At 42.4% G+C, this 144,179-nt stretch overlaps 1 long non-coding RNA gene across 1 annotated transcript; it reads right to left on the reverse strand.

Annotated features, from left to right (window-relative positions):
• Positions 1 to 27,245: 27,245 nt before the first annotated feature.
• Positions 27,246 to 80,461, reverse strand: LOC122489655. The gene is made up of 4 exons (XR_006298966.1): positions 79,319 to 80,461; positions 45,358 to 45,442; positions 28,546 to 28,654; positions 27,246 to 27,760 (listed from the first exon to the last, which is right to left on the reverse strand). It is a non-coding gene; the product is annotated as an uncharacterized LOC122489655 (long non-coding RNA).
• Between the last annotated feature and the right edge of the window lie 63,718 nt (positions 80,462 to 144,179).

The following is a 144,179-nucleotide window of genomic DNA, read 5'->3' on the forward strand; positions in this document are numbered from 1 at the left end:
GGGGTCCCTTTGGAGCAAAAGCAATCGCAAGCCAGCTGATAGGCCTTATTCTCCTTCCTCCCCTGGCCCTACAGGCTAATATAAAACGGCAGAGAGGATCTAAGAGATGCATTCACTTCAAGGAACGTTCACTGGGGGCCCAGTATGTCCCAGGCACTGGAACACACAGATCAGGTTAGTTGAAACACAGATTTGGTTACTATTAAGCCATTTGGAACATTTTAAATCGCTTGACTAATTGATCACACTCAAGAAAAATAACCTTAATAAACTAAAAACGAGAATACTTCAAAAATTCATTTAATACTGTTCTAAAAATAAAATGAAAATATAAACTCTATTGAAACATGAGGCAAATATTTATAGAAAAATGGAGATGATACAGTCAGCTGTTTATGAATTTATGAATTTTGTAACAGCTTTTCCAACTGCAAATTGTATAAAATAATCTGAATTTAGAAACACTGTTTTTCCTTACTCATCTCTCATGAAATAATTTTGCTCAAACTTTATGTATTCACTCTTGACATCACTGACTTTGTCATTCAAGCCAATCCTGATGATCTTATACAGCTTCTGGAAAATATCATGTTCAACTCTGTCCAAATTGAGACAAACGTGTAATGCTGACACAGGAAATTCTATCCCATGCCACAGGTACTGATTGCTGTACCCCTTTGTTCTGGGGGTCTATCTACAACTTACTCTTTCACTTTTTAAAGTGATTTATAAAATAATATTATTTTTAGTCACCTACAGTACTCACCCGTGAAGTCACATACCCTGAATGATGACTAAAACTTCTTAAAATTTCTTCACTTCTCTCTCATAGATCTTATCATATGACCTTTAAAACTATCTCCAAACAAACACACACTGAATTTGTTTTAGGCTACATATCTTACGCCAATAGTATTTAGTTGTGTGAAAGTTTTACAGGGGATTCTCAAATATGAGGCCAGTCCCTAAGTCCTGGGGAATAATTATAGGGAAAAATGCTTTTTAATGTCCAGGTTCCTACAGTATAGAACTTAAGATTCTATTTGGCATGAAGGATATGTAAATTTTCTTTTAAAATTTTTTAAAACATTTATTCATTTTTGAGAGAGAGACAGAGTGCAAGCAGGGTAGGGACACACACACACACACACACACACACACACACACACACAGAATCTGAAGCAGGCTCCAGGCTCTGAGCTGTCAGTACAGAGCCCGATGCTGGGCTCGAACCTACAGTGAGATCATGACCTGAGCCAAAGTTGGTTGCTTAACCAACTGAGCCACACAGACACCCTTATTTGTACTGTTCTTGAAACTAAAACACCATCTTCACAGAACATATGTAGTAGATTGTATGTTCCAGAGATGGCTGCCCCAGTATATCCCATTCCGCTTACTCTGATAATAGAATATTGACAACCTTCTATAGAGAAGTGGGAAATTCATGTTCCCTCGAATCCAGGTGGGTCTGGGAAGGGAGGAAGTGACACTACAGGATCTCTCAGGCTAAGTCATAGGGCAATAGAACTTCCACCTGGACCCCATGAGGACCTTTGCCCTGAACACCCAGCCATCCTGCTGTGAGAAACCCAGGCAAAGGGCACAGACATGACGATATTCTGGATGACAGACCCACCTGGAGTCCCAGCAGCAGACAGCATCAACACTAGTTTAGGTGACCCCATCAAGCCCTGACCAAACCTCAGATTCAGATTTACATACAAAATAAATGATGTCATTGCTGTAAGCCTCCAAGTTTTAAGGTGGTCTGTTATGCAGCAAAAGATTATCAGAACGACGCAAGTTTTTCACAGCCAGTAATACACAAAAAATATTTTTATGAACTTAAAGACCTTTTATGTATTTCTGTGAATGCTCATGCTATTTAGAGTGAAAACCATTGAGATTTTTGTGAATTTTAATTGTTATCCAATTAATGTATTACGTCTCTCAGTTCATGTTTTCTGTTGATGTTACACATCTGAGACCATGTTGGCAGAAGTACAAATTGGGACACATTTCCTGGAAGAAAATTCCTATCTTCCCCCTCCCCCACCAAAAAAGGGAGGTCAGTCTTTTCAACGTTTATTTATTTTTGGGACAGAGAGAGACAGAGCATGAACGGGGGAGGGGCCGAGAGAGAGGGAGACACAGAATCGGAAACAGGCTCCAGGCTCTGAGCCATCAGCCCAGAGCCTGACGCGGGGCTCAAACTCACGGACCGGGAGATCGTGACCTGGCTGAAGTCGGACGCTCAACCAACTGCGCCACCCAGGCGCCCCAAAGTCTTTTAAAATGTACATTTCTTTGTCCCAGAAATTCCACTTCAGGAATTTATCATGAGGAAATGATAATGGATATATACTAAGAATAGATGCAAAGATGTGTATAATGTTTATTAAAATATTGAACACAATCTAAATAACAACATAGCCTTGGGTAGTAAGTTCTGGAATATTATTTGGCTATAGAAGATGTAGAGGATGGAGATTTAGACATGGAAACAGGTTGAAAATACGTCAGCATCTGAAAAAATCAAACTGTTTATAAAAGCATGTAATCCCATTTTCACTATACTAAATATATATGTGCATAAACGCTCACAGATCTGGAAGGATATATACCGAGGTTGTAACAGGGATTAACTAAAACTGGTAGGATTATGGATTTCGTTCCTTACTTCCCTCCCTTCTCTTTCCCTCCCCTCCTTTCCCTGCTCTTCTTTTCAGCTTATCTGAATTTTTCACTTAAAGTTCCATTGATTTTATAATAAAAAGAACTTGAAAATAACTTGAAAAAAATTTGTTACAACTATGTATTAAGGTTCTCCAGAGAACAGAACCAACACAATGAACCAATAGGATGTGTGTGGGGGGGTGAAGACATTTATTTTAAAGAATTGGCTCATGGATTATGGAAGCTGACCAGCCACAAGGTCTGCAGGGTGAGTGGTTAAGCTAGCGACCCAGGAGACAAGGGGTGTAGTTACAGTCCCAGTCTGAAGATCTGAGAGCCAGAAGGACCAAGGGTGTAGTTTCCATCCAAAGGCTGGTTTGCTTGAGACTTAAGAAAAGTAGTTGTTTCAGTTTGAGTCAGAAAGCAGAAAAAATCTGAGGTCCCCAATTGGGACATTGGATGTCCCAAGACATGTCCTAACTAGGCAGGAGAAATTCTCCCTTGCTTAGAAGGCAGCCTTTTTGTTCTATTCAGGCCTTCAAATGATTGGATGTGGCCCACTCATGTTAAGGAGGACAATCAGTTTAACTCCATCTACAGAGTCAAATGTTAAGCTCATCCAGAGACACTCTCACAGACACACCCAGAATAACGTTTCACCAAAGATCCCAGCACCCCCATGGCCCAGTCGACAAGTAACGTTAGCCTTAACAGGAAAAAATAATTCCATGTAAACCCCAGTTGAGAAAAAGGAGAAATCAAGAGAGATTCAGAATTTAGTCTTTTCCGAGCCTCTTGAATTATTTGTCAAAAAGTTGCCCCTTGAGGTACTTGGGTAGCTCAGTCAGTTGAGCGTCCAACTTCAGCTCAGGTCATGATCTTACAGTTTGTAAGTTCGAGCCCCACGTCAGGCTCTGTGCTGACAGCTCAGAGCCTGGAGCCTGCTTCAGATTCTGTGTCTCCCTCTCTGACCCTCCCCTGCTCATTCTGTCTCTCTCTCTAAATAAATAAATAAATAAATAAATAAATAAATAAATAAATAAATAAATAAAGTTGTCCCTTGTTTTAGAACATTGTTTTACTTGATGGGCATTAATGCCCTTAAGTGTTGGGGATGACTATAAGCATGTGAGGTCTGTTTGCCCCCCATTTTTTTTTACTGTATTTGTAATTCACAGCTTGGGGATGGTATTCTTGTGCCTGACCAGCCTGCACTGTTAGGCGAGGACTCCTTCCTTTCTGTGTACTCCTGAATCCCCAGGTGCTGACTTCTGTCATAGGACTTCACCTTATTGTACTGATTCGTGTGTTTGGGTCCTTCACTTGAGGTAGGCAACCCTAGCCAGAGCACAGCACTAAGCCCCAGAGTTGTGCACGCTGCACTGAATGGGAATAAAACCCGTTTTATCCAAGCCACCGATGGAAATGTTCAACCAAGCAGGGCTGAGTATTGAGCCTTGCCTTTCATTGCAAAACATTTGTCTCCATTTCTGACCATTCCTTCTAAGGAGCTACCTTTGAGCAAGATTTTCCAGTTAGATAATATACCTTACTTCAAAGTTTTAAAATATAGAATTGCACACTGTCACTCCCGTCAAGCTACTGACTTGTATCCCTATCCAGACCACCATTTTTCCAATTGTAGGGTTACAACTGATAACACGTTGTGAAATCAACTGGGTGGATTGTTAGTCCTTAAAAGCTGGACAGAAATGATCAGAGGGCCTCTCCTATTAATTTTAAGTATTTCTGCAGAAAACGTCTGTCTCAGGAACATAGAGATATGTGTGTAATCTGAGTCATGATGTCATACGTCCTTCTTTTTACATTTGGAATCAAAAGCATTTTGGTGCCATTGATCTAGGCCTTATTTTTCCACAGTCCACGGATGTCTTGCTAAAATTAAGATACAGCCAGGATCAACTTGTTGGGTGTGAGACCCATTTAGAAGGCGATCGTTTTGTTGTGCTAGGGCACTAAACTTTGTCAGTCTGTTATTACACAACAAAAGCATATGCAGGGACACGGAAATAAAGAACATTAGGGAGTTCTTAGAATTCTTAAAGGAGTTTAGAATCTCCAGCTTTGGAAAGTGCTTACAATATTGCAAATTAAATACCCACAGGCTTATCAACACAAGTTAATGGAAATATCATAGCATTGAATAAACACTCCCCCCACGCTATTTTCATATGAAGCTTGAGACGAACTGATTAATGACAAAACCATTTTTTTAATTCAAATTTTACTGTAACTGAATACATGGCAATATTATGCATAAACATGTTTTGATTTATATGCAGATCACCAAGTCACTTGTAGCATCTTGTACAACCTCTACAGGTTTACAAGAATTGTCAGAGGAAACATTAAAAGGCCACTGTATAAATTTACACATAAAATTAAATTCAGACCGACTCAAAACGGTTTTTTTTGTGAAAAATTAAATCCTTTTAGAAAAATTGTTCCACAGGAATCAGTTCTAGATGTGCTACAAACTTCTATTTTGATATCAGAAATTTATCCTAACATTGTCATGGTGTATAAAATACTCCTAACCAGACTAACAGCTATTTCAGATTTTCCTCACAATTAAAAATTACAAGAAATACTTTCAAAAAAAAATTTTTTTTAATGTTTGTTTATTTTTGAGAGTAAGAGAGACAGAGCATGAGCAGAGGAGGGCAAAGAGGGGAGACACAGAATCGGAAGCAGGCTCTGAACTGTCAGCACAGAGCCCGACGTGGGGCTCGAACTCACAGACCACAAGATCATGACCTGAGCTGAAGTCGGAAGCTTAACCGACTGAGCCACCCAGGTGCCCCAGCACAGTAAAAATTACAAGAAATATTTTCAATCCTAAGTTTATGAATGACTGATGTCTCTGCACTATTGGCTCCATGGGTTATGCCTCCAAATTCGGCTCAGGTCATGATCTCACAGTTCGTGGGTTCGAGCCCCACATTGGTTCTCTGCTGTCAGTGCAGAGCCTGCTTGGGATCCTCTGTCCCCCTCTCTCTCTGCACCTGCCCCTCTTGTACTCTCTCTCTCCAAAGTAAACATTTTTCAAAAAATGACCTCACTTTCAATATTGCTTAAAATATTTCAATATTGCTCAAAGTGTGTTTAATGATCTAATAAATGAATTTAGAGAAATGAGGCAATAAATAATTTGTGATGAAGATCACATTTGTTGTATTTATTGTATAAAATGACAGCATCAGAAATATTTTTTTCATAATTTGTAAGTTTGTGTTGTTACTCCAATATTATCCACATTGTGTTTTATAATAACTTCTTAAATCTTTTATTTTTGTAGGTTTAATGGCACCTTTAAGTTATTTATTTAAGTAATCTCTACACCCAACATGGGGTTTGAAATCACAGCCCTGAGAGCAAGAGTCGCACACTCTTCCAACTGAACCAGTCAGGCATCCCAGCAGTTTCTCTTTTTTGAAAACAGACCCTGCATTTTCATTTTGCACAAAGCCCTTCATGATATATACATCATACATGTATGATACATATACATATACATGATATATCATACAACATTACATTCAGGTCAAAAAATTGAGTTGGTGATTACATGAACCGATAAAAGGAGTGATCAAGACAAAAAATGAAATACACGTCTTCAAGGAACTTATAGTCTAGGATTGTGAGTCCAATAATGTTAATCTAGGGCGAAATACGTCATATAAAGAACAACAAAAATATTATCAGAGTATAGTGGGAGATTGAATTAATCCTTTTCCGGATGACCTCCTAGGATTGCCAAGTAGCTTTAGGGGACATCTTCGATGTTTACAACCTAACTTGATTTCTATCTTCTTCAGGAGGCTTAGGCCTGGGTCTCCAGTGTCACTTTACCATTGATCCCCCCTACAAGTCGCAAGTGTATGGGGATTCTGTGAGACGGAGAAATGCGGTCCTTACCCTCCATTAACAGCAGCACTGTTATGAACTGCGGGATGAGTCGGTAGCCAGTCTACTCCGCGCTACAATATTTAAATGTACGGTATACTGACACCCTCCCATTCAAACTCAGGCTTCTAACTGAGGCACAGTCCCAGATCTGTCCACTTATGTCGATTTGGCTTTTAGAGGATCAACACCTGTGCTGAGGCAACCAGGTCCCTGCTGCCTCGGCCACAACCACTGACTCAAGGGTGTGCTGACTAGGTGGCTGCTGACTCTGACCCCCAGACCACTCACAGGCACAACCCAAGGGCACCTTACTACAGCCTACGCCACAGCCCTCCGACCTCACGTCCCAGGATTTTCTGCTGCTGCTGAGACGTGAGACATCCCAGGACCCACTTGGCACCCGCGTACGGACAACCCAAAAGTACAGGGGAGGGAGTTACCATCCCTTGGGATGAATTTCTCTTGTCATCTGTGGAATGCACTGTCAAGAGGTACAGTAGCTTTGTGTGGCTTCTCTGTAGACAACCCCTGAGACCACAGCATAGCTGTCCTGGAAACCATGAGCGGCATCCCCTTCCACGTGCTTTTCCTTTGTCCTGACTTCCTCACTTTTCCCCCCACTGCTGCCGCCTTAGGATTACTTCTAAACGAAGTGTTACTACACATGTAAGTTTTTGACTCAGGCCTCATTTTTTAGGTGACGTGGGGTGCGATATTAATGTGCTGTAGGCGTATTTCAGACACGAGCACGGAAGAAGCGCTGTGAACAGACTCAAGCCAGATGCCCCAGTTTGAATCCCAGCTCCTGCATTTAACACCTGTGTGACACTGGGCAAATCCCTCAGTCTCTGTGTTTTTATTGCCATCTGTAAAACTGGATAATAATAGTAGCTGCTTTGTAAGTTTTTTGAGATGTTAATTTATAACCCTTACCATGTGCTTAATAGATAAGTGTTAAGTAATTGAAGGATGAAAGAGACACAGACTATCTTTGAATCGCTTTGCTAAAGAAACTGCCTAGTCAATAGACAGAACCCATTGTCAGACTTCATCTTGCGACCAAATTGAATTCGAGAAACCAAAGACAGAGGTGCCTTCGGAGGTAAAAGTTGGACTGAGGGAAAAATGAAGCTGAGTGCCCCCTACTATTTACAGTTGTGTGCTGGAGACCTGATTGTTAAATATTCAGGAATTTGTGAGCCAGCTGTTAAAATGTTATTAGCTTGAAATTGGCCACAGTAGGAGTATTTATACCATGGAAATTGGCAAATGCTGCAAATTAGGACTTTACATTTTTTTCCAATTCTCACAAATGCTGTGAAGAGTAAGTAGAAATATTTGTTAAGCCATAAAATACTACAAAAATTAGTATTAACATTTGCCTCTCCCACTACTTGATAATGCCTTTGATCTCTAAACTGTTGGCTCCACCTGAATAGTGAGCCCTTGATGCTTCTGGCCACCACTCATTTCTTCTCCAAGTGCTCAAGGAAAACAAATTGGTGCTCCCTTTGGGATAACACGGGCTAAGAAGTGACGGTCTCAGTTTCAATCCCCTTGCATAACACATATTATAAATTTCGTCATTTTGTGCCCAAGTTTTAAAAAGAAAAACATTTGATGGGGCCCTGGGTGGCTATCGGTTGAGCCAACTTTGGCTCAGGTCACGGTCTCGTGGTTCATGGGTTCGAGCCCCGCATCGGGTTCTGTGCTGACAGCTCGGAGCCTGGAGCCTGTTTCCGATTCTTTGTCTCTTCTCTCTCTGCCCCTCCCTCGCTCGCACTGTGTCTCAAAAATAAACATTAAAAAAAAAAAACTAAAAAAAAAATTTGAAATATAAATTTTATCCCACATTTAAAAATTAGGGGCACCTGACTGGCTCAGTAGGTAGAACATGTGACTCCATCTCTGGGTTGTCAGTTCAAGCCCCACGTTGGGTGTAGGTTACTTAAAAAAAAGAAAAAAGAAATAGTAAAAAAAAAAAAAAAGAATTACACAGATAATTTTGAGAGACTTGAACTGCTTTCAGTTCCTTGTTCTCTATGCCCATCCTCATACCTGTTCACTAACTTTGCGCACGACTCTTCTATTTGGAACGCTCTTTCCTCCAGCATGCTGGCTCCCTCCCTACTAGCCCAGCCTCCACCCAATCCAGCATGTTTTACTCCACAGATTTCTGTCCATGCAAGTTGGGAACTCATTCCTAATATCCAGGGTCAGGGGGGAAGTGCCTTTCTGCATGTCCCCGCCGTAGCCTCCTCTCCCTCCCTCCTATTTCTTATTTCTGTATTACAAATGCCAGCACATGACCACTGAAATGAGTTGACTTCTGAGTATTCTCGCATAAAGATGTTCAAGATCTATTAAGTGAAAATAATACAAAAAAGAAATAGTTTGCCTTCAGTAACATTTATACAAAGAGATATGTTGGGAAATATAAAGAAGAAATTCCAGAAAACAATGGCCAACAGTCATCTCTGAGGAGGGGGTTTTAGTGTTCATTGCATGCTATACTTTACTGTCACTTTTTTATTTTATTTTATTTTTTTTTTAATTTTTTTTTCAACGTTTATTTATTTTTGGGACAGAGAGAGACAGAGCATGAACGGGGGGAGGGGCAGAGAGAGAGGGAGACACAGAATCGGAAGCAGGCTCCAGGCTCTGAGCCATCAGCCCAGAGCCTGACGCGGGGCTCGAACTCACGGACCGCAAGATTGTGACCTGGCTGAAGTGGGACGCTCAACCGACTGCGCCACCCAGGCACCCCTGTCACTTTTTTTTTTAAAAGAGGGCGAGAAAGAAGCCTTTCTGGTCTCTCTTATTAGGCTATGCATTTCTGGTTTATTATTGTATCCCCAACACTTAGTGCAATGCTCATAGTAGGTGCTCATTAAAAACCAATTACTTTATATAGATTTTTTTTCCCCATAATGCCTACATGTATACATTTTCACAGAAGACCAGTTTTTCTATAGAGGAGCTTACTGGTGTGAGTAGAAAATTAGCAAATGAATCATGAATAGTTCAGAAATTTACAAACTAATGTCTAACAGATGACACAGATATGTACACACAAGCTCACTAAGAGAATTTACCCACTCAGGATTCTTAAACTACAAAATATTTATTTCCTAATAAATAATGGAAGGGAAAGAAGGCTGATAGCAAAGGGACCATTTCTGAAGTCTCTGATCACATCCAAGCACAGATGGATCTTCAGAGTTCACCATTAATGCTGGATTTAGTCCATGGCAGGGCTGCTCATTATTATCACTTAGGTCCTCTGGTCCTCTGTTTCATATTTCAAGGAATATTTTATTTAAAATGTTTCCAGCATCGATGAGTTGGCTATACATACTAGAAATGTAATTCAAGCAGACCAAATTTTCATATAGTCTATGGCTTTGAACCAAGGAGTATGTCACCAATGGACACTACACTCAAAAAGCTACCTTTAGATTTGAAACTGTATTTATGTATTTGAAAATATTATTACGATATTATATACATTTATATAAGAAAATTATATACATATTTGTATATAAATTTTACATATAATCTATATAAAGATTCTATTATATAGAGTATATTACATAATTTTATAAATATATATTCATAAATTTTACATAAAATAAGAAATTTATATATTTTTTTATATATATTAAGAAAATCTCAGCTTCTTACTAAGTCTATAAGGGTCTACATAGACTCCCAAGGTCTGACTCCTGCCCATCTCTCTGGCTTATTTCCTTCCATTCACTCCCTCTCCCTAGACTTCCAGTCATATGGCCTTTGCTGTTTCTTAAATACATCAAGCTTATTCTTGCTTCAGAGTCTTCGCACTTATGGGACCTCTGAATGGAAAGATCTTCCCGGCAGACTCCTTTTTATTTGTATCTCAGTACAGATAAATTTTCTTTACCAGTGAGGTCATCCATGGCACCAGATTGAAATAGTGCCCACCTCTGTCCCTACCCCTAGACGCCCTATCACAACATCTTACTTTTTAAAAAATACCATTTATCATTATCTGATCTCATCTAGTACTTTATTATCTCTTTGTCCCTTGGTTTCCATAGATGGAAGCCATGGATGGATAAGATCCGTGGATAAGAGCAGGAACTTTGTCTTTCTTATTCACATTCCGCTGACCCAAGAAAGCACATAGTAGGAGCATAAGAAATACAAATAAATGACTCAATCAAGACACAGAGATATTTCTAGCCACATTATCCCCTCTCCTTTCTGAGATAAAGAAGCAAATGATGTAGCTTCAGGAGACCACAGACTGGCTTGAGCAAAAGGCACACCCAACACTTGGAATGGAGCTACTGTGCCACAGAACGCTCCCAATGGCCTTAGGGTTTAGAATCTGGAGAGCTGAACAGATTAGAGGCTTCAAGGCACAGAAAACTCCCCTCAATCTATTGGGAAGGGCCTTTGCTTTGGCTTGGGGAACTATTCTTGTAAATTTTATTTGAGGGCAAGATTCAGAACGTCCACCAATTCCCTTCCATAAATATCCTCTATTCTTTGATGTACCTGAGGATGACTAAGGAGAAACAATACCACTGGCAAAAAGTAGTTATGCAGGTTTTCTGGGAGACAAGATAAAATAAAGAATCAGAGGAAAGTGACATTTTTGACATCTACAACATCTTTCTCACATGACTTCACAGATTCTGTCCCATAGGCATCATTAGCACAAATTTGAGAAGACTGTCAAGAAAGGCCGCACAGAACTGGATTAAACTCCCAGTTCGTCACTTAGGACAGTCTTCCGTGCTCTGAAGCCCTCTCTTCTGCCTCATCAAGTTTCTCATGAGGTCCTTGAATCACAGCAATACAATTCAAGAGGGACACAGACAATTATACTACCAATCTCTTAGTTCTTGAATCAGCCTAATATACGCTATACAGATAATGGCTACGTCACCATTTTATTTAATAGGTTTTTGGCCCAAACTTGTCACCTCAATGGTTTGAATGGTCTATGAGGACAGCTTCACTGTTCCCAACAGCATGTTCTCCATTATAAAAATCCTGGATTTGGCCTGTTTTCACGTATATTATGACTAGCTTTTATTTTTATGATATGTTACTATATGACTCTATTCATTTTTTATATAAGCCACCTCAAAGTCATTGTGAAATTAAGCTAAGTATAAATAATAAATTATACAGCATATACTTATTGTGGTAGATAACAAAAAAGCCCATAAATTTTCATGCCTCCTTTTATCATGGCCTTTGCCAAATGCCTTCTTAACTCCTCCCAGGAGGCAGTAGAATCTATTTTCCCATCCCTTAAATGTGGGCTCGTTTTGGGACTTGCTTTAGCCAAGAGAATATAGCAGCAATGAGAGTATGCCAGTTCTGAACTCAAGCCTTGAGGCCTTAAATGCTTTTTTTTTTCTCTTGGATCCTTGAGACAGCCACATGAATAAGCCCAGTCTGCCTCTCTGGAGGATGAGATACATAAAGACCACTGGTTCCATTGTCCCAATCAATAGCCAGCCACAACCCAGAAACAAACACCTAGATGATCTGTCACTCACAGCAGCTTCGTAAGGGTGCCCAGCTAAAACCAGAAGAACTATCCAGCTGAGCCCAGCCTAACTAAGCTAAATAAATGGTTGTTTTCTTAACTAAAGAAGCCATACTACCTGTTAAACCTATACTCATAATACCCATTAGCACATATGTGCTAACACTGCAATAAGTAATTTGCTTACATATTCCCAGGTGTCTTGACTTTTACAGAAGTTTAGTGAGTCACCTTTCTTCTCCTAGAGTAAAATAGATTGACTTATTGAATTACAACTACAGGAAATGCTAATTCAAGCTCCTTAGCCACAAGCTTTAGATTTTCTACTATTTCACTTATGTACTTTCCCATTTGACCTCCAATTAAGCAGACCAAAAATAAATATATATATATGAAGCTTCAAAAACTTGTATAAATCTTTCTTGTTTTTGCTTCAAAGGTAACCTTAGAACATTGAAAGGAAAAAAACAAAGTCAAGTTACACAGAAGGGCTGACTTATCAGGGGAGGTTTTGCCCATCTCCTGACATACTTTGATTAAGTACACTGGAAGCCATGTGCCCTCTCAAGAATGCAGCCTGTTCTTGGTTGCCTGAACATCCCTGAAGGGTACTCTGTAGATCACTCCTTAGAGGGCCTTGGAGAATACAAATTACTCACTTGGAAATTTATGGGATGATACGTCTTGAGAATGTCTTTGAAGGTACCCAAATGAACATTCTGTTTTCCTGACTACAAAACTCAGTACCAAGTCACAGGCCAAATTCTGTTTATTCTCCTTGTCTTTGTCCACCAAGCATCCCCTCCCCAATGAACAGACATAAATCAGCCTTCCAGTGCCAGAGTCTAACAACTTCATGAGGGATTGAAAAAAAAAAAAAAAAACCAGTGTCCTTTCATGTTGGCTCTGCAATGTATAACCTGTAAGACTCAAGATCTCCTCCAGCAAAAGAGACAGGTTAGGCATTCCAGTGGCTGGCTGAAGGTTATGTTATGTAAGGATGAAATAAGCTGAGAGAGAACAGAATGTTGCTCAGTAATCACATCCGTACTCAGAAGGGCAAGTACAAATTCATCAACTAAAATCAGCAATAATTAAATATTTCTACTCGATACCCAAAGGAAAAAAGATGTATTCCATTTTTTTCTCACATTCATTCTGCCTCTGGTTTTCACTTTGCTTCCTGTTATTGTTTCTGAGTATTTTATCTACTCTATCAATCCCTTCCTTCTTCCAAGGACTCCGTGTGTGTGCGTGTATGTGTGTGGGTGGGTGCGCATGCGTGCGCATCTGGGTATACACACATGGAGCAATGGGCTTTAGGGACAAGGGAGGCAGGAATGGATGGACCCAGAGAATGAGGGGGAAGAACTCGCGTAAGTCTAAGAACAGTAAAAGCCATATGATATAACAATATACCCAACTGAATAACAAATTCAATTTATGAAACTTAGGAAGGACTCAGTTATAATGGGCCACGTTAAATTTGATTGTCACAAATTTTCAAAAGAACCGTCCTTAGATCTCACTTCCTACTATGACAGTTCTAAGTCAATTAATTAACTAAGAGCTCTCTAGGATTGGCCCTCTGCCAGCTAATCCACCATACCATCTCTATTTTTTCAGTATTGAATATAAATTTATATTCTTCACCTATTGTGCCATATCAGACTAACCTTCTGGCATTTCACTAACACTCATTAAGGTAAGAGTGTGTCAGCCTCCTACGATAACTGAGTGCTTCAACTGAGGGTTCCACTGTGGTGCTTGTGACAAATAGGGAAAGGGCAAGTGACCCTGGAAATTCAGAGGAGAGATGGTACTGGAATGTGGAGAAAGGCAAATACCAGAAATTAGCCTCCTGCTTTTATATCTTGTTAACTTGTTGTATGGTGTCTTGCTAAAGGAAAAAACTGTCACAATTGTTAGTGGTAACAAATATTTTATTATTTTATTTAATTATAAAAAGTATATATTTAATTATAATATGTTTATATATTGTTTTAATACTATCCTAAAATCCAAAGAAATGCATTATTGAATTTTATTTTTACAAAATTGAATTTATACATTTTTTATAATTTAATGAAATGGAAGATTTTGGTTTTGCTGAAACTAAATCATCCATGTTGGATCTATTAATACAAGGATGCAAGTGCATGCTTAAACTCATTTTTTTTACTTGAATCTTTTACTTTTTAAGTCTTCATTTAAATTCTGGTTAGTTAACATATAGTGTGATATTGGTTTCAGGAGGAGAATTCAGTGATTCATTACTTACATGTAACACCCAATGATCATTCTAACAAGTGCCCTCCTTAATGCCCTGCACCCCTTTAGCCCATCCCCCACCCACATCCCTCCATCAACCCTCAGTTTGTTCTCTATAATTAATCTCTTAGGGTTTTCCTCTTTTTTTTCCCTTCCCTTATGTTCATCCATTTTGTTTCCTAAATTTCACATGGGTGAAATAATATGGTATTTGTCTTTCTCTGACTTATTTCACTTAGCCTAATATACTCTAGCTCCTTCCGTGTCAGTACAAATGGCAACATTTCCTTCTTTTTGATGGGTAATATAGTAATATTCCAGTGTGTGTGTGTGTGTGTGTGTGTGTGTGTGTGTGTGTACATATATACACACACACACCACATCTTCTTTATCCATTTATCAATGGACATTTGGGCTCTTTCCATAATTTGGCTATTGTTTATAATGTTGCTATCAACATCAGGGGGTTTGTATCTCTTCAAACGAGTGTTTTTGCAACCCTTCAGGTAAATACCTAGTAGTGCAATTGCTGAGTTGTAAAATAGCTCTATGTTTAACTTTTTGGGGGAACCACCATATTGTTCTCCAGAGCGACTGCACCATTTTGCATTCCCACCAACAGTGTAAGAGGGCTCCCCTTTCTCCGCATCCACGCCAACATTTGTTGCTTCCTGCATTAATTTTAGCCCTTCTGACAGGTGTGAGGTGGTAACTGATTGTGGTTTTGATTTGCATTTCCCTGATGAGAAGTGATGTTGAGCATCTTTTCATCTGTTAGCCATCTGGATGTCTTCTTTGGAGAAATGTCTGTTCATGTCTTCTACTGATTTCTTCACTGGATGATTTGTGTTTTGGGTGTTGAGTTTGATATATTCTTTATAGATTCTGGACACTAACCCTTGATCTGACATGTCATTGGCAAATATCTTCTCCCATTCTGCCAGTTGCCTTTTAGTTTTGTTGATTGTTTCCTTTGCTGTGCAGAAGCTTTTTGTCTTGATGAGGTCCCAATAGTTCAATTTTGCTTTTGTTTCCCTTGCCTCTGGAGACATGCCGAGTAAGAAGTTCCTGTGGCCAAGGTCAAAAAGTTTGCTTCCTATGTTCTCCTATATGACTGTTATAGAAAAGCTCTCAGTTTTTCCCATTGGATGATATTAACTATGGGTTTTTTTTAATGTTTATTTTTTATTTTTGAGAGAGAGAGAGACAGAGTGCGAGCAGGGGAAGGGCAGAGAGAGAGGGAAACACAGAATCCGAAGCAGGCTCCAGGCTCGGAGCTGTCAACCCAGAGCCTGAAGCGGGGCTCAAACCCACGAACTGTGAGATCACAACCTGAGCCAAAGTCAGACGTTTAACTGTCTGAGCCACCCAGTTGCCCCTTAACTGTGAGTATTTCATACATGCCCTTTATGGTGTTGAGGTATGCACTGTCTATCCCTGCTTTGTTGAGGTTTTTATCAAGAATGGATGCTGTATGTGGACAAAGGCTGTTTCTGCATGTATTGAGAGGGTCATACAGTTATTATTCTTTATGAATGTGGTTTATCACATTGATTGATTTATGAATATTGAACCACCCTTGCAGTTAAGGAATAAATCTCACTTGATCGTGGTGAATAATTCTTTTAATGTGCGGTTGTTGTATTCATTCTGCTAGTATCTTAAGAATTTTTGCATCCATGTTCATCAGGGATATTCTCCAGAATAGATCACATACTGGGTCACAAATAAGGCCTCACCAGGTACAAAAAGACTGAGATCATACCACACATATTTTCAGACCACAATGCTATGAAACTTGAAGTCAACCACAAGAAAAAAATTTAGAAAGACCATGAATACATAGATGTTAAAGAGCATCCTACTGAAGAATGAATGAAAGAGCCAGGAAATTAAAGAATAAAAAAAATACATAGAAGTGAAAATGCAACAGCTTAAAACTTTTGTGATGCAGCAAAAGCTGTCATAATAGGGAAGTTCAGAGAAATACAGGTCTACCTCAAGAAGCAAGAAAAGTCTTGAACACAAGTGAACCTTACCCCTAAAGGAGCTAGAAAATGAACAGCAAATAAAGACTAAAGCCAGCAGAAGAAGAGAATAATAAATATTAGAGCAGAAATAAATGATACAGAAACAACAACAAAAAATAGTAGAAAAGAGCAATGAAACTAGGAGCTGGTTCTTTGGAAGAATAAAATTAACAAACCCCTAGCCAGACTTATCAAAAATAAAAGAGAAAGGAACCAAATAAAATCACAAATGAAAGAAGAGAGATCGTAATCAACATTGCAGACATACAAGTAATTATAAGAGAATATTATGAAAATTATATGCTGATAAATTGGGCAACCTAGAAAGAAGATGGATAGATTCCTATAAACATGTAAATTACCAAAACTGAAACAGGAACAAACAGAAAATCTGAACAGACTCATAGCCAGTAATGAAATTGAATCAGTGGAGTGCCTGGGTAGCTCAGTTGGTTAAGCGTCCAACTTCAGCTTAGGTCATGATCTTGCAGTTCATGGGATTGAACCCCACGTAGGGCTCTGTGCTGACAGCTTAGAGCCTGGAGCCCACTTCTGATTCTGTCTCTCTCTCTCTCTCTCTCTCTCTCTGCCCCTTCCGCACTCACACTCTTTTTGTCTCTTTTTCAAAAATAAATAAACATTAATAAAAAAAAGAAAGAAATTGAATCAGTCACCAAAAATCTCCCAAAAAATTCAAGTTCAGGGCCAGATGAATTTCCATGGGGGAATTCTACCATTTAAAGAGTTAATACCTATTATTCTCAAACTGTTCCAAAAAATAGAAATGGAAAGAAAACTTCTAAAGTCATTCAACAAGGCCAGCATTACTTTGATTCCAAAACCAGACAAAAACCCCACTAAAAGAGAGAATTACAGGCAATATCTCTGACTTAAATCTTTCACTTTCAAAAGCTATCAAGTCGTTATTTTTATTTTTGTTAAACAATTTAACAAATGTTTATTTATTGGAAGAGAGAGAGAGAGAGAAAACACATGAGTAGGGGAGGGGCAGAGAGAGGGAGAGAGAGAGAATCCCAAGCAGGCTCTGCGCTCAGCATGGAACCCAAAGCAGGGCTTGATCTCATGAAGCATGAGATCATGCCCTGAGCCCAAATCAAGAGGCAGATGCTTAACAAACTGAGCCACACAGGAGCCGCCCAAACTTTAATTTTTAGTCATCAATTTATTAGGTCGATGAGCCATTTAAAACTGTGTACCCAAAACCAATACTGGGGAGAAATATTAAATTTCTTTTTTCTTTTTCTTTTTAGAGAGAGAACGCATAAGCAGGGGAGAGGGGCAGAGGAAGAGAGAATCTTAAGCAGGCTCCATGCTCAGTACAGAGCCTGATGTGTGGCTCGATCCCACCACCCCGGGATCATGACCTAAGCTGAACTTAAGAGTCAGACACAATGGAATGGGCCAGCCTGATACCCCTAAATTTCATTTAATTAAAAAGATTTGCATGCATTTTTATAACTCCCCATTCTGCCTATGAACTGCTCCATGGGCATGAATACAAAGATGGGCACCCACTGCCAGGCTTGTTAGCAGAATAATCATGGTGTGGACCGCTGTGACTCAGGCCTTCTTGACCTAGGCTTGTCTTGGCTGCCATTTGCTCAGAGTATTCAATTTTGGCAAACACAAATGCAACTTCAGACATGGAAACTGACTAGCAGCACTCAATTACAAAGTAATTGTTCAACATCCAGAATTGTTTACAGTAACGTGGGTGAACACACAGAGCAACAATTTTCATAGAAATCCTATAGCTCAGAGAACACATCCATGTTTGCAAAACAACTTCCTAGTTTATTGTTTTGCCTGGGACTACCTGGCCTTGCTAAAAATCTGCTGTTTAAACACTGGTAATAAGTTTTTGAAATTTAGAAATGTAATACAGAGAACTCACTCATCCAGTGTGACTGAGGAAGGAGGAGTTATATAAAGGCAGCTGCTAACTGGAGTTAAAAAGATTTTCTTGTTCAAAAGGGCTCCTGATTTCGATTTACTTTTCTGCCTTAGATAACACAAAACTAAAAAGTTCAAAATGTAGCTACTGTAAGAAACAATAATTCAAATGGTTTGTATCTGCGAACCAACATCCAAAGACTATTTTCAAGTTCATTTATCTCTGATCAAGACAAAGCCTGCTCCCTCGTGGAATTTTAGCATCTCTTGAGGGGAAAGATCCTTTGTTTCATAGAGAAATAAGACAATCACAAAACTAAGCAAAAATATTTTATGTCCCCTCTAAAAAGTTAACTTAAAAATCCAAAAGACTAGTTTCAGTCCTGTTAGATGGAAATTGTCATGGGATGGGTGTTTGCCCACCAGGGCAATAAAAAATTCTGTATTAAGCACCTTATTTCACCTGGTGCTCCATTTATTCTCCCACAAATGTCTAGCCTATACAAGTACCCCATAAACATACACACCGTCCCCCCATCTTGCTGTAGCTTAAGTGTCATCGTCTCCCCCAGTATTCTACTTCTCTGTAACAAAATATGTAGACGTGATAGCCATGGGGTATTGTTTCCTGGCACTAAGTTGAAATAATTCTGGCAACCGTGACCCCAGAGAGATTTCAGAGATTTCACCATCTGAGTGGCTGGCCGAGTTGCCTAAGAGCACAGACCAACACAATAGCTCAGAGGATTACAGCAATATTGGGGAAAACATTCCAGAACAAGTCACCGGTATTTACAGTAATAGCTTAAAAATGTTTCCAATATGTAACTGTGTCTACTTGACTTAAAGAAGAACTCTATTATGGAAGTATTGACCTATATAACTTGGTGTGTTTGTATATGTATCAGGATAGGTAAGGACGTGCACTCCAAGAACAAATCATTTGGTTTACTTTGTAGAAACACGCATTTTTCTTTTTACCAAAATCTGTTTTGAGAAGAGATTCTTGTGGCAGGGGCTGCTAGTTGCTCTCTACTCTGTGTTCTCACCTTCTTTTTGAGCAATGCGATTTTTAACAGGCACATGGCTGCCCTTATAGATGCCCTGTTACCCAGCCTCCCTTGCAGCTGAGCATGGTCCTGTGAGGAAGGTCTGGTCAGTGAGAAGTAAACAAAAATGCCAGAGAGCAGCTCGTGGAACCTTGCGAGACGGTCGGCTCACACATGCCCTTTGCCTTTTTTTCTCATCCCTTCACCCCTCCTGCTGCCTGGGAACAGATGCCACCTTGGAGCATGAACACGAGGTTACGCTGCACAGGAAACAGCCCGGTGAGCTGTTTTCTAAGGATTTCCTGGAGCAGAGCCACCCTACCAGCCCCACACTATTTTATTCTACCCTTTTCCATGAGAGAAATTCATGCAGGTCTCTTGAACTCTTTTGAGTTTCTGTAACTTGGGCAAGCAACTTTTCTGTTGCTCGTACACACACCTAAAGTTATAGGATGTGACTTGGTATGAAGCAGACTGCTAAGTTCCCATCTGACAGACCAGAAAGATATAGAAAAATACACAAGGAGGCACTAAATCTACTAGGAACAATAAATAATTTTGAACAGGTGCCTGTTAAGGCAAGGGTGACCATTTAGATGGAAAATAGAGAGAGGATCTGCCTCAAGTCCACACAGGATAGGACGAGGGTGGATCAAATGTCCAGAGCTGTTTGAAAAGCCTGGTGGGCTAAAAGGAGGTAATCCAGGCCCACCCATGGCCTTGTGGTAATAAGCTCAGAGGCTGGAAGGGAAGCCTGGCTGGAAGGGACTTTGAGAAGGTATGTGGGCCAGGCTTACACCAGCCCAGCTCCCGTTCCTTGAAGCTGGCGCTGCTTGCTCTAACCTTTGACCCCCTGCACAGCCCCACATGGAGGAAAGGACTGGGCAACTGCACTCTTGTTCCTCTAATGCCCCCACTGCAAAAATAACCCCCAGCTGCTCCAGTAGTGCTGGAGGGCATGGGGACCAGCCCAACTTTACACTTCACACTGGAGTGCTGAGAGCAAAGGGCAACCCACTCAAGCGAGCATCGGATGCCTGAAGCTTCCCCTTCCTTCTCCGAGTGTGGCAGCTGCAGCCAGAAGGAGACCCAGATCACGCTTGCAGTCCCAAATACTTGGTAAGCACACAGGAATTGCAGCAGAGGAGGTAGCCATTCCTGGGTGCCCAGGCTCCCCTCGAGAGGGAATGCAAAGTCAGGGACAGAGAGCTGCTAAAAAAAAAAAAAAAAAAAAAAAGTCCACGGAAAGCCCCCACCTATGGGGAAGTCAGAGGGAAACTGAACAGGCTTCTGTCTGCCCCAGCGTCAACCCCAGGAAGGGACAGCTGCTGTGACCTGGACATGATAACAAGGAAACAAGCCAGAACAAAAGTTGCAGGAACTGGAGCCCAGCAATGTCCAATGGATGTGAAAGGCACGGGGTCCCTTTTTAAGAATGGGGCGGGGGCAGGAAAGACGAGGGAATTGCCCAGATAAGCCAGGAAAGATGCTGTTGTTTTTCAGTTTACTTATTTATTTTGAGAGAGAGCATGAGTAGGGCAGGGGGAGGGATGGAAGGAGCGGGGAGGAGTGGGAGAGAATGAGACAGAAGGAGAGAGAGAATCCCAAGCAGGCTGTGCACCGTCACCACAGAGCCCAACGCAGGGCTTGATCCTACAAACTGAGAGATCATGACCTGAGCAGAAACCAAGAGTCAGACGCTTAACCAACTGACTGAGCTGCCCAGGTGCCCCAAGATGCAGGTTTTTAAGTTCCACACTATTTCAAGGTAAAGGAGTTTATTTTTAACAGTTGGTTCAAGACGCTGCTTCATCACTTTCTTAATAGAGCTCATACATATTCCTCTCTGAAGGGAAGACACACTTCTGTGCTCCAGGGCCTCCTTTGAATATGGAGACCTCCCCTCTTGTAGCTTTCTAGACACTCAGGCTAAGAAGGTAAATACCTCCTACAGAGACAGCCCTTTCCATTTCTCAACCTGACGGTCTCCCATTAATTTGTACGTCGCTTCTGTGAAAGTGACCAGCGTCTCCCTCTGCCTGGTAGGCAGAATAGTAACTAGAACAAGCAGACGGAAGTGCAAGGGCACCCAGCAAAGTATTGGCAAAGTGCCCGACTCAGGATGCCTGTGTCAGCTTGATAAGTCCTCCAAAGCACCATACTATCGTTGCAGAGTGAGAACTGCAGGGTGGGGAGAGAGGTAGGGACGATGCTGATGATGCAAAATGCTGGTAACCTTGACTCACCCAGTTTTTAGATTCATCAGTTTGAGTATCAAGAGACTTGCTTTTCTTCTGTCTCTCTCCCCCTCTTTCCCTTTGGTCAGCTTTTGGAGCTTTTAAGCACCACACCACCTGAAAGCATGCTCTTAGATTCTCTCCAACCCACAGACTGACAAGATCCTGGAGTATTAGATCATTTCCTACTGAAATAATATCTGCTCACTCTCCACCCCAAACGGCACACTCTCAAATTTTCTGAAATGAAATCAGCAAATATTTATTGAGTACCTCTCCTCGGTATCCTGAGTGTAATCATGAGATCAGGAAGATACAATGGCTGTCTTCGAGGAGCTCATGTTCTATCTGGGGAGGACACACACACGCGCGCGCACACACACACACAAAGTAACTGTTCAAAGACAACAAATGAGAAGACACCATCAAGGTTTCATTTGTTATTTTTCCAAAAGCATGGACAAAAACTGTTGTATTATTTAGATGAAGGAGGGACCTTCAGCCCAAGTTGCAAAGAAGGCTAAAGACTTCAGGAACCAAATAGGACTGTGATAGCATATGGCGTAGGTTAAATTGTGTCCCCCTCCCAAAATTCCTGTGTTGAAATCCTAACCTGAGGCCCTCAGAATGTGCCCTTATTTGGAGACCAGGTCTTTAAAGAGGTAATTAAGTTAAGATGAGGTCATGAGTATGGGCCTGAATTTATCAGTAGGATTTGTATTCTTAAAAGAAAGGGAAATTTGTAGACAGAAGCTCAGAGAGAAAAGACAATATGAAGAGACACAAGATGCCCATCTGCAAGCCACAGAGAGTGCCCTCAAACAGACATGTCCCTCACAGCCTTCAGAAGGAAGCAACACTGCTCCCACCTCGATTTTGGACTTCTAGCCTCCGGAGATGTGAGTTGCTAGATTGCTTTTTAAGCCACCCGGGCTGTAGAACTCTCTTAGGGAAGTCTTTTCAAGTGAAAAGAATACCACTTGACACACGGGTCAGTTCTGAGTAAGCACAGGAGGACGAGGAAAGCCTTACATGTGAGTGAAACAGCAAAAACGAAGTAAGCCAATCAGAACGCTAGGCATAGTCTGAGACAAGCAATTTACCTAAAGCAAAATGTTCACATAGGAGAGTGGCAGAACACAGCTGGTCAGGTTAAGGAGTCTTCAGGTCTCTGTTCCACACTAAGGAATTTGGAATTTATTCTAAAGGCAGAGGAGACGTTTGGTGGCATTTCATCGGGGGTCATGTCCTAATAGCAATGGTGTGTTAGCAGGTCGGAGAGCAAGAACGATTAGAAAAAGAAGCCTAGAAGAGGGTTGCTCAGTTCTAAGAGTGGTTCCTAAGCTTGACTGAAAATTAGAATCACCTGGTGCAATTGCCCGACTGATGGACCCACCCCCGGATACCCATGGCATCACTCTGGGAACTTGTCATGTACCTCGTGTGGCACAAAAGACTTTGCTGACTTACTTGAGGATCTTGACCTGGGGAGATTATCCCAACTTGTCTGGAGTGTAGCGTCGGGGGCTCAATGTGATCACCAGTATCCCTGCGGGAGAAACGTGACATGCAACCTAGAACAAGAAGCAGGCGATGTGACGTCTGAAGCAGGGGGAGAAAAGGCCACATGATGGGACCACTTATGAAGCAACCAAACAGCTTCTAGAAGATGGAAAAGCCAAGGAAACAAATTATCCCCTAGTGCTTCCAGAGGGAGAGACAGTTTTAAGTTTGGCCCAGTGAGACTCATTTTAGATTTCTGGCATCCAGAACTATAGGAAAATAAACTTGTGTTCTTTTAAGCCACTAAGTTGGCGGTAAGCTTGTTACAGCAGTCATAGAAAACGAATATACCTGGGGAAAATTTATGCAAGTTTGATATCTGGGCCTTTTTCCAGAGCCACTGAACCTGAGGGTGGTCCAGGCATTGCTAGCATCTCCCTGGTGGGCTGCTAAGTTGAGAGCCTCTGAGGCAATAGGAGGCAGTATCCAAGACCTGGAGCAGGAACCATGCTGGAACAAGGAAGAAAGAAATACTCAAGATATCGTGAAGAACAAAACAGTTTTTCCGAGGCTGCGGAAGAAGGGCAGGTATGCTATGACCGGGGTGGGCTTGTGCTCAAGTACTCATACAAATGTGCAGTGAGAACTGAGGAGAATGCAGGGCTGGAGACAGGATTTGGGAATGATCAGCAGAGGTGGAAGTTGAAGGTTCAACAGCGACATATCCAAGGGAGTTTTGAATAGAAGAAAAAAAATGGGAGTGAGGAAGAACAGAACCATGCCTCTCCCATACAATCGTCAAGAGTGGGAAGAGTGAGTAGACAGAAGTGTATTCATCAGGTTCTCCCGACCAGTAGAACTAATAGGATATATACACACACAGAAATATTTATTAGAAAGCATTGGCTTACACAGTTATGGAGGCTGAGAAGTCCCCTGACCGGCTGTCTGCAAGCTGGAGGCCCCAAAAAGCGGGTGGTGTGCCTCCAGTCCAAACCCAAAGGCCCGAGCACCAGAGGAGCCCATGTCCAAGAGCAGAAGACGATGGAGATCCTGGCCCAAGCAGAGAGCAAATTTACCCCTCCTCTTTCATTTTTGTTCCACTCAGGCCCCCCAACAGATTGGATGATGCCCGCCTGCATCAGTGACGGCTACCTTCTTTACTCAGTTTTTGGATTCAAACGCTCCCCTCTTCCAGAAATATCCTCCCAGGCACACCTCGAAATAATGGTTTACCGGGTATCTAGGCATCTCTTAGTCAAGTTGACACAAAATTAGCCATCACTAGAAGGTAAAGTCAGAGCAGTCGAAGGAGCTTCCGGATTATAACATAAAAGCATGGTGGTGGGGAAGCGTGAGGGTAGAGGAAGCAAAGCATGCGTGGAAGGTGGAGAACACATCATCATCACGTGGTGCACAGACGGCAAAGAGAAGGAAGACTAAGAAATGATGGCTGGTTAAAGGTTATCTATCAGTGACCTTTGAGAAAGCAGTTTCAATGGTACAGAAGAGGTGGGAGCAGCAGTCAGATTCCTGGGCTACAGGAAGGAGTGGGTGAGAGGGTGTGCAAGCAGCAGTAGAGGCTGGCTTTGGGGGCTCTAGCAATGACAGCAAGCCCAAAAATGGAGTTACAGCCTAGCAAAGCAGATGGAGGTGACTTTGCATAATGGACTCTGGGGTCACACAGACCTGGCGACCCCCACCCCAGCTCCTCCACTGCCTAAAACCTGCATTAAGCAAATTGTTTACTTCTGTGTAGACTCAGTTACCTCATTTAAAAATAGCCACAAGGGGCACCTGGGTGGCTCAGTCTGATGAGCGGCGGACTTCAGCTCAGGTCGCGACCTCGAAGTTCATGGATTCAAGCCCTGCTTTGGGCTCCGTGCTGTCCGCGCAGAGCCTGCTTCAGATCCTCTGTCTGCTGCTCCCACTCTCTCTCTCAAAAATACACAAACACATAGGAGCGCCTGAGTGGCTCAGTCGGTCAAGCGTCCAACTTTGGCTCAGGCCATGATCTCACAGTTCATGGGTTCAAGCCCCGTGTCCAGGCTCTGTGCTGACGGCTCAGAGCCTGGAGCCTGCTTCGGATTCTGTGTCGCCCTCTCTGTCCCTCCCCCATTTGCACGGTCTCAATCTCTCTCTCTCTCTCTCTAATAAACATTAAAAAATAAATAAACATATAAATAGACACCACAATTACATCTACACCAAAGAGTTGCAACAATCAAATGAAAGAGAGTAGGTAACTCGCATATTTTAACCGTCTGGCACATTGGAAGTGCCAAACATTGGAATTACAGAAGAGGTCTGGAACCCCACTTTCTCATCAACAGGTTTGCCAGGTAAGATACAAGACTCACAGCTAAATTTTAATTTCAAAAAAAACCCCACTTTTAAATATAAGCATGTCTTAAATATTGCAAGGCCATACTTACACTAACAACCTACCTATTGTTGGCATCAATCTTCTGCTGCTGTAGCAAATCACCACAGTGAGTGGATTAGAACAACACAAATTTATTATCTTACAGTTACAAAGGTCAGCAGTCTGACATGGTTCTCGCTGGGCTAAAATCTCTATCAGCAAGGCTACATTCCTGCCGCAGGCTCTAGGGAACAATCCATTTTCTTACCTTTTCCAGCAACTGAGGCCCACCCACATTCCTTGGCAAGCTGCCTTCTTCCTCCATCTTGAAAGGCAGCAACTTTGCAGGCCCAGCCTCCCTTAGTCATAGCTCGCTCTGATTACAGCTGGCAGTCTCTCCACTTTTAAAGATTCTGAATAATTGGGCCCAGCTGCAGGATGGAGAAGACTCCTCTTTCCAGGCTCCTAAGCTTAATCACAGCTGAGAGTCTTTCTGCCATGTAATACACTCACAGGTTCCAAGGATTAGGAGATGTACCTTTTTGGGGGTAGACTTTGCTCCGCCTACCACATCGTTGATCTGAAATTCTAATTTAACTAGGTGTCCTGTTGTTCGCTAAATCTGGTGACCGTGACCCTACCTATAAAACTTCCTTTCATTGATTGGGGAAAGAATGGCTTAGTTCCTCCAGCCCTAGAATCCCAACTACACCTTGCATTCTTGCCATTTTGCAATCTTCCTTAGGCATCTCCCTCCACGCTGTGTTATGTAAGTGGGTTTGTGTTCAAAATTTTATGAAAGAAGTCTGTAGCTATTCGGGGAAAAATTGAAAAAAAATTATGTAAAGAGAAATTCTACTTTATTTCAACTTTCATTACAAAATGAGGTTCTGATTTACATAATAGGATTTAGTAAAGAAAAATAGAAGCTGTTCTAGGTATTTCAAGCGGGAGGAAAAATGTAATACAAGGAATTGGATGCATACAAAATTCCTGGGAGGGCTGGAAGAGGCAAGGGTGGGGAAAGCCACAAGCTTTCAAATATGTGGCTAGCTTCAAGAGACAGGAAGTTTCAGGGACTAAAGGAAACTGCTGCTGGTGATGTCATCTGCTTCCAGCTCTGAGGAGGATGATTCACAGGAGAATGGGATTCTATACAAACTCTGATATCTCCTGACACCCACACACCTGCCCGCTCCTGACCGAAGAGTAATAACGTGGCTTCTGCCTTTCTTCTCCCTTCAAAATCTCCTGCCAATACTTCTGGTCATCAGCATAGGGCTTGAAAACTACCCATAAGGGACACTGGGAAATGTAGTTCCCAGGCTTCCAGCCCTAACAATAAGAAGGAAGTGCACAGCAGATACAGTTAAAGAAACAGAACTCAAAAGAATTGAAAGCAGAAAGCTTTTGCCAACGGAAAAGGAAAAATCATGATTTTATTATCGTAAGATACCCAAATCCTTAAGTATGTACACCCAGCTGCAACGTGAAAAAAAATTTTTTTTAAGTTTTTATTTTTATTTCTTTATTTTGAGAGAGAGCAAGCAAGCCCTCACGCAGTGGGGAGGGGCAAAGAGGAAGAGAGAGAGAGAATCCCAAGCAGGCTCTACACTCTGTGCTGACCCCAGTGAGGGGCTTGATCTCATGAACGTGACATCATGACCTGATTCGAAATCAACAGTCAGATGCTTAACCGAATGAGCCACCCAGGCACCCCCAACTTTTTCTTTTAAAACAATATTTTGTTCATTTGCTGTGGCTGTCCCATTGTCTTCTGGGTTGTCCTTCCCCTAGGATTTCACTGACTACGTACTCTTGGCCATCAGAATTTTGTTTTTCCTGTCTAAGGTGGTAACTGTAAAAAGAGGAATCTCGGTAAATATGTTTATTTCCAGGACTAATTCCTGACTTTTATTATCTATTGCTATGGAACAAGCTGCACGCTAAAACTTAGTGACTTCAACAATCGTTACCTTTTTTTCAGTTGTGTGGGCATGGAATTCAGGGAAGGGCTGGGATGTTCTGCTCTCCGTGGTGTCAGTGGAGTCACTCAGCTACATTCAGTAAGTGGCTGGCAGACTTCCAAAGGACTTCACTTACGTCTGGTACTTTGGTGCCTCTCCATATGGCATCTCTCTGTCCATGCGCTAACCTAGACTTCCCCACAGTTCAGTCTCAGGTAGTTGGACCTCACACATTGTGGCTGGTTTCCCAGAGGGAGAAAGCAGAACCTGCCAGGGAACAAATCCCAGAATGTCACTTCTGCCATATTTTACGGGTCAGAGAAAGTTGCATTGGAGAGGAGGAAACATGGGCTGTACCTCTTGAAGGGGAGAACAGGAAGTGTGCACAGAGAGGGAAGGAATTGATTGGTGGCCATCCTTGCACACTGACTTGATTCTATTCTCCTAACTACTAACTTCGATTCTTACTCTCTTAGATTCTATCCTTACCTCACAGTTAGGAGCATGCTGTTCTGAGCCTTAACTTTCATCCTGTTTCTTCTTATCCATCAGTGGCCTCTTTTTGCTTATGTAGCCTATTAATAATAAATGCTTGAGCAAGTAACTCAGATATATGTACATATATATGCAAATATAGTACACACATGTTCCATTCCAATCTATTTGTTAAATATTAGCTAAGTTTAATGTCTTTTTTTTTTTAACATTTATTTATTTTTGGGACAGAGAGAGACAGAGCATGAACGGGGGAGGGGCAGAGAGAGAGGGAGACACAGAATCGGAAACAGGCTCCAGGCTCTGAGCCATCAGCCCAGAGCCTGACGCGGGGCTCGAACTCCCGGACTGCGAGATCGTGACCTGGCTGAAGTCGGACGCTTAACCAACTGCGCCACCCAGGCGCCCCTTCTTTTTTGTTTTAATAAACAAAAATATGAACAGAGATCTTACGCTATGTTTTTACGCTTCACTCTGAAGATCATTCTTCCATTTTAGTCTCATCATGGCTTTCCTGAGTTTCCTCATTAATTCCCTATCCAAGCCTCTTCTAGTACCTGCAAGATGACTTCAAGATCTGGCTTCTTCTTTTATCCTCTTTATTTGCTGAGATGTATCAGATATCTAATACAGCTTGACTTTGTTCCACATTTCACAGTAGGTATTCTAAGAAATAAATATATAAATTATATATACAGTATGTACCAAAGCTGAGCATTGCCAAAGCTTAAGATTTATAGTGGGGTAAAGTAGGTTTGTTGTTGTTTTTCTTCTTCTTCTGTTTTTAAGTAGATCTCAGGTACTCTCATCCATCTTTAAAAAAAAAAGTCAGGGGCACCCGGGTGGCTCAGTCGGTTAAGCGTCTGACTTTGGCTCAGGTCATGATCTCACAGTTCATGAGTTCGAGCCCCGCATCAGGCTCTGTGCCGACAGCCTGGAGCCTGCTTCAGATTCTGTGTTTCCCTCTCTCTGCCCCTTCCCCACTCACACTCTGTCTCTCTCAAAAATAAATAAACATTAAAAAAAAATTTTTTTTAATAAAAATTTTTGAAAAAAGTCATTTGGGGGGCACCTCGGTGGCTCAGTTGGTTAAGCATCTGACTTAAATTCAGGTCATGATCTCAACGGTTCATGAGTTCCAGCCCCACATTGGGCTCTGTGCTGACAGCTCAGAGCCTGGAGTCTGTTTCTGATTCTGTGTCTCCCTCTCCCTCTGTCCCTCCCCTGCTCACACTCTGTCTCTCTCAAAAATAAATAGTAAGCATTATTTTTAAAAAAGTTGTTTGGGAATTCAACACTGATGACAATTCTTTGTGTTCTCTCACAGAGTGGAAGAAAGAATAATCTAAGCGTATGCATGCCTTTTCATCTCTGTGTCCTCAGAGTTCGAGCACAGATGCCAGCAAATAGTAGGTGCTTAATAAATGTTTGTTATACTAAATGCTGGCCCCTTACATTTATCTATCCAAGTGGAAATGTACACTTTGCTTCACAATTACTTATCAAGAAATTCTGAGACACATAAATGTGCTTTCTATAATACAAACACAAAACTCAGATCATTCTCAAAGGTATCAAATAGAAGGTATAGAAGAAACAAAAAGAGATTGGACAGCACACTTATAAGTACTCTATCCTCTTAGTTATAAGTACAAATTAATTTCCTTCTAATCTTTACAAAAAAAAAAAAAGTATGTGGGGGTGTGGAAACAGAAGACGGTGGGTCTTAAGGCAATGAGCAAGGGTCGAAGGATTTTTAATCATCCCTTGTGATCTGTAGTGCATTTCTGTGCCAGGATTATCTCCAAACAGGCCTCAGAAGAAAAGAAGGAGAGAAGGAGGCCAGCTTCCTTTTTAATCCAACATGAAGCTACATTGTGCAGAACCCAGATGGCTAGGCTGCAGAAGCCTGTGACAGCTTCAGAAGGAGCAAGGAGAAACTGTTCATGGGTCAGGAGAACCCCAGAAAGCCGGTGGGCCGCCCAGGGCCTCCCTTGGGGCAATTCCTGTGCTTCTGGCTGCCAGACATGATGCATACCTCCGGGACCTGAGTGAAGGCCTAGGGGGGGTGCTCTTCCTCTCTCCTCTTGTCTAATTTAATATGGTTTCTTTCTGGCTCCCCTCAAGCTTCAGAAGGGAGTGCTTGCCTACTTGACAGAGTCCTATGGAACTTTCTTAGTCCCTATTTCGAAATAAGCGCTGGAGGCAGTGCGTCAGGCAAGTGTTGAGAAGCAAGAAATATGTGCAGGGTTGTGTGTGTGGCTTGGGGGCTGGAAGGGAACCTCGCCACTGACTAGAGGCCGTTTGTTCCTTTCATTTCAAGCTCCTGTTCGTATTGTTTTCACCAAGACATTTTTCTTCCCCAAATGCAAAAACTAGAGCTACACGGCCCATCAATCTCTGGCGCTTTTTATACGAGCAAACTCTGGACTCACTATGGCTAGGAAGCAACAGCCCAGCTCCCTCCAAAGGTGCTGACAGTTCACCTCCAGGCTCCCTTCCAGTCTGTAGGCAGGGAAGGGGGGGATATCTGCTCTGGGGCAGTAGCTTCTAGGGGTTCTGCCCTAAGGTACAGAATAGTTACCCTTACTGAGACTTGGGGGGGGGGGGGTGGGGAAAGGATAGTGACAAGCAGGTTTCAAGCCTGCCTATCAGTCATTTACAGGGAAGACATTCCTTTTAGATTTTCCAAAGTCTACGTTCCCTAATCTGGGCCCTTCTCCCAAGTCTCTGGGCCTCAGCCCTTCATAAGTGAAATGAAAAGGCTGGGCTGGAGGGTCTCCTTACTGCTCTGACCTCCTCTGATCCCATGACCTCCTCATTATCAGGGATGACTGAGACCAGCAGAGACCTGAAAAATCCAGAAGAATGGAAAACCCCCAGATCTAAATTTTTTCACCTTAGAATATCATGCTTTTCTTTTTTTTAAGTTTATTTATTTTGAGAGAAAGAGACAGAGAGAGAGAGACAGAGAGAGAGGGAGAGAACCAGCAGGGGAGGGGCACAGAGATGGGGAGAGAGAGAATATCCCAAGCAGGCTCCACGCTGACAGCGTAGAGCCTGACACAAGGCTGAAACCCACAAACTGTGAGATCATGACCTGAGCCGAAACCAAGAGTCCGACACTTAACAGAAGGAGCCACCCAGGTGCCTCTAGAATATCATTTCTTGAGTTGGAATGTGCATGTCCTGAATCATGGAGACGCACACAACAAAAGGTCTGACTCTGGGGGTTTACCCATTTCTCCATCCTGCCCTCTGAAATCCTGAAAATGTCTCTGCTCACCTTTCCAAATATAACTGAGCTTAAACTACAGCCACTCTCCCTTCCCCCACCCCAACTTCTCTTTCTCATTTCTCTCTTGAGTCAGCCCTGTCCCACTGGGAGTGGGGGTGGTGCTTGCTTTAAATGCCCTCTCTGTCTTTCATCTCAGCACCCATTTTTTAAATGCTAGCACACACATATTTAACGATACAGCTTTACACAGAATGCTAAGAGGACTTTTCTTCGTATTTTACAGAGAGACATGAAACATATGGACTTTCTATTAATATTCATACCGTGGCACAGCCAAATCTAACTCCTAACTAGATGCATTACAGTTTGTTTGGAGTTTAAAGGCGTAACAACAATAATGAAGGGAGGAGCAAGACTAATTTATTTTATATAACTGAATGAGAGATTAATTTAGGAAATAATAAATGCAATTTAATATGGTCTCCTGTGCCCTGAAGTAGGTGGTGCCAGATTTGGAGGGGTGACTGCTATGTCCAGATAATCACAATCTCTCACTGTGCCGTCTCTCCTTTTGTTCCTTGTAGAGCTCTGTATGGACAGGCTACACGTCAATTATTCCCGTGTTACAGACGTGAATACTGACTCAGTGAGACAATTGAGTTGCCCAAACTGTCAAGGCAATTTAAAGGGTGAATGAAGGGGCACCTGCATTTGGTTGAGTATCTGTCTGACTCTTGCTTTCAGCTCAGGTCATGTTCCCAAGGTCATGGGACTGAGCTCCACGTAGGACTCTGCACTAAGCATGGAGACTGCTTAAGATTCTCTCTTTCTCTCTCCTTCTGCCCAACTTGTACACTCTCTCTCTAAAATGAATGAATGAATGAATGAATGAATGAATGGTGAGTGAAGACTTCCAAGGCTTCTGATTCTTAAACTTGTATCCACAGCACTGTTTAAAATATGGATGATCTTTCTGAAAGATCACCTGTTTTACCTTCTCTGCTCACCTGTTCCTGGATTGAAAGTTGGGTGAAAGTTGAAGGAAAGGGAAAAAGAGGTCAGTTCAGGGTTAAAACTCTTCTCAAAACAATTTGACCCTTGCCCGGCTGTGCTCAAATGCTGCTTCTGCTTCCAGGATTTGTAGAAGCCCATAATCACAAAAACTATCGTTCCTTTTCTCACATGTAGCTGACCAAAAGTATGTGGGCAGAATCCAACACATGGGTCACCTTTCTTTTGTCTGAAATGATAAGCTACAGCATTCATGGGGTAGGACACTGGGTGGGACATCTCTGTACAATTTCATCATCTTCCTTGCCTTGTGTCCTTTAGCAGATGTATAAATGTTAGAACTCTTGCTACCAACTAATGAAAACTTTTCATGTTTAATGTGAAATGGAGAAAAACTTACAAACTTGAAGTAACAAGAATATGAATTTAGGAAATAGAGTGATGTTCTCATTTATTCTAATTCAACGAATTCAACAATTTAGGGAAAAAATATAGTTTCAGCTCTGTGCACAATGTACTGGTAGTTTTATGGGGAGGGACCTATTGTGATTTGTTTCAAAATTCAGTTAAAAATATTGCTGCCCAGTTTTATTTGGGGTTCATGTCAAGGATTTTTTTTTCATGGTGCTTTTTTATTGAGGCCCTGAAAAGGTCTACAAATATTCAGAGTATAAAGGAGGTCTTAGAAAAGCAAAACAAAAGAAAAAAAGAAAAAACCTCAGGAATGCTAGAATTTTTTTATGAAAAATACTAAACAAAGGGTTTCTCACATTATTTAAACAAGATGAGCTGAAATGTTTATCAGTCCACTTTGTATTGAAAACTTGCAGATCCTTTTTTTTTTTTTTTTTAGTTTTCTAAATCATTTTTTTTTTACAACGGTTTTTATGCCCCAATGACAGCATTTCATTCTCTGAAGGCCTCTGACCTGATGTGAACTAAACTTCATACTGATATGGCCGAAGCAGTTTCTGGTTCTCTATTTTGGAGGGATTGGTGAGGGAATATTCCAGGGTGGTCACATCGAAAAGTTTGAAATACCCCAGCACATGTGAGCAAAACTTCTTCCGTAACTTGGAGACAGATAACCTGAAGAGCAGAATGAAAAGATGTGCAAACAGGAGATTCTGTTTCAGGGTGTCCCTACCTTTGACCAAATGGTCATTTTTTTTAGCACAGTTATCTGGTGATATTACCTTGGCAAAAAAGTGTGATAATTTTGAGTTCTTTTAGTGTTGCTGGTGGTTTTAAATGTCTTCCCGCCCCCCCCCCTCCACCCCCACCCCGCTCAGTTCAGTATTTCTCTTTGGTTCTTGCCTTTCCTCAACACACACACACACACACACACACACTCCTACTGGGAAACTTCCCTTTCCTTTTAGTCTTCACCCCACTAGAGCTGGTTGTTTGGATATTGTCGTTAACTGAATTGCCTCATTTTTGTTAAAATTATTTCATGTAATCACTTAAGATGTATATTCATTAGAAGCCTGTTAAAATAGCTTTTAAATCGAATGGATTTCAAAGGCTTCTCTGTGCCTCAGTTTCCTCATCTAAAAAAAAAATGGGGATAGTAACAAGAGCTCTCTCAAAGGAGGCTGAGAGAACTATAATGAGAAGATTCCAGGAAAGCCCTTATTAGGTGCTCAAAAACTATCTGATGCGACTGTTCTAAATTCAGACAGCCATCTTTCATTCTTTGGACCAAGATCTTGTTGGACTAAGGTTGAGGATACGTGAAGATGCTGAGATGTGCTTCCTTGGACAACTCTGAGAGGAGGCAGGGACAGCATTCAGTCACCCAGTTTATGGTTACCTACCCTTCAGGGTATCTTCCAGTTTCCCTCGGTTTGACCTCACTGGAAAAGGATAAGCTTTCCCTTTCAGATCAAGGAATAAAACGATGTTCCACTTCTCTGCCAATCCCAAGCTCCATACTGGCCCAAAGTGTGAGGGGAAAACGTAAGCCTCCTCCTCCATGTTAATTCAAATAGCTGCATTAAAGCAGCACACAAAAAGCAGGCTTTTCACTTTGATAAGGTCGCCATTCATGGGGAAGGTCAGAGACTCGGGATAAGATTTGCACCAAGAGGGGCCCCTGGCTGCCTCAGTTGGTTAAGCTTTGGACTCGGTTTCAGCTCAGGTCATGATCTCATGGTTCATGGGTTCAAGCCCTGCATCAGGCTCTGCACTGACAGTGTGGAGCCTGCTTGGGATTCTCTGTCTCTCTCTCTCTTTGCCCTTTACACTACTTGGGTGCTTTTTCTCTCAACATAAATAGATAAACATTAATAATAAAAAAAAAAAGATTGGCATCTAGAAACAGAATAAGATTAATTGGCCATTATTTATGGAAGCATCCTGTACCAGCCCAATCTTGCCACGTAAAGGGAGTCACAGGCCCCCTTCCCACCCCTTGTCATCAGGGGAAGGAAGTGACAGGGATCTGCTAGGCATCTTGGGATGCTATGTGTGTTTGCAACTTGAGACGGGATTTCTCATCTCTCTCTTGTTCTCGTTTTTTTTTTTGTTTCTTTTTTTTTTTTAATATTTTTTTTCAACGTTTTTATTTATTTTGGGAACAGAGAGGGACAGAGCATGAACGGGGGAGGGGCAGAGAGAGAGGGAGACACAGAATCGGAAACAGGCCCCAGGCTCTGAGCCATCAGCCCAGAGCCCGACGGGGGGCTTGAACTCACGGACCGCGAGATCGTGACCTGGCTGAAGTCGGACGCTTAACCGACTGTGCCACCCAGGCGCCCGTCTTGTTCTCGTTTTGTACGCCTGCTGCCAAGGCATCTCTGACACAACCCACACAAAACCTCTTCCAGGATCCTCTGCCATGTCGTCCCTGGAGCTGCTTTTTTCCTGTTTCTATTTCTCAGAATGTGAAAATTCTCTAGCAAAAGGTTTTTTATTTTGTCATGCTCAAGGTCTCATGTTTTTGTCAAATAAGGAACATCAGGAAGTCAACTGCTCTCTCTCCCTCTCTCTGGAACTCAGCCAGTGCCACACCAACATGGAATTAGAACTCCTGAACTCAAGACCCATGCTTTGTCTGCAAGCTTATCCAACCTGCATCCAGCACCAGAACTTTCCTGAGATCCCTGCCAGATGGGCATAAGTCAAGATCTAGCATATACGAGGCGAGATCTACATCAGGACGTCACAGAAGGATCAATGGACTAAATTCATCTCCCTTTCCTTCTAATATCCTCCTGAAAAATAAAAAATCAAATCGACTCTCAGCCACAGAAGTTAGTGCTAACGAGGCAGCCGGCTTGGGTATGTACTTCACTGTCTTCTGGCTACAGACCATGAGCTCAGGACTTCACCTTCCTCCCTCTCGTTGTCCTCATCTGTCACAGTGACACAGGAACTGTACATCTCCCTGGCTCTTCTTTTAGTCTTTTGCCTCCTTCCTTCCAGGTTGAACCCCCCCAGGTGCACGCGGTTGATGCTCAGCCTAGGATGCGTGATGCCTGACCTAAACACACCTTTCTTGGAAGCTTCCTGACTTGACGCAACCACCTTGTGATCACCCAAGTGGAACCTCTGGCAGAGGAGTATGAGCGGCTGATCCCTGAGCACAGGACTGTGAGCTCCAGGAAGCGAGCGTGCACTGCGTGCAGAGGCATTCCCGGAATAGTTTCAGCTGGGGAGGATGGGGCTGTGACTCACGTCCCCAGCGCACGTCTCCGAAGCGGCACGGAGTGGGCGGGGACGCTCACCCTGGGAGGGGGGCGGGGATCACCTGGGGAGGTCAGGCACTGGGGCCGGGAGCACTGACTCCTGCACAAGGGCAGCCACGCTGACTCACAAAGGAAAGCAAGAGGGCGATGACCAAATGTGAAAGAAGCAAGTCGCCTGTGTCAGGGAGGCTCTTAGAGAGACAGGAAGCATGATCAGCTGGAACCAAGCTCAGAAAAGGAAAATTCAGCGCGACTTCATGCCTCTGTTCTCGCTGAAATTTATCAAGATGCGCCTCTGCTGAGCGTAGCACTGGCGATTCTGAGAAGCCAGATGCAGCCGCCCCCTGTTCCTGGGTCCCCGCAGTCAAACGTCTGCAGGGCCTGCAGGGAGGGAGAACCCTGGTTCATCCTAGCTCCCACCGCCAACATCATCCCCCCCCCCCCCCCCCCGTGTGATCACTAGAGCTGACATCTGGTGACAGCTTCCCCAGTCAGTTTTATGGGCTGTGATCTGCCAAAGCGTGGTGGCCAGCTGAGGGAGACACTCTGCTCCCCAAGATAAGAACCCAGGCACCAGCCTGAGCCAGGCCAGAGGAAGAGGCATATGTTCTCAATGTGTCTACCCAAAGGAAGACAGCTTTTTTTTTTTTTTTTTTTTTTTAACACAAAGACCTCCTACACGCTAGCTGTGGTCTGTTCGCTGAGCCCTGGCTATATGGCAAACTCTGTGTTAAGAATCTGGTGCACATCGTCACAATTCATTTTTACAACAATCCTAAGAGGCAGATTCTTTTAGTATCTTTGTTTTGTGGATGGGGAAACGGAAGCACAGAGGGGTAGATCAATCTGCTCTCACCACATACAGCTATTTGTGTCACGTTTGGAATTTGAACACAGGCCCTGCCCCCTCCTGGTATGATTTTGTTCAGTCCTGACCATGATGATGATGATGATGGCGACTTAAGTCTTGGGGAGTGAGGATGTCTTTTGAGGCTGTGTTCTCAGGAGTCTCTTGGTCAGCCTAATGTGGCCGTTGGGTGAACAGGAAATGGTGGACTCTTAAATGCTTAGAGACATTGGCTCCATCCATCTAGGGCAGGCTGTCCCAAGGCCCACCCTCAGGGTAGGATGCGGTTAAAGTGTCCCTGGCTGAGTAGCAGGTCTGGGTGGAAGTCCCCAGGTAGCACAGGGCAAGGGGCCCTCTTGATGAACACGGACTTGATGAACACAGACCTGCTCTGTTCCCTCAATGCCCTGAACGTGGTGGACCTTCTGGCTATGCAGGGCATTTCTACAGAACTCTGCAGGAAATGACAGGATAGCCTGTCATTGGAGGGGTTGCTCTCAAGAGAGACAGCAACCTTTAGTCCAAAAGTTCTGAAGCACCAGTGCCCTTAAAATCAAACTCGCAGCCCAGGAATTGGCATGCTAGCAATTTCCCCAGGCTGTTTTGATGTAAGTAGCTCTTAACACTATTCTTCATGAAACATCACTTCGGGAAAGTGGACACTGAAAGTTTCCCTGTCAAACGAGAGCCAACAGCTTTGGTGTCTTGGCTAAACACCGTATCTTTCTAGGGCATTTTATTTTTGAAACAGAACTGAAATGCTTTGCTCACAACCAGTGCAGGTGAGTGTTCTTAGAGGGAGTGGGGGTGGGGCAACAACCTGCGATGCCATCAGTTGCTTTGAAGAAAAATCACAGGAAAAGAATATGGAAGTATGAGTGGCCTGGGCTGCATTTTGGAGGGGGGGCTGTGGTGAGCCGTTTCCCAATGGTGCTGCAAAACTAAAGATTTTCAGGTATAAAAACAAGTATCTGGAAAAGGAGGGCCTATAAGGATTTATGCCTCAGAGGGTGGCTTCTACATCCAAGTTCAGAAATGGGGGGTTTTCAGGGTAGAGAGGGAAGTGCTTCCTTTAATTTCCCACCCAGCCTCCCTCCTGCTTACAGAAGTAACAGGCTTGACCTGGGCTGTGATATGAAAAACATCATGAAGGCATGTGGCCCAGAGATTTCTCTCCAACCTGCCTGACACGTTATCCATATATGGTTTCCCTTTGCTTCTGGAGGCATTGGGAACTGTAAGATCACCCACATGAGAGTGCCTGAGAAGGAACGCCTTACTCCCTTTGTCATCTGCCATCTTGGTAGGGATTGCTTACATACCCTGGCAGTTAGCTGAGAGAATGAAGGCAGGTAAGGAAGGATCAGATGGACAATGGGATGGGAGAGGGTGAATGAGACCAGACAGGCCACCTCAAGGGGGTATGTGTGCTCTCCCATGACAAAGGCCAGTTTTGTTCACTCCCTTCATCCGTATGATTACAAGTGGAACTATCCCTATCCTCCCCACCAAAAACCACGAGCTCCCTCTCTCCAGATTGCCCCATTCCTTAGATTCAATACTCTAATTAAGAGTCCAAACAGTTGACCGCATCACATATTCTGGCTTTTTCCTTTTTCAAAGAAGTGAGGCAAGTGTATGGTGTGTGTGTGTGTGTGTGTGTGTGTGTGTGTGTGTACATGCATGCGGGAGGTGTATTACAGACTTCTTCCCTTTATACGCCCCCTAGGCCCTTTCATGGGTCCACCAGTTTGGACCATCCTAGGAACTGCACAGACAAGAGGCAGAGGCCAGGAACCTGTCTCTTATGGGGAGATGATTCCAAGGCGGAGCCAAAGCTGTAGCCATTTGCCCTGTGAAAGGAGCTGCCTCCCCGTCAGATGGGAAGGCCAGGGCTCAGCCACCTCAAACCACCTGGCAGCTCCCTGCATTCCATTCATCAAGTCAGCAGGGCCACAACGGGCACCCGTAAGAAAGGCGCGTCCCTGCTTCTTTCCTCTTAGCTGATGCCCAGAGGGCAGACACTCAGGGTCACAAAGCATATGGGAAGCCAAGGTAGATGGTGAGGCTGGGAAAGGACAGCCTCCTGGGGCCTCAGTTCCATCAATTCTAAAACAAATGAGTTGATCATAGAATTCCTTTCTGGTTCTTAAGTTGTATGATTCTATAAGATGTCTCCATTGTTGGTTTGGCACACATTTTGACGTGTGTGTATGCAGAGACCTATCACATAGGCGTTTACATTAATTCAATTATATAAGTTTTCTCTTGCATACTTAAAATAAAAATGCTGTAAAATTATATTTTGCCTACACATATGCATTATATATTTATACCAACACGATACGGGACAGGGTTATATGCCCAGAACTTTGTATAACTGTACCTTATGGGAGGTTTAAATACTTGCCTAATTTACCTCTGATTGCTCTTGGCTTTAGAACCTAATCCCACAGAAGATGAGATTCCACTGAAATTATTATGTTGCTAGAATGTGCAGAGGGTATAAGGAAAACAACGTGGGTTTGGAGTCAGATTCATTTGGGTTTGAATCCTGCATTTGAATCTCAGCGATGCTATCATTAGATGACATCTTGGACAAGTTCCTTAAGTTCTCCTGACCCCAGTTTCTTCATCATCAAGTAGGAATCAATAATAATACCCATCTCACCGGTATATTATGGAGATTAAATGAAATAGTACATATGACTCTACCATACAGTGTATGTTACTAAGGGACCCAGGATTGCGTATCACTCAGTGTATGATTTATTTGATGTCTACACGGTACAGCCCACATACACTGGCATATCTAGCATTACTGTTTGACAGCCAAATCAAGCACTTTAGTAGCCATTCATACACCGAAAGAAACTGCTCTGATGCATCTCAAAAGACTCCTAGATCATATTTTCCTAATATGAGTTCCAATTCAGCAGAGGATTCTATAGTCATAAATTTGGAACATTCTGTATGTTCTATGCTCCTCCTTGAGAGTCAGAGTATATTGACACATTAGAGGATTTAAGAATTCCTGCAGTAAAAATACCTGTTTAACCTGGGACATGTTATATCCTCTAATACTTACTAGTATTAGACAAGGTTCCCAGAGCCATTACCTTGGTAAATATTTCCAAAGTGCGCAATTTTTGAGAGCCTAGATCACTGTTGGCATGTGTTACCCTACCTTCTAGGAGCCCCTGGCTGGGCAGATAGTTAGTTCTATGCGTATTTCTTTTACCAGCACAATGGAAGTTGGTGTTCCTGGGTACCATTGGCATCAGAATCATCCAGAGTGCTTTATAAAAATGTAGCTTCCTTGGATCCACCCCAAAGCTGAATTAGACAAATGGGTCAGAAGTGTGCACTTTAAATAGGCACTGCAAGCATCAACTCAAGTTTGAGATGCACTGGTAGGTGTTAGGAGTTAAATTTAAGCTGGCAGTGATAAAGAGGCCTCGCCTGCTTCTTGCTCTCGATCTCCAAGTTTGTGGAGCTGATTTACATTTGGTTTAAGGGACAAAAGGGAATCTTTGCCTACCTCTTCGTGTTGGAAGCTCTAGTGAGCAGATTAAAGTCAGTCAGTGTAGTACGGGGTCCTTTAATCTGATGGCTTTCCTGCCCCTGGCCCCCAGAGAACGGGCATCTTCATGTCTACGGGAACTGTTTCTGCCCAAGGGTGGTGTCCCTTGACAAAACTACTCTGTGGCCCGACTCCCCACATAAAGCACTCAGATAAAGGGTGATGTGGAAGGAGAAAAGCAATGAATGGCAGCATGCAGCCTCGGGGATGGAGGTATGGAAAGAAGAGGATGATCTTTAATTATGAGAGGCGCCATATTAGAGGTTTACTCCGCGGGTCAGTGCCCTTGTGCTGTTACTAGTAGTAGTAAGGGTCTCCTTGAAAAGGGAATGGGCCTGAACCCTTGCTCTAACCTTCTGGAAGGCAAACGGGTCTCTCGGGGGACTAGATAAGCCCAGTCTCCAGTCTTACAGTGCAGAGATATCTTCAAGGTCAGGGGCCTCGTGATCCCTCAAGGGTAACCACATGCCTCTGGAGCTAAGCTGGGAGCCTACCTCAAGATGCACCTATCTGCCTCTTGAAGAGACAGATATTCCATTGCTATTGCTTCTGCCTTGCTGCATGAATCGTATGTGCTCTGGTTTCTTGCGAGCTACTTATCTGCATGTGCTCCGTTGTGCATATTCAAACGACAAATCAGTTGCCTTTCTTTCCACACTGATCTCAAGGCAGCTCTGTCTGTTGGCTAGACTTCTAATTCCCTAACAGTAGGAAGGGGAGGTTGAACTTCAGCTGTCTCATTCCAAGCAGGAATTCAGGCTCCTTAAATTATGAGAACGGGGTAAAATCTAACAGTTGGCTCCTGCCAACAGGAGATCTCTAGGGGGAAGTGAGAGAGGAAGGAAGAAGGAGCTTTGGAGGCTGGAGCACACTGAGCTACAGCATTAAGGGTCATGGGGGAAGGGAGTCAGGAAGCCCCTCCTGATGTTGACCTTGCCCCCTCTCTCCTCTTTACTGAGGTGCTTTGCTGAACTTCTGGGAATCTCCCTCCACCTCTTCCCCAAATTTTATCTCCTTTTTCTTCTTCCAGGGAAGAGGGGTAAGTCAACGCAGGAAAGCCATGATACTGAGAGTCATGAGGGAAATCGTGCTACCCAGGCATAACATAATGTGGTACTTAGAGAGCAAGTGGGGCCGGAAGTTGTCTTACTTCCTGTGACTGTACCCTGTGCAGCCCAGTGGGCTGCCCTCCCCACCCCACTTGCCCCCGCCAGTGCTGGACTACTTCCCCTCATCGCAAACACCCGATGTACTTGGAAAACAGCAGTATGTATAACAAATTCAGAAAAGTTGTTGGTGATTTATGGGAGTCTGGTTTCCCTCCGAGGACTTTGTGCTTTGTAAAGTGCAGAGGGAGAGGGGCAGTGGTGGCGCCGAGGGCCCTCAGACCATTCCCCTGCCATTCACCTCTGGCCTCTTCAAATGCCTGTGGAGTAGAATTTCTGGTTGAATCATATGGTTTGGGTTGAGAAAAAGGAGGCTGATAAGCGGGGGAAACAGCAAGATGATTTCGAAATGGCATCATTACAATCTGATCAAATAAACCAAGTGACCTTTCTTTCCAAATAACTATCTCATGAAATTACTCTCAATTCCTCCTCTACCTCACCCTGCACCACACGAGCTAGGTGCTGCCCTTCCGCATTCCACGAGACATATGACAACTGGTCAGCTTCCCGCAGAAAGGAAGGACACGCTCTTCCCTCGTAGCTACTATTTCCCATTTAAGAAAGAAGCATCCGTGTTGCATGTTTCCACCGGTCGTCCTGCATGTGCCCATGACTCTTATCCACTTTCCGTTAGATGCCCTGTGCACCCACCAAGCGGAGCTCAAGTGAGTTTCTGACCACCATTGTGTTCCAGCTGCCCTCCATCTGGCTAGTTCTGCCCTGAGTTTTTCTCTGTTCCTAGGCTATCTGTGACATAGTGACCCATTTTACCTCTGTCTGTTCAGAAGTGGCTGTTGTGGCGGGGAGAGGGATGAATCACTTTGTATCCATAACAATGCAAGCGATCCCCAAACATCAGACACTTTTTACTGTTCAAAGTCCTCGAACAGGCTTTGAAGGAAACTCCACAAAGCAGTTACCTCTGGCTCAACACCTGGGATGATGCTGCCCAACCTGAAATAGAAAACTTGAGAAACTACCTCAGAGCCACTGGAGATACAAGTTTCGAACAGAAAGACCGGGTCGCTCTAACCACTTCAGCATATTTCCTTCCAGCCAAGCAATAAGCCCACGGTACAGCGGAATTCCAGAGACTTCCTGACTTAGCACAAAGCTGCCATTTTGTCATGTCTCCATTTGAGTCCTCCCATTAGTCGGCCTAATGGTACCATAACTAATAAATCAGGTAGAGCCCGGCTGCCTCCTAAAAGATGGATTTGCCTTGATTCTCTGTACCACATGCAAGCAAGCAGTAATTTATACACTGCCTGGAAACCAGTAGCACAAACACTGATAAGTAAATGTTCAGTTGAAGCCGAATTCCCCCTACTCTTCATGAAAGAAACTTGGATGCTGACTCTCAAGTGTCAATCATCTTGAATCATGCTGCTGTCGAATTTAGCTAATGTGCTGTTCAAAGTAGCATCTCCCATTAAGCCAAATGATGCCTTCAGGCACAGTGTTCCTTTAAAATGTTCTACCATATTTGAGTAGAAAATAGATGTGGAAAAATGTTAAGTCTATTTGGACAATTGGCTATATAGCCAGGGTTAAATGTTTGTATTTCACGCTACTATTTTTAATCAAAAGTTCTCAAATAATTACAGCCTAAAGGAAACCGCAGTAAACATTTTAACCAGAAATTTACTCACTGTATTGGATAATTACCGAAGAATAAATAAATAGCATTTATGAAGGGGGAAGAAAGAAGAGTTGACATTGTTCAAAGTTGCCAACTTCCAAGAACAGAATCTCTACCCCACGGCTTCCCTCCATCCTCCAGACCCCTCTTAGCTCCTCTTCCCACCTTACCCAGGAACTCAACCCCCTTCTGCACTTTCCCTCCATTTCTCCCCGTGGAAACCTGCCCAACGGAAAAGATCTGGAAAGTCATTTCCATTACGGTGTACATGACTGATAATCTAAGTGTTACATGTTTTCAGATTATTCACTTATTTTAACGTACTGTGTAACGTTTTAGTCTAAAGAAATAAGCCCTCATGGCAAACTCAGCAGCCAGACCATGGGTGAAAAATGATTTTTGCCAATAAGCGTAGTAGCAATAGAGGAATGCCTCCTCAACCCAAGTGAGATCTTAATAGCACAGAAGTTTTGGAGCTACTAATGTACGCGGAAGAAAACAAAATATTTGACAAGTCCAGTTTTAAAAATATAGTTGTGTTCCAAAAATGTAAGTGGCCTCACTAAATGTAGTCAATACAGTATGTGACATTTGGGTTTTGGAAAAATTAGCAAGAATACATACTGAGAACCTGCTCCCCACACACATTTTTAAAGAGTTTACTATATAGGGGCGCCTGGGTGGCTCAGTCGGTTGAGCTTCCGACTTCGGCTCAGGTCATGATCTCACAGTCTGTGAGTTCGAGCCCCGGGTCGGGCTCTGTGCTGACAGCTCGGAGCCTGGAGCCTGCTTTGGATTCTGTGTCTCCTTCTCTCTGACCCTTCCCCATTCAAGCTCTGTCTCTCTCTGTCTCAAAAATAAATAAACATTTAAAAAAATGTTTTAAAGAGTTTACTATGCAGTCTTACATTAAGGGGATGGAAAAGGAGTAGAGCAGAGAAAGATCCCAGAGGTTCCTGGAGGACCAAAAACTAGAAGACCATGGGACATAAGTCTACTGCTCTCAGGTGCTCCATACATTTGGGGAGGAAGGAACCTGGCGAAAGGCTGTAAAACTAGGTGACTACCACGACACTGGTGACCTTTATTGAGGAGAATTCCAGAAGCCATTGTTCTCCTGATAAAGACCAAACATCTCAAGGCCCTGGGTAATCTGGCCCCTGCCAACTTCTCATGTCCCCGCATCACTTCCCACCCTCGCCCCAGCTCTTTGTGCTCCAGCCAAGGGTCTTTACACTTGCACTCTCCGAGTCTGAAACACTCTTACATTCCCCCGACTGTTCTAGTGAATTCTTGCTCACCCTTCAAAGCGCAGCTCAGTGGTTCTATCCCCTGAGAAGCCAGCGTGATTCCTCAGACTAGACAAAATTTTCTGTTTTCACAACTCCTACTCTTTCCCTCCAAAACCACGTTTCCTACTTTGTAATTATGTGTTCGTGTGACTGCTAACTTGTGCCTGTGTCCCCTACTGCTCTGTGTGTACCACAAAGATGGGCCATCTCTCGTTATTTTACCTTTGTGTTCCCAGGGCCACGTACAGCGTTTGGCACATAACGTGTACTCCATAAATGTTAATCAAAATTTTTTCTCACCATGTGCTATGAACCGAATGTTTGTGTTCCCCACAAAATTTGTATGTTGAAGCCTCATCCCCAGTGTGATGGTATTTACAGGTGAGGCCTCCGGGAGACAATTAAGTCATGAAGGTGGAGCCTTCAGCAATGGGATGAATATCCTTTTAAGAAAAGATCTGTCTCCACCATGTGAAGTGATAGCAAGAAGGCATCTGTGTGCGAACTAGGAAGAGGCCTCTCACTAGACACCAAATTGGCCGGCACTTTGATTTCAGATTTCCCAACCTCTGGAACCGTGAGAAATAAATTTCTGTTGGTTAAGTCATCCAGTCTATGGCATTCTGTTAGAGCAGCTTGAACTAAGACAGCAAGGCAGCTCAGGACAGACAACAAGCTGTGTAGTCTTGAGCACATGGCTTAATTTCTCCAAACCTCAGTTTCATTTCATTGTGGTATAAACGACCCATAACCTCTCTACCATGGCATTAATAATAGCACCCACTTCTGAGGATTGTTTTGGGCATGAAATGAAACAATACATGCATATCATGTCCGGTACGCATTGAGTACAAACACTCAATAAACATTTCTTATTACTGCTGCTACAACTTACCTCCGTGCACCAGCTATCTCATCCATCAGGTGCTGGTTTTGAAGGTTTCTTCTGGTTTCAAACACACGAGGACTCCTAAGTAATCCTAAAAGAAAAGTTCGTCGTCATCTGCATTTGTCAACTTGGCAACTTTAACAATCAATATACTAATCTTTTTGCTCAGTTACAAAACTTCTGCAGGCACCAGCAATGATTCATGAATTTAGGGCATGACCATTAATTTTATGAACTTGCATCACATGTACCAGAACTCCTCTTTTCTTCTCACAAGATTCTAGGAAGTGTGAGGAGGAGGTGATACGGAATGATGAAGCTCCATTTCCATCTGCTGTCCTGAACGGGGGGGTGGGGGGGGCATATTTTAACTTTTGATGATCTGACAACAGGGTAGATATACTGCCCGTATTTGAAAGAGGAAAAAGCCCAGAAAATCAAAAGTAAGATATTCGTATCACACAAGTCAAAATATTAAACAGAGGCCTGTGTGCAACTCTGTGGTTTGCAAACTCTGTCATAGATCTTTCTTGATTTCAACCCACATGTAAGAAGTAATGTTCGTTATCTGGTAATTAACTGCGTACACTGTTTTACTTCCAGTAAAAAACATACTCTATGCTCTTATGTTTAATGGACAGTTTTATGCCCATTTTATGCATGAGGAAGTTGAGGACCTATGAGGGAAGATGATTACCTAAAAATCACACAGCTAATCAGGCATGAGACCCATGCCAAATAAGCCCAAAGGTTTAAGCCTCATGATCAGACACCCCACTTCCCTGTGTTTACCTGCCAAGTCTGTAAGTGTGAGCTGTATTTCATGTTTGTTTCCCATAAATACATCCTTATTGATAATGTCAATAAAGTAAATTTCATCACGCACTTGGAAGGGCTCTGTCTTCACCCTGGCAATGTTTTGCCTTCCAGAAGAACAAAACAATGCACCATAGTTTCCAAGTACCTTTCATTTGTCCCTGGGACCTTTGCTATTTGGATTATACTTCCTCCTTCCCAGACCTTGGCAAATATAATACTTTGGTCCAAATAATTGTGCCTGTAATAAAGACAATTTCAACGGCAAGCACCCTTTCCCCAAACTCCTATGTCTTTTTAGTGCTTTATTTTAGGCTGATCCATACTATCTAAAAATGTTTCAATAATATCTGAAGCTAGAGGAGGGCACAGTGACAAGAAAAAAAATTTATTAAAACCAACAATCAACGTTGGTATAAAGTTTTATAGTTTACCAAGTTGCAAAGCTAAAAGTCATGGGACTTTAAGCAAACCTCGTGAGGTAGCTAAAGCAGGCAGGTCTCATGATTCCCATTTCATAAATGAGGAAAATGAGGTTCATTCAGATTTTTTTTACTTCAAATTCTGTGCTAGAGCTATAGTTACACAAGACTCCTGAGGACTTCATTATTAGTGTTCTTTTTTATGACTCTTACCCTTCAAAATCAGAAGGGCATTTGCCTGATCTTTCATGCTCACGAGCAAGCAAAGAAATCAGAATTGGTATCATTGGCCAAAATTCACTTAAAATAAGTTTATTTATTATTCTCCAGATACGCTTTGGACAAGTTATTTTTAAAACAATTGTGCATCAGTAAAAGTCCATAGGAACAATGAACACTCCATAGACTTCTGGTGGAGAAAGTGAATTCAGAACAGACCTTGATATGCTGTCAAAATGAAACAATGCCTGGGCAAGTTCCATTACTGTTGCACAAACAAAACCAAGGAAATGGGAGAAGAAAGGAGAAAAGTAAAGTATATTTATGTCCTGCAGGGCTGGAGCTTTGGCAGGAAATTCCAAGTGAGAGTTCTCGTCAGTGCTCTACCAGTTGACCCTGGGATTGTGGAACCTTTGCACGGTCAACTCCAACCAGGCATGTGGTTAGCCCGCAGGCTCCAGAGGCTGGAGGGGCCTGGGCCTCCCTTACATTTCCCATGTTCCCCAAAACCTGGCCACTCCGTCTGCAGGGCAGTTTCCTTTCTTGCTCCTACAGGACTTGCACACCTATAATTTAAAGCAGGAAGAGCTGCCTGTCTCCCCCACCCTTTCCACTGCTCCTACATCCATTGTTTACTGAACCCTGTCTAAGTAAATCTTTGATTTTGCATTCGATACCTCTTACCTGGGAATAGATGACTTAGGTAGCTTGAAGAGACAGGCTATGTACCTGACACACAGTAGATATTCTCAAATTGTATTACATAACAATCACTTGGAATGTTCTTCTTCTTTTTTTTTAACGTTTATTTTTGAGAGAGAGAGACAGAGTGTGACCAGGGAAGAGTCAGAGAGGGAGACACAGATACAAAGCAAGCTCTAAGCTCTGAGCTGTCAGTACAGAGCCTGATGTGGGACTCAAACTCACGGACCACGAGATCATGACCTGAGCTGAAGTCGGACTCTTAACCGACTGAGCCACCCAGGCGTCCCTGGAATGCCCATTTCGAATGCAGATTTCTAGGTCCTATCCCTGGAGATTCTGATTTAGTAGGCTTGGGATGGGACCCAATATCTGGATTCTAATCAAACACTCCAGATGATTTTGATGTAGGGGATCTAGGATAGTGCTCTCAGAAATAACATAGCAAGTGCTAAATAACTGAATAAAAGAAAAAATATATCTTGAATGAGTATCACTGGTTGAATAGTGTCTCTCACATTTGCCTTGCCAGAAGAATTATGGGGATACTCATTAAAAATACTGATTCCTAGGCCTACCCCAGACCTAGTATTCACGATTTCCAGAGAAGGCTTCTGGGAATCTAGATTCTTAAATAGGTGCCCCAAATGAATCTTCTGATGAGGCACCTTTGAGGAATACTATCATATACTATGAATTCTGTCATGTCCCCAACACTTACTTTGTGTCTTTTGAAGCAGAGACTTGGGGTGACCACATCCGAGCTCTTATTGTCTTACGGAAATGGCTCCTTCACTGGAGGACCATTTTAGCGCAAATTAGACCTATCAGCCAGACCCCAGACACTACTACTTCCAGTAAATAACCACCCTCAGCACAGAGCCCAACATAAGGCTCAATCCCACGACCCTGGGATCATGACCCGAGCTGAAATCAAGAGTTGGAAGCTCAACCGACTGAGCCACCCAGGCGCCCCTCAGTCTCTACTATTTTAAATGATAGCTTCTCGGTTGTGTAAGCCTAACAGAGCTTGGGAATACTGATGTATTTTCAAGATTCCCCTCTACGTTCCCTCTCTCACCCCTTGATATGAGGCTTGAGAATGCTAACTATGTTCAAGGTAATGCCTGGTAATTTTGCCCAGGTTTGGTTAATATATCTTTCCCTATTTAATCTGTGCATGCTCCATGTCCTAACATCTATTCCTTACCAGACCAGAAGTTTTTAAATGTGCAAGCCTATTGTGCCTGGGGAAAAATGTTGAACTTTTGCCTTTGTAATAAGATATGCTCCAATTACCAACTTTAGCAATTTAATATAGTTGAATAATAACTGAATGAGACACTTTGTCACTCAGTCATTATTCAAGCTCCTACTGGGGGTGGAGTGAGATGTTGCTGGAGGTCAGCCTATTCCCGGGGGAGCTTAGCCGCACAAATCGACTGAGAGATTTTTTTTTTAAAAAACAATGTTACAAAAATGAAAAATTCCAGGAAATAGAAGTCAAACTGCAGATTTTCAAAACACTATAAAAGCTCAAGTTCAATTTTTAAAAACGGCATCATGCTTGGTGTTAATTTATAAGCACAGATACTATGTTGGAGAGATAGAGCAACCACCTGGATAATTCAATCTAAGGAGTGCTTTGTAGGTGGACGGGATCCAGATAGATGAGATCATTTTCACATGGGCTAGAGATACATGAAAATTTCCCCTCACCCTACACTGCATGTTACCTCAGATTCTGAAGACACTCCAGGATTCATTACAAGCTTCAAGCACTTTACCTTGCTTTGATGTGTACCAAGACATTTCTCTTGAAAATGCAAGGTCTCTGTATTTATATGTGAACCCTGAAGAAGCCAAGGATTTTTGTTTATTTTAGTTTTCTTTCTTTCTTTCTTTCTTTCTTTCTTTCTTTCTTTCTTTCTTTCTTTCTTTCAGGGGTACTGTTCCTATATCTAGGACTGAGGCTTCATTTGCCAATGAAGAAACTATCATAGGCAGACTTTGAATTTCTGTACTTAGCGTATATAATGTGTTCTAGAGTCTCATGAAAGTTAATCAGGGAAAATCCAAGTGGCATGGCAGCCTTAGAGAAATAGGGTGTGGTCATTTGGGAAGGCTGCCTCTCCCTCTGGAAAGGCACCTGGTTAAAACGAGGCTGGGTCACAGGGTGTTGGGTCAGTAATGGCTGCCGTAGGGTAGGGATAGACGAAAGCTCTCAGGAAAGATATGGCACTCTTCCAGGGCAGAGGGATCCTGATTCCTGCAGACCCACAGTGCTCATTTTGTATGTGAACATCACTACCAAAGAGGTAATAAAAGTTTCTTGATTTCATATTTCTACAACAAGGCAGGACCTCACTGGCTGTCTAGCCCAGGGATATTTCACTAGAAGATGTAGGATACTTGCAGGAGTTCTGGAAAAAGTTCTGAAAGGTATAGAAAGCCCTGAGAGACAGATACCCCAGCAAAAGAGGACCAGAGATCTCATGGGAGTAGCTCCTCATCATTCACCTCCTCTCCTATCCTTACCCCACTGTATGCCAATCCCTAGGGTTTTATAAGCTCCTGACCAGGTTGAGGGACCAAGCACAGGTCAAAAAACAAAAACAAAAACAAAAACACCCCAGGTCTGGGCTGACAAATTATTTAAGGCATCTCAAGGGGTTTTACAATTATTTATAATCTGTGGCAGTGATACCTACTTTTGTTAACCAAAATTTGTGTCATTTCTGGGGTATCATAAATAGAAATGCTTACAGTCAGGTAAGCATTCACGCAATAGATGGGTTTCCTTGACGGGAGAACTAGCCAAATGATGTATTTCTTGAAAGTCACCAAAGATATCACTCTTACATAGACACAGATAGAAGTTAAAAAACACTTTGCCTAAAGCATATACATTTCTCCATTTTATCCATGCCCTATGAACACAGAGAAAATCCTAGTCTTTGCATCATATTTCAGCTCAGGGAACAGAACTGCTTATCTGAAAAGATGCAGTGGACCTGGCCCGAAGAATATTCAGCTTTTGTCCCAGTGGAATCAAAATCCTCCTTTCCCTCTCATGGTCCACCTTGAACTGGTTTTTAGAGAGAAACAGATTGATTGCCCTATAGTGGAGATGGCAAGAGAAACTCTAAGCCACATATTGGTAAATGCGAAGCCTCCATCAGCATCATATGCCCCTTTGGAAGCAAAGGGAATGATCTTGGTTATGGTCTTCAGTTGTGTCCAAGCTATGGCCTTACCTGACTACTCATCTTCCCTCATTTGAGCCTGATCTGATGGCCACACCCCATCTCTACATCAACACCAGCTCAAGTTCCTCCTTCGGACCGACTCCTTCTTGCTATGCCAAGGGCCACTCTTAGCCTCTGTTTCTTATTTTATCAGCTTTAGTCTACCAAGTCTTAGTCTAAGCTGCCATAGTGGATTATTCAAGCTGAACACATATATGTCTGCTAGCTCAACCGAGACCCATGCACATCAGGAAGACCTAACCTCGTCCGAGGCCCTTGCTCTGGCTCAGTGCCTCTGGCATCTGTTGCACAACTGGGCACTACGGGAAGCATGGTTGCCATCCACAAAGACCAAGATGGAAAATATAAGCCATTCATTTGGCAACAATGTTGGCATCTTCTTTAATTCATGCTGCCAAGCCCTGACCAGAAAGATCTTGGCCTGTTTATTGCCCAATGCAGTCAGTCCAGACTCAAGGCGGCTCGTCATGGTGAGTAGAGCCAGGTCATGGTGGGCAGAGCCAGCTCTAATGAGATTTATACACTAAAGAAAAGGAAAAGAGAAGGTGATCCAGACTCCATATCAGCCTGTGCCCACCAGACCCAAGCTAGAGGAAAATCTAGAAAACTTCATGAAACTAAACAGGAAAAGTTTTTTTTTTTAATTATTATTATTTAGAAAATGACCAAAAATATTCTCCTCTTTAAATATTTTGATTTGGTTTTCACAGGAAAACCTGGATATGTTTTCTGCCCATATAAAGCTTGTGTGACCTTTTCCAGGAATAATGGAAAGAGTAAGATAGACGTGGAAAAGTAAGCAACTGGAGTAGGGGACATGTTACAATATAGAGAAGAGCTGTGCCACTGCTGCCTACAGAGTGATAATCCTATGTCCCAAGTGATCTTGAAAGCACCTTAAAGAAGCCAGGGAGAAAAGTAAGCACTTGCAAATACATTTCTCTCATTTTATCCTCTCCCCAAATCTTTCAAGTTAAGTGTTATTTCCCCTGTTTTGCCAATAAGGAAACTGAGGCAGTCTCACAGAAGTGAAAGCGTTGCTCAAGTTTGCAAAACTAACAAGTGGTTGTGTTGGGAGATGAGCCCAGTCTACCAGACACCAAGGCTCATAACTGCCTCCAATTAAGGACTGTCATTAACTTAGACAACTGTCTTCTCCCCGAAGCATACGCTGAAAGAAGTTTACCAACATTCCAAGACAATGTCATCAGGGAGAGCATGGTCAAGTTACCATTGAAGGAGTCCTTCCAGTACGTTTCCCAAAACTAATACTGGAAGTGTTGGAAGGTGAGTTTGGTAATTGGTTGACTTTTAATAGATGATTTATTTTAAGCTGCCTGGCCTGATGATGCAACAAGGAAGGGAATGAGCTTGGTTTGCAGACAGATTTCTGATCTTCTGGGAAGTGTTTCTGCTTTAATAAGCTTTGACTCTCAAAGGAAATTCCTAAGGACACTCAGTCACCTGGCTGAGCTGCCAGGTCTGTAAATACACACCTGCCCATGTGCACACAAATGTACCAGAATAGATAATTCTGTAGTGAGGGCAGTGCTGCTTTCATCAGGGAGCAGTCTATTGTAAATAGCAAGGAGAAGACTGTTGGGAGGAAATGTTTTTTTTTCTTTTAACTTGGGTCCAGTGATTGGAAACTGCAAATTAATGACCACAGATAGATTAACAGGAGAAGAGACAAGGTTTGCTTATGTCTACGCGTGGTACTACTCAGTGATGGGTAACTCAGTGATGGGTAACTCACTCAACAGCCAAGGATAAGAAGAGGCTTTGGGCGGGGGGGAGGGGACTTTTTGATGCCAGTGGGAATGGGCAGTCTGTCTCTAAGGCAGCTGAATTCACAGCAAACTCCCATTAGAGGGGGGTTAATGGCAGGTGTATACTGTGGAGGCTCTGCTTCAGTCAGATAAGAGGAGTTAAAATAAGATTTATTTCTGTATCTTTTTTAGCTCAAAGGTTTTCACTTTAAAATCACCTCTGGAAGTCTGAATGGCTCCCCACATTCTCCCCATCTGAAACTTCCCTAGAAGTTTCATAAAGGAGGAGGAGGAGAAGAAGAAGAAGAAGAAGAAGAAGAAGAAGAAGAAGAAGAAAAAGCAGCAGCAGCAGCAGCAGCAGCTAGGTTGATTGCTGTGGAGAAAGACTCTAATTAAAGATTCCAGGCAAGGTATACAGAGGGAAAGAAAAACAAACACAGAATAATGGTTGGAGCAGACTATGAACGCAGGTTCTGAGTCAAGAGGGGAGCCAGTCAAGATTTCTAGGTGTTGGGTTCAAAGCATCTTTAGTGAGGATGATAATGTAATTGTCATGGTTACTTCCTGGAGCAAAGCATGCCAGATGTAGGTGTCCTGGTGTTTATGAGCAGCCTCCGTTGTTGGGGTGATAAATGCTTACAAGTTATATCAAGGTGTCCAGCTTCAGCTTGCAGGGAGGGCTTCAGGAAAAAGGCAGTTTTAATTCCCAGTGATACCAAGTCAGAACGGGGGGGGGGGGGGATTGCAATCATTAATCACCAAGAAAATAAGCAAGACAGCAGGGTACAGTTTGCAAAGAGGTGAAAAACAGCTCAAAAACAATGAACAAGACCCAAACCTGATAACACAGAAAGGTGGGTTACTATTTTTCATTGAAACGTAAAATGTTTCTCTACCATCTTAATCAAAGATAATCAAAGTAAGATTCCCCTATCTTAATCAAAGATAATCAAAGTAAGATTAGTCATGTTGACAAAATAAGCCTAGACTCATCAAAGTTGGCCTGATCATTTACATAAATGCAGCAAGGGTGAGTGGTAATTGACCACATAGGCCTTTTTATGTTTGCTTTATTGGAACTATTGTAAGGAACCTCAGATTAGACTTTTAAATCCCTCTTAATGCTTATAAGCCAAGCCAAGAACTTACGAGACTTCATTTGTAGTACCTATAGATTTGGATGATTTCCTCTTTTCTTGAGATCCCCCAAATATTCTAAAGTTCCTGGGCCTGCCAAAGAGTGACATTCTGTACTCATCTATAAGACTAGGAAAACTATAAACCAGGTAACAGGCCAGTTTTTTCAAGAGGACTTTGTAAACATTGACTCCATAAAGCCAATCGTAATTCCTTAATGTCTAGTCATATCTGATTCTATCATACTATTCGCAAATATGACATTTCAGCCAAAGCCTTGGTGATAAAACCAATTTTCTCAATTACGTCCTGTTATAAGGAGAACAAATTCTTATTGAACTTTCAAAAAATTATATTGCAATGAAAATAAGAATATGCAATAAGAGTTTCTGAATTCTGTAGGGAGAAAAAGAAAAATGTTTCACTTTAATTTACAAGAATACAACCTACTAAATTATGAATTACAAATGACTTACGAGAAAAGAGAAAACATCTAGAAAATAGAAAAGAGAAATTATAGCCAGAAAATAAAACATTAAAGAATCAGCAGTGGTTCCAAACAAAACTATAAAAATTATAATCATTCTTCATCTGTTCATTCAGTCCCATGTAATTAATTCTTGTTCTGCTTGATCTTGGGTTAGAAATTTGATGAACTCATCAGCTTGTCCCCTAGAGTTCTGGAAATCCTCACTTATTCTAGAGCTATGTTCTCCAAGTTATTTAAGCAATGCCATGAGAAACCTGTATCCCAGAGTACCTGTTACAGACCTTTCTATGGTTCTCTGAGATATCCCTTTTGTTGAACACAAAGTATTCTAGCTTGTAACTAACTGTAAGAGTCTTAGGAAAGCACCAGAATACAACAATAACTATCTGTGAATGACAAAAAAATTTAAATGACCATTGTTAAAGTTTGACAAAAGTTCACTATAAAAAAATAGTGCAGTTGACAAAGAAATTTGGTTGTTTATGTGACATACAAATTTTTAGGATAATGACTGGAATTATGGCTCATAACATTATATCAAGATATATCATGGATATGGAGGGCATTAACAGCTTTCTAGGAAGTTAGTTTATATCTCTTTTAATAAGGTAAGAGGAAAAATCCTTTGAGATTTTCCAGGGACTCTCTGAAAAGTCTCACTGTCAATTTGAGGTCAAGGAGACTTCCTTTAGAATTCGATTTTAGGAAGTAGTCCAAAATGTCAAAGGTTTGAACATCTGATTAAACAAGATCACAGGTCAGTTTTTTGAGGGGGGAGAAAAAGAGACTTGGGCTTCTAAAATAATCAAAGACGTATTAAAGCCCTGGAAATTATTTCAATAAAACACAGAATCTGTTTCCTAGGTAGGTTATTTAAAAGGTAAAGGATCAAAGGGGCACATGCACCCCATTGTATACAGCAGGGCTATCAATAATAGCCAAAATATGGAAAGAGCCCAAATGCCCTTCCACTGATGAATGGATAAAGAAGATGTGGAATGGGGCACCTGGGTGGCTCAGTTGGTTGAGCGTCTGACGTCGACTCAGGTCATGATCTCGTTGTTCCCAAGTGTGAGCCCCGTGTTGCACTCTGTGCTGACACCTCAGAGCCTGGAGCCTGTTTCACATCCTGTGTCGCCCTCTCTCTCTCTCTCTCTGCCCCTTCCACACTCATGCTCTGTCTCTCTCTCTCTCAAAAATAAATAAACATTTAACAAATTAAAAAAAAAAGAAGAAGACTTACACAATGAAATACTACTCAGCGATCAAAAAGAATGATATCTTGCCACTTGCAACAACATGGATGGAACTAGAGTGCATTATGCTAAACGAAGTAAGTCAGAGAAAGAGAAATATCATATGATTTCACTCATATGTGGAATTTAAGAAACACAACACATGGACATAGGGGAAGGGACGCAAAAATAAGATAAAAACAGAGAGTGAGACAAACCATAAGAAATTCTTAAACACAGAGAACAAACAGGGTTGCTGGTGACATGGTGGGTAGGGTATGGGGTAAATGGGTGACGGGCATTAAGGAGGGCACTTGTTGGGATGAGCACTGGGTGTCGTATGTAAGTGATGAATCACTAAATTCTACCCCTGAAACCATTATTACACTAGATGTTAACCAGGTTGGATTTAAATAAATAATTTTTTTAAAAAAGGTAAAAGAAACCTTTCACAATCTCTTATTAAGAATAGACCAATAGTCCGACAAAGTTCGTCTTTTTAAGAGAGAGAAAACCAAATTCTGGCTTTGCACTGGTACCTACTGATTTTAAAATTCATTTTAAACCTTATAATAAATCCATTCAATCTTAGCCAGCTTGACCACATGAGATATGATTCTCTCTCTGTGCGCTGTCCCAACCTTCAGTCCCCAACCCTTTACATCTTTCTGAATCCATTCATGTTTTTGTCCCTCACTTTTACCTTTCTCATTCGGAAACAATCTTTAAACAATGACTTTAGGACAGAATTACTTTTTTCTCCTTAACAAAAACAATCTGATATTCCTTAATACTTGGCATTCAGAGTTTTTATTTCTTCAACCTTACTGTTTCTTGTAGCTTAATTTACATATATTGATTATACTTTTCAATCCTTAATAACTTTTATTTTGCAGAGAAAACTAAGAAGTAGACTAATGTAAACTGTCATATACCAGCATTGTGTAGTTAAATTAGAATACTTATCAACATATTATCTCACAATTTCTAGAGGCATATGTTTCCTCATAGTATAATTTCTCAATGTGACAAAAAGATCATGTTTATTAATAGACTCAAATATCTTTAATCTCTCTGCATAAATAAGAAGCCCAAAGTAGATAAACTTAAAGTTATGTTCAGTAACTAATGGCTCGGCATTTTATCTTATCTAAAAATGATGTAGATATTCAATGAATATCTGTCATTTAACAAAACTTAGGATAGCTTTAAGGTTTCAAACTACCAAAAAGATTTCGGAAACTACCTCTAAGCAGTTATACACTGAAACATAATTATGATTGGACTGAAGGTTATAAGAGCAATGATTAAATTTGATTAAAGTCAAATCTGTAAAGTTTTACACTCCTCAACATCTAATAAATATATTAGCGTATTTAATTAATAAACTCAAGTAGCCTAAAAATACATGCTTGCATCATAGGGCTGTTAACTCAGAAGACACAGTTGTTTTCGTTAAGCCAGCAATATTAAACTGATGTTATTTACCAAAGAGTTACCCAAATGATGTGAACTTGAAAAATACTTGGATTCGTTTCTGTGTTTCTCAGTTTTAGGAATATTTAATTTATTTAAGTATTTCTTTTTCTCCAAGCCAATTAAAACAGAACTCTTTTAAGGAATTTTATAAATGAATTTGGCATACCCTCCAGAGGCAAGAAAATACGACATTATGTAACATGCATACCTAGGCATGCGTAAGCTAATACACAGATACAAATAGAGACCTTATAGCACACAGACATTCAAAAACTCACTAGTTCATACAAGAGTTCGTTTTCATCTTTGCCCCACTTTTTATTCAAACTACGTTTCTGTGTGGAATGTTATTTGTCCAATATAAGGGCTAAAGCTTTTTCTTAATATTTGTGGGACAGATCTTCAAGTTCTTTCTCGCCGCCGTGATGTGTAATCACACAGAGGCTGTGCACAGTTCAGCCTCAGGTGACTGTTTCAATGGACTGAGACGTTACTTTTGAGAGGCTGGGTGTGCTGAGGAAATGGCAGTGTGGGTTTGCTAAGGGGGAACAGTGGTCTTATCAGGAGAAGAAATAAATTTCTCACATTTTATGACAGGAAGCAGTAGTACAAGTAGAAGAAAGCACCCCTCGGCTGACAGCCAGAGTTATTTCCTCAGATGTTTGTGTTTGAGGGAGATGGCTTTCAGGTCTCTGAGAAGACAGTTCTGGGGTGTAGAAGATTTGCATTCTCAAAGAGGGAGGAGAAGGATGTAACCTTTGCAAGTAACTTCTCTGGGGGCACCTGGGTAGCTCAGTCCCTTGAGCATCCCACTGTTGGTTTCAGCTCAGGTCGGATCCCAGGGTCGTGGACTGAGCCCCGCCTCGGACTACGCTCTAAGCACGGAGCCTGCTTGAGATTCTCTTTCCCTCTGCTCCCCTCCCTTTGCCCCTCTCCCTCACTTGTGCTCTCTCTCTCTAAAATTAAAATAATAATAATAATAATAATAATAACAGAGCTGACACTTCAGAGCCTGGAGCCTGCTTCCTATTTTGTGTCTCCCTCTGTCTCTCTGCCCCTCCCCTGCTTGTACTCTGTCTCTTAAAAATAAATTAAAATGTTTAAAAAAATTTAATTTTGTTAGGGCGCCTGGGTGGCTCATTCGATTCGGCGTCTGACTTCAGCTCAGGTCACGATCTTGTGGTCCGTGAGTTCTAGCCCCATGTCGAGCTCTGTGCTGAGAGCTCAGAGCCTGGAGCCTGCTTCGGATTCTGTGTCTCCCTCTCTCTCTGTGCCCCTCTCCCGCTCATGCTCTGTCTCTCTCTTAAAAATAAATAAACATTAAAAAAATTAATTTTGTGAAGGGAGTCTTTTAAGCTAGCTGATCTTTTCTGGTGTCCTTCTTTGGGTATGATCTTCCCATACTGGTAATAGGATATTTGTTTAAGGTGAGAGCTCTTTAAAAATCTTCTCAAATACAAAAGCTTTTCTAAACCAAAGGATCTGCTCTCCGGCCAACGGTGATTTAAGATCTCGAAAGGGATACTTGTTTCAAAGTGTGACTCAAAGCCAATAAGCCTTTCTATGACTTGGCCATGGACACAAGAGGCATCCCCCAAAAAGTGGGGAAGATGAAGCCCCACGATCCAAAGTCACTTCCGATGCTAGCCAAAGAGAAAGAAAGCAAAGAAGCTCATTCCAACAGGTGATGAGGATGGTGTTTGTGTAAACTCGTGTCTCCAATTCCGCAGCCCCCCAAAGTGAGATGCCTCCAACCATAGACGTTCCTGTCTGTCACACCAGGCAGACGATGCTGGAATGGGACCTCCCCGCACTAGCAAGGCAATGTAGAAACAGAGGAGGAGGCATTATGGACCAAGACCCTTTATTTGGATTTAAGACAAGCCCTCTAACAGCCAGCAATGGTTAGTCGGACACCAGCAGCAAAGGGGGTACCCACTCTTATTCTTGCCTGCAGACCACAGATTCCCATGCCTCCAACCTAAAAGCCTCTTTTGAGCACAGCTCCAAAAATGTGCACTCCCAGGCCGACAGAAAACCAGACAGTGAATGCTCTCCCTAGATGCAAACCAAGCAAGCTCTCAGGACACAAAACAAGACACACGGGACACAACAGCCATCCCCTCGAGGGAAAGGACCTAAGAGCACTCAAACCAAGAGCCACAACATACAAGGAGCTAGTTTGTGTGGTTTCTCCTGCTAATTTGAGTCTTGGCAAGAAAAGAAACGGAGCGACGCTTATTGCTCAACCAGACCCTGAGCACCAGTAGGGAAATTTACCCGTCTGCTGGGTCAGAGGTCCTCAGATCGCAGCAGCAGTCTCTGACCACCACTGAAACTGTCAGAGGAAAACTTTTCTTCTTCTAACTTGTGTCTAGTCATTGGGGGCCTGCAAATTAACTGACAATAGATAATCAGGAGAAAAGATGAGGATAATCTATGCACGCAGGTGGAAATGCTCAGTGATGAGAAATCCACTCAATAGCCGGAGATAAAAAGGTTCATGCAGCAAAATTTCACAAAGGGGTGGTAGTGGTGGTGCCCAGGGCTTTAATATGAAGGCATGAAGGTTCTGCTGTGCCTTTTGGTGCTACTGGGAATGGGCAATCTGTCCCCATGGCAGCTGAATTCGCAGGAAACTCCCCGGGAGGGGGATTAACGGTAGTTGTATTTTCTGGAGGCTCTGCTGTAGCCAGATAACGGCAATTTAGATAAGATTTCTTTCTGCATCTGCTTTAGCTAAAATGTTTGGTCTTTGACATTATCTTTATAGCAACCCTGGGGGTCTGAGTGGGTGCCTGCAAGATTTAAGACTCATATCATTACAAGAACTTTAAAAAATGAAAACTTCCTGGGTCCTTCCTGAAGCAAGTTTTAAGACAGGCAGTATTTCTGTGATGGGCTTGAGAGCTTTGGGAAGGTTCACTGAGGCTCCTGGTGACAGAGACTTTGCTGCCTCATACAAAGGCACTGTGGGGTCATCAATACAGTCTCCACACAGGCTGAGATCATCCTGGGCCTCATTTCAACAATGTAAGTGTTGGCTCCTATGCCCACAGTGAGGGCTGGTATTTCACTTCCTTAAGTCCTCAAGATCCAAGGCCATTACTTGTCTTCAAAAAATTATTGCGCAATATCTCAAGACTTAAGTAATACCAGTTTTTGAACTGTTTGTATATATATATTGGTTTTGCCTTTTACCCACCACAAGCAGGAAAAGTAGACTATTTATATTTTGGGGTCACAAATTGATCTTATAACCGCAAACACACACACTTCCAAGGAAATACTGTTATCAGTGGAAATCTCTAGAAGAAAAGGTGAAGTTCAAAGTACTAATTTCAATATTCTCTATTACTTTGAATTCATGCTATTTGGCTGCAAAGAGAACACACTTCCTGTTTGTGAAAGCCGTGTTCACAACTTCAGCAACTCTGCAGTTATTAAGATAGCTAAGGAGGACATGTCCTCAAAAAACCGTGGTCTCAAATTCATCAATTCAAACTGCTTGTACAGAACACGAAGTGTAGAAATTAAAGATAAATGAACCACCAGGTGATCTTTTTTTAGGAGACAGCAAGCCCCATAAAAGAAAGGCAGGTATATGTCTATAAGGTAGACTCTCAGGATGAAATTTCTTAAGGATAGGGACCATGATTAGAGTTCACAAACTTGCAGGGACACCAGAAATCAATAGCAATGAAGGATAACAATGCAGACTTAATGGTTCAGAGTTTGGGAAACTTCTTCATAGAACTGATTTAGATATTACTAATTAGTGGTACAAGTCCTGGCTCTTCAAAATATTATCAAAATAACTTATTGTTACTAGATAATGCCTTCTTGGGGGAGGGAGATTGCCCTGTACATTGTAGAATGTTTCACAGCAATCTTGACCTACACCCTCTAGCACCCCAGTCATGACTATCAAAAATGTCTTGTTCCCTGGGAGGGAAAATCGGACCCAGTTGAGAGCCACTGTTTAACAGGTAACAGAGAACACTACTTTGACGGTCTTAGCAGGGGCTTAGAACGGGGAGGTCAAGGTTGAGAACATTTTCAGATTGTGAAGTCTGGTTCTTTCAATGGGTGTCTTTCAGTGAAGGGGTTGGGAGGTCTGGTTAGGGTTGGGTGAGGATGGTAATACAATCCTTAGGATTAGTGAACTTAACAAGGTGAAGATTTTGAGGTGAGGGCTTTGAAAATGCTCAAATTGATGTAAAATTATCCTGTGATCTTTTCAATCAGTGGGTCTCTGGGGAAGTTCCTGGAATGAACAATAAAGTTATTTGTAACTATTACCTTCCTGGGCCATAGCTTTCTGGAACACTAAACTTAGGCTGATGAGCACCCTAGAATAGTAAAGCCATGTCAGTGTAGACTGTATGGATTTAAATGGCTTGGGTCCTTGGTGGATTTTGTTAAGTTTCCTGTTTTTTCCTCCCTCAGGCTGCTACCTGCCTTTTTGCCTACGATTACCGCATTCAGAAAGAGCCAATACGGAAGAGACCACAGAGGCAAAGGTGAAGTCCCTGCGAGGGCTTCACCCTGGTTTCACTACACTACTAGCTATGTGACCTGGCTGAGCCACACCCTCGCTTGAAACCTCGGTTTCTCCATCAACATATTAAAGTTAATAATAGTATCACTCCATCCGGTTGTGGCAGAGTTTGAATGAAATAATATATGTCTAGTGCTGTGAGCTTAACATGCATCCAGTGGGTGTAAACCAACTATGCAAAACTGTGAAGAAATACCACAGCAGCTGTATACCTATGCGTGGACCATCATGCTTTGGGGTCCTCCCTCATCGTCTTTCCCATGAGTTCTAAGAAAAGCCTGAGTTTAAAAATCAGCTGACATGCTCTCTCTGCACCCTGGAAATACCAGAGTGAGAGTGGCTAAGTGTTCTAAATTCCTCTACCCGTATTCTTAACTGAGCATGCTCTTTGGTCACCGTGAAAATGTGTGGGGTGACTTAGGCTATAGTTTAGTAATGTCACTGCTATGAAAGTTGATGAACTTGAGGAAGGTTCAAAGCTACTTTTCTGAAACTCATCCGCTAGAATATTCATCTGATCTATTCCCCATGGTATGTTTTATTCACTTATTTTTTTTTTTTACTTTTATTTATTTTTTTTCTCCACGGTATGTTTTATTTTAAAAAATTTTTTTTTTCAACGTTTATTTATTTTTGGGACAGAGAGAGACAGAGCATGAACGGGGGAGGGGCAGAGAGAGAGGGAGACACAGAATCGGAAACAGGCTCCAGGCTCTGAGCCATCAGCCCAGAGCCTGACGCGGGGCTCGAACTCACAGACCGCGAGATCGTGACCTGGCTGAAGTCGGACGCTTAACCGACTGCGCCACCCAGGCACCCCACTCCACGGTATGTTTTAAAGACAACACCTTGCTTTAATAGCGATGACCTTGAGTCTAGGACACTGTAGACTTCTACTCTTTGTTCTCTCAATTCTGAAACAGGTCATATGCTACAAGTGGGAGACTCACTTGTACTGTGCCACGTGCAGACTGAGGCACTTCATATAATTTTCTCATTCAATTCTCACTCTATAAGATAAATACCGTGATAGGAAATCTGATACTCATAGAGTCAAAGTAACTTGCTGAGGAGAACCCACTGATACATGGATGGAGGCAGGATTTAAGCCTATGTCTACTGGGCTCCAAAGTTGGTAATTCCTGTTCTACAGCATGTACTACACCCTATACATCTCTTTCCCAAAACAACAACAAACCAAAAAACCCAAAGATATCAAACACATCCTAGTCATGGTTTTACAGAGCCTGGGTCCCCGTACAGTATTTGACCAGATTTACCGTTTTCTGGAATGTTGGCAAGGAATGGACCATCTGGCAAAGTGCTAGATCTAAGCTGACCATTGGAGGACTGAAATAACTGAACACCAGCCTGAGGGAACCATAATGTTAGTCAAGTAGCATAATCTTAACAGAGGAATGACATAGATCCAGCCCACTGGTTGACAATTAATTGCTATCAATGGGACCGGGAGGGGGAAAAAGCCCTATACATCCTCCTATCCCCCAGTGCATTTTGAGGGCTATAAATGTTTGGCAAAGAAATATTAAAATAGCAAAGATTATCAAGGCACCTGGACGGCTCATTAGGTTAAACACCCAACTCTTGATTTCAGCACAGGTCACCATCTCATGGTTTGTGAGTTTGAGCTTTGTGTCTGGCTCCATGCTGAGGGCATGGAACCTGCTTGGGATTCTCTCTCTGCCTGTCTCTGCCCCTCCCCTGCTTGTGTATGTGTGTGCTCTCTCTCTCTCTCTCTCTCTCTCTCTCTCAAAATAAATAAATAAGCATTAAAAAAAGGTTATCAGCAAAATGATAATAAATTAGGGAATTTCACTAGATAACAATGTTATTGAGGAGTGACACTGGAACGAAATATCTTCAAGCAAAGTATCTTCAAGAGTAGTTTTTCTGGGGTAGTGCCTTTTCTTTTTTTCTGGCGATAGTGATGTTATTGTTTTCAGGAAAGGTGATTTAGTAAATGAGCAATTAATGCAACTCGAGTTTTAGATCTCCATAAGTTGTTTTTTTTTTTTTTAAGCATGAATCAGAATTTTTTATTCTAACTCAGCTCTGCCAATTTTATCTGTGTGACTCTGTGCAAGTAACCTAATCTCTCTGGGCCTCAATTCTCTCCTCTATAAGAAAGAAGGTTTGGATATATGATGTGGAGCAGGACCCTTCCTGATCTTGAGTCAAACTGATTCAAAAAGTAGATGTTATTAACGGACTAGTGCCCTCTGCAGGCAACTTGTTCCGAATGTGAGAACCCATTAAAGGGAATGTTAGCAAAATTCTCGTGGTGTATTTAACATTGTGGCTTAGTGTCCAACAATTGTATTTTGTTATCCAATAAACCACGGTTGTGAAGCAATTAAGTTTTCAGATTTTGTTTAGATCTCATTTCACAGATAAGGAACATGAGGACTATCATAGCTGGGAACTTTTCCAATCCCTTCAGAGTAGGGTTGGGGCTTGAATACAAGTCTCTTGATACTCTGTTCAATGGTGTCCAGTGGTGACCTTTCCAATCTTTTACAGATGTCTTCAAAATGCTCTTTCCTCCCCTTGTCAGGTAGCACTGGAACTCAGCATTTTCTAAATATTCTGTGTACTTACTACCTTTAAGAGTTGATGAACTCTGGATTTTTCCGTTAGAGCAGGAAACGGCTGCTTCACCATTGCCTGGTAATTAAGTGAGCACCTTGTTGTAAAGTTGCTTTCTTGCAACTCTTCTTGCTACTGACGGGGAGGTCGTTTACTGACATTGCCAGCAGAAAATGTATGCATGCTCAATATCGGATTGATTCACTTTCAGTTCAAGGACTGCTAAAAATTTTAATCCTTCCTGCTGAGACCAATTCAGAAGTTGGGACACACTCTTCATTGCTAAGGTGGAGGACACAGAAAAAATGTCCTGGACAGCTTTCAGTAAAAATCTGAGTCTGTGTAAGCCTGCTTTAAATATTTTTAAAATTAACTCACATTTCAGTTTTTACTATTTCACAAGTGATGTTTGTGCCTTATAGAAAGTTATAAATTCAGATAAAGAAAAATAAGAAAATTACAGCACCATATTCCTACCACCCACCAATTACCACTGTTAACACACCTGTGCATATATCCTGAAAGCTGTTTCTGTGCTTTGATGGGGTTCAGGGATATTGAGGCAGAATGTACCATTTTGGCATGCGGCTTATTTGAACTAAAGGCATTCAAGACCTAACACACTCAAGAAGAGCTTTTTAGGGTCGCCTCAGTGGCTCAGTCAATTGGGCACCAAGTCCTGATTTTGGTTCAGGTCATGATCCCAGGGTCATGGGATTAAGCCTCGCACTGGGCTCTGCAATGGGCATGGAACCTGCTTAAGCTTCTCTCTCCCTCTCCCTCTGCCTTTCCCCTGTATGCACATTCTCTCTCTCTCTCTCTCTCTCTCTCTCTCTCTCTCTCTCTCTCTCTCTAAGAAAAGAAAAGAAAAGAGAGCGTTTTACCTCTCCCTTAACTCCAGAAAAAAATTTAGATAGGGAGCCTGTACCAGGGAAAGCACTACTACCAGAGATAACTTTTTACATCAGAAACACTTCTCTGCATGGCATGGCAAACACCTGATTGCCAAACATACGCTTTTCCAATCTTCCCATGAATCATTTCCCTTCCTTGTGAAGCCCCCAAACCCTACACCCTTCTCCTTAGCTCATGATGGCATACAAACATTGATTTGCCACCTTTGACCATCTCATGTCTGTGTGAAGCTCCTGTACATACAAAATTAAACGTGTTTTTCTCCTATGAATCTTTCTTGTGCTGATTTAATTACTAGGCCAGCCAAAGAATCTAGAATCTACACACATATAAATATACGTACACATATTTTTACGGAAAGGTGATCACATGCTGTCTGCAACCTGCTTTCTTTAAAGATACCAATCTTTCCTTGCCAATACATCTTCCTCTGATCTAAAGTTCAGTCTGTATTCAAATTTCCCCTGCTTATCCACAAAAAGTCACTTTACAGTTGACTTCTCCAAACTGAACTCCAACTTGGGACCTTGCATTGTACCTAGTCATTATGTCCCTTAAAAATCTTTAATCTAGTGTGATTCCTTCCCTCTCTTTATTATTATTTATTTTTTCATTAAACTTTGTTGAAGAGAAGAGGGCAGGATGAGATTTTGTGTGTTTTTATTTCCTTTTCTCTTTCAGATTTTATTCTTTACATACATCAGACTTTTAGGAAATCTCTCCATTCGGTATTATCTTCCCCTGCAAAAGATACTGCTTTAATGGCATAATGGATGGTCAACTGTTTCAATCTGAAGTTTTTAGCCTAAAATGAAATCTGGAAGCCTGATCAAACGTCTCTATTTTTCTTTCATTTCTCCCTCTTCTCCCATTCCCCCACCCTCAGAACAGAGGAAATCAACCAAAACGATGTCAGGCCCTGTGATAAGCTATAGTTATAAACAAAAAAGGCCTGGCCTTTATTCTCAAGGGGCATAGAGTCTAGTGGGGGAGTCAGACGGTATGTGAATCGTTAACATTAAATGCTTTATTAAATGATGACAAAAACAAAGGCTAAGAAGGCAAAGTATAGAATATGAGGTGTTGGGGCATGAGAGATGGCTCAGGGAAGAAAGTGGCTGGGTTTAATAGGGAAGCCTTCTCCCGAGGAGTAACATTTAAATTGTAGTTAGTTAAGGAGAGTTCGGGGGGAAGACTGTTCCAGGCGCTGGGAACAGCATTTGCAGCAGTGCTGAGATTTAGGAGTCATGACCAGCCTCGCTGGGATAAGGGGAATCAGAGGGAAAACAGTATGAGATGGAGCTGGAAAGCTAGGCAGAGGCTAGCCCATTCAGAGGCCAAAGGCCACATGAATGACTTTTAGACTTAATTATATGGGCAAGAGGGAGCATTGAAGAGCTCTCAATAGGGAAGACACCTGGTCAGATTTAGTGTTTTACGGAGATCACATTGATCGTTGTGAGGGCAGTATACTGAGGAGACAGAATGCCACTGTGATTGTCCAGCTGAGATAATGCTTTGGCCTAGAATGACGGGTGAAATTGATTGCCGGCGAGTGACTTCTCAGATATTTAGCTAATCTGAAACTGGAGTAAAAAAGACTTGAGGACTGACTGGATGGGGAGAGGCGAGGGAGGGGTGTGGGAAGAGGAGGAACCAAAGGCAATAATCAGTCTGTTTCTGTACAGCGATCGCAGCCCAGTTCAAACTAGCTTAAGCCTGAAAGGAAACGGATTGATTCAAGTCTGGGTAAAGTCCTAGAAGTAGATCAGATGCTTCAGACCTGGCTGGATCCAGGAGTTCAGTTGATGTTTTTAGGAGCAGGTCCCTTTCAGATTGTATACCTGCTGCCTTGGCTTTACTCTTTTCCTCATGGTAGCAAGACAGCCCCTGGGAGCTCCAGGTCTACAGCCTCATAGGGTAGCAACTCCAGCAGAAGAGAACTTCTCGGTATTTTCAGGAAGTATCATACCACTGAGCCTAATTGGCTAGTCTCTGGTAAAGCAAACACTCTTGGAGCTAAAAAAAAAAAAAATTAAAATTAAAAAAAAAAAGGCAGAAGCTATTCCATCTGGAGCAAATAGATGTAGGATGGTGGAGGACGTCTGAGCAGCTATCACCAGCACAGGAGGCAATGGATGCTAGGCAGACAAGAAGAGTGCTTACGACAGGTAACAACAAGTCGGGCTTTCACAGGCACAACTGACTGGATGGTGGGGTCATGTGCTACAGGAAGAATAAAGTGCTGAGAGGAAAGGTCACAAGTTCAAGTTTGCACATGTTCCTCTTGAGGCCTATGAAACTCATACATGCAGATGTCAAGTAGGCAGATGGGTACATGGGTCTGAAGCTTAGTAGAAAGTTCTTGGCAACGGTTCAGTTTGGGGAGTTATCAGTGCACAGGATATGGATAAGATCATCTGAGAAGTGTGTCAAGTAAAAAAAAAAAAATTTAACAGATGAGTAGAAGAAGAGGGAGAATCTTCAGAAGAGAACACAAAAGCTCTGGTCAGCCAGTTAAAAGGAAACCGGGTGGGAATGGTGTTGTAAAAGTTTGGAATGTTTCCCCGAAGAGGAGTATAGAATGTCTAACTCTGTGTTATACCTCTGAGAGATAAAACAAAACGGCATGGTGTCCATTGAACCTAAGAACCTGGAGATCATTGGTGAGCTTAGTCAGTGGAACAGGTTTGGATAGAGGGATGGGGAAGGAAGCTGGATTTGATAGAAGCTTGAAGAGTGAAAAGGAATTTAAAAAGATGGTAAAAAGGACAAGTTTACTATGAATAGGTGGAGACTGACAAAATAATGGACAGCATATGAGATGGGGGTGTCTAAGGAAGGTTCTCTGTTTTGTCCTTTTTTTTTTTTTTTTGACAGACATCAACTTTTTGAGGAGGAACATTGGAAATAAACACACTAACAGACAAGAAAATGGCATCCAGAGCACAGTGCATGGAAAGATCTTAGAATAGAGAAGGAGCACATAATTCAAGAACACGTATAGATCTCATGGCCAGAAGACAAAGTTGTGGCCATCTGATGGCTTCTGTTGTCTCTATGCAGTAAGAAGTCGCCTCCTTCTAGGGAGGAAGGGATCTGAGGTTTGAAAGGAGTAAACTTGAAACAGGGTACAGAAAAAACACACTGGAGATCAAGCAAGATCTGACCAGTGGCCCAGCAAAAGCTGACTTTGGCATTAATCTGACCAGTTGGTGATTTCCTACAGCAGCTCCCCATAGTCTGAGTGCTGAACCTGAGGAGATGGACAGCCGGTCAGCAATGTGATTGAAGAGCACAGTAAAAAGGAGTTGATGGTACAGCAAAATCCTACCATAACATTACAGGGTCCAAAAATTCAGTTGCACACAAAGGAGAGCCCTGCTATGCCTAGGTTAGTGAAATGACAATGGGGGATGATGCATGGAGGATGTCTACTGAGCTCATGCTACTATAGGACGTGTTCTCATAGGCTTTTACTGAGTATACAGGAGAATGACTGAAAGTCTGTACCATGGAATCCATGTTGGGTAGGGAGGCAGGGGAGAAGAGAGCACTAAAAACAGGAGGCTGACAAAAGGAGGACCCAAAAGCAGAACAACAGCTTTGGAAAACCGAGAGAGCTGGCCATCAACAATACAGAGTGAGCCTTGGGAAAGAGAGAAAGTCTCTCGACCCGAGGCACACTGACCCGGGCGTTGGCAGGTGTCAGCTCCACCACTTATTCACCCTGTGGCTTTGCCTCTTCTTAAGATTCCTGATTTAAAAATTGGGCATAATGTTATCTTTTCTGCTCACCTCGCTGCGCTGTTGTCAACAATCAGATGAAGTGCTATAAAAGTACGAGTCATATTAGAAAACAAACTCACATGTCTCCTTTTTTCCACTGTGACAGAGAGAGCCTATGTGGAACAAGAGGTGGTTACCCAAGAACTCACCACTGAATAGTGCTGGGCTCACAAGTGCACTGTGCTTGGGTTTGGGGAGGAAAAACAAACTTCGCATACTCTGCCCACAGCTGTTGCTATTTACTAAAAAGCGGTTCTTCGGCAATGCTGTGGTTCTATTTTAATTTTTCAATTGTTTGTTTTCACACCATAACAATCTAACCTTCCTGGATCATTCAGACAGACTAAAACATGAGATCAGGGCACGCAGCTGGAGTACTGATGTGTCCCAGTGATACTGTTGAGGTTACTGAGTCTCTTCCTGATGCAGCCACTGTATTTTTAACCCTTTATTCCTATTCTCTGTTTGTTCTCTTTTCCCTACGAATCTCCTACTCTGGGAAAAACAAAAAACAAAACCCTGTGTTTCCTATGATGGTCTCTGTTTCAGTAAATGGCACCACTACTCACCCAGTTGTTCAAGCCAAAAACTTGGGATTCATTCTTGCTTCCTGCCTTTCCCTGATATTCATTCCACTGGCAGGTCTGGTTGCCACGACAAATCCACCCTTCGTGGTCTTTACCATCATAGCCGAAGTCCAGCGACCATCATCTCTCACAGGGACAACTGCAGCAATGCTTACTTGTCTCCATGTTTGGCTGCCTATAATCTATTCTCCCACAATCTATTCTCTAAAGCCCTCTTTTTCAAACCATATGTTATATATCACCTAGAATAAGATCTGCCCCACCCCCCACTCCCACTTCACTCAAGCTACCCTAGCCTTCCTTTGAGTCCTTGAACTTGCCAAGCTTGTTTTAGCCTTAGGTCCTTTGCCACAGCTGTTCTCTTGCCTTGGAATGTTGTTCTTCCTGATCTTCAAATGGCTGGTTCTCTCTTGTTATTCAAATCGCAGACTGCCGCCTCCTCAGAGACTCCTTCCCTGACCATTCAGCCAAAAACGGAATGAATGATTTCCTCTGTCCCACAGAAACATATACTTCCTTTTCCCTGTCCTTTCTTGTCTACCCTTCTTTTCCTTTACACTCTAAAAAAGTTCTCTTTAACCCACTTTTTTTAAGTTGACTTTGGTTTATATTAAACATTACTCAGAATTCCCCATGCAACACTTGTATGGCTTAATTACTGGTGCAAACATTGCCTTGGGGGCCAAACTTATTCCTCCCTTCCTCCTTCTTTCTTTCCATTCCTCCTCCTGTCTTTCCCTCCCTTTCTCCTTCCTTCTCTCTCTTCCTCCCTTCCATTACATAAATACCCATAGGCTGCCATGATACATCAGAGACACATAGCTATACATAAAGGCAATTATGGCGTAAAGAAAGGAGTACTTGATTTGAAGTCCAAAGACTCATCGAGAAATTCTATGTTCCTCTTATTTATTTCTGTCTCAGTTTTCTTCTATTTGAAGTGGCAATAAAAATCACTATTTCACAGTTTGTTGTTGAGGGAGACGCTAAGTGTATCAGTTATCTACTGCCACAATCATGCTGTGTAACAAACCACCTCAAGGCCCACTGGCTTAAAAAAGGCATTGATTATTTCTCATTCTCCTTTGGGTCCAGGTGGGTAGCTTTGCTGATCTAGTAGCTAGCTGATCTAGCAAAGATCAGCTTTGCTGATCTAATATATGCTTGTGCATATATTTGCAACCAGCTGTCCATTCAGCTGGGCCTCACTGGCCTACAATGGCCTTGGGTTGAGGTAACTCATCTCTGTTTCCTATGGTATCTTGTCTCCCAGGCTAATTTAGCCTTGTGTTTTTGGTGGTGGCAGAGCTCCAAGAGAGAAATCAGAAACCACATTTCAAGTCTTGGCTTGCATAAAGTTTGCTGGTATCCCATTGTCCAAACAAGTCACATGGCCAAGACCACTGCCAAAGAGTATGAATATAGAGAATTATAAAAACCCATTGTTAATGCAATCAACTCACCACCATGAGAATGAGTCATGATGACATATAGCCTCCTCCTCTGGGAAGCCTCTCCTGATTTCTCTCAGCATTCTTTATTTTTTTTTTTTTAATTTTTTTTTTCAACGTTTATTTATTTTGGGGACAGAGAGAGACAGAGCATGAACGGGGGAGGGGCAGAGAGAGAGGGAGACACAGAATCGGAAACAGGCTCCAGGCTCTGAGCCATCAGCCCAGAGCCCGACGCGGGGCTCGAACTCTTGGACCGTGAGATCGTGACCTGGCTGAAGTCGGACGCTTAACCGACTGCGCCTCCCAGGCGCCCCAGCACTCTTTAATATGCTTCCATCATAAATATTATTCATGCATATTTACTGAATCCCTAACATTCTCTAGACTCGTATGTGCTGTGGTGTGACACACACAGCAGTAAAAGTGACAAAGTCCACTGCACTGCAGTGGTAGGGGACAGAGTGAATAAGTGAATGCATGAAAGGATACATAATTCCACATACTGATATGTGCTTTAAAAATATTGCTTTGTAGCTTTTTAAAGCATGTCAGTCTCACCCTCCATGCTGGGATCTCCCTAGAGCAGGCACCTAGTATTTTCATTGCATCTCAGTCCTTAGCACAGTGTCTGGCCCATAAGTGCTCAATAAACAAGAAAGCACAAGTGGATAAAAGAGCCCTGCAGAAGGCATGGTAATGAGAACAGGCAAGGCAAGAACTTGGCCATGGCAGTGGCTATTCACTCTTAGGCTCTCATTCTTTTCAATGCTTCTATACTCCCACAGGACGACACAGGGACTGCCCCGACCGTCCTGACACAGATGTCTATCACCCAGCAATGACTCTGACCAATGGCCCTGACAGCATTTGTCCAGTTTTGCTTCTCTTCCAATCCCAAGAAATGTGTGCACTCCACGCCTCAGCACTTGCATATCTCAACACAGAGCGTGGTGGTGATGAAGTCAGTGAGGACAGGGGATGTGTGGACCTGGGAGCTTGCCTCTTCCATCGGGAATTGTGAAAAGGGAAATTAATCATTTTGAGCAGAAAGTTTCCACATTACCCTGCCTCTCTTGGTGTGAACAAGAAATAGACTTGGGCTCTAATTTACATGTTTTGCCATCAGTCGTTAGAGTTCTTTTTTCACCTGGCTTGGTTCTAGACCCTCTATTTAAATGTTATTCAGAGCCTCTTTCCAAAGACTAATATACCTACTTGAAGACACTAGTTGGTTTCAAAAGCACTGATGTAGCTACTTGTCAGGTTTTTTAAGTACTCAGCCACCGAACCTCCTTCCTCCATATGGGATGTCCTTACAGCACAAGTCTCGGTAGAAGGCATCCCTTCTAGAAACTGAAAAGGCCATATTCTAGCTTTCCTTCTGCTCACTGGCAGGGGTGGTATGTGCGTGTGACCAAGCCCAGTCAATCAGAGGCTCCTGCTTGGGGCAGTGGCCCATTGTTCCCTCATTTACCAAGGTAGCAGGGGTAAGTAATATCACCACTGGGAAACAGTATCCTATAACTTACATCCAGTAGAGCTCTCTGTTATGAGTTGAATTGGTTCCTACAAATTCTTTTTTTTTTTTCAGTGTTTAATGTTTTTATTTATTTTTGAGACAGAGAGAGAAAGAGCATGAGCAGGGGAGGAGCAGAGAGAGAGGGAGACACAGAATCTGAAGCAGGCTCCAGGCTCTGAGCTGTCAGCACAGAGCCTGACATGGGGCTCGACTCCTGACGTGGGGCACACGAAGTTGGACGCTCAACCGACTGAGCCACCCAGGTGCCCAATTCCTACAAATTTTCATGTTGAAAACTTAACCCCAAATACCTCAGAATGTGGCCTTGTTTAGAGATAGTATCTTTACAGAGGTAATCAAGTTACAGCGAAGTCATTAGGGTGGGCACTAGTCCAACATGACTGTTGTCCTTATAAAAAGGAGAAATTTGAACAGAGACATGCATAGAAGGTAAGACAATATGAAGAGACATACAGATGGACTGCCATGTGAATATGAAGGTGGCCATCTATAAGCCAAAGAAAGGGGCCTAGAACAGACCCTTCCCTCACAGCCCTTGGAAGGATCCAACACTCTGAGGGCCTTCTAGCCTCCAGAACTGTGAAACAATAAAATTCTGTTGTTTAAGCTACTCGGTCTGCGGTACTTGGTTATGCCAGCCTTAGAAAATGAATATACCATTCTCACCAGAAAATTCCTGTAGCACGGTTTTGGGTGTAGCTCTACTCTCCTCAGATTTCTGGTTCTCCATGTTAAAGGCTTATCTGAAGCAATTAAATATCTCTTCAAGAAATTATTATCTTGTTATGTTTATTTTTGAGAGGGGGGGGAGGAGAAATACGGGGACAGAGGATGTGAAGTGGGCTCTGTGCTGACAATGCAGAGCCCCACATGGGCTTAAATTCACGAACCTTAAGATCATGACCTGAGCTGAAGTCAGGTACTTAACTGACTGAGCCACCCACGTGCCCCAAGAATTTTTTGGAAGTTAATCAAAGCTTATTGTTTCCAACTAAGAAACCCAACTAATACAAATACCACGTTCTAACAAGTTTTCCCTCTATGGGTAATTCCGGGTTTTTTTCCTCCTCTGACATTGAAATGGCTCCTACTTCTGAGCTCTGTGCTCCAACCAAAGTTTTATAGGATTGGCACATCTGCCCTTCCTCTGTGGTTGGTGGGCTTCTAACTAATCTAGTCCCATTCCTCCCCGCCTTCAGATACAAATGCAGTTTTCTTATATGCCTCCCCTCAAAGTTGGCCGATCTGCTGACCTTCTTCACTTAAAATAACCAGGATCAGATGGCTGAGGTTATACTAGAGAGGGAGATGTGCCTCCTGACATACGGTATACTGTGTAAATATCAAGAGGCTACTCCCCAGTCCTAGCACCTCAGAGGTGTTGACATTACATGGGACGTTCCAATTTTAGTCCTGCTCTAGAATGTGTTATAAGTAAGCTACTCTGTTGTCTTTACCTCGGACTTAGTCACATTAAAACTGGAACTTGAACTCTTGGCTTGCCAATACATCTTGATACAATATACTGATTAAATCTACAGCAATCGTGTTCCACTACTTACAAATATATGACACTGAGGCTATGAAACCAGCGGTGGGGTGAAACCATCTTATCTGAACATAGGTTTGCACAGGCTCAAAAGGCTGGTGAGTTAAAAATTTATTTTGTTGGTTGCGCTGATATTTCACAATTCAGGAGATAAAGGGGGAAAAAAACAAAAGAGGAGTGGAAAATACTAAGCCTGAGCCCTGTGTGTCAAGTCCAAGGCAGAGAAGAGGGAAAGAGAAAAAGGCTGACAGAGTAAGGTGCCAGATAGTTTTTGCCCCTATTTCTACTTCCCACAAAAGAATAGGGAATTCACTTTTCTGAGGAAAGAAACATGTGCTGGAAACAACGCTGACTACCTCACAAATACTATCCCGTTTAGTTTTTGCAACAGCCCTCCCAAATCACTCCTATCATTGTCATTCCCATTTTATAGATGAACAAATATGTTTTCACAGGGAGTTGGCCAAGTCAGGATCATATATTACTCCAAATGATGTTCTTCCCACTACACAGGGCAAAGAAGAACTCGTTTTCAGCATCCCCCAAGAAACCCAGGAAGTAACAGAGTTCTGTTTGCTCCAAGTAGCTATAATTAAATAGGACAGGAAAGTGAAGCTGCTCCTCAACAAAGCCGGAAGGTATTATCACCTTTCATTGCTCTCTTCTTTCAACTCATCTCTGACAACATGGGTAGAGCGGCCATCTTCTGGGGGCATGCCTGTTCAACATCTAGGATTTGATTTGTTTTGTCCATTTTGAGTATTCAGAAACTTTGTTTCTTTTCTACTCTCCTTCTCTCTGGCTGCTTCTTTTACAGTTTATATAGTTGGGAGTATTTGGTGTATATTCTATAACCATTGATGGCTGTGGCCCCTGTTCTCTCTGGAGGAAAAGATACCATGGATGACATATAAGGCAAATGGTTCTTTTCTTTCTTTCTCCTTTGTTCTCTCCCATTAACAATGATCTGGGTGAGTGATCTCCAGCAACACACTTAACCTCTTGAAACCTGATCATTTTATTTATAGGGATAATGGTACCTTATGTATCTGATGGCAGAAGCGTGACCCAAAGCATGTCTTAAATCTCTATTCCTTTCACAAGAACTATTAGTCAAAACAAACGTACTCTCTTTCTTATGGTATGACTAATTAATTATCATTCCAATTACATGCCATAAATGAGACATATTATAGTGAGTGTTCTTCTGAATAGCAGTGATGACTGGTAAACAAAACCAGTCTTGGGGGAGTGGGGATCAAGCATCCCTGAATGTAGTCCCCCAAATGCCGTATTTAAAAATTAGTTTTTCAAATCGTTTTATTTTCCAAATTACATAGGGAAAATGTTTTGCTTATAGCACCACTAACCCCGGGGCACAAAGCACACATGGACCCAGAAGGGAAGGGCAGAATAACTTGGGAGTGGAGTCTGACCTGCTCTCATTCAGTTTTTAATCAAACACCTCCACATTGGAAATTCCAAAAATATCATGGGAAACTCTTTACAAAATTTTCATGGTTGAGATACTTGAACTTACTGTTGAATACAAAAAGACAGAAGTTACACTTGGCCTCTCTCTTGCCAGAGCACAGTAATGGTCTTTCCACTGGGGGCATTTATTTGGAGTATGAATTTGAGGCTGGGAATTCAGGAGTGTCTCTAACGGTCTCTAAAGGGGGTGAGAAGGAGCCCCGTCTTCGTGAATGCTGTGTTACCCTAGTGTGTACTTCCTTCCTTTGCATGGAAGAAAGGAGGCAGAGCCAAATGATGAATGAAGACTGCCTTATGTAGCAAGGGGAATAACCTACTGTTTTGATTGGAGCTCTTTTTTAGACTTTTAATTTGGGGGGGAGACATTAGAGGGGCTCTAGAACTTACATGGAGACGCATTTAAGCCTCCCATAATGCCAGGTTTCCTAGCGAGAATGTGTTATTCTCTTTTTAAAGAAGATTGTGGTAGTAGGTATTACCAATAACAACCACAATAATAATATTTAACATGATTAGGCATTTGTTATGTTTCAGGAATCTCTAAATGCTTTATGTGTGCTAACTCATATAATTCTCACAGTAACCATGTGAGTTATATGCAATTATTATCTACACCTAACAAATGAGAAAACTACTTCACAGAGACTTTCCACACGGTCACACCATTAGTGGAGTCAGGATTTGAACCCAGGAAGTCTGGTTCTAAAACCTACACATTTTAACCACCACACCTCCACAGGATCTCCCCAGCACCATCCCTGACCTGTGACTCTCAATGGCAGCTCTGAGGGTAATTCCTGCCAGGCTCACTGAAGTTGCCCTGAGCTATTGATTCCTTTCCTTGGACACAGTCCCATTGCAGGGACTCTCAGCGCATGCTCCCCTGGGGAAGTTTCTGTCACTGGAAGTATCTTCCATCACCACCTCTTGTCATGGCTGCTGCCAATGAACGGTGGTTTCGGGCATCCACTCCTGCCAATACCATTTTTAGGGTCTTCTAGGTTCCTGCCGCTCCTATAGCAACATCCAGGTATCTTGGTGTTTGTTAGCACCATCTCTAAATTGTAGTTTACTGAACCTGTAATGGCACACAGCTCTTTCAAGGAGCTTATTCGAGTAGTGTAGTATCTTAGAGATAGCATCAAGAAGCAAATCTACCTACCTCCTGATCTCCCTTTTGTTCTTTGAGGCACAGCACAGATCCACTTGGCTTCTAGCACCCAATAATTATACTTATATGTACCTGTGTATTATACTATTGAATTTACCAAGTTCTTTTAAAATTCATTGTGTCATCTGATCTTCACCCTAACCCTGTGAGACTATTATGTACTCCATTTTATAGATGAGAAAAGTGAAGCTCGGAAAGCTTTAAATGTCTACCCTAAGATTTTATACTGAACTCAGAGCCAGGAGTAAATCTAATCTTAGGTTGCTAATTTCACCACACTGTTACCAAGGGTACTATGAGTCTTTTAACTCTTTGACTTTATGGACAAAATGGTAACTTGTTGTTTTAATTTATACTACTTGGATTATACCTGAGGCTCTTCTGTAGTTCTTTCTTTCCTATTGTCCATGCCAATTTTTGCTTGTGGGGGTTTATCTTTTCTGAATCGACAAAAACAACTCTTGCTGTAAGGGAAGTGCTGATTCTTTATCTGGCACATATTTTGTAAATATGTTTTCCAGTTTGTCCTATGCCTTTAATGTTTTTTTTTGTTTTTTAATTTTTTTTGTTTTTTTAGTGTATACAGAAACAAAAGATCTCTATGTTGTCAAATTTATGCACTAATTTCTTTATAGTTTCTGCCTTGGAAAAGGCTTCTCAATCTAAAATCATACATTTTTTCCTACCTCGATGGCAGTTTCACTTTTATATTTCTTTTTTTTTTTAATTTTTTTTAACGTTTATTTATTTTTGAGACAGAGAGAGAGAGAGCATGAACAGGGGAGGGTCAGAGAAAGAGGGAGACACAGAATCTGAAACAGGCTCCAGGCTCTGAGCTGTCAGCACAGAGCCTGACGCGGGGCTCGAACCCACGGACCGTGAGATCGTGACCTGAGCCGAAGTCGGACGCTCAACCGACTGAGCCACCCAGGCGCCCCTGTATTTCATTTTTAAATCCACTTGGGATGTACTTAAGTGTATAATGTGAGCTAAGGTTTCAACTGGAAGCATTTCATATAAGCAAAGTTATCCCAGCATTATTTATTAAATAATGTTTCCCCCCACTGATTTGATCATCTTCATATTTTAAGTACAATTTATATTTGGGTTTGATTCCAGGCTTTCTATTTACTTCCTGTGATATGTTAACCCTGATTCCAGTCCCGCCCTCTTAATGCCATGAGCACCCCAGGAGCACAGACGGTAGAGTCTGTACTCCTGTCTCAGCATCTCCCTTGGGTACCAAGGGACTTGGCATCAGCACTAAGGCCTCGTCACTTGTTCCCCTCGAAGTAGAAAAGCCATGATTCTGGGCCCCAAGTCAGAATGCACAAACTACAAATAGAGGCTTCCTGCAATTATGTGTGTGTGCGTGCACGCACGCAGGCATGCGTGCTCGTGCGTGTATCTCAGGGCCAGGGCTCTGTATCCCGTGGTTCTCCAAATCAGAGAGCCATTTTCTACTTGTGACTTTGTTACTGAATACAGAATCTAGAATCTGAGGCTGACTTAGTGGCTGTTCCCACTCAGGGAAATCTTCCTTAGTCAAGAAAAGTTTTGCTCCATTTACTGTGAGGTTTTGTGGAGATTTTGCAACCTTCATTTTCTCTTAAGGTGTGCAGGTCATGAGGGATGTGGAAAAACATGAGAACTCCAGACCTACGCAACTGCATGTGTAGAAATTTAACATTAATCTGGGGAGTCGGAGACTAAATTTACTGTTCTTTTAAATCCCTGTGAAATATTCGTTTCTGAGCAATGTATGGTCTGTCAAGTCACTTAACCATACAAAATGAAAGAGAAAGGTTTCTTTTATCATAAAATGTTACATCTGGGGGCGCCTGGGTGGCTCAGTCAGTTAAGCGGTTAAGCATCTGACTTCGGCTCAGGTCATGATCTCACAGCTCGTGGGTTCAAGCCCTGCATCAGGCTCTGTGCTGACAGCTCAGAGCCCGGAGCCTGCTTCAGATTCTGTGTCTCCTTCTCTCTCTGCCCCTCCCCTGCTTGCACTCTCTCTCTCTCTCTCAAAAATAAATAAACATTAAAAAAAACCCAAAAAACATTTAAAATGTTACATCTGAAGTGGACCCTGGACACCTTCTAGCCCAACCTCCTTGTTCTTACGGATATGGAAACTGAGGCCTAGAGAGCTTCTATGACCCCCTCAGGAGGTCAGAGCCAGGACTGAAAGATGTGTCAATGGACTCCACTCTGCCGCCACCCCTCTCCTCAATATATGGAAGTTAATTAACTCAAGCGATGCCATCTATCACAGTTGTATTAAAGTCCAAAACTCAAGCAAGGACCTAAGCCGATAGTGGAACTGTTTTTCTAAGTCATCAATTTAAGTACATCTTGGACTGAGAAAATACATACTATATGTAGCTCTGAACAAACCCTTCCCCAACTCTTCCTTTTTCTTTCTGTTTTACCTCCTCTCTGCTTACTTCTTTCTTACTCCGTCTTCCCCCTTGCTCTGGAACCTCTCCTGCCTGCCAGAAATAAACTTCGCCTCACGGGCATCTCATTGAAACCCCCATGGCACATTTGGCCTCAAGGGATGCTCCTCTCCTGGGTAGGAAGCCATCACTAGCAAGCTGTGACAGGGGCCCCAGAATTCAGGCAGGAATAAGGCCAAGTGACGTGGGTAAAAGTGAAACTCAGGACACGGACGTGCTTATGGACACAGATTTCCACCCATGTAACCCAGGACTTCAAATAAGCTGGATTCAAAGTCCTCTCCTGCCACACAGTCTAGTTACCTCTGAAAAGGAAGACGACGATGACTCCATTGGCTCAGGCAGAAAAGGGGACCAACGGCGCTTCTGTGCACAGCAGTAGATGAATGTGAATCCTGGGTTCATGTACCTTCTCATATTGGTCTTTGCGCCGTCTCCTCTCCTTTTATTTTTGACAAGGTAACAAGCAAGTACCCAGAACTGGCTGATGAAAACAAAATCGCAGATACTAATCTACTTGTAACCCAGCCCCGCCCGCATGCAGTAACTACCACCCCACGTGCCGTGCTTTTCCTTGCCTTGAATTTCTTTTTATATGGTCTTACTGCATCTATATATTCATGAAAAGCCTTTTTTAAAATTTTAGTTATTTTTAACATTATAAAAATGGTATTCTATGATGTCTGAGCTTTTCTTCAAAATAATAAGGGAGGGGGAAGGGGCTAAGACATACAGAGGAAGCAAGATTGACTAAGATGAAAGCTAAGTAGTAGGTACCTGGAGGAAATCACAGTATTCTTTCTGTTTCTATATGTTTAAAATTTCCCATACGAAAAACTGCTGAATATTTTATTGCTAAGAATCATCCGTGTTGCTTTTTTTAATTTCTGGTATTTCCTAAGGTGAATAGTTCACAGTATATTTGAAACATTTTTGAATACAAGAAATGAAGCAAAAGGAGATTTTTGATTCACTAAAGAATCCAAAGTGACCGTATTTCCCTTCTTCCTCTAGACCACAGTTACGTACCTCGATTTTCTTCATGCTTGCCCCCAGTTCTGCCCCCAACCTACCTCCCCAGTACTCCATGAAGCGGATCCAGTTCACAGTGAGCTCTCTGGGCACAACTCTGGCAATTCCACTGGTCTCATTGTATCTGGTTCTTGGTCACCAAATCCTCGGCTTCCCAAGGTGTGGCTGTCCTGTTAGGTACCTCTTCCTTCCCTGGCCTCAGGCAGCAGAGGGACCAGAAGAGCCTGAAGTCTGGAGGAAAAGAGGGTGTTACTTGTTTGTGATCAAATCTCCAGAGTTGCTTTTCCCCTTCTGCTGCTAACAGCCCCACTTCTCTAGGGCCTACGTGTGAGGGCCCCCTTTCCAGAAGCTGGGCCCATTTTCAGCTCAACGTGCAGTCTTTCATGTAAAGACCCCCCTCAAGTCAAATCCAGAGAAAATGGAGTATATATCTCTCTTTTGACTTGATCGGTGACTTTTCTGTCCTTTTAGGCTTTGATCCACAAATAGAATGCCACTTTCTTTTTTATTTTTTTTTAATTTTTTTTAATGTTTATTCATTTTTGAGAGACAGAGCATGAGCAGGGGAGGAGCAGAGAGGGAGACACAGAATCTAAAGCAGGCTCCAGCCTCCGAGCCATCAGCACAGAGCCTGACGCGGGGCTTGAACCCACAAACTGTGAGATCATGACCCGAGCTGAAGTCGGACACTCAACCGACTGAGCCACCCAGGTGCCCTTAGAATGCCACTTCCAAATGTACTTCTAGGCTGCACTGAGATTGACTTGCTTAGAGACTGACCAATGCCCTTCTTTCCAGGGAACCAAGTTCGTTGCTCGTAACCCGAAAATGCTAACCATTGGTTCGGCATTGGTTGCCTATTACGTGCCAGGCACCGTGATAGGCTTTGTGTATATGATGACACCTCAGATGGAGGCTCTGCTCCAACACCTCCCCATTCACTAGGAATGCAGCAAAGCACACAAACAAATGTAACAGAAGCACTTGCACTCAGGCCGCCGTATGACTTCCGCGGGCTCTAATACATGTGCCTTCATTGGCCAACTTGCTGCAGAAAAATACCAAAAATTCTATTTTTAATTTGTACATACTGCACAAAGATAAATGTATTAATATTTCATTAGAAACATTACTTCTAATTTTAAAAGAATTTAAAACATTTTTATGACTTCCTAAAAATATCACGGGGGTCCTAGCCTCTCCGTGTCCTGTGCCTACTGAGAAGCACTGGCCCTTCCTACCATTTGTATTTTCTCCCCTATCTGGGGATAACTCAGCCCCACCTCTTTATTCCTTCCATCTCTTTCTGACAATAATAATCCCCTTATGATAATAGGGTGCCTGAGTGGCTCAGGTGGTTAAGCATCTGACTTGGGTTCAGGTCATGATCTCATGGTTTGGGAGTCTGAGCCCCACATCGGGCTCTAGGCTGAGAGCTCAGAGCCTGGAGCCTGCTTCAGATTCTGTGTCTCCCTCTCTCCGCCCCTCTCCCACTTGTGCTCTGTCTCTCTCTCAAAAATAAATAAACATTAAAAAATGTTTTTAAAGAGAAAAGAATCCGCTTATGATGATAAGTCTCCATTTGGTTTCCGTCCACTGAACCTGTATGTATCGACAAAGAATAGCAATGAAATCACATTTAAAAGAATGTATTTTTCATTTATCATGACAGCAGCCCAGATATGTCAAATAATAGTTAAAGTTTATTGAGTATTTTTTTAACGTTTATTTTATTTTTAAGAGAGAGAGAGAGAGAGAGAGAGAGACAGAGGGTGAGCAGGGGAGGGGCAGAGAGTGAGGGAGACACAGAATCCAAAGGAGGCTCCAGGCTCTGAGCTGTCAGCACAGAGCCCGACGTGGGGCTTGAAGTCACAATCCACGAGATCATGACCTGAGCCAAAGTCGGAGGCTTAACCGACTGAGCCACCCAGTCACCCCTAAAAAATGTATTGAGTCTTAACTTTGTGAGCCACACTAGTTCACATGTGTTAACTCATTTAAGATGATGACCCTATGGAGGAGAGGGGGTAGTATTGCCATTGCCCTTACTTTATAGATGAAGAGGCAGAAGCACTCAGAGGTTAAATAGCTCATTTGGGGCCACACAACTAGTGAAAGATACAGCCAGTATTTGAACTTGTCAGAGGCCAGAGCCTTAACCACTATGCTAGATGACCTAGGACACAATTGTGTGGCACATCTCTCACACAGGCTATTTTCTACACAATTGTGATTTTCCACCCTCTATAAACCTACAGCCTGCCAGGAGCCCATCCGTAGCCCCAGGGCGGGGAACCTGCACTTGGGGTAAAATTTCCAACTTTTTATAGCATTAAGCTGCCAAGGGGACTCCTTTAATACATGAAATATTCCTGTTTCAGGGACTGAATCAGGGAAACACAGTAGCCGCACTTTCCCTGTGTGCCCTCGAGCTCCTTCTTGTAGCTGAACATGAGCCAAATGAATGAGAAGCTGTGACGTTCCCACCCAGTCCTCCTTATCTCCTAAAATGACTAAAGAGATTTGAGGCCCCCCTGGACCCCTGCATTGTTCAATGGCTTTAGGACCGGGATTACAGCCAGCCGGCACCTCCTGGGTTGTGCCTTCACCAACAAGGCAGACTCACACAGAAAAAGAATTTAGGTTAAAAAAGATGGTACGTTAGATCCCAGGCCCACGAAGCCAGAACAATCCTCGTTTGCCAAGCAGAAATTTATGTAATCACAAGACTAAAGACACTTTTAATTTCCAAAATGTTATTGCAACCAGCACAATCATCCTGCCTAGGTAAGTGCCAAAATACTTTTTCCCTGAGTCCTCCTAAGTGCTTTGAGTTGACAGAAAATACCCTCTTGAAATTACACAGTTAACTCCAGAACCGTAGCTGTGCCACCAGAGAAAGAAAGACAGGAAGGAAGCATTTCAGCTGAGATGTACATCATGGGGGACGGGAAGAGATAACATCCTGACCCATATATAGAGTTTCTGGCCCAGAAAATATTATCTGCTTAATGATAACTGTAGTATGCACTCAAAAGCAAGCATGGAAAATCATTGTGTTTTTTTGTAGGGAGGGGCAAAGCCTGAGAGCTTGTGATTTTTTTTTTCCACTCATATAGCTTGAAGCCAACAAACACGTTGTACTGGATAATATCATATATACTTACAGAGGGGAATAAATGAAAGCTGACTCAGAAGAGCCCGTTAGACTGCAGCATTTGGGTAACCAGTAATGAGCAGACAGATAAAAAATCATGTGACCACCTAATACAACATTGACTCTTTTCTTAAAAAGAACCAAAATATTATCTGCTGTTAAAAATAAGCCTCAATTCCATGGCCGTCTACCGTAAATCACTGCCTCCGTGTAAAGAAATCCTGATCGCTTAGTCAGATTTCCTGGAATGAGAGTCCAGGCAGAGGCAAATGCTTGGGTCAGGGCATGTGGATAGGTGACAGATGGTGGATTTTAGCCTTTCAACACATAACCGTAACCTTATGCACTGTCTGAGTTTATTTTCAATCCCATACACAAGGGCTTATTGTTTATAATAAGCTCTCCTCCAAACCCATTTCCAGGAAAAGATTCTCTGTGTGTGTCACCCTCTATCACTTCCCAGGCTGCACGGTGACCATGAGGGCTCCAGGACCCAGGGCCAAGCGTCAACTGCCAACAATTGGTGGAGGGGCTTGAAATTTCCAGTCCTTGCGACTATTTATATTAGTGTCCTGTCTAGTCTAGTCTCAGATGCACCTTGGATGCGTTACTTAGAATTTTCAGCCTTACTTCTATTTTCTCACCTGGAATGAAAACCAATGCACATTTCACCAAGGCATCTCTAACTTGTTAGAAAAAGAGGGAAGGAAAGAAAATTTTGTCTCACAGGTTGGGTTTCTATCTCAAGGTGGGAAAACTCAGTAATTTATACTCAAAAGTAAACAAGCTACACTCACCCCCAGCCTAGGAAACGTGTAAACATTAAATGGGCAATTCTGATTTTATTCTTGGTACCGTGTTCATGTTCTGAGTCAACTCTTGCCTTCTCTCTACTTTGAAGCTGATGAACGCAGGCCCCTGATTCCATCTGAGACCATGTAATCCCACTGGGCTTTCTAGAAGGCTTGGGGTCAACAGAGGGACATGAATTTGAATGAGCACAAATTCTAGCTATATGACTCCAACTAAAATGTGAGGCAGAGAACAGCTCTGAGATTCGTGAACATCAATTTACTTGGGGAGAAGCTGGAGAAAACTTTGAGTTTGGTCTCAAAATAGCCTGGACAATTTTAGTTTTCTGACAGCATTTGGTGGCAAGCCTGTTAAAGAACACCATCTTGAAATTTCCCATTTGTGGGCTGTAGATAGCATATCATCTGGACGCACCCAGAGCGTCAGAAGCATTAATCACCAAGGCACACCTGGCATGGAACAGAGATGTGAGGAGAGGATGAGAAAGAGTTTTAGATGGACCCCCTACCTTCTGTGTCCTCCACTTCTGCCTATTTGATTAGTCAACAGCTTGCCCGATTGCTCACTCAGAGAGGCCCTAGGGTACAGTGGTTAAGAGCACAGATGCTACAGTTAGGAGGAGATGTTTCTGAATCCCAGCTCTGCCACGTACTGGCTCTGTGACCATGGACCAGTTCCTTAACTTCTCTGAGCCTTAGCTGTGTAGGGTGATAAGTATGCCAGGACTGGCACAGGGCCTGCACACTTGGGGGCTCAGGGCTCTTCCTCTCTTACCTTCCCTGTTCACTGAGTGTTCATGGATGTATGCAGAGTACTCAGTCAGTGCTCACAAACCATTAATTTATCTTTATTACTGGTGGCCCAATGATGATGAGCTTAAAATTATTGTTGTTATCATTATTCTTGGGAAAAGGCCATGTAGAAGTTGCTGTTTCTCATTCTAGTTATCAAGTCACTTCAGCGTAGACAGTTGTGTTCTGGACTGAGCTATCTGGGAGGCTTGGCAGATGTCAGGCTAGGGGTCACCCTTTGTTCTCACATAAGAGTCGAAACCTGGCATTCTCTGATTTGACAAAGTATGAATGCCTGGCTGCTCTTGGAAATGGCATTCAAAGGTGTCAGTCCTATGTACCAGTCCTGTATTTATAGTGGGATCTTTGAGAGCTGAAAAGAAACAGGAATCAGAATCTTTATTTCAGATATTCCAAGTTATTTGAACATCTCTCAAATACTGAAATCTTTTTAACTGAACTGAGTTAGCAGGAAAAGTCACTGGCGTGAGACCCAAGAGGAACTGCCCCATCAGGTACATTTGAGTGCCTTAAGCTTAAGAACAGGGTCAAGATTTTCCAGGAGGCAAGGTGGTCCAGCCCTGATACTGCCTCTTCCACATTCAGTCACCATCACACCATGACCATGCCCAGTGGCAAATGGCTGAGTATGTGAGAAAAGAAGACTGATCACAGACACTCATCTTGCTGGAACCCAGCTTGGTATGGCATGGGGCCCCATGCCTGAATGGAACAAGGCATTCCAGGGAGAAGCACTCTTCTTCCCTGCCAACCCCTCCTGGCCCTTTTGTCTGCACTAGACTGATGGACTAATGTTTTCAGTAGTGACAAAGCAAGAGCTGGCAGCTTCTCCCATGAGTGACTGTGTTGGCCTGTGTGGACTGAGGCTCTTGGCTTCTCATGGGCAATGGCCAGGAAAGAAAGAACAGACTTCTCTTCTCAGTGAAAACAGGGAATTGGAATTATTATAAATTGAACATTCAAAGAAATGGGAGGTTATTTCATATTCCAAACTGATGAAGCAGGATATATCAGTTATGCCCAGGTACATTTGAGTTGACAGCCTTCATAACACCTGTTCTAAGTCCTTCTGCAAATCCCTAAACTACAAAATGGGTGAAAATTGAAAATCACCAAGAGCTTACATCTTGGGAAGAGTTGTATCTCTTTACCATACTGTCTCCTAGTCCAGATTTCCAAATGAGGAATGGACTAAAATGGAGGTTAACTTATCTTTTGAGCTGGACAATTCATTTCCCTTTGGTGACTAACTTCTAATCCCTTCCTCCCCCCAACTGGACCTTTGGCCAATTTCAACTAATTATGAAAACTTGTATCAGTTTCAGGTTCCTGGTCTTCAGAGACAAAAATGATGTTGTATCAGAATGATCTTGTCATAGTATTCTTAAAGAAAAATCCAAACTAGCTCACTAGAAAAAAATATGGTAAATATTCTTGCAATGGTACCATGAACACATCAAGAACCAGGACCTTCTTTCCAGTTTTGCTTAAAATAGGCTCAAAGGTACCATCTACACTGATTGGTTGTAATGCAAATTTGTCAGGTTTTCTATGACCATAAAAAAAAAACAAAGGCCTGGGGTGGGGAAAAACCTTTCTTGTTACAGAGAAATGTAATAGTAGAATCGGCAATTTTATAATCAGCTCAACATAGCATGTTTTACCTGATAATCTCAAAGCCATTCTCAACATCAATACTGAACTTCATGACACTGTCAGTGGGTGGAGAGGTGTCAAACATTTGCTCACCCGTTGTGTACCTTAGCTTCCATTGTTTGCAGAACCTGAATTGAAATTCCTATCTCTCAATTTATCATTCCCACCGGCACCCCTACATCAATCTTCTTGGCTGGGTTGAGTGGACGGAGTTTAGGGGAGGGTGTGCATTTGGGTGACTTGTTTGGTTGGTTCAGAGAATTTGGCCTGGGATTGGGCTTGAGACTGAAGAGACACTTTCCCTCTGTGGGCCTGAGGAACTTCAGTATGATAACATTCTTGAGCCTTTCAGACTTCTATGAGACCATTGGGTAGGAAGGCCCAGCATGGTCACCATGCCATCAAGACATTGGACACTCACCCATTTGCCTACGAAAAGTCTTGAGCATGTGGAATTTAAGAAATAAAACAGACAAACAAACAAACAAAGGGAAAAAAGAGAGAGAGACAGAGGCAAACCAAGAAACAGGCTCATACCTATAGAGAACAAACTGATGGTTACCAGAGGGGAGGTGGGTAGGGAAAGGGATTAAACAGGCAATGGGGACTAAGGAGGGCACTTGTGATGATACTGGGTGATGTATGGAAGTGCTGAATCACTGTATTGTACACCTGAAACTAATATGACACTGTATATTAACTAAGCGGAATTTAAATAAAATTAAAAACAAAAGTCTTGAGAATCAGGTCTACTGGGTACCCATCCCTGAGTTTTTTAGGGGATTTGGGTTAGACACATGGATCTTAGCAATGTTCCAGAACAAACCTTTTGTTTTACTGACAAGTAAACTAGCCCAAAGTCATTTGAACAGCAAGTCCATGAACAAGATTATGGTTTCATCATTCCTAATGTTCTTTCTATCATCCAATTCTTCCTTATGTAAAAACAAGAAGGATGTGATTTTCTCCTGCAGGGTTTCACAATAATGGGATGGGGATGGTGGCGGGGGAATGAGATTTTGTGCTACTGAACAGTGGATATCTCAACATGACAATGTGACAGGGATGTAGGAGAGAATTAATATATGCTGAGCACCTGTAATGTACAAAGGATCTGACTATACATTTTCTCACCTAATCCTTACATCGAATTTATGATAAATATGTAATCTCTCATTTTATTGGAAAGGAAACTGAAGCTCAGGTTCTGCATTCTTCATTAGCATGTGCATGGAACTGTACCTATCCTTACACCTACTCCTCTGAGGACCCAGAATCAGTGGACTCCCAAAGGGGAGCAATTTAGTCAAAGGCTGCTTGGAAACATAAAGCCTGAACTGGGGTATTGCACCTGCTTAAGCACAGAGAAGCCTCAGCAGATGGAGGAAACACAGATGACCTCCCCACGATTCTGTCACCGCCCAGAGAACACTGGAACCAGTTACCCACCCACTAACTTGCAGTCTCAAATATAAATTGCCTAGAAAATCGAGCATGCTAAAGAGAAAATTTGCATCTTAAACCTGCAGTGGCCCCATGTAGAGAGGGTGTATTCTGGGCAAGGATAGTATATTGGGTATGGCTCAACACAGTATATAGTGGGGAGCTCCTGAGGGCATAGAAGACACTGACGTCCATTTTATGAGTTTGATCATTTGATGTAGAACCAGAACAGGCATGAGCACAGCGGTACAGGGATGGATAGCTAGACATAGCTATATACAAGTGTTGAGGGAGTCAGGCAGGACAGAGTGAGGACAGGTAGGGCAGGGTTATACATGGTGAGTTTAAGAAGTATGATTTGAAGCAACGTAGTTTAAAGGACATGGCTTGACAGAGATCGAGGAGAAACTCTTCAGGGAAGGTGTGAGGGTGAGGCAAGGAAAAGCCCATGCTTAGTTGGAACAGAGACCTCAAAACAGAACCCAGTAGCTAGAGAAGAGACAGTTTGGTTAAGGAGTTTGTTAGGAAAGTTATAAAGTCATAAACTCAACCGCATTAGCCTTAAGCACCTACGTACGGAATCTTCAAACTCCTCAAGGATCCCATTCCACTTTGAATACCTTTACATAGGACTCTGGCATTGTCGTGGTCTCTTTATGTATGGGATTCTGAGTCAACCAGGAAAGAGGAAAAGATCTTGTCAGAACAGAGATTTTACCATCCCTTTCCCCTAAACAAAGAAGTTAAAAGCAGCAGATCGACCAGATTCGCATAAACACCGAATCTGAATTTTATGAAGGAGCTTCAGAATGCACACAGACTATCAATTAAAATGTGCTGGGGAAATTAGGCCACTAACTGTCAATGGGCATGAATTGCTCCCTGAGGAATTTCCATTAGATTTAAGTTTGATGAGATGTGCCAACTCTGGATCCAAAATTTTTTTAACTCTTGGTTGCTATCAAGGTGGAAACTGGAATTGGCATTTAATAAAATCTCTCGTGCAGCTAAAAAGGTGAAAACATTCTTCTTGAGCAAGCTATGAACAAATGGAGTGACTTAAAGACAGGTGCTTCAGACGGAGAGGGCACATATTCTGTTTAATAATATAAGAGACTTGGAATAGGTAGCAGGCTCATTATTTTGGCAAAAATAATGTTTGTTGCCCGTTTTTTTTTTTTTTTTTTTTCCTGACTTCTTCTAGAAATGGACAGACAGAAACCTGGATTCCTGGGGAATTATCAGGGTTGTCACGCACAGTGGTGCAGGTTATACCCTAAACAAAGGTGCCCAGAGATGGGACAACTCTGAGCTAAAAGCCAGTATTCCTCGTGATTTAAGTTCCATGAGGATAGGGGCCTTGAGATCTTGGTTCCTTCCATAACTTCTATGTTTGCAACAGTCCCTGATGTACAGAAGTTCCACGAAAGTATGTGTTAACTGAAAGAATAAGGAAATAAAGTGGTCTCAGCAATATGGCATCAAGCTGGATGATCATGAAGAAATGTTGAGGAGGCTACTTCCTCAGATAGATGCAAGGCCACTACCAAGGTATGTGTATCTGGTACACAGTGTCAGGGTTCTGCCCAGTAGCTATAAAATGGCCAGACATGGCCAGTGTAGAGAAGCCAGGAGTGGTGGCTTGTGGGGAGTGTGCTCAGGCCATGCTCCCCCATTTCCTTACCAACCATATTCATATTTTGTTTCAGGTAGGAATGTGTCTCTCTAAAATCTTTGCTTTTCCAGACTATAGCAAAGACATGGAAATTCATTTCAGGCCGTTTAGACATAATTAAAGGCCTGCTAGAGATTTCTGGGAAAGTTTTGTTTTGCTGCCTCAGATGTCATCTCTTAGTCCTTTTTTTAATCCTTTGAGCCCCTCAGACATTCCTTCTTTCTGCTGAGAGCAAAGACACTGAGTATGGAAAAGAGGCAGCCGTCTTGTGACCATGAGGCAACAACCATGAGACAAAAACCCTACGTCACAGATAGAGGAAAGAAATATTGAAGGAGACTGGAACACTTAAGAGCTTACAGAGCCCTTGGGATGGCTCACTTCCAGACTTTTAATGTGTGAGAACAACACCCCTCTTTCCACTTGGTTAAACCACAGCAGTAAAATTTTGGTTACATGCAGCTGGGCCCAATTCCTAACTGATACAATAAGCAACCACCAGGAATGTAAGCCATCTAGAGATGCTCAGAAATACTTGAGGAGGAGACAGGATTTCTGGTATCCAATATGGAGACTTGGAATAAGATTGACAGATATTCAGAAACATAGTGATTCCTCAGGAAGCAGGAGGACTTGGGTGACAAAATAAAGAATTTTCCAGCAGTGAAGCTTTTGAAGTTACTGAAATATACTATGAAGAGAGTCTGTGGACTCTCAAATATGTGTTTTTGGGATTTCCATTCTGACAACAGCAGAAATGACCTCCTAGTTGAGCAATGCCTGAAAGAACCATCTGTCCAGAACTTCATCAAGCTCGAGCTACAAAGATGTGGTACAAACCAGTTTGAGAACTTCACATTCCTTCTGTTGCCTAATGCCACTGAGCCAAAACGAGCCAATTTATTTTGAATGGGTTGCTGTTAATTTGATCTCCAAATTACCGGTTGGTAATTTTAGTGTCCATGATCTAAAAGTACCTCATGACTGTAAGGAGGAACAGTTGATATAATCACTGTCATCAAAATAACAACCTCATTTCACATGTTAACACCTTGAGTCTGTTGACACTATTGGTTAACTGTGCTACACATCTATTCTGCTTTTCACAACACTCGTGTGAACTAGTGTCCTGAGGAGCTGTGGGCTCTTTGAAGCATATTTGGAGACTTTTTCTGCCCTTAGCGTCCATGTAGCTAGAAACAACAGGGAGGTGTTGATTGGTAGGTATATTTTTAGTCGAATCACTTCAGCACCAAACAGGGAGTGCTTCAGGCAGTAAGTAGTGAGATATATCTGATTAGGACTCATAAATTTTGTTTAGGACTCCTCCTATAGCTAAGTGGCTGGCATGGCATGGCTATAGGTATGTGTGTTTTGGTGGATACCCTTGGGTGGCCCACTTTCATATGAAAAAAAACAAGTCGTTACTGAGGCAGAGTACCACCTTTATTCTGTGGAGCTCCAAAATTTATTTTCCAGAAGATACGTTTCTTGGTTCACATCTCTGTGGAGCAGTGAGACGTCCTATACTAACCAACCCAGCCCCCACCCACTCCCAACAAACACAACACACACACACACACAAACTGAAAGTCAGCTTCAATACGAGGCCAATTCTCAATTACTTTCATAGAAGGGTCACAAATTTGTGAATTATATTCAGGCATGCAGAAGTCAACATAGATTCTTTATTTTTTTCTTCTCTCAGATCTTCTCTTAATCGAAAGGGCTTTTTTCTCCACAGGCAGCAGAGAAAAGTTAATGTTGCTACTCCAAGGTTACTGAGTCTTTGTTGTTCCTTGGATGTTCTAGGCCTGACATGATGGGACTGTTTGGATCTTGTCTCTGTTGCCCATTCTTGTCTCTAGTGTGACCCAGCTTACCTCATTTGCACCTATCACTTGAAGTAGAAGTTGTGATTTCTGCCATAGCCTCCTGATAGGCGGACCCGGCACCATAAAACAACCTCCTTATTCCCTGTCCCTCTGTGGCTCAGGGGTCTACAGGACTTCCTGATTCTTCTACTGAGACACATGAGGGTTCTGCAGTTCCATGTGGACCAAGAAGGCCACCTCCAGGCTTTCTGAACCATGCAGGTGGCGCCATGCTGTTCCCATGCTAGGCTCAAAACAGGGAGCTCCCCCTTGAAGTGATTTTGAACTAACATTTGTCTTGAGATGTTTAGGTTGTATCAACCTGCTGTGAGAGTTTCTCAAGCCTTCTTCCACTTGGAATTTTGATCTTGATGGTGAGGTTTTATCCCTCAATTCTGGAATCTTTCCTCTCCTTCCTCTCCCTCCCTGGACTCCTCTCACTGGAACATGAAGGGCTTTCTTACTTTGCCTTTCAGTCAGATGAAATTTATTCTTACATCATATCTTTCTTCTTCTTTTTTTCTAGGTCTTATAAATAAAGCTCTGGAGTCCAAATTTACCAGACTTGACTCTAGATAAGTAAAGGGAAGCTTTACAAAGTAGAAGGCTCTTCCCCCACCCCACCCTTAAATGCTTGGCTTTCAAGGTTATTGTCACACTATTGACTCAAAACATTAGCTTTTCAACTTAGAGGGAAATGATAACCTCTGAGTTTAAGTGTCTACCCAGGAGTGCCTGTGTGACTCAGTCAGTTAAGCATCGGACTTCAGCTCAGGTCATGATCTCACAGTTCGTGGGTTCGAGCCCTGCATTGGGCTCTGCGCTGACAGCTGAGAGCCTGGAGCCTGCTTTGGATTCTGTGTCTCCCTCTCTCTCTGCCCATCCCCCCACCTGTAATCTGTCTCCCTCTCTCTCAAAAATATATACACACTTAAAAAAATTTTAAGTATGTATTTTAAGTGTCTACCCACCCTCTCTTTCCCCATGGCAATCAACTGTAAAGGCCAAAGGAATTTAAGGACACAGGATTTGTTAGGAATTAATATCTAAAGGGAGGAGGAAGAGAGACTAGTTTAATATTTTAATAATATTCTCCATTGAGCTTATGGGAGAGCCACTTGCTGCCTGTTAAGAATATACCAAGTGCTGTGTTAAGTGTTTTCTCTTGCTTTTCTTCATGTGTCCTTACAGCTCCCAAAGAGGACTTTGCTTATGAAGACACTAAGGCTTATCGAGATTATTGATCTTGCTGAAAATCACAGAACTAATCAGCAACAGAGCCAGGATTTGAGCCCATGGGTTCTGCCTTAACAATTCGCAGAATTAGTGACGGTGACACTGTGTCTCAGAGAAGACAGAGGGGTGATGACAAGGAAATCCATACCATGTCCAAGAGCATGTACCACGTATTTCATTACGCCTTGCTTTCTCGTGTCTTTCACTAACATTCTCATGCCCTTTGAAACACATCTGGCAAACCCAAGTGTTGCTCGGTGGAAGAGAAAAACTGGCAAAAATTTGGCAGAAGACAGAAGGAGGAGGGTAGAGAATGTTCACAAAATACCAGTTCCTAGGAAATGTACTTCATCTTCCTGGTGCAGTTCATTAATTTTTTCACCCACAACATTTTTTTGAAAAGGATTTTAATGAGACATTTATTGGAAGTTGGTTAGAGGCCTACATGGTAAGTGCTATATTTTTATTGGTTTCCTTTTTACGAAAAGGCAAGACCAAAGTACACGGCGTTCAGAAGACATTCTTAAAATGGGAGGCATCTGAGTCACAGAAGTAAAGTTAAATTCTCTAAGCTTCCGGTCCCATAATATCTTTCTTTAAATACGCTTTTGTCCTGCAGTTTCACTTTACCAAGATCACAGGATGATTCTGTAGGAAGACGAGAATCCATCTGACCTGCCTACACCAGCCTCCCTGGAACTCTTTTCTTTTCACACCCCAAGGAAATCATGTTTGAAACAACAGAGGTGGCAGGAATTTGGAAAAAAGAGAAAGTCCAATGTTCTCTTAAAAAAAAAAAAACAAAAAAACAGGAAATCATGTATCTTAAAGTACAGATCAGTAGTGGAAGCCCATATTTCAATACCGTCATGTTTTCTCACCCATACGTGCCTACGTTAGTATAGGCACTATTAGGAAGAAAGAAAAACAAATAGTCAAACTTGTCTCAAGATCAACGACAAAATGTTCCAGAACAGTAACGAAAACCATTAAGATCGGTGGGTGATGCATACGAAAACCCCTTAGATTATTTAAGAGAGGTTCTTTCATATAATCAAAGGTGATTTCGAAAAAGATGAAGACTCCAAACAAAAACAAAGAAGGGAACTTCAAGAGAAAATGGAGCAAGAATATTAGACGAGGAAACAAGAGTTTTAAATACATAAAGTAGAGGACGATGAAGGAGTCAAGAGGACTGTTAGGAGAGAACAGAAGAAGTTTTTTTTTTTTTTTTATAAGTGGAAAGACGGCTTGAGAAATGAAATGACTTCTTTGTCTCAGTGTGTGAAGCAGGATACACGGGGACAGATGCCAGAAACAGGCACATTTCCCAAAGGAGGAAGAAATAGAAAAGAAAATTGGTTTCCTGCCAGAACAGGTGGAGTCTTGACATGTACACATCTGACAGGCAGGATTCTGAAGCTTTCCAAGGGTCTGACCAGGCCAGTCTGAGGTTGTCTCTAAGACTTCAGGGCAAGGCTCTGCGGAGGAGGCTCAGTGAGATGGTTTCAGATGTTTTTGGACACATGAGAAATAGCAGTGGTGGGTAAGAAAAATCATGGAGTGGCCTGCTATTGAGCACAAGGCTGAAAGTTGGGCTAAACTCATTCAGAGCTCATGGTCTGATATTTTTAACCATCCATTTTGGGAAAAGAGCCAAATGTCTGGTTAATTTCAGGTGGCAGCAGATATTAACTCACTAAACTCCCTTTGACCTTCTCAAATACTGTGAAAGCTTTATTGGGACCTTTCTTTCTTTCTTTCTTTCTTTCCTTCCTTCCTTCCTTCCTTCCTTCCTTCCTTCCTTCCTTCTTTTTTCTCCTTCTTCTTGGTAGTGGTGGTACTTGTGGCTAATAAGTGGGTGGGTCTGAGTTAGGGAAAGAAAGTAGGAGGTGTGGGTGAAAAGTTGATGTAAAATGTTCCTACAGAGTTTAGAGTTCTGTTTTGTTTGTCTAACCGATTTTTATTATAATCTGTGACTGGTACTCTGTAAATAGCACACTTACCCAATCATAAAAATGTATAAATAATCATCTAAGCTGGATCTGGGGTAAAATCATCAAAGCAAATAGCAAAGCCTTGAGAATAATGTTTCTGACGTTGCGATAATTGAGAGGCAGTAGAGAGTTGTAATTACAAGCATGGGCTCAGAAATAAGCCTACTTGTTTGTGAATCACCATCCTACTTATTGACTCTGATATTGGGTACTGAACTACACGATCTTGGGGATCGAATCTTCCAATGCCTTAATCCCCTTAGCTATAAAGCGGGGATAATAATAGCACCTCTCTGTGACACATCTATCATTATGCATCTATCACACTGTTTCTTTTCCCTCCTGGGAACACAGGAAAACCACATTTCCCATTCTCTTTCTTTCATCTACATGCGGCCCTGTGACCAGTTCTGACTATTGGAATGTGGGCAGAGGTGGAAATGACACTATTGAGCTGGCCCCTAAAGCCTCCCACAAGATCCTCTATGCTCTTTCTCTCCTCTCATGGCTTGCCTGCCAGTTGCAGAAGATCCAGGAAAAGATTCTGAGATCCCTCAAGCAGGTGCTGCCTCCCCAAACCATGGTGTGAAAATCTGCTTGCCAATCATGTTATTGACAGTGATGTAAAGAAAAAATAAATCTTCTATTGTACGAACTAGTAACATTTGAGGATGTTTGTTATAGCAGTTACTCAATTCTAATACTGTCTCAAAGTACTAGTTACCCATGACTAAAATAGCATAAAGTTATTATAAAGATTAAATGGAAAAAAAAAGACTAAATGAGTTAGTATAGGGGCCCCTGGGTGGCTTGCCAGTTAAGCATCTGACTCTTGATTTCGGCTCAGGTCATGATTTCACAGTCATGAGTCTGAGCCTCATGTCAGACTCTGCAATGGTACAGAGCCTGCTTGGGATTCTCTCTCCTTCTCTCTCTATGCTCATATTCTCCCTCTCTCTCAAAATAAATAAATAAATAAATAAATAAATAAATAAATAAATAAAATGAATTACTATATATAGGAACTATCACAACATTATCTGGTACATGATAAGCTCTCAGTAAATATTATCTCGCATATCCATAATCACTATAGATTTGGCCAGTTAGGTATATCCAAAACACCACCTGGTCCATTAACTCTAAGAAATACTATTTGCACCTTCTCAGTAAACGTGATCATGGAGGAGGGCACCTATCCCTCACAGTTGTTAAACCGGTTCTAACATATGTTACAAATAATCACTTTGGAGCAGACTGGGCAAGACCCGATGTTTGAAGGGTTGGAAATCTGCAAGAACCTCTACGTCTCAGGCATTCTGGCTGCCCGGAGATACCTTTCCATAGAAACATAAGATTCAGGTGAACAGCATGACTTCAAGCAAGATTCTTATCAGGATTTTTACAAAAGAAATCACACAAACTGTTACTTGTGCTGTTAGGTTTATCAACAGTATATGCAAAGGGCTTAGCACAGAATGTGCTCGGTAAGTGCATGCTAGGTACCTAATAATAGCAGCAATAATAATCTAACAAATAGTAATCACACTATTATTTGAACACTTGTTTCTTAGAATTTCAAGAATGTGTCTATTGTATGCTTTCTACTTTGGGCTCTTTAGAAAGTGATTTTATAGGCTCACCTGGGTGGCTCAGTTGGTTAAGCATCCAACTTCAGCCAGGTCATGATCTCACAGTTCATGAGTTCAAGTCCCACATCGGGCTCTGTGCTGACAGCTCAGAGCCTCAAGCCTACTTCGGATTCTGTGTCTCCCTCTCCCTGTGCCCCTCCCCTGCTCATGCTCTGACTCTCCCTATCTCTCTCTCTCCCTGTCACTCTCTCTCTCTCGAAAACAAACAAACATAGGCACCTGGGTGGCTCAGTCGGTTAAGCTTCCAACTTTGGCTTGTGTCATGATCTCTTCATTCACAAGTTCGAGCCCTGCATCAGGCTTTGTACTGACAGCTCAGCGCCTGGAGCCTGCTTCGGATTCTGTGTCCCTCTCTCTCTGCCCCTCCCCCACTCGTGCTCTGTGTCTCTCAATAAAAAATAAAATAAAATAAATAAACATAAAAAAAATTTTAAGTGATTTTATATCCTGATGCAGCTGTGGCTTTGCCTGTTATGTAATGCCATCTTTTCTAACATTTCATCTAATTTTTCCTTACTGCAGTCAGAGGCTATCACTTGTTCTGAGGCTTGCTCGACCTAATGAGGCTAATTGGTCCCTGCTCTCTTTATAACCATCCTTGACTTATTTGCCAGCTCCACACTTGGGTATTATTGAGTATCATGGATTAGATATGCAACATCGCACAGAGATCTCAACAATAATTAGGCAGTAGGAGGTGATTTAAAAAAAAAAAAACATTAGTCTCAGCTCTAAAATTCCCCTTCTTTATTAGGTTCAGGTCAATAGATAAAGACCTTAATGTTCCTTTAATGTAGAGATGAGCAAACCTGGCTGCTTTTAGGTTTGGCAAAGCGGAACTGGCGATTTTTCAAGCATTATATGGCTGGCAACTTCTGAGATGTATTCTGCCAAACGCTTTCTCCCCTTAACCTCTAAGTATGTATGTATTTTGAAGGGAATTTAAAGCATACATTTCTGATTTATTCATACTTAACTGATCAAAGTTGCGGTGTTCGTCTTGATCAACACTTCCAGGTTCTAAATTCTGTTTCTTTGACCCGGGAAACCCACAGAGGCCAGCAACCATCACCTCCTAGAGAAGAAACAAAACCCGTTGTCTGGGGCTGGGAAGAAGCTGGCTCACATCTGTGTTTCAGACAATATTTAAAGTGACTTTTTCCCCTTTGAATTCTCAGGGAAGGGTCAAAAAAAGATACACATGTTTCCAAATCTCTCTTCTGATATCAACATGAAATGGGAGAAGCCCCAGAACATCTCAATGAGAGAGGTCTGGGGGTAGCAATCAGGATGGAAGGGTGTAAGGGAGGTGTCTAATCCCCGAGCTTAGTTTTCACGGCACTTTACAAAAGACTAAGAAAACACCAACTGTCTATATCAAGGAAAAGACAGGGGTGACAGGGAGGGGAGGATGGTGAGAAGGAAATATCACAGTAATGGGGATTCTCGGTACTCCCTCCAAGCCACTCCTTGGTGACTGCTTCTGACCTGACGACACCACCCTAGGGATCTGGTATCTTCAGGGCTCCAATTTCAGAAGCAAAAGGAACCACTAAAATACTGGCTAGGCAAAGAGTGACAATAAAAGGCAAACCTTTCCTAAAAGGGTATGGACATCAAGCATACCAAACTCAGGCTGGTTAAATGCCCTGGTTATTCTGCCGTGATCCATTTTTTTCCCCAGCAACTTTTTATAATATTGGCTCTTCTCCCAAAGATGACAAAGCATCATGTGAGTCTGCACAGAGGACGTTCACTCGGCAAATATTCCAGGGAAGGCTTGTCTCCTAGAAAGGCAGGTTGAAAAATTCAGTCAATTTATTTTGGCTGCCTATTTTATAGAACAGGATGAAGTGGTCTTACCTCAAAAAGATAGGAGGTCGCCTTGGACTGTCATAAAAATCATTAACAGTGCAGACCTTTGTCAGTTTACAAACCAGGTTTTTTTTTTTTTTTCAACGTTTATTTATTTTTGGGACAGAGAGAGACAGAGCATGAACGGGGGAGGGGCAGAGAGAGAAGCAGACACAGTATCGGAAACAGGCTCCAGGCTCTGAGCCGTCAGCCCAGAGCCCGACGCAGGGCTCGAACTCACGGACCGCGAGATCGTGACCTGGCTGAAGTCGAACGCTTAACCGACTGCGCCACCCAGGCGCCCCCAGGTTTTTTTTTTAATGTTTATTTATTTGAGAGAGAGAGAGAGAGTGAGAGAGAGAGAGAGACAAAGTGTGAGCAGGGGAGACGCAGAGAGGGAGAGAGACACAGAATCTGAAGCAGGCTCCAGGCTCCAGGCTGCCAGCACAGAGCCCAATGTGGGGCTCGAACCCACAAACCACAAGATTATGACCTGAGCCGAAGTCAGACACTTAAGCGACTGAGTCACCCAGGCACCCCTACCAACGAGTTTTAAAGTAATGTTTAAAAGATTTACCTCCCCTTCTACCCCCAGAATAGACCCATGGACAACAAGGTTTAAATTTATAAAAGGAAAATGTTTAAGATGTCTGCTTATCAGCAACCACTGAAAGTGATTACATTAGTTATAACTTCCAAACACAAGTATTTTGTTTTGTTTTGTTTTTAAATAAAACCAAGTACGGCGAACAGACTCTAAAGATGGCCCCACGATTCTTAGTTCTATATTCCTGGGGTGCCGACCCTGTGTAATCTCTTCCTCTTGTGCATGGGTACGACCTAGAACTTGCTGCTAACCCAACAAAATATAGCAAAAGTGATAGGTTATCATGTCAATGATTGTGTTGTATTATGGAAGACTGCCTTGCTGGCAGATCGGTCCACACGGCAAGGGGCTAAGGGCAGCCTCTAGGGTAGCTTCCAGCTGACAGGTGCCAACAAGCCTTGAGGCCTCAGTCTTACGAATGCAAGGAAATTAATTCTCCCCAAAATATGAGTGAGATGAGAAACAGATTCTTGCTCAGTTAAGCCTCCAAATGAGAACCCAGTCCAGCAGACCCCCTGAGAACAGTCTTCTGAGACCCTGAGCAGGGCACCCTGCTAAGTTATGCCCAGACTCCTGACTCATAGAACCTGTGAGGGAATAAATGCGTTTCATTTCAAGCTGCTAAATTGGTAGTAATTTGTTGTAAAGCAATAGATAACTAATACACCAAGGGTCTTTCATAACTGTTCCTGCTACTTTGAGGTTTCATATTGACGCAGTGAAACACAAAGCCGAGCTCTGTAGTCAACTGATGTTATAAATGGCTCAAGTAGCCACAACTTCACCACTGCCAACTTACCACCAGAGTAACAGGAGATAAACATTTTGCCAGGGATATGCCTTTTCCCACCTTTTGGCACAGTTAGAGAAAACCCATAGTGGAGCTCCTGGTGGCTCCTGGTCGGTTAAGCCTCTGACTCTTGATTTCCACTCAGGTCACGATCTCATGGTTCTTAAGCTTGAGACCCGCCTCAGGCTCTGAGCTGACAGCACGGAGCCTGCTTGGGATTCTTTCCCTCTCCCTCTTTCTCAAAAATAAATAAATAAACTTAAAAGAAAAAAGAAAGAAAGAACCCATAGTGAATGATAATGTGTTCCTCAGGCCTTTGAACACTGTGTGGAGACATGCTTTGTTTGAATAAAGAAAACCCAGTACACTGATGCTTTCCCTACCCTAGAGGTCACTAGCAGAATTTCCTTAAAGCCTTCCATCCACATACATGAAATAATTACAACAGCCCACATATATGTCATTTGCATCCTCATATGACTGCGAATTGTAGTTTTCAAAAATCTTATTACGCCCATCAAGAAAGATAACGATACAATTTGAGAAGACTCGTTTATGAGTTTATATATGTGATATGATAATTCTAGGTCTCTCACTAGAATAGGATTGCCACACAAGAAATGCTCAATACTTACTGAATGCCCAAAGTACAATTATTCTAGAAGACTGCCAATACCGGATTTGTTTTTCTTCTTTGTTCCTTGCATACTCTCTCATAGGTTTGAAACCCCATAGTAGTTTTGTCACTAAGTCAGCCGGCATTTTTCATACACCTGCACACATAGCACTATGCAAGGTATCTTCAGGGAAACAGAAGTTGGAGAAGATATAGCTTTGCCCTTAAGGACTATACAAATTAACTGGGTGGGAAGATGTGGCACACAAAAGTTGATCAAAATCTAACTATAAGGCATCCTCCACACCAATATCTGGGCCAAACTGAATACAGAATTTCTTAGGGAGTGCTCAGGGGAGTGATCAGAAAACTTGGGAACGTGCACAGATTCTTCAAACGGGCACGTCTATGGGAGAGAAGGCTGGGCATTCGAAACAAGGTGGAGAGACTGAGGGGAAGAAATTGAACTCCCAGAGTTTATGCATCCATTTCCCAGAGGAAAATATGTCTCCAACCCAGAGCTTGCCTGAGCTTTGGAATCACTTTTTTAAAAAACCAAACACTGGCCTGGACCTAACTTAAGATACCAGTACTGGACCCAAATCCAATGAAATCAGACTGTCTGGGGGCTGGGTTTGGGATTAGCATTTTTCAAAAGGTCCCCGTGAGTCAACATGCAACCAGGGTTGAGAGCTCCCACTAGCCTGAAATGCCATTACTGGGTTCGATTCATGAGAAATGTTCCAGGACCACAAGGGAGGCAGCAACATGTAGCCGTTAAGATTCGAAAGTAGAATAGCCTAGGCTCAAGTCAAGGCCCTGCAACTTATGTGCTGGGTGATCATGGGCAAGTAACTTCACCTCTCTGAGCCTTGTCTACACATCTGCAGTCTGGGAATAAGAATTGTAGTTACCTCCTAAGCATGTTGGAGAAATAAATGAGATAAGGCTTATAAAGCATCTGATCCAATGCATGGTGCATAATCAGAAAACAAACTTCTTCATTATCACTATTATCTATGCCCAAGATTCTCTTTTTTTCATAAAGGTACCCGAAGTCTAATGTCCATTTCTGAAGTCTTTGCTTCCATCAGGCTTAACAAAATTATCTTAACTCTGACCACAGCCTGAACCTGGCACATTGACAAATTCAAGCACATTGAAGCAGGACCACAAAGAAATAAGATAGAGTGGAGATAAGTCAAGCTGGGAGCAAATGAGCATCTTAATGTCAAGTGAAATGATGACTGACAGAGCCCGCAGCTCCTCTGATGAGGAGACCAGGAGTTACCAACATTGGAACAGCTCTTTCCGTAAAATATTACAGGGCATTTAAGCAAAACACGGTAAAGATTTTCCACATTACGTGGGCTAACAGTGTGCCGTCCTTCCCCCTCATTAGTGTGGACACAGCCTTAGCATCCACATCGTTCTGCATGAATCACTCCCCTCCAACTCACCCAGGTTCCCATCACTTTACTCCAAAGTTTCCTAACACGTGGCCTGCTTAATATTTTTCAGACAAGTCATTTGAATGTTTCCTCAACTTCTCAAAACCAGCAATGTGCCAAGAATGAAACCATTCAGATCATTTGTACTTCTCAGGGAGGAAGTTTATTCCTTCAAGTGTACAGGATTCACGGCTTAACTCCATTTTCACATTTCCGTATTAGGTTGAAGACGCATGTCTCGTGATGACATAGAACACACATCTGGAAATCTTGGGCATAGAGACCTCAAGTCCTGTAACGGAAAGCTTCGGGAGCAGTGATTTCTAGGGACTGAGCAGGATAAGGGCTGCAGGAGGGGGAAACTGACAAAAACAGTAAGAGCTCAAAGAGACATTTGGTCAACAATTTCAAATGCTCTGAAAAGTCAAGTAAAACAGAAATACTGAGGTGTCATTTCAGCAAAGCCACGCTGCGTCTTTGGTAATTTTAACTTCAGTTATTGTAGTTTCAAGTTCTAAAATATACATTTGGGTTTTCTTCTATAGTTTATAAAACGGGTTTCTTGTATATTGCTAAATGCTTAGAAAAGGAAGGCTGGAAGAGCACCCCGTGATCCTTTGATGGTGGTCAATGCTAAAGCAACATTAAGGGTGACTTTAAGTCTCTTTGTTAGTCTCTTTAGTGGCCTGTGAAATTTGTGTAATGAGCATTTCTTATTTTTGTACTACGGAGAGATAATTTCTAGATGAAATAAAACGTGTGTGTTACAAAAAGACTCTGGTCCTTTTGGACAGAAGAAGTGGGTTTAGAAAAATACCAAAAATCTTCTGCTTAATCAAGAAAGGGCTGTCACTGAGTATGAATTTTAAATGCTCAGTGGGCTGGGAAAAGCCTTCTGCCCTGGAAAGAGAAGACGAAAAAGACTCCTGGTCAGAAAAGCACAGCCCTTCTGGCTCCCCCGGGTGGCTGTGAGCGACTCCGCTCGCCTTCCAAAGCCTCACTGCAGCGGGGACAGCGGACGCCCCACTGCATGTGTTAGTGCTGGGCAAACCTCAGAGGCCAGCCGAGAAGCGTTCTCCTCGGCAAAGATATAAGTCTCTGTTTCACAAATTCAATCAGGGCTTTTCATGATTCCAAAGGACTACCGTTCAACTTTTTTTTTTTTCCTCTTCCATCATTCAACTCGGAAACATTCCTTTCTGTGGATTTTCATGAACTCCTGCCCAACACCAGGTGCAAATTGAAAAACTCCCACTGGCCAATTTCAGCATAGGGAGGACTACTGTTCTTCCAACAGAGCCCTCTTTCAGGCCAGGGGTTCAGATCTTCGCCCCTGGGCACACAAGTCAGGGGTTTCACTTTGATCCACAAGCATCACTCATGAAAAACTCCCTCTCTGTGGCGACTGCCTCTCCAGACCCCCAGCCTAGAGGCTCAGCTACATCTGTGGACCTGGGCATTTGTCGGGGAGGAAAGCTGGAGCGATTCCTTGCTGATCTGAAACTTTAAACGTACAAGTGTCCTTGGATCAGACATGTAATTTTCCACCGCTGTAATGTATGTGTAGTCGACATTATCATTTGGCAAATACGTTACAGTGAGTTACTCTCCTTAGCTTGCAATTCGGAGACTAATGGGTGGTCTTTCTCACTTGGGGCACTCCACAGATGGATCACAAGGTTAGCTGTGCCACCAACATCCCAGGAATAACACGCGTGCCTTCAGAAACTGGCTGGTTCCAGCGGGAATTCAATTCTGGTTTCAGGTCAGCCCCACACATTACTTGTGGTGTCAGCAATTATCCTATTAAATTTTTTTTTTTACCAGACTTTATTGAGCATCTACTTTGTAATTTCAGTTGCTATAATTAATCCAAACACGTATTATTTACTTGAATTGCCACCTTCATATCTTGTGAAGGGATTGGAAGAAGAGCAAGATTAGTTCTTTATATTTGCCTCCAGCTACTATATAAATATTTTATCTTCTGCTAATTGAGAGTGGGGTACACATGGCTATTAACAAACACTGCTATTGGAGTTTTCCTGATCTGAATTCATTAGATTTGTCATTAGGGCCTTGGTGAACCAACAAGACATCCGAATTCTTCATTTGAAGTACAGGAGTGAGGGGCTTGGAGTGCTGTTTTCTGGTATTGTTAGCAGGCTGTGTCTACCCGTCTTACAGCTCAAAGAAGCAGTTCAGATCACATCTTGGAAGAAAGACACCAAAATATCAGATGATAAACGTTACATAAAGCTTCTGATATGCAAACTAGGTGTCTAGTCAGAGTCATGCAGGATACAGATGGCTCACTCATATTGGTAATTCATGAAATGAATGAGACTGTTCACAAAGGCATAGGCAGGGTTGCAGGGAACAAAACAGGCAGGGCAGTGCTTCGTGGCCAGTAGGAAGAAAGAACTTCGGCTGCCAGCGGAAGCCTGAACACGCAAGAAAGAGGACAGGACACCAGAAGCAGGAGAGGGCAGCTAGAGGGGCAGGGTTTCCTGAAAAAGATTGCAGCTTTTGGCAGAAAGACACAAATGATGGCAACCAGGCAGTCTGAAGTCGGGGGATTAAGACCTCAGCTCCCTCCCTCTCCTCCTACTTCCTGATCTCCTGCTCCTGTCTCCTATTAGCCAAGGCCAACTGGGAGCTGAAGGATAAGGGAGCATGAGGTGCATATGGGTCAGCCTCCTGGGGCACAGAGAAGAATGGAGAAGGGTGGAGAGTGGGTGCGGTGAGGGGGGACAAACAAGAGTATTCAGAAAAACCACATATTTTTAAGTGTAATGAGTATACAATGAAGAGCACAATAAATGCATTCTTTCCTGGAAGCTAAAAGCTAATAATGTGTCATTAGGCAGCTGATGCCTGAGCTGGTTCTAGTACAGGTAGAAGCCAATCTAGGCCCAAGGGAAGTCACTGTAGGCTGAGAAGGGCTGGGGGCAAAGGAGTTCCAGAAAACAGCTGTGTGGCCAGAGCCCAGGGTATAAACAACTGGGGCAAGATGGGACCCCGGAGAGATGAGGGGCCAGGCTATGGAATGCTAGGTTGGATGGAAGGAGTGGGAATTTTTTTATGGACTTTCAGCAGCCAAGTGTTATCACCGGACCTATAGCTTAGAAAGGCTGTCAGCTATATAGAAATGGGATTAACGACACTGTTGAGCTACCAACCCTTTTCTGGAAGCAAGTGGAACAAAGAGACTAGATGATCAAAATAAATGAAAGGATTTCTTCTGACCACGATAGCCCCAGAGAACTTGGTTCAAGTGACAGCTGAGAAGGAATCAGTACAATCATCTCCCTTTATAACCCAAATGATCATTATGCTTAATTGTCTTTCCAGAAGATAACCTTCCTCTAAGATCAAAGTATTCTTTTATACAATCTATGAGCATTCTGTTTCTAGAACAACACTGCATAATTGCACAGAGGGTCCTTTTGTATCATAGGAAGCTTGTGAAGAAACTTCCTTGGAACCAGAATCCCCCTCTGGCTGACTTTTTTGCTGCATTCCTACACCACTGTAAATGGCTGCCACATTACCTCCTGTTGAGATATATATACATCATAATCTTGTGAATTAGTTGTTAATTTTGATTAAGTAGATCGCACCCCCCTTGAATGCACCGTGCCAAATCCTGCTGTGTATTCCTCACTGCCACCCCCAGTGCTAGATACGCTCTGAACATAAGCAGGTGTTTATTTGCTTTTCTTAAGAGCATACCATCATTCTCCACGCAGGAAACAATTCATGCTTTGAAAGCAGGGGTTCCTTACAACTCACTGGAGTATCTCTCCTAAAATAGTCTACGCCTTTAAACATCCGTATTTTGAGCTCAAGACAAATCATTTATTTAATTACAAAAACTATTTTGAACATCTGTAATACACTAGCCCAATAGTCCATGAAATACAATAATTTTGAACATAAAAATAAGGAAATTTGTGGGATGCCTGGGTGGCTCAGTACTTTGAGCCTCCGAGTCCTGGTTTCAGCTCAGGTCACGATCTCATGGTTTCTGAGTTCGAGCCCTGCATCGGGCTCTGCAATGAATGTGCGGAGCCTGTTTGGGATTCTCTCTCCCCCATTCTCTCTCTGCCCCTACCCCACTCTCGTGCTCTTCCTCTTTCAAAATAAATAAATTAACTTTTAAAAAAAGGAAATTTGTGTTAATATGTGAGTGACTAAGAAGTCATCTACTGTGTCATCTTTCCCAAATAATATTTAAAACTTTTCAGACCTTCAAAGCCTATTCAAAGATTAAATATTGTAGAAGTTTTTTTAATGTGCATTTATTTTGAGAGGAGAGAGAGAGAGAGAGAGAGAGAGAGAACATATGCAAGCATGAGCAGGGGAAAGGGGAGAGAGAGAGGAAGAGAGAGAACCCCAAGCAGGTCCCACACTGTCAGCACAGAGCAGGACGCGGGGCTTGATCTTATGCAGGGCTTGACCTCACAGAACCATGAGATCATGACTTAAGCTGAGATGAAGAGTCGGACGCTTAACCGACTGAGCCACCCAGGCACACTGAATATTGTAGAAATGTTGATCACTGTAGTAGGGCTAGCGAGGAAGGTATTTTTGGTTAGGGAAGCATCTTAGCATGCGTCATGTGATACCTCTCACAACATGTAGGACTGCCAGAACTCTGCATTTAGAAGCACAAACTCCCACTCTCTTAAAGCCTTGCTGAACTGTCACCTTTTCAGCGGAGGCAATTCAGATGACTCCCCGCACGGTCCCTGGGAATCACTCCAAAATCCCTATTTCTGCAGGTAGTACAGCTTAAAATGGTGTTCTCAGTCATGTTCTTCAGGATAACCTGTGCGGTCTCATTTAGGCTCCATCCCATCAGTACCATCACTGGCCCAAATCGTGATGATTCACGTACATCTATCATTACCATCAGACTGTGAACGTCTTACAAACGGGAGCCATATACGAATATCTATGTCCCACAGACCTGGCACAGCTCCCGGAAAATACTAGCTTCTTGTTAAATGTGATCCTTTTCTCACAATTGTAAGAGACCCCTGTGTGTCACCAAATTCAGATGTTTTATCTTAAACCCAAGCAACATAGTCCAGAAACCGATTGCCACAAAGGGCCACATAGGCGTCACCTCCCAAGAATTCTATTGGTCAAGCAGTCCCAGAATCTTGTCCAGATTCAAGGTGAAGAGACATAGCTTCACTTTGTCATTGAAGGAATGTTGGAGAATTTGTAGCCATCTTTAATCTACTGCAAGAGCACTTGCCAGGCCTGTTAAAAGAAGACTGGCTATAATTCTTTAATCATGTTTTCTGGCTTGGGAAATAGAGTTCAAAAAATATGGGCAAATGGGTAAAACAGAACAGAGAAATTCAAATCTTCTAGCACCTATGGCCCTGTATAGCTTACTGCCCAAACACCTTGGTCACAGGGCATCTGAACTGCATTTCAATCCCACTGGGGTCTCTAAGAGTTGCCTTTCGCAGAGGGAAACTGGACATTTCAACAGTAGTGAACGGAATAATTGGTACTCTTTATCAGGCATACTGCAGCACGAGAGATTCTGATGCTGAATCATCAAAGTGATAGAAAGTCCTGCGGATGGGCCTAGGGTACTGAGCCCAGAAATCCTCCTCCAGGGATTCCATTAGTTCGCCTCATGAGGGTTGAGAACTTTGAATGACTCTGGACTGGAAAATTCTCCTGTCTTTATTCTGCCCATTGGCAGCTCTAATCCATCTATGTGCCTAAATCAGACATCTTGTGATCCATTTCCCACAACTGAGAAATGAAACCTCACTCCCCTTGTTCTATGCCTGGGCAAAGTGCATGACCTGGCAAACAGACACGGGCTCAACCAAGTTGGTGGGCTATTAGGTAGTCAAAGCGAAGAACTTTACTTGGTCAACACAGAAACGAAAATAACTCGTCCTTGTGAAGCTTGGTTAAAACGGCATTTGAGCTAAAAGCCCTTTTGTTGAGCTTGAAAATTCTTGACCAAGGGGTGGGAGTCATAAAGTGCTTTATGAGTCACGAGAAGGTCAAAGGTCACCTTTCAACTTTTAAAACAAGCCCTGGCTACTTACCGTCCCTTGCTTGCCTTCCCTCCTGCCCCCTCCTCTTCACCAGCTTCATCATCTATGTCCGCTTCACAGTCTATCTGTAATGAATTTGGATCCAGTTCAAGGAATACACAGGAGGACTTCAGCTCCCAGAGCAGGCTGCTCTGTAGGAGGGAGAGAGAAAAGAAAACACCCTGGGGCGGCTCTGTATTTCCAAAAGATTAAAAATAATTAAACAATAAGATATTCAACTTGGATTATTTTGGGACAGTGATTAATGGCTCTTCTCTTTCTAATGATACCCTCCTCTAAGCTAATCCTTCCCAACCTCATTTCAAAGAAAATGTTGGTTAACACTTGATTTGTTTCATTCCACGTACCCTTAAGTAAATCAGGGTTTATTATGGCCCTGACATTCATACCAATCAGCTGCCTCCCTCTCTCCTCTCTTGTAATAATTCAGGGCGAAAGAAAGGAGACATTTTCAAAGGCAGCAGTGCTTCACTGAGTAATTACCTAACTAACCAAGTCAATAAATCGTGGGTCAACCAGTACGCTGGGCTGCAAGGAGAGGTCAGAACCCAGGTGTCTCTTAGCCACTGTGCCCAGCACTATGCCCACCGCGAAAGACCCTCTCGGTAAATGTTGGTTGCATGAATACATTGTAGAAACAAGTATTTTCCTTTTGTGAAGTGGGAGAGTGAATCCTTTTCACGGAGACCCAGACTGAGGTAAAGCAGAGGTGAGGTGACGCAGCGGCTCACATTGAATTTCTCAGGTTTCATAATGGGTTCATGCATCCATTCAACAAACATTTACTGAGCACCCACTGTGTATTATAATGTATTAAAATAGGGTTTGCTCTAGCAGAAGTGGCAACAAATTGTAAATAATTGCCCCACCAGACAGGAGGTAGCAGTTCTGTCGCACTTAGTGCAGGGAACATGGAGACATTGAGGAAATATTAGTTGAGTAGATAAAAATATAGAAAAACAATAGCCCCAGATTATCTTAAGCATGACATCTCCAAAGCTCATGTCCTTGAATCTTAATGCAGTGATCTCTTGGCAGCCCAGTGTATTTTGAAGCAATGGTGGATATTCTTAGGTCATTTAATTTAAACTGTAACAATAGAACAGAAACATAGATTTTAGCCCTTGTGTCTCTCCTTACCTTCATGTGGTCAGGCAGAGAGCCTTTTGCACTGGGAAAGTCGGAAGATTCGTTTGCAAGATGATAATTTAACAAAACCATAGAGGGATTGTGGAGATCATTTAGAAATGCAGCAAGGCCATTTCGATAAGTTCATGATAAATGTAATTGGGAATAAAACCTTGACCTTTGACTTAATGATGAAATTAACATTAAATTTAGCAACTTTTACTGCATATTTTCAACAGCTTCCCCAAAAGACTTTGTCAGCTTCCAGTTTGGACTTCCTAACCTAAGGAAACTGTTTTTATTCTATAGCTCCAATAGGTAAGCTGCAAAAATAAGGGTTCATTCTTAATCAACTCCATGGCATCGTATCTTCCTCCATTCCCCCAAGCCAGAAGTTTTCCATCTGGACAACAGTGACTCCCCTTTCTAACATGACGGAATGGAGAAAGCCCCGACAGTGATGGGTTTAAGGAGACTGAATGGTCACACTGTATGTAAGTTGAAAAAAAAAAAAAAATCTTCTGTCCTGCTCCACTGCTGTCCAGACGACAGTAACTAAAAAGCAGCCTCTATGTAAATTGGACCTCAGCCCCTGAGCATCCTGTCCTGAAATGTAATTCCCCTATCTGACTGAAGTCCCTGTCCCTGCATAAGCACAGAGCTGACCCTACCACCCAGGGAATTGCTCTGAGGAGCCACAGAAAAATTCACTCCATCAGCTATGGCAAAGACTCCCGTGGTACTGTCCTCTTAACAACCACAGAAGCACTGGGCTGAGTGCCTTTTGAGAATATTATCAATACTTTCTTTCATTAACACCACCAACCTGATTTCTTAAAGGATGAAACGTCCATAAAAAACAATCTTGGTATGTATACCCAAATGCCTACTTTATTGGCTGCCATCATGCTCACCTAATTTTCAGAATTCAGTAGGTGGATCAGTAAGGAAAAGCCGGAAGCTCCTGTAACAAACCACCTTAAATTGTAGTAGTTCAGCACAATAACCATTTATTTCCCGCTCATGTCCCAGTGCGTGAGGGTTGGATGGTTCTCCTAGATAGCTCACCTCCACGGAATGTGTGAAAGATCTAGTCTCCTCGGAGCTTGTGCCACCGTCATCCACAGGATATGGACTCCTTATACACAAGGAAGGAGAAGAAAGAGCATAGAAAACTGTCAGAGAAGTTTATGCCCAGGCTCGGAAGGAGCATATATCACCTTTTGCCCCATTCCATTGGCCAAAATGCAGCACTGTCTCCAACTTAACTTCAAGAGAGAGCAGGGAATTTAGACTTCCAGTGTGTCTAGCAAGAGGAACGGGATTAGTAAGCACCAACCTCATGTGTGCGATGAAGTTTGTTTTATGACACTAACATGTAGAATGGGAAGAATAGAATCGTCCTAATGGTTTCAAGTGCTCAAGAAGAGATCATTCTATGTAATGCTCCCTCTGTTGTACCAGCAGAAAGGGGAGGAGCTTAGTGTTGGGAGCATGTGCTCAGGAGTCACACTGCTTCTGTTCACATCAGAATCATCAAAGTGATGATACGTCTCACATTTCTCATCTAGTGACCACCAAAGGGGTTCATATGGTTTGCTGTAATGAGGGAGGGAAGTGAAAGTAAATGTATATCCCTTTTTTGCTGACCTCTTGAGACTACAATGACCTCTCATTCATGAGAGGTCTCATCATGAGAAATGATACGTAACGGCGGGTAAATTGTTCAATTTCTTTGTGCATCAGATTTATCTGCAAAATGGAGGTGACAGTATTTACCTCAAAAGGTTACTGTAAGGATTAAATGAGATGAAATATTTGAAGGGCTTGTCCGCTTTGGAGGCTGAACGAAAGGGTAGTGACAGAGCTTTGGAAGAACCCAGGTGTGAGATGGTACCAGATGAGAGGGGCTAGTGGACGCACATGGCAGGAGGAAGGAACAATTAGGAAAGTGTCCTCACCTTGGACCAGGAAGTCGTTGCATTTCCACTGATACAAGCCAGCCAGATGTCAGATCAGCTAGTCACGTTATTAAAGATGAAGCTGTTTTCTGCAGGAGGAAGTAGAAGTGTACCCTTAAATGGATCCAAAAATGTCTCATGAAGAACAAGACAAGAAGAAAAGCGAATCTGAAGACTCTTAAAAACAAAGACAAGAGCCCGTGAGGGAACCAGAGCCCTTTTTCACCTTCTCTTATCTTTGTGGCTCTCCTCACATTTGCTTCATTCTTTTCCCACCCAGCCACTGACTTTCTTGGCTTTGTCATGGTAGAAAATAGCCACTACCAATGTTTACATCTCTTCTACTAAGGGGGATAACCGAACTAAACTGGAATCATATGCCAAATTCCAAATTCCTAGAAAAGGAACTCATTGGTCCAGCCTAGTCAGGTGCCACACTTGGTTCATTCAACTCTGGGTTGAATGGCAGGTGGGTTCACGCTATGGGAACATGGCTTCTATAGTAATCTTGTGTATTAGGATGAGGAAGTGATGGCTCCTAAAAGAAAGTAAAGCTCTAGGTGGACTCCTTTCTTCAAGTTTCTGATCACATACTGCCTTTTGACATTTGTGTGTGTGTGTGCGTGTGTGTGTGTGTGTGTGTGTTGTCATTTTCATTGTTGATCACCTTAGTTTTTCAGGGGCTTATATCCTTTCTCTCCAATTAGGTTGGTTATACTATTGTATTATATGTGCCCCCCAAATTCAGATGTTGAAACCTAACTGCCAGGGTGATGGTATTAGGAGGTAGGGTCCTTGGAAGGTGGTAAGAACAAGGCCAAAGTTCTTACCAATGCAACTAGTGCCCTTACAGAGCTATCTCCAGGGTACTCCCTGGTCCCTTCGGCCATGTGAGGACACAATGACAAGTCGGCAATCTGAAACCCAGAAGAGGATCCTTACCTGACCCTGCTGGCACCCTAATCCAAGACTTCCAGCCTCCAGAACTGTGAGACCTAAATTTCTATTGTTTCTAAGCCACTCAGTCTATGGTATCTTTGTTATAGCAGCCTGAACAGACTAAGACATGTAATAAGTAACCAAAGTAAGGACTGTGAGTACAATCTTTTTTCTATTCCACAGGGCTAATGGCAGTGATCTATAATAGGCATTTAAAAAATATATAATGAATTAAAGAATAAGTGATTAGTCTTGGAGGGGGGGGTGGAGGGACAAGTATTGCCAATTTAGTGGCTTTAAAAGGTCAGTGTCACATCCTTGGAAGACTGACTTACTTGAAGAAAGCAGTTGAGTCATAAAGAGATGGTGCACAAGACAGACTGATGCTTCCTAGATCTTTTTTTTTTAAACTCTCCTTGCAAATGACTGATTAGAGTCTTTAAAAATTAGCCTGCCACTGACTACTAATTACTTTTGTGTCAGTCCTTGGATGCTGCAGATTTACTGATGTTTGATTCTTACCTTTTCTTGCCATCACTCATTCCTAAAACTGAATCTTCATGTAGACGTGTAAAGTATTTTTTCACCCTAACGTCACTATTATGGATGCACAAGGTAATTACCCTTAATGTTTATTTAGTGCATTTGTTACAGAGCACTCAACTCTTAACTCTTTAATTCTCTTTGTTGCCCATTCATTCATTTGCTAACCATAGAGTGTCTCCAATGCACAAAGTCCTGGGTACATAACAGTGAGTAAGAACCAGTGCCTCCCTCAAGGAGCTACGATGAGGGGGAGAAGCCATCAGCAGGCAGTTACTGAGGAAACTACGAGTTAGTCCACCTTTTTCAAATGTGTGGTTCTGCAGACAGCAGTCGCGAATAAAGAAACTTAAAAAAGTCTTCAGTTCCATAGCATCTAAGTAAAAAGAATCACTTGAAAGGCTACAAGTAGGTCGTGGTAAAAATGTGTACCTAACTTAATGGACAGCGTTTTATGCATTCTTTATTTATAGTAACCACACTCTGTATTTCATTCCATCTGTTTTCAAGTGGAAGTCTGACCACTGTTAAAGTGACGACCCACTTGTTTTTCTTTCCTTCCTTCTCTCCTTCCTTCTTGTCTTTTCTTCCATTAATTCTCATTGGCCTGGAGCTCAATTTCCAACAGGCTTAGTAGTGAGAGGGCTCCCTGTGGGCCTGGGGAGTATGGGAATGAGAGGTCATTGTAGTCTCGAGAGGTCAGCAAAAAAGGGATATGCATTTACTTTCACTTCCCTCCCTCATTACAGCAAACCATATGAACCCCTTCGGTGGTCACTAGATGAGAAATGTGAGAGACCTCCTTGAGGAGGAGAGTAGTTGGCCCTTTGCTTTGGCTGTTTAGCATGCATTCCCATAGCAACATCCAGTGAGAAGGAACAGTCGATTGCTTATTCCCTCCATCCTCTAAATAATTGACAAGCCATCTCTTTGGAAACTTAATGGTACAGCTAGATTCATGTGAAAGAGGCCACTGTCAACCTTTTTCCAAATCTGTCCAAATATTCCATTCCTCCATCACTACCTCCAAATGTAACTGTGGAAGACACCACCAACCAACCAACCAACTGACCAGCCAACCAACAACAGAACATTCTAAATGCAAATGGAACAAAGATTCCGGACATTAGCTAGCCAGAGAGAGACGCAAGCTCCTTGTTAGAGTTCCAGACCCCCTTGCACATGTAAGTACAAGGTTTGGTTTTGTGGTAACTTCTGGATCTCAGGAGGCTGCAGAATTAGCAGTCCTTGCGTGAGAATGTGGTTCCATTATTTATTCGAATAAATAGCCACATGAAAGCCCACAGGAGCCGTCAAAGTCAGCGTGCAACCGGGCCTGCGGGCAGAACTGTTCTTTCTTATGTCTTCTTCAGGGGCCCTTTCTAAAGAAAACATCACCACATATTTAAAACATGATGGGCTTGGTCTGACTTCATTTTGGGTGGTGCAAAACTTTGTTTTTTTCCAACTTGGGAAAACAAGTACTGGCATTGTGGTTAACCTTGGGAGACTCACTACCTACTCTCCTCCCACATTTACAGATTGTTCCATTCTTACTTAGTTTCCTCTTCCAAAGAAATGTGGATTCATTGTTCCACCATACTCTATTCAGCTTCTGCCAGTTAAGTGGTAACAAATTTCAACTCTTTCAGAGATGGCTTTTCTCTTCCTAATTTCTAGGGCCATATATCACAGTACTGAGATTGGCCATTATCAAATTACAGCTGGGACTTGTCTGACCTAGACTTAGGTGCCAAGTACATGGAGAACAGAGTCTGACAGTAGCCAAGGGCCTTCGCGATATCTTCGTGCACTTTTAAACCTTAGTAATTTAAGTTGTAGGCCTATTAGAAATAATGCACAAGTGGCTTTTAGAAAGCCATCTGTTAAGTTTAAAACGGCTACATTAGATAAGCATACATGATGCACTTTTTTTCTTCCAGAATCCATGACAAATAAAAAGCCTTCTGTAGATGATAAGGGGAATGGTATCCTGTGGTTCCAGGGGAGAAGTCCTTATCGGTTGGGAGAAAAGAATTCAATTTGTGTTTAAATGCCATTTATAACTTGTTTCTTTCACAACTGCAGCCTGTTGTTAAATGTTTAAAAGCTGCTTCAGGATTTTATGATGTCTGAATTCTTAAAGCCAAAACATGTTCACCTTTTTCAGAATTATGTTTAAATAATCACTTAAAAAAAAAAGTAAGTGCAAAAAATGACGTACAAAGTATTTAATATAACCCCGGTAAGGAAGGGTCAAGGTCATTCAATAGCTGGGGCCACTGAGCCAGAGGTGCTGGAGAATTCTCTCTCTTCTCTGAGATTCTATTCCTGGCCCTGTGTGCCCCTAGAACCATTCCATATTCCACCTGGATCAGAATGGGGACTGAGTTTTGCCTTCTCTGTTTCAAGACAAAGTCCTACAGGGGCCTCCTCTGGCACAGAATAAAGATTTCCTTACAGGAATGGTGTGCCCCGACTCCGGGAAGCATTTGCTGCCCGCACCGCCTGCATCTCTGCCTGGCTGATAGACGGGGATACGACCACATCCTAGCTCACGGTGTAAGCCCCCGAGCTCCCTCTGCATCAGGTCCTCACACACTCAGAATTACTCCGACGTGAAACAGGCCTGAGTTCCCATTCCAACTTCACCACTTCAACCAGCTGTACGAAATTTGTGAGGCCCCGTTTCCTTCTCTATAACATAAGGCTAATAATAACTAATCCACAGCATTACTGTGAGATTTGATGAGATGATACATGCAACAGTGCCTGCAACAATCAACTGAAGTTACTATAAGTGATATGCATGAGGCCAAGTATCCAGTTGCTTTGAGGGATAAATAATTAAGCCATAGATTCTCTCATTTTGACACAAAACACCCATTTATATTGATGTTGTGAAGAGCAGAGTATATCTACCAGGCCTAAAATTCACTTCTTGTAGTCATTCTTGAACTTGAAATCAAATTCCAATGTCTATGCAGAGTTGGAATATGGCAGCTTCCTGGTTCAAAACAAAAGTCCTCAATACTTAAGGCAGGTTAAAAATTCAGTAGTTCTCTCTTATGAGAGCTTGTCTCAATTCTTTCTCTGAAATGGTTCTTGATTCTGTTCTTTCTCCTTTTGTTCTGTTCTCTCCTTTCTCCTGCTTTTATAAAGTATAACAGCCTCAGCCTGATCTCCATGACTCTCAATTCTACCTACCTTCAGGCAATGGAGATAGAACATACCAAATGAACTCAACAACATAGTCATTTTAAAAATTCACATTCTAAAAATTGCCACTACTGTGATGTTTTTGGTCAACATATTTACTGTACTTGATATTTCAAGTAACCATAAAGGAGGAAATAATTTTTTGTGCTTATCAAAAAGTGGGAGCGTGAGTTAAGAGAGGTCTAGATGTTGTGACTTAGCAAGACACACAGAGCTCTGCACTACCTACCCCGCCATGTCTTTTCAGGATCACCACTTGTCACTTCCCTGTGAAGTCTACCATCAGTCTTGTTGAATTACAAATTACATGGCCTCGTCTCCAAAACACACTGCTCTTTCAACCTTTGGGTCTTTGCAAACTTGGCTGCGTCTGTCTCTGGAATGATCTAAATGCTCCCTTTCCACTTACAAAGCCTCTATTCAAAGGTCACCTCGCAAGAGGAATACATTCATAGTCCAAAGAATATGGGTTTGAATCCTGGCTCTGCTATGTCCTGGTTCCATGACCATGAGCAATGAATAACCTTCAGTTTTCTCATCTGTAGGCAACTCAAAGAGCTCCACTACACTAGGGGTAAAAATCTAGGCACTTACACATCCCTGATTCTCACTGGCTTGACCACCCCGTTCCTCCCCCAGCCAATTGAAAGGCAATTCATTTCTGGTTTCTCTAAATCCAGACCAAGCTGATGCATGCAGTGTACTTGGCGGCTGGAATTTTGCCCTTATTATTAATGTCACAGTCATCTCACTCACCTAAGGGTGAGTGATTTTCCTTGCCAGTTGGAGCAGACTCACTGCTGCTCAAGAGAAACATCTACCACCATTCCTGTCACCATCTTGATCCTCCTCGCTCAAGTCTGCGGGCAACACCACTACTGTTTCTTAACAGTTCTTTTTTGAACAAGAGAGAAAGTTCCTCTCTCACATGTTTCGGTCAGTCAAGGAGTTCCTAAGATGATGCAACAATACTAATTGGGTTCCAAAGTTTGATAGTTCTTCTTCCCCAGATAATTACAGATAGTAAATACAGGGCCTATCTCTATCCAGACATCGCCAAACCTTTAAGCCCTGAGCAAATCTTCAAGTGAGTCAACTCACTGGGCCACCTCCTCCCCATTTGGCCTTTCCTCCCAAAGGTTCTCCCACTGTTCCCCTCTAAGAGTTCAAGTCCTTCTTAAACCTCAGACCCCCTTATGCAAATCAGCACACTCAAATGAATACTGGGAGTGTTCCAGGAATGGTATTTTATCTCCTTTCAAAGAAGTTTCAGTTACCATCCAGGGGGAATCCATGGGATTGTAAAATTAGGGTAAGAATATCTACCTAAAACGATCCCAAAGAATGATAAATTAAATTATATTAAATGAGATATATTTCAAGCGCCTGGTGCAGTCCCAGGTACATAGTTCATTCTTAGGCAGATGTAAGCAACCAGTGCTCCAAATACCACAGTAAAAAAGCTGCTTCTCTGGACTCCCACAAAGATTAGCAAGATTTCTGTTTAGCTCTGACTATACCATGTGGGGGGTTGAACTCCTCCCTGTTACATTGGGACTATCTCTTCTCATCTCTGTATCCTTACCACTCTGCCCTACCCTTGGCTTAGCACAGCACCTGGTCTATCACAGCCCCTAGGAACCTTTGAGTGGATGAGTTAAGAGGAAAACAGACCTGAAACAAGCAGATTGCAATTTTCCTTGGAAAGTAAATTTCAGCACATCTTTTGAAGCCCGTGTGCTCTTTCCAAACTCTAAGTGAAGGTGTTTATTTATTTTTTGAGTCTCTAGTACCAAGCTCCAGTGTCCTGTACATGGTTGACACTCAATGGACATCTGTTAACGATAATGACAATTGAGTTAATGTTATGTTAACTGTTCAACCCATGACAAAATCCTAGGCAGTATCATTAACCCAAATTCCTGAATAACTATCCCTCAAACAAACAAACAAACAAACAAACAAAAAGTCGGCAGTACCTTATTGCTGACCCCTATGAGTGGCTGTTCAGAGTAACTGGACTCTGAAGCCTACCCCGCCCTGGACTTCCACCTATGTGAAATAATACACTTCTTCATTGTTTACAGCTATTTGAGTGAAGGTTTCTTTACCTCATATCTGAAAGCATTCTAATTGGTAGAAGTCCCAAGAGAAAAGTAAAGAATCTGAACACATCTTTTCCATTCTTTTCCCAAACCTTGAAAGAATGGAACAGTGGTTTCCACTTGCTATTCTAGTCTCTTAAGGGACCACCCCCCAGCAAATCCTCCCCCTTCCTGAACTGGCATTTCTTCCTCCTTGTGGCTTCCAGTATTTGTACCATGTTTAAAACTTCTGTTTAAAGGATGTGAATCCAAAAGAAAGAAGTTGTTTGATCCCATGTGATTTAGGAAAGGGAAGAAGAGAGGAGTAAAGATTACGGATTATGGATGAAAATTACAAACACTGTATGAAATGGCACATATACCTCCAGTGCAAATCCAGGTCAGCTTTCAAACTCAACGACCCCAGGACCCTTTCCATAAAGCTGTGCTGTCCTATACAGCAGCCAACGAGAATTAGCCACTTTTTTAGCCAATAGCTATAAATTTTTAAAATTTTAAGTAAAATGCAATTCAGTGAAAATTTTAGTTTTCCAGTCACACCAGCCACATTTCAATTCTCAAGAGCCACATGTGGCTACAATATTTGAAGGAATAAATGTAGAATATTTTTGTAATTGCAGAAAGTTCTATTTGAAGAAATAAATGTAGAATATTTCTGTAATTGCAGAACGTTCTATTGTACAGAGCCATTTCAAAAGTTTCTCTTCATTCAAAAATAAAATAACCAGAGAACCAATCACAAGCTTAGGAAGTATGAAGAGAGAAAAATGAACATTTTTGTGGTTCAGCTGACATTAAAATGGGAAAAAGCACATCACTGGAATTAGAATGTCCTGCTCATTCGTCACTTTTTCTTCAATTAAAATGGCTTTGCTTGCTTACCTAATCTCTATGACCTTACTTGCTACACAGTCAATGTGGAGATAACATTTACCTTGCATCAGTGTCATGAGGACTAGAGTTGATATAGGGGGCACAACTAGGTAGGGTCTTATTACACTGTAGATGATCAATTACAGTATTATCCCTGGTTTCTTTCCTTGGAGGTAAATCATACACAAGTTTTTTGTTTTGTCTGTTTTTGTTTGTTTTTTTCCAAACAACCTTCTCTATTCTTGATTCCAAGTGTGGTCCACAGACCTGCAGCAGAAGCATCTGAAAGCTTGCTAGAAGGTTGGAAAGCATTCATCTATACAACATAGGCAAAAACTCAAAACAAGTACGTTATGTGACCAGACAATAAAGATTTGGATAGTGGACTATGGAACCCTAACCATAACTTTGAGGCCACAGTTTGAAGAGCCTATGAGAGCCTAGTGGCTGAGGCCAGCAATGATGGGAAGTTGGGTCAAGAAGGAACACCCAGGACAGAAAGAAAGCTCTTGCACCAGTCAAGCAAGGTAATACTACGAGAAGCAGAATCTCCCAGCTCCCTGTGTGCATCATCTGGTAGCATCCCTGAATTCTCTAAGGAGGTTTGCGATTGCTGCATAACAAATTACTCCCCAAAAGTTAATGATTTAAAACAATAATTGTTTATTATCTTTCCCATTTCCTGTAGGTCAGAAATTCAGACAGGTCACTGGATCTGGGGCCTCAGCCGGAAAGCTTGCAGGCTGGGGGATGGGGGCTGGAATCATTTGAAGACTCCTTCAGTCACAATCTGGCAGTGATGTTGGCTATTAGTGGCGGGCCTAGTTAGCACTGTCAGCTGGAACACCCACAATCCGGTCTCATCATGTAGGCTTTCTTCTTCAGATTGGTGGCTGGGCCTCAAGGACAATCAGAGAGGGAGAGAGAAATAGGAAGAGAGGGAGACAGGGAGAAATGGAGAGAGAACACCAAATAGAAGCCCTATTACATATTGTGTCCTAGCTTTGGAAGTCATCCAGCATCACTGCTGCCACATTCTGTCGGGCACAGCAGTTACAAAGGTCTGTGGGGGATGAGAGGGAGGAAACATACACAAACATAAGTCAAGGTCATACCATGACATAATAATATAGGTATGTCAAGGTCGCATTCTAAGAGCATATGGTGGGAAGAGCAAGTTTTGTGATAGCCCTCTAATTGAGGCCATCTTATTATGGCCATCTTCGAAAAACCCAATCTGCCACATGAATATTCTTTTTGGTTCAAGTTATTCCAGATCTCGAATCACCACGCCCACCACCATCATCATAAACAAGTTCTTATTTAGTGTCTTCCATGTGGAGGGCACCATATTCTGATTCATATTTATTTTATAGAAAAAGTTACAGGATATTCATCTCCCGTTGGTGTATCTTGTTCTTGGGAATTCTTTCATTTTTTTTTTCTCCAGGAAAAATAGCTTCAAAGCTAGTTTCACTTTCCATTCTGTCTTGTTCTTTCGCATTATTTCATTACAGTCAAACTCTGTGAATGTGACATCAAAGGACTTGGAAAGTAAAGTGAGAATAAGTGGGATAGGTAGAGATAATGGCTCATTCGCTGGTACTAGGTTCCGAAATAGGTTTTTGGTTGCTCTACGGCTTAAGATTTATTGCTAATGGCAAATAAAATAATTACAGCAAAATGTGCCCATGGATTAGAATTTAGAGTTCCTTTTTTTTTTTAAGCTATCTAAATACCTTGTATTCTCTGACTAAAACTTTTCTCTGTGCATTTTCATCTTCATAATAAAACTTTCTTGGCAAGACTTATCTCAATCTGTTGGGTGCTTCTTATATTAGAGTAGAATGAAAAAAGAGGGAGGAAGAGATATAGTTTTCTAAATATGATAGAATAAAAAATACTAGTGTTTGTTTCTCATTAGAAAAAAAATCGGAGGCAAAAACTACAATTGGATCTGGCCTATAGCCATTCATCCTAAATAATGGAGGAAGAGAAACATAAGGCAACTGAATATAAACCTGGCACATACTTTCAGGTTTCTAATTTTACAGAGTCTTCTGTGTTCCCTTTCATTAGAAAGTCACATTCTAACTTTCTATAGTTAGCTGGTCTGCCCCTGTGATGGTCTTTTCTCCCCACCCACCTAACTGCTATTAATACCCAGGGTTCCCATTATTGCCTTCTAGAAATTTCACACACACACACACGCACACACACACACACACACTCACCACATACATACACATTCACTCATATACACAAACTTTCACACTCACACTCATTCACATGCACGTGGTCACTCATAAAATTATGTGCGCGCGCACACACACACACACACACACACAAGTTTAGTACAACCCGCCTCCTGACTTTGACCTCCTATGCAACTACTTGGCCCCCTCTTCCTTGATATCCCAGCTCCACTCCTAAGCAGGATGAAAATGGTTGACCTTTTGGGATCTATCTGGCAATGGCCACATTCACATTCAAGACTCAGTTCCAAAGCTCATGCTGGGTCCTCAGCTTCTCCAGTGCCAACAGCACATGACCCTATCCTATTTTTTCTGCTAACCAAGATTATCAGAATGCAATCAGAAGTCAGTGAAATTTTCATGAGGTTAACCTTGAATCTGTTCTAATTAATTATAATTTCTCAAAATTCGACATAAGTGTTAAGGATTGAATGGTGTCCCCCAAAAAGGTATGTTAAAGTCCTAACTCTTGGTACCTGTGAATGTGACCACATTTGAAAACAAGGTTTTTGAAGATGTAACCGAGTTCAAACGAGATCTTTAAATTGGCACCTAAGCCAACATGATTGTGGTTTCCCTTAAGAGGAAAAGATCAGAGAACACACAGGGAGATCACCATGCGACAACAGAGGTAGAAACTGGAGTGGTACAGCAGCAAGGCCAGGATTACCAGCTAAACCAGAAAAGAGGCAGGAGCAACAAATGACTTTCCAGAGTCAGAGGGAGCATAGTCCTGCTGATACCTTGATTTCAGACTTCTAGATCCCAGCACTGTGAGAAAATAAATGCTGTTAGCAAAGACAAGCATGAGGAGAGCATGGGAACCAGGTTGGGTAGGAGCCAGGTTGTCTTAGTCAGCCTGAGCTGCTGTAGCAGAATCCCGTCAACTGAGTGTCTTATAAACAATACACATTTAGTTCTCATAGCTCTGGAGGCTGGGAAGCTCAAGATCAAAACATCAGTAGATTGAGGGTGTAGTCGTGACCCACTTCCTAGTTCATAGATGGCCCTACAACCTCACAAGGCAGGGCAGAGAAGGGAGCTCTCCGAAGTCTTTTTTTTTTTTATATATATAACTTATGAGGGCTCCACCCTCATGACCTATGCACCTCTTAAAGGTCCCCCTCCAAATATATGTTGATTTAATATGAATGTTGGGGAATACAAATATTCAGTCTAGAGCACTGGTCCTTGGTCAATGTAGACTCCCTTAAGTCAACATCAAGCAATTACTTTCGGGACCTCATTTGCTCCAGCTCTTCCAGGGAATTTGATTCCACCTTGATCATCTACTGCTCATTACAAAGTAACTTCTTATCCCTGTGCACATTTTCATTTATATTTATGGAAATCTTAGGTGTAGCTGAGTGTATTCTGCATGTTTCTGGGTGAGCATCAGTCCATGGAATGTGCTCCTGGCTGTAGTTCATTTCTTGTGTTCAATGACAACATAGCAATTACAACAGTTGATGGTGTACCTTGAATATGCTAGGGCTACCCCTTTAGGTGACTTGGTTAGAAAACATCCAAACCAGGGAGAAAAGAAGATGTTTTGGGAGGCTGGAAGTATAGAAATCGTCAGAAAGCAGAAGAGAAGCTTCCAGAAAACAAAGGATAATGTGTATTCACAGAGGAGGAAACAGAAGTTCTTATTTATTCTATCAACTGTACCTACACGCCAGGTATTTAACATCTCTACTGATATCTAATCCTAATAATATCTTTGGTTATGGATGTCATGCCCGTAAAAGCATAATGAAATTGAAGTTCTGAGAACTTAAGTAATCTTCTCTAAGTCACATAGCTACTAAGTGGGAGAGCTAGGATGTGAATCCAGTTATGTCTGATTCCTAACCGTCACTTGTAGTGAGAACTCAAACATTAGATCACCCTTTAGAAGAGCTGTTCAGATTTATCAGAATCAAGGAAGGAAGCTAGATTCTCTTACTACCGACTTTAAATTGTAGGTAGCCACATTTTTTACATTGCATAATGGCAGTTTGATATTGATACTAAGAAGGTTACACTAACATGTACTGGTTAAAATAATCACTGACTGAGAGCTGGGATTTAGGCAATTACCACGGCCCTTTCCTTTCTCCATAGTAACAGAACCCCCCATTTTTAATTAAACTCACAGCCACATTTATTGGTTTCCTTTACAACTTGATGTAACCATGTCTCTAGGTGCTGACCAATGGGAAATGCAGGGAACTGTCATGCCATTTCAGTAAACTTTGCTAAAGAAAGCTTAAGATACCCTTTGTCCCTTTCTTCTCCACCCCTTCTTCCTGTCGTGGCACTTGGATAGGATGGCTTGAATTCCAACCACCATGTTGGGACCCTGAGGACAAAACTCTCACTCTAGAGACACCAGAGTACTAAGTGGAAGAGGCCAAGTCCTGAGGACTTTGTGAAGCAGAGTTGCCAGTCAGTCCTCAACTGTCCACCTCCTACATGTTCACAAAAGAGAAACAAATGTCTCTCTTATTCGAGCTACTGTAGTTTGGGTCTTTGTTACAGGAAGCCAATACTTATCCTAATTGATGTAGTTTCATCATAAAGAAACACTCCACTAAGAGCAAAAGATACAGCAGGGATTGGCCTGTGCCAGTAGCTTCCGTATTATAGAGGCTTCTGTCCTTTTAACAAACAAACAGAAAGGATGCCTCCTTTATATTTCCTAGGTACCTTCATAGACTCCCCCTTCCCTCACAAAAAGCCTAAAGCCCTCAAGTCAAGTATTGGGTACTCAATTCCCATCTATTGCCAATAAATTCAATAAAATGTTTTTACATTTTTTTATTTTTCTCCATTTCTTCATTTGTCTCAGTCACTGCTACTTTTACTCGCAATCGAGTGTCTCAGTCACTCGCTACTTTTATTGTTACTTTTGCTCTATAATCTGGTTTGTTAAAAACAGTGATGAGAGGGGACACCATTGTCTTGTTCCTGGTCTTCGTGGGAGACATTATGCTACACACTTTCCATGCAGAGCTCAGAAAATCTTTGCAAAGACCCTGTGAGATAAGAACTATTGTAATTCTTATTTTTTTTTCATCTAAGGATACTAAAACCAAGCTAGGTCATGACCAAGGTTACATGTTTTATAAGTGGTTACAGGTGAGATTTAAGAGATACTCAGACTTTTCAGCAAGTAAACAGATCCACGGAGGTATTAAAATGAGCATATATTGCAAAAGCTACTCAATTGACTAACATTTAGAATCTATCTGAATTATACCTTAATAGATAAAGCTCAGGGGAATCAGTCTGCTGAATTCACCATATTCCTCTCTTATAATTAATTTAGTCATACACATGCTCCTAGAAACGACACTGTTAGCAGTCACACAACAGAAATTAATGTGATGCCACCCTAGACCTCTGAGGTCCCTGTTCTAAAATGCAATGGCCTGGGAGCCTGGGTGGCTCAGTTGGTTGAACGACCAACATCCGCGCAGGTCATGATCTCACAGTCTGTGAGTTGGAGCCCCGAACTGTGCTTGCCGCTGGGAGCACAGAGCCTGCTTCAGATCTTCTGTTCCCCTCTCCTTCTGTCCCTCCCCTGCGCGCGCTCTCAATCTCAAAAATAAATTTTAAAAACCTTAAAAAATTTTTTAATAAAATGGGCATTTTTGAAAGTACAAATACAGAGAGTAACATCTTCTGAAATCAGTTAGCAACAAGAGCAAACCTGATGAGACCATGCATATTGTCACTGCAGGCGACACCCTCTGCTTGTGTTGTAATGGCTCACCTATTGTAGTGGGTGGGAGAAGAAACAAATTGCTCCTCACCCACGTGACCAGAAACAATCTTCAAGGGAGATTAGATTTTAGGAAGGGCTTCTCTTCAAGCAAGAAAAGTAGCACTTCTCCTTTCTGTGTGGACTTCGCACTAAAAGAGATTCACCCAAGTTTTGGCTTAGATGTCAAGAGCCGGAAGATAAATTTTGCTGAATTCTGAAAGTGCACTCAGTTCACTGAGTGGCTTTTGGTGTGTGTGGGGGGGGGGGGGATGGTGGATGGGTGATATTCTCTTATTCTTACACCTGTGTCCCAAATACAGTGACTGTTGTGAATAGCAGGATCCCGAATGGTCCAGAGGAACTCAGCTGTTCCTCTGGGTGTGAGTGGAAACAGGGGGAGATGCAGTTCATTTGCATAAGGACCACAGGTGTCCTACAGGAGTGACTGAATGTGGTGAGGCTGAGAGAGGGCTCAACTGTTGGAATGAAGTCTGCTCTAGCACCCCAGTCCTGCACTCAGATTCACCCTCAGGGAGAGGCTGTAGGTACTCTATTCATTTCCTGCAGCTGCTGTACCAAGTTACCACACACCAGGGGCTTAAAACACCCATTCTTTTTCAGTTCTGCAGGCTGCAAATCCAAAGTCACTATCTCTGGGCGGAAACCAAGGTGTTGGCAGGACCACGAGGGAGGATCTCAGAGAAAATCTGCTCTTTGCCACTTGGAGCTTCTCGGGGCCACAGCACTCCTTGGCCTGTGGTCATGTGACTCCACTCCTCAAGGTCAGCATCCTCAAACATCTCTCTCTGCTCTGGCTTCCCATGGCCTTCTATTCTCCATCACTCTTATTAGGATACACGGGATTATATTGGGATTCCACTCTGATAACCCAGGACAGTCTCCGCATCTCAAGAGCCTTGAACTAAATCACAGATGCAAAGATTTTGCTGTATAAGTTAACATTCACGAGTTCCGGGGATTAAGACCTAGTATCTTTGGGGACTACTATTCAGCCTACTACAGAAACAGAAGCCTGACCGTGGAGTCTGTGGGGAATACTTTCTTGGCCAGGTCCCCAGAAATTACTCTATCTTTCTAATGAAGGACGGCAGTTAAACAATGACTCTAATTACAGTGCTATATGTGCATCTGCTATTTAAATGCAATTTGTTAAGGTTGCTAATATAGCCAAGGAAATCATAGATTTGTTCAACATTCAGCTACTTTCCGTCGAGCAGTCAACCCCCAAATTATTTGGGTTTTGCCTGGACCATTATTTCAATTTAATTAATGTTGTAAAAAGGAATGTGAGTGTATTTATGTGGACTCAAGTTACAAAATGTTAAATTTAGTATATGTTTTCTGAGGTGCGGCTCATTCGTGACTTCTGTTCCTATCATCTCGTGTTTGCACAGCTGGTAACCGTAAATTCGACGTAAAACACCATTTGAAAAGCCAGCAGACATTTCACTGACCTTGAGGGTGAATTTGTCACTGCTTAATTCTATGATGATCTATATTCTGGTCTGTTGCCTTTGCAGGAAGGTAATGGCTATGGTGTTACTCACTTGCCGGGGTTCCAAGGGTGGCCCAGCTTGTCACGTCACAAGATATGTGAACCACACCCAGAACTTTTTCCTGATCTAACCACAGAGGTGAATACTGACCCATCCCATTTGATTAAGCAAAGGTATAATCCTGGCACTGGGGAAGAGGGGGGTGGGGTGGGTGATGCTCAGAGAGTTCCAAGTTCAGTGGCAGCCATAGTTAACCTCAGACTCAGAGGTCTCAGGGATGTGGAGGCAAAGGATGTTATTCATTGAAAGCAGAACACACCCTCTTTCTAACCATCTTCCTATCAAGGAAGGCTCTATTGCCCTTCACTCTAGCCCTTTATCAGCAGTTGGTTTCTTTCACATCCTTTTCTAATGGCCTGGAAAGGGGATCTTGGTTTCTAAGAGTGGCCCTGAGTACACTGAGCAAAGCCTTGCGATGAAAATGCCTGCCCAAGTTCCTCCTTTTCAGTTTCTAACAGGCTCCGAATGGCTTGCGAAGGAAAATGGATCTTCAGCAGCTGCCTTCAAGGTTACCAACCCCCTCTCCCCTCCAGCCCCTGCCAACCCCACAAAAAGTACATACTCTCCTTCATGAGGACCTGAGAGGCCGCCAGTCAATGGCTGACAGAAATGGAAAATCGATTTCAGATTTATCTCCGCTGGGAATTAAGTATATTCCTTAGAAATAATGAATTATGAGGTCATCGAGGGCTTGTTCTTTTTCCTGCTTGCAGAGACATTTTAATTGAAGAAAAAGTGACGAATGAACAGGACATTCTAATTCCAGTGATGTGCTTTTTCCCATTTTAATGTCAGCTGAGCCACAAAAATGTTCATTTTTCTCTCTTCATTATTCCTCAGGGTTCAGGAGGAACACTGTTGCCAAAGGGGAAAAAAACTGGGTAACTCCTGCTCCCTCCACCCAGCTTTCAAAACACTCAGTAAGATACAGCTCTGGCCTCAGCCAGCCTGTGTTTTCACTGTTGGTGCAGCCATGATGCTCACTAGCACTGGTGAGTGCTAGTAACAGGACTAGGGTACCCCTAAGAAACATTCTCCATACGTCTTCGATAACAGTGGGACACAAGGAAGAAAGTCATTCAGAACCCACAACACTGAACATGGTGGACCAGCCTGATAGGCAAAAATCAGTAGTTCCCTTAGCAAGCCTTGCAACCAACACACGCACAACCGCTCCCCACCCCGCCCAAGTGCACAGGTACCATCTACTGAGTGCCAGGTATGATTCTAATCCTGTTAAAACCCTGTCAACAGACACTGTCTCATCTAATCCTTGTAAGAGCCCTCAGACATCCCACAATTAGTTAACTGTAGGGCTGGGGTTAGAACCCAGGTCACACAGTCTGCGTTCTTAAACCCTGTGCTCTTATCCAGCAGTTCCCAAACATCGGCACAAATCGGAACCACCTGAAGGGGTTGTCAAACCAGAATGCTGAGCCTCACCCCCTAACTTCGGATGCAGTAGGTTGGGGGTTCACACTTTGAGCACCACTACTCTAGCATCTCATTCTGATGGTCAACAGTCATATTCTAAAGGCTCTAGCCACGGAAGAACCTCAAATACGGAAAGCCATTCTAGGGTTTCTGTTCCTTTCTCTACTTCCTAAGAAAAAAATCTGAGAACAGTGGCTGGTGTACCCAAGACCAGGCAGAGAAATAGGAAAAAGGATGAAGTTAGAGGGGTGCCTGGGTGGCTCAGTCGGTTAAGCCTCTGACTTTGGCTCAGGTCAGGATCCTGTGGTCTGTGAGTTCAATCCCGCATCGGGCTCTGTGCTGACAGCTGTGAGCCTGGAGCCTGCTTCAGATTCTGTGTCTCCCTCTCTCTCTGCCCCTCCCTTGTTCATGGTGTCTCTCTCTCTCTCTCTCTCTCTCTCTCTCTCTCTCTCTCTCTCTCTCAAAAACAAACATTAGGGGCGCCTGGGTGGCTCAGTCGGTTAAGCATCCGACTTCGGCTCAGGTCATGATCTCGCGGTCCGTGAGTTCGAGCCCTGCGTCGGGCTCTGTGCTGACAGCTCAGAGCCTGGAGCCTGTTTCAGATTCTGTGTCTCCCTCTCTCTCTGACCCCCCCCCCCGTTCATGCTCTGTCTCTCTCTGTCTCAAAAATAAATAAACGTTGAAAAAAATAAACATTAAAAAAAGGACGAAGTTAGAGATGCACAATTTCTCTTCTACCAACTTCTCAGTTCAAATAAAACTGACAAGAGTTGCCGAGGATACCCATCCTTAAGAGCATAGCTATGCCCGTTGAAGTGACTGACTCTTTCACGTGGGCAGGAGTTGATTCTATGGGAATGACTCGCTCTTCTCTACCATCCCAGCTCTTGCATGAGTGCTCATCATTTAAAATACTTGGTGTTCTCGGTCTCAAGCCACCCTGACCCTACCATTTTGAAGCCATGGCGAACCTAGCCGCTGATGCACCACAGCAGCTGCAACCTCACTACCATGGAGTTGTAGCTTTTCCGTCTCTGTGAGGGTGTGACCCCCTGTCTCATATTCTCACTGATCTTTCTTGAATTATTATTGCTCACTGTTTTCTCAGGTATTAGCTCACTATTGGTTGATTCAGTAACGAACCTGATGTAGTCTCATAAAATGAAATGCCTAACATAGGTAGACACAGCCCAACACTTTGACTACACTGGGCAAGGATCTAACATGACTCTCTTGCCACACTTCTCTTTCCCCAACAACATCCATGCCTTGGGCTTCAAACAGCCACCCTTTTCCTCTCTTGCACTCCCTTGAGAAACTGAGGACTTTCAGAATGGAGGACAATTATACAACTCCCTCCAAGGACAGAGGAGACTTCTATAACACTCCTGAACCTCTATAAAACAGGGGTGGCCATATCTCCATAGCCTCACGGAGCTACTGTGAAGCAGGTGTGCTCCTCAGAAAAGAAGCTTGACAGGACAAAAGTCTACAGACTAAGGTTTCACGTTTTAATATGAAAATGTCACAAGATAATAATGGGAGGTAAGGCTTTAGGTTTCACCTGTCTATACTGAAAGGCTTATCGGAAGTTATTTCCTTACTAATAATTTTAAAAATGGGCAGCATTCGCCTGAAATGGCAAGGGGAACCAACATTTACGGGCACCTGGAATATAGAGGTTCTAGCTATGCTATTCAATTTAGCCATCACAATGGCTCTGAGAGCTTGACCTTATTATTCCCATTTTATAGAAAAGCTGAGGCTAAGAAGTTATGTAATTTGCCCAAGATCAAATTGAGTCAAGGCTGGAACCCAGACTTGTCTTTCTTCCATATACTATGGCTTTCTTGAAAAGCATATAGTTACTAAGGATGGCAAAGTGAAGGACAAAGATAAGCAACCTTTCAAGGAAAATAAGAAAGAACATTCAATGGAAAAATATCAAAGCCATTTACATGGATCACAGAACCAAGACATTTCCAATTCTGACACCATTTCCAACGTGTTTTTTCTTTGACGTACCACCAAGCAATTAACCCAGTTCTCTGTGGACACTAACCAGATGTCCCACAAAGTTAACTCAATTCTGACACGACCTACCTGGAGGTAGCATTAGATTCCACAGTGTAAGGGCCCAGTCCCACAAGCCCTCACTTCAGATGCCAAATGCAAGTCAAGGTTATTACCTCTGTTTCTGACTGGCTACAAATGAGGGGTTCCCACAACTGCCTCCTTGGGTTCCATTAACTTGCAAGAGCTACTTACAGAACCCAGGAAATCAGTTTACTTACCAGATTGCCCGTCTATTACAAAGGAAATCACAGGATACAAATCAACAGCCAGATGAAGATACAGACGGCAAAGTCCCAAAGGCAGGAGCTTCTTTCTGCATGGAGTTGGGGACCTGGCACATGGATGGATGCATTATGGTCCCTCAACCCAGAAGCTCTCTCTGAAATCCTGTTCTTTAGGCTTTTGTGGAGGTAATTGAGGTTACCCAGGCATGATTGGCTACATCACTGGCCTTTGGTAACTGAACTCAGCCTCCAGCCTCTTCTGACACAAGGTCAGAGGGTGGGGCTGATCAACCCAACCCTCTAATCAGGTTGGTTCCCCCCAGCAACCAGCACCTTACTCTCCAGTTACCTGGAGCTCTCCATGTTTGACTCATTAACAGAATAAAAGACACCTTGATCAACTGATAGCTTCTCTTAGAAAATTCCAGGGGATTTTGGAGTCTGTGCCAGGAATGGAGAGGAAAACCAAATATGCATTTCTTACTGTAAATCGTAATATCACAACATTTAAAAACCATTAACAACAAGCAAAAATTCAAAAATAAAGAGAGATTTGAGAAGTATTAAGAGAAACTAATAGAAAGTTTCAGGAAAATTGGAGTCCAATCTTTGCTAACAAGTAGCAGAAAAGAATGGGCAACAAATGCTTACCCGTGAAGGTATGAATATACCATAATGAAGACACAGAGAAACAGGAGTACCATTATGAAGAATGGGAATGTGGACAAAACCAACTAAAATAAAGTATTTGTTTTTATTTTTTAAACGTTTATTTATTTTTGAGAGACAGACGGAGAGCATGAGTGCGGGGAGGGGCAGAGAGAGAGGGAGACACAGAATCCGAAGCAGGCTCCAGGCTCTGAGCCATCAGCACAGAGCCCGATGCGGGGCTCGAACCCACCAACTGCGAGATCATGACCTGAGCTGAAGGCGGACATTCAACTGACTGAGCCACCCAGGCGCCCCATAAAGTATTTCTTGAGTCTTGTTAAAACGGAAGTGGAAAAGGAAATAGAAATAAGCATGTTATATAAATGGTAAACCCTAGAAATGTGTCAAGGAATTTAAAAAATAAATTGCCTAAAGCAGAGAAAGGAGGGGGAGGAGAAGAGAGAGAAGAAAAGAGAAGAGGCGGAAAGGGGGAGTGAAAGGGAGGGGAGAAGGGAGGAACAAGACACAGGAGAGAGGACAGAATTTTTAAAACGTTTCCAACAAACAGGCATGCAATTATTCCGATGTTTATAGAAACATTGATTTTCTGTTAATGAGGGAAAAGGCCGATATGAAATGCCTTTAATGATTTCAAAATAAAACTACACAGACAGGCTAAAGTGACAATATCAGCAAGGTGTTCTTCAGAGGAAGGAACTCCATGAATTGAAAAGCCAGGCTGAACTTTTTTCTTCAAGGTGCCTCAGCGAACCCTGGTGAATTCAGTTGCCTTCCCTTCTTTGCTTTTCTCTGGCGCATTACTGAGGTGCAAGCAAGCAAGGTGCTGTCACAACCCCCAGCCAATAAGGGTGGGTTGGGAACACACCTGCTACTCTTCCTTTTATAGTTAGGAGCAAGCAATGCAAGTGAGGATTTATATCATGTCTGAAAATGCCCCAAAGGCAGCCACTGTCTATAGGATAACTGGTGTGGACAGCCCAGACTCAGATACAGATCCCACATGGAACCTATTGGAGGCAGCTGTCTTTATGGACTATAGGATAGTAATTGAGGTTAATTGCCACTGAAAGACACACACCGTGTGATCTCTTTATGTCCGTTTAGTGAGACGGTTTCAGCATCGAGATCTTTTCCCAGGGGCACCACAGTGATTTGCTCTCACAGTTTATGTGCTCCTTACATTTATGGGTTATGCACAAGCTAATGGGGCTAATTGTTACTGCTCCAGTGGAGGCCCCTTTAACATTTTCCCCTACCTCTTGCCTAAATGTCAAACCCATTGTCTACTTGTGCTTTAGTGTTTCCACATTCTGTAGTCTTCACCTTTGAATTGCAGTTTGGAAGGAAAAAAAAGTTAGCACGAGTGGAGGTTGGCAGCCTTGACTGTTGCTCTCTGCTCAAGAGAGATTTTGTTTTTCGAGTCATAGAAAAAAAATGATTTAAGAAAAAGAATCCTCAGCACTCAGGCTCTGCCTTCTAGCTTCAAAGCCTTTTACAAGCTGCAATTCATTAAACGCAATAATCATTTGAGGCCAGTGGACCGACCTCTGCAGGGAGAGGGGCCAAGCCCTCCCACCCCACCCTCTTTCCCTTTGTGTTCCCAGCCACAGAGAGCAGGAGGGGGTGGAATAATTGTGCTCCCACCAGGCAGACCGCCCGTGGCCCTCAGCCCAGGCCTGCTTTTCCTCCCTTCCTTGCCAGGGCTCCACGCTCCACTTAGCCATCGGGTACAGGCTCTTCTCTCCTCGGGGCGGCATTTGTCTGCTTTTCACAAAATAGTCTGCCCACATTTTGATTTCCTTCAGACAAATGAAGAATTTCCTAGCCACAGCGCCCAACCAAGCCTAACATTCGCCCCATGGGACAGACTGCTCCCGCTTGGCCACTCAAGGGCAGAGAACCAAGAGGTATCACACCCCACTGTCACCAAGAGAGAGCCAAGGTACCCCCATAGCCTGCAGGGCCCATTGTGTCAACATGTGCCCTTTCCATCACAGCCAGATCTGGCTAGCCCTTGGCAGTCTCCCGTCCACTACTGACAAGGGTTGCCTCTACGGTGAGGGTGTAAGCATGGCTGACTGAGGTTCTTTGGTATGGGGGTCACTGACACAAGAAGTATGTGGTCTACTGAGGTACCCTGGGTCATTCCACGGTTTGGAACACCTATTTCTTTTGCCTTCCGTTCTTCTACCTGTACCCTAACCAGATGGTTTCTTGGGGAGAGGGAACAATAATAAAGCACCCACAAGGCCCAACGATGGCATATTACATTTCATAAGAAAACACCAAGTTGCTTTTTATAGTTCTTTCCCTCCAGTTGCCTTTGCTCTCCTCAATTCTGCCCACTAGTTTAAGGAGAAAAAAAAAAAGGATAATGCCCCCTTAAAACACTCCATTAATGATGCCAGTGCAAGAAGGCAGGTTCGGTCTACTTTTAACAGCTGATCGTTTCCTAACGGTACTGAAAACATTCATGCATTTCATCCACACAACAACCTTAAGAGCAGAAATTTGCGCCAGGGTCTCCACAGCCACATGTTCATGTGGATGAAAGATGAATAACCATATCCAAAGCCTGTCCTGACTGCCTCCTGCCCTTCTTCACCCTCTCTACCTCTCACTGCACCTGTCTGCTTTGTTCTCACCCCAACAGAAAAGTCCTGCAAAGACCATTCCTCAGGCATGCGTTTTCTCCAGGGCTCTCTCCTCTTGACCAGAGATTTATATGCTGCCCCACATGTAAGGTCCCACACCACTCCCAGCAACTCCATGAAGACTTTTCTATCCTGCTCCAGCCCAAATGAATCTCTTTTCTTTGAATTATGAAAATGCTCATTCTCACTGATGTTCAAAATTATAATTTTGAACTTGAAAGAGGCTTAAACTCCAACCCTCTCCATTTATGACACAGAAAATTGAGTCTCTGTGAGCTTAAGTGACTTTCCCTATGTCACAGTTAGTTTGTAGCAGGGCAAGATAAGAATTCGAGTCTCCGGACGACAACCTGCCTTACCACTTCCCCCTCAAAGATTGCCAGAGACAGGGATGCCTGGAGATCACCAAGGGCATCATGCATGGCACATCTAATCTCTTCAACGCTTTCGGCAGAATTCATTTCATTCCACAGTGAATCATACCCTTGCCTCCAACTGCATTCATTCTTATAGCACTCAATACTGCCTTGCTCTGGACATCTCCAGCCAGTTCTGTCACGAGCCCTTGCTGTTCTCTTTTCACCCTTTCCCCTCAGTTCTGCACTTCCCTGCTCAGGTCACTAGCTGGGCCCCCTCTGGACACAGAGAACTCACGTGTGTTTGCTAACACATTCAGAGTTAAAAACCATCACTTTATACTCATGTTAATTGGCACCAATATGACTGTGAAGACACATTAGACGATAGGACTTAGTTATAAGGAGGAAGTAGAGATGTCTCAGAATAGACTTGTATTGATCTTTTACTTTTTAGGGGTGCCTGGTGGCTTAGTCGGTTAAGCATCCAACTCTTGATTTGGGCTCAAGTCATGATCTCACGGTTCCTGGGATCAAGCCCCACGTTGGGCTCTGTGCTGACAACGGCAAGCTTGCTTGGGATTCTCTCTCCCTCTCTTTCTGCCCCACCTCTTGTGCTCTCTCTCTCTCTCTCTAAAAATAAATAAATCAACTTAAAAAAAAAACTTTTAAACAATTTCAAACTTACATAAAAGCTTCAACAGTGCAAAGAACTTTCTCCTTGAACTTTTTGAGAGTAAGTGGTTGACATGATGCGTCCTAACCCCCAAATACTCTAGCGTGTAACTCCTGCTAGAGAAGATATTTTCCTACATATCCACAATACAAACATCAAAACCCAGACATTCACACCGACACACTACTGGTATCTCATTTGCAGACCCCATTCAAGTTTTAGCAATTGTCCCAAAAAGGTTCTTTATGACAAAAGCATCTGATCCAGGATCATACTTAGACTTAGTTGTCATGACTTTCAATGCTCATCGATTTGGAGCAATTCCACAGTCTTTCTGTGACTTTTGAGACTTTAACTCTTTCAAACATGTTACAGGCCAGTTAATCATAGAAAATGTCTCAATTTGGGTTTATTGGCCATTTCTTCATGATTACATTAGATTATGTTTTGGGGGAAGAAATATCACAAAATTGATGTTCTCATTATTATTATATTAAGGCAGTATCTTATCAGGTGGTATATCACTTGGTCCAATTAATAATAAGATCTTACTAACAGCATAATACAACATTAGAATACAGAACACTTAAGGACCTAGAACTTAAGGAAGTTCTAGAATTTACAGAAGCACAATAATAAGGAAAGATTTTAACAAAACCCTCCTTGTTTTTGATAGATCAAGGGGCAAAAAAGTAAGTAAGGAGAAAGAGAATTAGAGAAATACAATTGATACAGTTGTCTCATTTTATATATATTGACTTCTGGACCATATGAGCAGATAAATATTTTTGCCCATAATTGACATGCTTTGGGTCACAGAGAACACAGCACTAAGTTTACCAAATAAGGCATTTTATACTTTATTTTAATAATAAAAGTAGAAAACATTTAAATCACTACTTGGTTATCCAAACGTGCTTTTAAAAGTTACTCTTGGGACAGAGAAAATTCAAAACTATGATTAAAGAATACTGAGAGAATAATAATAATGAGAACATCATAGTTTATAACCGGAAAATATAATCATATTTTATGAAGTCAGTGTAGTCAGGAGCATATCTGTAACATTAAATGCATTTTTAAAGAAAGAATGAAGTATACTACAAATTTACTGAAGACGTTATAAAGAAAGCCAAAATACCAAAATAAAGAGGAAGATGACCCATTAAAGAAGAAGCCAAAACTAGTGAAGTGAAATTGAAAGAAAAGAAAAAACCTGATAAATAGAAGAGCTGGATAAACCTATGATCACTAAAGAGATTGGTATTGCTTCAGAATTGTACGTACAGATCAGTGAAATTCTATAAAGTACCTAGAAACAGAGTTCATGTATAAGTATTTCCTATATCAACAATGTGGCATTTGCAAAAAAAATTTTTTTAACCTTTATTTATTTTTGAGACGGAGAGAGACAGAGCATGAACGGGGGAGGGTCAGAGAGAGGGAGACACAGAATCTGAAACAGGCCCCAGGCTCTGAGCTGTCAGCACAGAGCCCGACGCGGGGCCCGAACTCATGGACCGTGAGATCATGACCTGAGCTGAAGTCGGACGCTTAACCAACTGAGCCACCCAGGCTCCCCAACAATGTGGCATTTTATATCAACAAAGGATGACTCTGTTACTCAATAAATGGAGTTGGGAAAATAATTTGGTAAATGGAATTAGATTTCCTACCTTATCCTATGGAGCCTTAAATTACAAAGAAATTAATAAGTTACTTGTGACATTAAAAAATTATTTCTGAATACTAGGGGGGGAAATGAGTATTATATCCTACAGTGGAAATAATCTACCTAAGTAGCATCCAGTATACAAAATAGCATCAAGACACTCTAAAGGTAAAAGATTAATACATTTGATTATATGACATTTAAATAATAAGGTAAAATTAAAGGAAATGACAAACTAGCAAAGTATTTTTATCATATAAAACAAATAGAAAATATCCCAATATATAAATATTTCTAATCGAGCAATTAAAAATAGGAACACCCCACTTATTGGTGATGATGTATCTACATATTTCATCAACAAATAAGTGAAAAAAACACCAAATCACACAAATAGGCAAAAAGGTTCAAATTCAAGTCATGAGATAGAACTTTATGCTTTTCAATTTGACAAAGATTAACGAAGATACAGTCTATCCAATGTTAGACTGTAAAAGATACATTTCATATACTATTGATACAAATACAATTTAGAACATCTTACTGGTGAGAAATAATGTAGTATGTATAGAAAATTTAATGTGCATATTCCATTTCTAGAAATGTATTTTAAAGATATAATTATGAAAGTGAGCAAAGACTTATGTTAAAATAAAGACAACCTACACGTCCAACAATAGGGGTTTGATTGAGTAAATTATGGTATATGAAAAAATGAAATAATATTCAGTGATTAAAATCATTTTGCGGGGTACCTGGGTGGCCCAGTCGGTTAAGCGTCCGACTTCGGCTCAGGTCATGATCTGGCGGTTTGTGAGTTTGAGCCCCGCGACGGGCTCTGTGCTGACAGCTCAGAGCCTGGAGCCTGCTTCGGATTCTGTGTCTCGCTCTCTCTCTCTCTGCCCCTCCCCTGCTCATGCTCTGTCTCTCTCTGTCTCAAAAATAAATAAAACGTTAAAAAACTTTTTTTTAATCATTTTGCAAAAAAATATATAACACTGAGTGAAAATAGCAGGGTATAATAGAATACGATTCCTCCTTTAGTTAAAAATATGTATATATATCATATATAGTTTCTTTATGTATAAGGAAAAAAAACAGATCAATTTATACCAAAGTGTTAATATATTAACAACAGTTATCCCTATTTGAATGATTTTTGTTTTTCTACTGGTGATTCTTGGGTTTCCCATGTTTGTCACAGTGAGAATGGATATTTTTATAAACAAGAAAAGAAAATCTGCTATTTAAAAAAAAGGTATTTGAGCCCTTTAATGACAGTTACTGAATGTTTTTTCCCCAAGATTGCTGGTAATGAGCTTGGCTCAGAGCAAAAGCCAGGTCTACTCAGGTTTCCTTCTCCTCGCCACCCCCTCTCCCCCCGCCGCCCATAACTGTCCATCTACCCTTCCTCCCATGCCCTGAATCCCCAGAGTGCTCCTCTGTACACAAACAGCTCCTTCTTTGAGCCCTTTCCTGGGTTCCTAATAAAGAAAGGGCTGGGAAGCCCCATCAGGGTTGGGCTTTTCACAGCAGCTCCCATCTTCTTCTCTAAACCCTTAGGCAGCTTACGATCCAGCAGACTCTCATCCCTGCATGACTCTCCTGAGTCCCAGCCAGCCCCAACACAATGGGCACTTCACAGCTTCTATGGAAAGGAAGCCAAGCCAAGAGCCCAGCGTGGTCAGAACAAAGTGTCCGAGCTACAGAGCAAAGTGCAGCCTGTGGCGATTGCTGTCAGTATCTGTACGTCCAGGGCTCACAACAGAGCCCCGTGGAAGAGCAATGACTAACCAGAGCATCTGAGGCCAGCCTGGGATGATTTGCTCACAACAAGACAAGAGTCTTACTGCAATAATTGAGGTCAATTCTGCAGAACAAAGCTAAGAAGACATTGTCACTGTCCTCCTATGCACATGGCCTGGATGGACCTGGCTTCTCTGGATTTCTATAAGAAAAAGAGGGAGAGGACATGAACAGTAGGTAGAGTGGGTTCCAGGCTACAAAGCAGTGTGATTTTAGAGGCTTCCATTTGCCTCTAAGTCTCTCCCCAGCTAGCTTCTGTCAACTAAAATAATTTCTAGATGCCTTAACACAGTCACTCCGTAAGAGTCCCTGTGGGTGGATTTGAGGCCTTCTCCCCAGAGGGGAGAAACAGAAAGGTGGCCAGGTGTGCTCTGAAGGTATTTTCTAAGTGAACAGATCTAGGAGGAGACCCTGCATGATGAGGGGCCACTGCAGGGCTCTGGGACTAACAGGGAAGAGAGAAAAACAAAAAGAGAGGTCTAAAGCAGGGTGAAGGGGTTCAGAGAAATAGTTTTCCTGACTTTATGTCCTGGCCCAGCCCTGGGTTTGGGGTTTCTGCCTGTTCTCAGTGCTTGCCTTAGTGGGGTGGTACACAGGGAAATAGGAGCTTCTTGTTTGATTTACATGTGAGCTGGGCTCAGGATAGGGTTATTCAGCTGAGTTCCATCGAATTCTTGCTCTGCATTGAAGGTAACAGTCATTATAAGTTTGGTTATTTGGAAGGGAATTTAATATAAAATCCATATGGGTTTACTATTCTGATGGGTCCCTTCATTTTCACATGTTTAGATCCAAAGCTTTTGCTTCAGTGGCAGGCACTCAACTTTTCCATCCCCTTCATACTTATCACAACTTACCTGTCCAACATCCTAGCTCTCTGACAGCTGCTTCTTCGGGGAGTGAAGGATGGAGAGTGACTGGTATAACAGAGAAGCCAACACTGAACATCACTAGGTGCCAGTAACGTATCCACCCACATACAGTGTAACGTGTTCCTGATTGCAGAAATCATATTATTTTCACCTCACCTAGTAGGTTGAGGAAGGGACTTGGACCATAGTGTTGGGTGATGGGAACTCATTTCACCTATAGATACAGAAGGCCCCCAAACTAATTATAGCTCATGCCTATGCTCAAAGTCTCAAGGATCCCAGGCTGCTCCAGACGAGGCATACGAAGAGCCACAGCCACATCTACTCCATATGATTCCACAAAAAGCCCTTTTATTCTGTATTGTCAGCATCTGTTGCTTCAATGAACTCCTCCCATTGGTCTATGAAAAGCTTAGGAAACAGTGTTCCCTTTGAGGAAGCAATTTCAATAACTCATGATTCAGTAAAGAAGCCTTCTCAGGAAACATCTCCTATCAGTGGACTTCAAGAATGTACAAATGTCTTCCTTGTCCCTTGCATGTTGCTCTAAGTCGTAAGCAAAATAATCATAAACCAGACTTGCTATATTGTTGCCACTTAAACAGCATTTGGGATGATATATCCATTTTTTTAAAAGATCAGAGAAGCTGGCTCTGTCTGTGCCTAGAATACTAGCAGATCCTTGACATACGAGAAATTGGGAAATGGATGGAAACTGAGGAAAAACGGACAGAGAAGACTCTAGAAGCTAGAGTCTCCCCACACTACTCTTCCATAAGAAGGTGGCTTTGTTTTTGCCTGTTTTCTCTTTTTCTTAGGAAAATGAGGAGGAGTTTCTCTTTTTATAAGTCATAGATTTTTTTAGTGCTATCTCCATTAAAAAGTAAACAGAGGTGCCTACGAAATGACTCCACATCTACATTCTTCAGACTTTGGGCAAGCAGGAGAGAGAAGAATTTTCCTAACTCGCCACCTGCTTCAGCTGTTCCATCCCCTGTCCCCCTATCTTGAGAGCTTCCTTATTTAACTCAAGTCTTGTATTTGCTTTGGGCTTACAGTCAATACAGTAGGTCTTCTCTGCATGACAATCACTTTAGTCCACAGATAGCTCTGGTTCAGGGTTCTCCTTTCATGCAAATCATTTTTTAGATCACCTCATTTCTCCCATTTCTGTCAGAGGAGGAGTTGTTTAAAAAAAAAATTCAGCTCAACGTCTTATGTCCAATTGCAGGGATTCTCTTTAACCTAACCACTGGTGTAAGGATACATATAAAGATACAACTGAATTGAGAGAAAATAATCCTTATATTTATAATCAATTGATTTTTGACAATGGTGTCAAGGAAATTCAATGGGGAAAGAATAGTCTTTTTAACACAAGGTGTTAGGAAAATTGGATATCTATATGCAAAAGGTGAACTCAGACCTCACGTTATACACAAAAGTTAGCTTAAGATGGATCAGAGACCTAAATGCAAAGGTTGAAATATAAAACATTTAGAAGAAAACAGGACAAAATCTTCGGTAACTTCAGTTAGCAAAGACTTCCTAGATACAACACCGAGAAAGAACACGATAAAAAGAAAAAAAATTGATAAATTGGATTTTATCAAAATTCAAAACTTTTGTGCCTCAAAAGACATTAAGAAAATGAAACTAAGCCACAGGATGGGAGAAAATATTTTTGCAAATTACATAACTGACAAAGGACTTGTATCCAGAATATACAAAAAAAAAAAAAAAAAAAAAACTTCTTACAACCCAATAATAAAAAGATGAACAACTCAATTAAAAATGGACCAAAGATATAAATAAACATCTTACCAAAAAATATATCGAATGCCTAACAAGCACACAAAAAGATTGTCCACATCATTAGTCACTAGAGAAATGCAAATCAAAATCACACACAGATATCATATTATACCCACCAGAATGGCTGTCAAAGACAGGTAACAGAATACATTGTCCAGGATGCAGAGAAATAGAAACCCTCACATAGTGCTGGTGGGAATGTAAAATGGTACAGGTGCTTTGGAAAAATGTTTGATAGTTTCTTAAAACTTAATCATAAATTTACCATAGGACCCAGCAATTTCAGACCTACATATCTAACCAAGAGAAAGAACAACATATGTCTATGCAAAGATGTGCACTCAAATGTTCATAGCAACATTATTCACAATCGCCTAAAAGTGAACAGAACCCAAATGTCCATAAATGGATAAATAGATAAATGAAAGGTGGTTTATACAAAAATGGAATGTTCTCGGCAATAAAAACAAGTGAAATATTGAAAATGCAACAACATGAATGAATTTCAAATACATGTTGAGTTACAGACGCCAGAAACAAACAGATTACATATTGAATAATTCCATGTATGTGACATGTCCAGAAAAGGCAAATCTACAGAAAAGTAGATTAATGGTTGCTTGAGGCTAGGGTGAGAAACAGGATAAATTGTAAATGGATATGAGAAATCTTATAGGAGGGATGATGTTTTAAAATGATTATTGTGCTGTTAGATCACTTAATAAATCTACCCCCAAAAAATCACCAAATGGTACACTTAAAATGAGTGAATTTCATGATATGTAAACTTCACCTCCATAAAGTTAAGTCAGTCGCAACCAAAGTAAACGCAATGAACGAAAATTGTAAAGATAAACTCTCAATCTCAATTTCAAATGTTTTCTAATCCTTATGAACACACACACACACAAAGGGAGGGAGAGAGAGAAAGAACAGTTCTCTAACTGCAAAAAAAAAAAAAAGAGAGAGAGAGAGAGAATGTCTTTATGTCTTTTCTGGAAGTGCAAGATGATCCATTAACAAAAAACAAATTCAAACTAACCTAGGCATAATCAAAGAGAATGATAGTTATCTCCCATGCATTTTCTTTGTAAAAGATATATCTCAATAAGAATCAGTCCTGAATCTTGTATTCTTAAATTACATACTAGGGCAACCATCCATATTTTCCTCAAAGTTCTTTTCCAAACAGAAGGAAAAGCAGGAAGGAAAGAAATGGGGAAAAGGGATGGGAGGGAGTGAAAGAAAAACTAACAAACTAGAAGAAGGGATGGACCTCAAGCCAAACTCCAAGGTTGGCCAAATCTCACAATGGTGAACCAAATTCCCATAGCTCCAACTCACAGAGCCAGTTTTCAGGAAGAAGAACCCATTGCCACTCCTCTCCCTTAGTACATATGCTCTCTGACACTATTCCTGAATGAATACAAACATGGAAGTTATACCCCAGGATTGCAAGCAAAAGCCCAGCTGCCCCCCTCCCTAGGTTGATTAGCCCTAGGAACCATCAAAGTGATCAAACGTTCTACCCTCTGGTGGCCAGGGCAATATGCAAACCACTACCTATTTATGGAAGCCCCCAGTCCTGAGGAGAATACACTTTGTCTTTTGCCATCAGTGTCCAAACCCAAAGTCAGATTATTGTTCATAGGGTCCTGTGATCTCTTTAACAATCCTGTTTGGTTTTTTTTCCTTTTGAAAGGGTGCTGATCACTAGACAATCAAGATTCATCTAAGGAAGTAATATGAATTGTGAGGTTTCAGAACATGTGTCTGCAAGATCAAACTGTAGCTGCTTCTCTCCAGGGTTAGCCCTGGGATGATAACCAAGGTATATCTGCGATCAACTTCTTGTCAACTGGCAGCTGAACTGGCCCCTTGCAGTCAGGCAGGACCTGAAGAGGAATCACGCTGGGGACATGACATGGGTCTAATTCTCTTTTAAGACCTGGGACCTTTTTTTGGTAGGCTGGAGAGAAGGGTGTGAGAAATGAACCTCCTCCTGACAACAAAGAAGCAGTTCTGGTAACTGTTTATTTTACCCACAAAAGCTCTGCATGTCTATCAGACAAAAGGTGGTTTGTTCCTTTACAGACTCATTGATACTGTGGAATTGGCTGAGGTGGTTCCAAAAGGTGTTTGGCCAGTGCAAATGTATGAGCTTGGAGAAGGGCTTGCCAAATCCTGTTAAGGTTTATAGAAGTCAAGAAGCCATGGCATTCCAGCTCTGGTCATATTTCTCAAGTTCGGCTTAAGTTTTGTGCTTGCAGTTGACTGGCTTTTTGTATTTTGATTTTCATTAACACAGAAGGCTTGCTGTTGGCAATAACGCCTTGGAACGTCCTTGCTGGAGCTTAACATTTCAGCACATTTCGCATTGCCTAATGATGGAGTTGTGGTTTGCCAGGAAGGGACTGTTAACGCTTTCCTCCTAGAACTGGGTAGAACTATCCCCATGCAAACCTCAGCTAGTTCAAACAGAGCTTCTGTAATGGCAAAGGGAGAGAAAAGCTGCTATAAATACTTTTATAGGCTGCATAGGTGATTTACAACCCGCTTTATTAATCCTATAAAAAAGGCACAGCTGAACGCCTTTAAGTTACATGCATACAGATGACTAATTAAATACACAGTTAAAAGTCTTGACCTAGCACAATTCTGACCATTAAAGAAGTAAGTCTTGAATTCCCCCGCCCCCAGGCAAAAGTTTTGGGATGAATTTGTGGGTGGAAGAAGAGTGGGAGGGAGCTGGAGGGGGAAGGTTGACACCATTGGTGATGGCAGGTGAGAGAGCTGAGGGGGAAATGGGGTTTCTGCTGGTTCATGTTTACCCACTCTTCACTACACTTACTAAAGACAACACAGGAGCCTTAGGACTGCCCAACACTGCCAAAGGCTGCTTTCTCTGACTTCTGACAATGACAAGGCCATGGTTAGGTTGACTGGGGATGAATTAAATTGCCTTTGGATATAGAAGAATAATAGAATCCTAACATTCATGTTGGGAGGGATCCTACTAGCAGCCTTTCTCACCCAACTGGTTTATTATCGCAGAAACTGGGATTCAGGGATGAAAATGACATTTTTCAGTGACAGGACTGATACATGGCAAAGCCAGGATGAAGATCCAGAAGCCACCTTGAGAACATTAACTTTCCTGAGACATTCAGGCTGTGTTGCCAGGAGACACAACATATTTTGATGGGGGGCAGGGGGTAGGGACTAGGGGATTAGTGGAAGGCAAGTCAGGTAGGATATAATTCCAAGACTCAAATGTTTGCCAAACCATTTATCAGAAACATAAAAGGCCCTTTCAGCTTTAAGGTTCTTGGAAGGGATTGGAAGAGGAGGGAGTGGCCTCTCCCATCAGAGGACAAGCCCCAACAATTCTCCCATCAGCTAAGTGGGGTTTTCTTTGTTGGTTGGTCCTCTCACAAAGTCAAGCTCTGAAAAAACATTTTCAGAAGCTTCTAAATCAGGCTGTGAAAGTGTTGTCTGAGAACACTAGGCCAATGGGTCAGGAAGATTGCATACCATGCCTGAGGGACTGCTTAAGGCAGCCAATATTATTCCTCCTGCATTTAGCAGTCGAGGTGACCCACCCAAGTCAAGGTCACCTCCACACCTGCATGCTGCCCACTTAGGGACTGCAGCTGAGAACTTCCCCACCCCCCACACACATCTCTGCCTGCTTTGCTCTATTCCCTCATGACTCTGGGGCCATTTCCTCAGCTCCAAAATGGAAGACAAGCTTTCTTCCCTGTTTATACATGAAGCACAGAGGCTTTTGCCT

The sequence above is a fragment of the Prionailurus bengalensis genome, chromosome A1 (assembly GCF_016509475.1).
Source record: "Prionailurus bengalensis isolate Pbe53 chromosome A1, Fcat_Pben_1.1_paternal_pri, whole genome shotgun sequence".
NCBI classification, from domain to species: Eukaryota; Metazoa; Chordata; class Mammalia; order Carnivora; family Felidae; genus Prionailurus; species Prionailurus bengalensis.